Genomic DNA, 131943 nt, shown 5'->3' with positions numbered 1-131943 from the left:
ATTTACCCATCATTTACACAGCACCTACTGTGTGCCATGCTCTGTGCTGAGAACTCCATGGGTGGAACCGTCGTAGATACTCACAGTAGATACTGGCTTTAGCACTTCTGTAAGCTCTTAAGTAAATACTAGAACACGTGAGGCTCAGCTATGACAAAGGTTACGCACATAAAGAATGAGTGACTGATTTAGGGAACAGGAACAAAAAAATATTTACATCTGCATTTCTAATCGTATACAGTGATGACATGGAACACGCTATCAGAATTTATAGAATTTTCTTACAATGTTTCTAAAGTTTCCCAGAGTTTCTCCTTTACAGGATTTCAGATATTTTATAATTTTTTTTCAATTTTTAAAATTGTGGTAAAATACATATCACATAAAGCTTATCATCGTAACCTTTTTAAAGTGTACAGTTCAATGGTATTAAATACATTCATAATATTGTGCAACCATCACCACCATCCATCTTCATAGTTCTTTCCATTTTGTAAAACTGAAATTCTGTACCCATTAAACACTAACTCCCCATTCTCCCCTCCCCCAGCCACTGGCAACCTGTCTACTTTCTGTCTCTATGAATTTGACTACTCTAAGTATCTTATATAAGGGGAATCATACTGTATTTGTCTTTTTGTGACTGGCTTATTTTATGTAGCATAATGTCCTCAAGGTTCATCCAAGTCATGGCATATTGTGGAATTTCCTTCTTTTTAAGACTGAATAATATTCCATTATATGTATAGACCACATTTTGTTTATCCATTCATCTGTTGATGAACACTGGGTTGCTTCCAGCTGTTGTGAATAATGCTACTATGAACATGGGTGTACAAATATCTCTTGGAGACCCTGCTTTCAGTTCTTTCGGGTAAATATCCAGAAGCAGGATTCATATGGTGATTCTATTTTTAATTTTTTTGTGAACTGCCTTACTGTTTTCCACAGTGGCTGTACATACCTTCCCACTAATAGTGCACAAGGGTTCTAGTTTCTCTACATCCTCATCCACACTTACTGTTTCTGGTTTGGTGTTTTTTTTTAAATTTTATTTATTTATTTATTTATTTATTTATTTATTTATTTTTGGCTGTGTTGGGTCTTCGTTTCTGTGCGAGGGCTTTCTCTAGTTGCGGCAAGCAGGGGCCACTCTTCATCGCGGTGCGCGGGCCTCTCACCATCGCGGCCTCTCTTGTTGCGGAGCACAGGTTCCAGATGCACAGGCTCAGTAGTTGTGGCTCACGGGCCCATTTGCTCCGCGGCATGTGGGATCTTCCCAGACCAGGGCTCGAACCCGTGTCCACTGCATTGGCAGGCAGACTCTCAACCACTGCGCCACCAGGGAAGCCCTGTTTTTTTTTTTGATGATAGCCATCCTAATGGGTGTGAAGTGGTATCTCATTGTAGTTTTGATTTGCATTTCCGTAATGATCAGTGATGCTGAAACACTCTTGTGACGGTCAAGGGTGGGATTTCTCATCTCCCACATCATCTGATACAACAGGCATAATTCTGTCCCCATTGTACAGATGGAGAGACTGAGAGGGCTGGGTCTTGCCCAAGGTCACACTCGGGTCAGGGGCAGAGCTTGACTTGAAGCCAGGAAGCTGAGTCATGTACGGGCATCAGACTGCCTGGGGTTGAATCCTAGTGCTGCCATTTGCTGGCTGTGACTTCTGGCAAGTCATTTTTTTTTGCTTGGAGACTTCATTGTCCCCATCTGTGAAATGGGGCCTCATGGGGCTGCTGTGAGAGTGCCTGGGTACCCAGCACGTGATTGATAATTGCTAACTGAGCTTCAGACATCAAACCCTAGCCCACCTTCACTTTTCGGGGCCAAAAGACACTCAGACTTGGGCAGGGGCGTGAAGAATAAACTTTAATCTCTCTCGGGGTGGGGCCTCTAGTTAGGCTGCTCTCTGGGTGGAGTCACAGAGCCGTGCACACGCACTCGGTATAGGCAGGTGAAGCGTGGGTTCCCCCAGTTGCTCGATATCTTCACCTTGACTGCTCCAAAAGTCCTGGGAGGGTGGTTCTAGAGAAGAGTCACAGACAGGGGGCAGCTCGCCATAGGCCCCCACCCGGCCTGTCCAGATGAGTGTTTAGGAGAGGAAGGGAACCCTCCATTTCCTCAGGTGGGGAAACTGAGGCTCAGAGAGCAGAATGTCCCAAAGCCACACAGTAAGTTGCTACTCAGGGGCTGGGATGGAAGGGGATGAGGCCAGAGGACAGATAGACTGTGATGAGGAAGGCGTCCCAGCACAGCACATACGTGCTCCGGGATCCTGGGCAAACCACGCCCTCTCTGGGCTTCAGTTCCCGGTCTGTAAGAGGGAGGGGTAATATCTGCTTCTCAGGGTTGCCGTAAGCATGAAATGAGATCTTGGGGCCAGATGGCTTACTGGCACCTGGCACACAGTAGGTACTCTGTAAGTGCTTCCCCCTCCCCTTTTTGCACCCTCCCCAGAGGGGATGGAGCCCAGTGCAAAAGGGGGCCCTGGCCTGTGAGATCTCACTGGATGGTCTCAACCTCCCAGGGAATTACACCAGGGGAAACTGAGGCCCAGAGAGAAAGGGAATGGCCTGAGATCACACAGAACTTTTGGTTGGGTCAGGATTTGGGTCAGGGTCAGCCTGATTCCCAAGCCTAGACATTCCACTGAGTCTCAGGGCCATTCCAGCAGCCACCCTCTGGTCCTGCTTCTGTCCCCAACTCCCTCCCCTTCAGGCCTCAGCTTCCCCACCTGTGGTTGGACCAGGTACTGATCATGTGGCCTCCCAGTATGGAGACACTAAGTTTGAGGCCAGCAACCCTGGCCTGACGGGCCCCACCTGCTCAACACCTGCTGTCCCTGGAAGGAAGCACAGCGGGAGGGATCCTGGGCAGGTCAGGGAAATGGAAGCGAATAGGTCTCCTCAGGGTCCTACTCTAGGCCCTGGGTAGTAGCTCTAACACTCTGGGCCTCAGTTTCCTCATCTGTCAATGGGTTAGTGACAACTGTGCACCTCCTTGGGCTGCTGGGAGATGAAGTGGGGTCCCCTGGGTAAAGCCCCGCACAAGGCTGTGTGTGCATTAGGTGCTCAACATGGGCAGCTTTTCTCGGGTACCTGGAGCTGGAACATCTGAATGGTGTTTTCGGGCTGAAACTGGAACGCCCCCAGGAACACCTCCTCCTTTGGGGAAACTTCCATGCCCTGGAGAGTCAGAACCAAGAAGAAAGTGTCAGGCACAGGTAGGACCTCTAGAGGGTGCTGCCTTCTCCCAGCCGAGACTTGCACACCTCCCAGGATGGGGAGCTCCCTACCTCTTTGGGCACCGTTCCATTGTAGCACAGAGTAATGAGTAGGAAAGAGCATTGGACTGGGAGTCAGAAGGCTAGGGGTCCACTCCTAACTCTGCCATTGACTTGTAGGGTTTGATGCTTCCCTGCCCTTTAGTCTCTGAAGACTAAATTGGCTCTGAAAAGCTTGGGTTGAAATAAAGTACTGTTTACCCCCTTTCCTTGAAGGCTGTGATCTGACCCCGACTGTGGCCATTCCCAGCCTTAAGGTCCAGCCCCTGCAGGCTGTGGGAATTGTGCAGACAGTTTATCACAGTGCCTGGAATACTGCCATTATGAGCTGTCCCCTCCCTCAGTTAAGCATCGCTCCCGGCCAGGGCGTGCTCACGTAGATGACGAAGTCCTTGGGGGCAGTGTCCAGGCTGCCTGACAGTGAGATGGTCTTGGGGATGTGCTGCAGTGTCAGGTTGGACAGGTAGACCTTCTGGGCCAGTTGGATGGTCACCTGGCCTCTGTCACCCGAGAAGGCCCAGCAGTTGCCAGGTGTCACGTTGGGCTAGAAGTGGTAGATGCAATCAGGGCTTTGCTGGGTGGGTGGCTGGGTGAGAGCAGGTCCCTCATCCCACCCTGGCTCGCCTAGACCTCCGCGGCCCTCCTGGATGAGCCAGATCCTTCCTGTCTACAAAGCTTGGCTCGAGTACCACCAACACCAGGAAGTTTCCCTGACCGTAGGCAGCAAGGATAAGCCTTCCCCTCAGACCAGCGCAGCGAGGACAGGGGCCTTCTCGGGGCCCTGAGGGTTCCCTGCCCCTCAAGACTTGAGGGCTGGGGGAGGGGCCCCTTCCAGTGCCAAAGCAGGCTGTCCTTGCCCCTGTGCCTGTCCCCTACTCCTACCTAGCCCCCCCAGGGGTCCCTGCTGTCTGCACTCGCCTCTTGCCCTTGCCCCCTGACTTCTCCCCAGAGCCCCCTCTTGCCCCATCAGTTGCCCCCTTTCTCTGCCTCTGCACCCCGCTCTCTTGTTCCTACCCCTACCCCTGCCCCAGACCCCCACCCCCTGCACTCTCACTCCAACCTCTGCCTTCAGTTCCTGCCCCCAGGCCCCTGACCACATCCCTGCCACTCTCCCCAAGTCCTGCCATTCCTCCTGCCTCAAGGATCACGTCCGGGGGCTGCGCATAGTTCCACAGCCGGATCCAGTTCCAGTAAGAGCGAGCCTTGTCGTGGTTGTATGTGGCTGACGTTTGCTCATAGTCGATGGAGGCCCCTGTATGGGAGGTGATGGTGCGGGGGGTGGGGGGAGGGGTGTCTCAGCTGAGCAGCCCTGGCTTCTGCCTGGTGGAGGGGAGACTCACTATGTGCCCGGGGAGCACTTTGGAAGAGTCACTGGTGCTCTCTGGACTTTAGTGTTCTCCTCTGGGAAATGGGAGTAATAATAGTAACAATAATAGTAGTAATGATAGCATCCATTTCATAGGGTTGTTGTGAGGTTACAAGGAGTTAATACACCAAACTGTCTTTCCAGCAGCGCCTGGTGCAAAGTAAGGTGCTTGCTCACTTACGTCAGCCTAGTTACTATAACCTAGTTATTATTGCTATGGCCATTATTATACCCATTTCACAGAGGAAGAAACTCTGGGCCTGAGAGGTTAGACTGATGCCTTCTGACCCTACATCTCCTTGGGCCTGGGGGTGCCTGGGTGAGCTGGTACTATCTGCACAGGGCAGCCCGCCCTGCCGGCCCACCTCCCTGCCTTCCACGCAGCCCCTCGCAAGGGCACCTTTCACGTTGGTTCCCTCAGTCTGGAACGCTTTTCCCTCCTCACCAGGTCTCAACCCAGCGTCCTCCTTCCCACCTGTCTACTGCAGCCACTGGCTTTATTTTTCCAAGGCACGATTCCCAACTGTAATTGGGCCCGTGGTCAGTCTCCCCAGCCGGGCAGGGACAGATCTGCTGACCCCTGGGTTTGGAGGATGATGGGTGGGGGAGGGGTGGGGAAGGGCCTCCCCTCCCCACCTCAGCTGCCATGGGAGAAAATGGAAAACTGTAGCAAGGAGACCAGCTGGGAGGCAGAGGTTAGCTCTGAGGACAGACTTCCCAGACGCAGAGTGTGCCCCAGACCAGAACTGAAATCTACCCTCTGAAGGGTTTCTGAGGAAACTGGAGGTGGGCCGATTGGTGGGGCAAGGTGGCGGGGGGAGGCACTCACCTATCGACTTCAGGGCAAAGTCCGGTTTTTCAGTGTAATCTCCTTGGATCATCTTCATTATTTTCTGGGCCATTTTTTGCTGAGAAGGCAGAAAACCCAAGCTGTGCACTGGTGCGTTCTTACGGATCATGGTCCACAGGCGTGTTCACACCAGGTGACGTGTGCCTTCAGGACTCCCTCTTGTCCCTACCTGCTTGCCCCTGCCTGGTCCACACACAGGGCTGCCCGGTGCTATGCTGTGAGGAAGCCCAGGGCCACCCCTATCCCACCCATGGGGTTACTTAGTATTTTCACATCCACTGTGATGGGATATCACACACGCAGGACCAGGAGTCTCAGTGAAGTTAAGGGCAGGGGACCTGGAGTCAGACAGATCTTTCCTGCTAAGGGCCCTTGGGCTATTTACCACCCCCTGAGTCTCGATTTTCTTGTCTGTAAGATGGGATGAAAATTGCGTCCACCTCCTACTTTTGCAAGGATTACAGCTGAGACTCATAAAGCTGCTACTATATGCCAGGACTGTCTTCGGCTTCACATATGGTCACTCTTATGCCCTCACAGCAGCCCTAGGAGGTATGTACTATTATCATCCCCATTTTAAGGAGGAGAATCCTGAGGCACAAAAGGGTAACTTGTCCAGGGTCACACAGCTGTTAAGAGGCAGACCCGGGAACTTTGGTTCCCGAGTTCAGGCTCTTAACCACTATGCTCTGTTGCCAGAGAAAGACTGCAAAGCATTTAGCACACTTGGTGCTCAATAATCACTGGCTATTGTTTTGTTAGACTCTTCACAGCTGTGGCACACTGTATTTTCTAAAAATGCAAAAATGTCTCCCGTTCCCCGCTCTTCCTTCAGTGTGGCTTTGACACCCTTCTCATGGAGACGCGGGACTTCAGTTCCCTCCCCATCGGTCTGGATGGGCCTGTGACTATGGCAGGAGTGATGCTGTACGACTTGTGAACTCAGTCCTAAAAGGTGAACCGCCTGCTTCTTTGGGGACGCTCACTCTTGAAAGCCAGTTGCCGTGTTGTGAGGAAGCCCGTGCCATACGAAGGGACCACCTATGGGTGCTTTAGTCAAAAGCCCTGAGTTCCCAGCCGACAGCCAGCATCAACCTCCAGACAAGTGAATAAAGATTCCTCCAGATGATTCCAGACCCAGCTATTGGGTCACCCCTAGCCTTCAAGTCTTCCCAGCTGAGGCCCCAGACATCATGAAGCAGTGACAAACCATCCCCACTGTGTCCTGTCTGAATTCCTGACCCACAGAATCTCTGAACATAATAAAATGGTAGTTTTGCACCACTACATTTTAGGATGGTTTGTCATGCAGCAGTGGTAACTAGGATAATAGCTAGAGTGTTACAGGGCAGTGATTATTACTCTATTTCGTTGATGTGGAAACTGAGGCACAGAGAGGTGAGAGCTGAGTTCCAAAAGGTAAGAAAAGATATTGCTCATAAAAAGATATTGCATCTATAAAATAAGAATAGGAAAATAAGAATATGAAAAGAAGCACCGAGAGAACAAAGAGAAAACCGTTACGAATTCAGAATACATTAGCAGAAATGAAAAACTCAGTAGAAGTTTCGGTAGATAAAGCTGACAATGTTTTCTCAACTGTAGAGCAAAAAGATAAAGAGAGGAAAATGGGGTGAAAAGAAAACTTCCCAGAGGATTAGTTTAGGAGTTTGACATCCACATAATAAGGATTTTCAAAAATGAGAATAGAGCAACCAGGGCCAGGGGGAAATCATCAATTTAATCACATGATTAAAGAACATTTCTTTTTTTTTTTTAATTGAAGTATAGTTGATTTACATTGTTATGTTAGATTCTGGTGTACAGCAGAATGATTCAGTTATACACATCTATATGTTTTTCAAATTCTTTTCTATTATAGGAAAAGATGTTGAATATAGTTCCCTGTGCTATACAGTAGGATCTTGTTGTTTATCTATTTCATGTATAGTAGTGTGTATATGTTAATCCCAAACTCCCCTTCTAATTTATCCCTCCCCCCTTTCCCCTTTGGAAACCATAAGTTTGTTTTCTATGTCTGTAAGTCTGTTTCTGTTTTGCAAATAAGTCCATTTTTATCATATTTTCAATTCCACATATAAGTGATATCATATGATATTTGTCTTTCTTAAAGAACATTTCTTAGGACTAAAGAACACATGTTTCCAAATTAAAAGGGTTCCAAGTGTGGCCAGCCCATAGGCACATTATTATGACATTTCAGATATGAGGTAAGATGTAGGGCTTCTAGGTAAGATGTAGCAAGTTACAGAGAACCAATGGTCCCACTAAAAACAACTAGAAAAAGCCAGATAGTTTACTAAATCATATTTTAAAACCATCACTGAGCTATGAAAGAAACAGGAACAGAGGGACTAACATTCTAGAGAGGGGACAACCACTCTAAAATGTGCTGACATTCTTAAAAAAATCCCTGGGGCATTTGATGATTCTGGCATGGGGAGGATCTGAGTTTAGGTCAGACAAGGGGCTGCTACTGGTAAAAGAGAAAGTAGCAAAGTTTTTAACAGTTACATACAGTGGGTGAGACAAAATTGGAGATTTGAGGAGCCTTGACCATGACCAGTTTCCTCCATTAGATGCTAACTGAACCCGAAGGCTATGTAAGAAGCTAAAGGGCTACTTTGAAAGCTTCTGAAAGGCAGAATAAAACTTCCTGGTCTCACAAGCCTTAGTAAACCAAGTCCCTCTGGGGAAGGGGACCCCAAAACAAAACAAGCAAGAGGTTAAAGCCTTAGAACAATGATTCTCCTTATTATGTGCCAGAATCACTGAAGGACTTGTTGAAACATAGATAGTTGGTTCCCATCATCAAAGTATATGATTTGGTAGGTCTGGGTGGGGCCCATTAATTTGAAATTTCTAACATTTTTCCAGTTAATGCGGATGCTGCTGGAATAGGGGCCTCACTGTAAGAACTCCTGCCCTAGAAGAAATGCTAAATCAATACTGAGCAGCTACAGCTGTGCTTACCTGAGGGCACTAAACCAATTATGGGTACAATTAGAGGCTGAGAATCCAAGCTTGACCCTGGCAGAGAAGGCTGCCAATGGGGTCAGAGATTTTGTATCCGAAATTGGAAACTCAAAGCCCAGAAATAAATCCACACACCTATGGTCAATTAATCTTCGACAAAGAAAGCGAGAATATATTGATACAATGGAGAAAAGACAGCCTCTTCAGCAAGTGGTGCTGGGAAAGCTGGACGGCCGCGTGCAAACCAATGAAGTTAGAACACACCCTCTCACCATACACAAAAATAAACTCAAAATGGCTAAAAGACTTAAATATAAGATATGACACCATAAAACTCTTAGAAGAGAACATAGGCAAAACATTCTCTGACATAAATCGTACCAATCATTTTTCTTAGGTCAGTCTCCCAAGGCAATAAAAATAAAAGCAAAAATAAACAAATGGAACCTACTCAAACTTATGAGCTTCTGTACAGCAAAGGAAACCATACACAAAATGAAAAGACAACCTACAGACTGGGAGAAAATATTTGCAAATGATGCGACCAACAAGAGCTCAATTTCCAAGATATACAAACAGCTCATACAACTCAATAATAAAAAACCAAACAGCCCAATCAAAAATGGGCAGAAGACCTAAGTAGACATTTCTCCAATGAAGACATACAGATGGCCAACAGGCACATGAAAAGATGCTCAACATTGTTAATTATTAGAGAAATGCAAATCAAAACAACGAGGGACTACCTCACACCAGTCAGAATGACCATCATTAAAAATTCTACAAATAACAAATGCTGGAGAGGGTGTGGAGAAAAGGGAACCCTCTTACACTGTTGGCGGGAATGTAAATTGGTGCAGCCACTATGGAAAACAGTATGGAGGTTCCTCAAAAAGCTAAAAATAGAGTTGCCATATGATCCTGCAATCCCACTCCTGGACATATATCCAAACAAAACTATAATTCGAAAAGATACATGCACCCAATGTTCATCGAAGCACTATTTACAATAGGCAAGACATGGAAACAACCTAAATGGCCATCAACAGATGAATAGATAAAGAAGATGTGGTATATATATATATATGAAATGGAATACGACTCAGCCATAAAAAAGAATGAAATAATGCCATTTGTGGCAACATGGATGGACCTAGAGATGATCATACTAAGTGAAGTATGTCAGAAAGAGAAGGACAAATACTATATGATATCACTTATATGTGTAATCTAAAATGTGACATGAATGAACTTATTTACAAAACAGAAACAGACTCACAGACATAGAGAACAGACTTGTGGTTGCCACAGGGGAGGGGAGGTGGGGGAGGGATGGACTGAGAGTTTGGGACTAGCAGATGCAAACCATTATATATAGAATGGATAAACAACAAGGTCCTACTGTATAGCACAGGGAACTATAGTCGATATCCTGTGATAAATAAACCATAATGGAAAAGTATGAAAAAGAATGTATATATATGTATAACTGAATCACTTTGCTGTATAGCAGAAATTAACACAACATTGAAAATCAACTATATTTCAATAAAATAAATTTTAAAAAATTGGAAACTCAAGAGGCCTCAAACACATGGCAGTCTTTCCCATCAAGACATTTACCAGGACTTCCCTGGTGGTGCAGTGGTTAAGAATCTGTTTGCCAATGCAGGGGACATGGGTTCGATCCTTGGTCCGGAAGATCCCACGTGCCATGGAGCAACTAAGCCCGTGCGCCACAACTACTGAGCCTGCACTCTAGAGCCCACGAGCCACAACTACTGAGCCTGCCTGCCACAACTACTGAAGCCCGCAAGCCTAGAGCCCGAGCTTCGCAACAAGAGAAGCCACCATGATGAGAAGCCCGCACACCGCAACAAAGACCCAACACAGCCAAAAAAAAAAAAAAAAAAAGACATTTACCAAGTTTTGAAACTGCACGGGCAGGAGGCTAGAGGGTTAAACTGAAAACCTCTGACTAAATCCTATAAAAATTGCAATCCAGCAGGGAGATCAGCTCGGTGCTTTGTGACCACCTATAGGGGTGGGACAGGGAAGGTGGGAGGGAGGGAGACGCAAGAGGGAAGAGATATGGGAACATATGTATATGTATAACTGATTCACTTTGTTATAAAGCAGAAACTAACCCACCATTGTAAAGCAATTATACTCCAATAAAGATGTTAAAAAAAAAATTGCAGTCCAGGTCTGAACCAGTTCAATGCATGTTTATATAGAAGTGATCAGTATACGTCATCTTCCTTACAAAGAAAAGGGGGCACTCTCCCTGTTTGAAATTATAATTATCTGGAGCATCTAGTTCTTTTGTAAACAATGTCCAGAAAACACTAAAAAATTACCAGACATGAAAAGGCAAGACCATAAGATTGATACTCCAAAGAAAAAACGGAAAATAGGAGGAGACCATAGATGATCCAGATATTAGATTTAGCAGACAAGGATTTAAAAATAATTGTGACCAGTATGTTAAATAAAATAAAGGAAAAGATGGACAGCATAGATGAAATGATGGAGAATTTCACCATAGAATTAAAATCTATGAAAAAGAATCAAATGTATATTCTAGAACTAAACAATGCAATATATGAAGTTAAGAACTTAATGGAAAGGTTTAAGAGTAGATTGGACAGTACAGGCTACAGGATTATTAGTGAACCTGAAGAAATATGAAGAGGAAGTATCAAAACTTAAGCACATAGAGAAAAAGAATGAAAAAACAAGCAAACCAGGTAATAATATAGGAATTATGTGGAAAGCACTCTAAAGTTTAGCATAGATGTAATTGGAGTCCCAGGAGAGGAGATAGATAATGGGGTAGAAACAATATTTTAAGAAATAATAGCTAAGAATTTTCCTAAACTATTGAAAAAAAATCAACCCAGAGAGTCAATAATTTCAGCAATCCCCCAAGCAGATGAAATATAGAACACTAGTAGTAAAAAGAATATCCTACAAACTCTCAGGAATGAAAAGAGATCACACTCAAAGGACGAATAATAAGAGTGACATTAAACTTCTCTAAAGCAACAGTATAAAATAGAACACAATAGTGGACGTCTTTCAAAATCCTCAGGGGAAAATTTCCTATCTAGGATTCTATTCCCAGCCAAACTATCAATCAAGTGCAAGGGTAGAGTAAAGATGTTTTCAAACATGCAAGTTCTTAAAAAATTAACATACCTCTTATTTTGCTCTTTCCCAGGAAATTATTGTGGGATATGCTCCACCAAAACTTGGGATATGAGGAGTGGGGTATCAAACAAAGAGAGGTCAGATGTTTGGGGGCAGAATGGCCAGCATCTCACCTCATCTGACATGGCTTCCATCTTCTGGAGCTTGGCAATGAGCTGATTCAAATTACCTCGGAGGTCTTGGATTTCCCCAGCATGATGTCGCACCTTTTCTTGGTACATCCTTATGAGGAAGGAGTGAGAATATGGACTGACCAATTTGTGATGCTGTTACTTTTACCCTCAGCTTCTACCTTTGCCAGTCAGCCCACAAAGAACTAGCTTCATATTTTTCCACTCTCATGGGCCCATCCCTGAACCTACCCAGAAAGTTCTTATCTCTAAAATATTACTCATGCTCTTCCTTCTGCTTGGACTGTCCAACTATTCTTAAACCCAGCTCATTCCTTCTAAATATTTGAGTATTTTGTCTGCATTTAAGGATGCTGCCACCAGGTGGTATCTTGTTGGTTAAAATTTCTTATTTGCTGAGCACTAACTATGGGCCAGGAACTATTCAAGACAGTTTACATCTTCTTTAATACCCATAATTACCTAGAACAACAATTACCTAGGTGGATGTTATACCTCACTCATAAATGGGGAATAAAAGGCCCAGAGATGTGAAGTGACTTGCATAAGTTTAGCCAGGTAGGAAGTATGGAAGCTGGGATTTAAACCCAGGTTTTCTGGCAGAGCCCACATTCTTAGCCAATACATCTCAGGTCCTGGCTATAGCTCTGGTTTTTAGGTGATAATAGGACTATTTAGCAGATTCTTCTTACCTCAAGCTCTGCAGTGGACTATTTATGCTGTTATCCTGGTGGGGTGTTGAGGAAAGCAAGGGATCTTCTTCAGATGGCCTAATCTGGACCCAACAGAGTTTCATCCATCCATCCTCCCGTAACCATAAATCCATCCACTCATCCACTTTCCTATTTATTCTTCCACCCACCGACCCACCCATCCACCTGCCATCCATTCAAAATCCAATTTACCCTTCTTTTTATTCATCCATCCACATACACTTCCATCCACCCTTTCCCATCCATCTGTTCCTCCATTTATCCAATCTTTCTCATCCATCTACCCTCCTATCCATCTGCCTTGCCTTATCCATTGACCCTGTCATCAATCCATGCATGCATGCATCCCTCTACCCTCCCATCTATCTACCATCCCACTCAACTATCCATTCATCCATCCATCCATTTACTCACCCTATCCCATCTGCCCTCCCATCCATCCACTCTCTCATCTGTACACTCTTCCATTCATTCATCCATCCATTTTTCCCCCTATCCATTTCCCCCATCCCTACATCCATTACTTCCATCCCCCATCCATTCACATTCCCACCTGGCCATCTAGACATCCAGCATTGATCGTGTCCACCTTGTGCCTAGCATTGAGGTGGACATCGCTGGAATGAATCAGACCTGGCTCTGCCTTCAAGGACTCCCAATACAGTTGGGGAAATAGTTATGATTACAAAAAATTGCATTTATGTTTACAGAAAATTGTGGGAGAGGGAAATGTGACTACCTCTGCTTAGGTGTTCCTGGAGGAGGTGACATTTTAGCTGGATCTTGAAGCATATATATGGTGAAGTTCATGAGGGGAGAAGAGGAGAGGGAAGGACAGGCCCATCAGATCCCCTTTCTCTCTAGGGCTCTTTGCTGTCCTTAGACAGGGAGCTCTGGCCATTGATTTCCTCCTCCTTCTTCTCCAGGAACCACAAAGCAAATGGTCTCATCTCAATTAAGCAGAAGAACAAACTGCCTTGAGTAGAGAGAGAAATGTGTTCCCTGGCCTCACCGTCCCACTCTAGGTGGGGGCCTTGATAAAGAAGAGATGGGTCACTTCTGGGAATGAGTGACAGGAGAGGCATCCTGGAGGAGGAACTATGCATCTGGTCCTCAAAAGTCACATTTTGGCAGGAGAAATGGGTTCCAGGTGGGTGGCATGGCAAAGGCAGAGATTTGGAGCTGGAATGAGTCAGGAACTGAGTAGGGTCCAGATGTGGTAAGAGTGAAAGGAGCTTATGAAGGTGACATTGACTGACTGGGGTGAGGCCAGTCAGTGGTGGGGCCTGAAGAGAGCACACACTCACCTGCCAGATTTCCACTTTGGACGGCAAGTGCATAGAAAACACCCAGAATCCTGTGGGGATGGGGGAATGAGAATAAGCCATTTAAGATGAAAGGTTAAGAGCTCTGGAGTGAAGCCATCTGGATTCAAATCCCAGCCTTACTAGCACTTGGGAGAAGTTACTTAATCTCTCTACACTTCAGTTCCCTCCTCTGTAAAATGGGAATAGCAGTAATATCCACTTCATGATTGAATGATATCATATATGCAAAGTGTCTCACATAAACCAAATAATGTCTCCTCTCCCTCTCCTGTCTCAATCTTACTGGGGATAATTGGCAAAGAGAAGAAAAGGGGGTGTGGTCTCCCCTGCATTTTATGATCTCTGTGCTGGCTGAAATCTCATTATTCAAGCCATTATTAAAAGCTTGTAAAACCCATTGGTTGTTCATGATATAACACTCAACAAACCAGGAATAGAATAGAACTTCCTCAGTCTGAAAAAGGCCATTTATGAAAACCCACAGTTAACATCATACTTAATGGTGAAAGACTGGAGGTCTGCTCTTGCCATTTTTCTTTCTTTCTCTTTCTTTCTTTCTTTCTTTTCTTTCTTTCTTTCTTTCTTTCTTTCTTTCTTTCTTTCTTTCTTTCTTTCTTTCTTTCTTTCTTTCTTTCTTTCTTTCTTTCTTTCTTTCTCTCTTTCTTCCTCCCTTCCTCCCTTCCTCCCTCCCTCCCTCCCTTCCTTCCTTCCTTCCTTCCTCCCTTTCTTTTGACAGCACCGTGCAGCTTGTGGGATCTTAGTTCCCAGACCAGGGATTGAACCCGGGCCCTGGCAGTGAAACCAACAAGTCCTAACCACTGGACCACCAGGGAATTCCCTGCTCTTGCCATTTCTATTTAACACTATCCTGGAGATTATAGCCAGGTCAATTAGTCAAGAAAAAGAAATAAAAGGCAGATGACATGATGTTGCATATAGAGATCCTAAAGTATACAAGACTGGGTGTCTTGCCCAGTGTCAGCAGTAACACATGAATTTGGCAAGGTTGCAGGATACAAGATCAGTACACAAAAATCAATTGTACAGTTGATCCTTGACAACAAGGGGTTGAACTGTGGAGTTCACTTACACACAAATTTTTTTCAATAAATATACCATCGGCTCTCCATGTTGGGGGGTTTCACATCTGCAGATTCAACCAACTGCTGATCTAAATTTCCATCTGCAGTTGGTCAAATCTGGTGATGCAAAACCTTCGAGTAAGGAGGGCTGACTGTATTCATTGTACCACATGATTTTATATAAGGGATTTGAGCATCTGTAGACTTTGGTATATACAGGGGTTCCTGGAACCAGTGCCCCTGAGGATACTGTATTTCTAAACACTAGCAATGAACAATCTGAAAATGACATTAAGAAAACAATTCCATTTATAAACAGAATGTCAAAGAATAAAATACTTAGGAATAAATTTAACAAAAGAAGTACAAAATTTGCACTCTGAAAACTACAAAACATCATTGAAAGAATTAAAGGAGCATAGAGTTATTCATCAATAATGGAAAGACAGCCCAATGTTCATGGATTAGAAGACTTAACATTGTTCAGGTGACACTACTCCCCAGACTCATGTGTGGATCAATGCAATCCCTATCAAAATCCCAATGACCTCTTTTGTAGAAATGGAAAAGTTGATCCTAAAATTCATATTGTAATGTAAGGGACCCATAATAGCCAAAACAATCTTAAAAAGAACAAAGTTGGAGGACTTGCACTTCTACATTTCAAAACTTACTGTAAAGCAACCAATCCAGGGTAGTACTAGCAAACAGATAGACATATATGTCAATAGCATAGACTTGAGAGTACAGAAATAAACCCTCATATTTATGGTCAATTGATTTTCAGTAAGGGTACCAGACAATTTAACGGGGAAAAGAATAGTCTTTTCAATAAATGGTGCTGGAACAACTGTATATCTACATTCAAAAGAATAAGGTTGGACCCTTACCTCACACCATATACAAAAATTAACTAAAAAATGAACCATGGACCTAAATGTAAGGGCTAAAACTATAAAAATTTTAGAAGAAAACATGGGAGTAAATCCTCATCACTTTGGGCTAGGCAGTGGTTTCTTAGATATGACACCAAAAGCAAATATCACAAAAGAAAACACAGATAAATTGGACTTAATCAAAATTTACAATTGGCCTTAATCAAAGGACTTTATCAAGAAAGACAACCCACAGAATAAGAGAAAATATTTGCAAATCATATATCTGATAAGGGACTTGTATCCTGACTATATAAGGAATTTTTAGAACTCAATAATAAAAAGTCAAATAATCCAATTTAAAAATGGGCAAAGATCTGAATAGACCTTTCTCCAAAGATGATATACAAATGGCCAATAAGCACAAGGAAAGATGCTTAACATCATTAGTCATTAGGGACATGAAATAGAAACCATAATGAGATATCACTTCACATGACCTAGGATGGCTGATAAAAGACAGAAAATAATGATTGGGGGGCTTCCCTGGTGGCGCAGTGGTTGAGAATCTGCCTGCCAATGCAGGGGACACGGGTTCGAGCCCTGGTCTGGGAGGATCCCACATGCCGCGGAGCAACTGGGCCCGTGAGCCACAATTACTCAGCCTGCGCGTCTGGAGCCTGTGCTCCACAACAAGAGAGGCCGTGATAGTGAAAGGCCCGCGCACCGCGATGAAGAGTGGCCCCCGCTCGCCGCAACTAGAGAAAGCCCTCGCACAGAAACGAAGACCCAACACAGCCAAAAATAAATAAATAAATTTAAATTAAAAAAAAAAAGCATTAAAAAAAAAAAAAAAGATTGGAAGGGAGATCAGCTCAGTGTTTTGTGTCCACTTAGAGGAGTGGGATAGGGAGGGTGGGAGGGAGACGCAAGAGGGAGGAGATATGGGGATGTATGTATATGTACTGCTGATTCACTTTGTTATACAGCAGAAACTAACACGCCATTGTAAAGCAATTATACTCCAATAAAGATGTTAAAAAAAAAAATGATTGGAACCCTCACACATTGCTGGTGGGAATGTAAATGGTGCAGCCATTTGGAAGAGAAGTTTGGCAATTCCTCAGATAGTTAGAGTAATCCAGCAATTCTACACCTAGGTATATACCCAATAAAATTGAAAACACGTGTCCATGCAAAAATATTACAGGAATGTTCATAGCAACTTTATTAATAACAGCCAAAAAGTAGAAACAACCCTAATATCTATCAGTTGATGGATGGATAAACAAAATGTGGCTCACCCATACAATGGATTTTCAGCCATAAAAAGGAATGAAATGCTTACGTATGCTACAAAATGGATGAACTATGAAAACACTGTAAGTGAAAGGAACGAAAAGACAACATATTGTATGATTCTATTTATGTGAAATGTCCAGAATAGGCAAATCCACAGAGTCAGAAAATAGATTAGTGGTTGCCTAGGTTGAAGGGGAGGGGACATGGGGAATGACTGCCAGGGACTGGGAAGTTTCTTTCGGGGGCAGTGAAAATACTGGAATTTGTTAGTAGTGATGGGTGCACTACTTTGTGAATATACTAAAAACTGCTGTATTATACATTTAAAAATGGGGTGATTTATGGTATGTCAAGTACGCCTTAATAAAGCTATTTAAAAGAATCTTATCTGTTGGGTTATGTTGCCTCGGAATTTCTAATTTCCTAGGAAATTCTCCCCCGGCTCCAAACCCCGTGGTGCCCTTAAGTGGAAGGAGGAGATTCCTTTGCTTGAAAAAGCCAAGCTGTGATGCAGAGGTGGTGGCGGTGTCTAGTAGGAAGCCATAGAGACCCAGAGAGAGAGAGAGAAAAATAATTATCATAACATGGTCTGGGGAGAGCTTTACAGTTTTCAAAGTTTTTCTTAGCTTTCAAAAAATTTTCTTAGTCATTGTTTCATTTAATCTTCTGAGCAACACTGATTAGACAGATGAGGAAACTGAGGCTCCTAGAGGGGTAGTGTCTGACCCAGTGTCACATAATCAGTGCCAGAGCCCTCACTCTTTCCCTTCCCAGGATGGGCAAGAGCCCAGGGATACCTCCACCTGGGATGGGGCAGGGCTCTGGACACGCACCCAAAACACAGAGGATCAGAACACCTGTCTTTTCCATGAGCTTGTGGAGGAACAGCTTGCATCTGGAAGACAGAGAAGCAGTGGTCAAGGCAAGGTAGGGCTTTGCACAGCCTAGTAAGTCTTAGCTTGGCTCTTGCCCCGTTCCCACCCCAAGAGACAGGTTCCTTTCTGGGCAATGACACTCTCTCCCTAATGCTGGCCATATTCTGTGGCTCCACAGCATCTCAGAGGAAAGAAAGCTCTTACCTCAGTATCTGGGGCCATCAGAGATCAACTCACAGTGGTCACCCATGTCCTTCTCAATCCCTCTCTCCATCTATATACTGTTTGTCCCCTCCCTTCCTCTCTCCTGGGAAATGCACCCTTCAGGGTTTCGTTCAAATGTCCACTCTGCCTACAACCTCCAGAGTCAACACTCCCAGCTTGGCACTGTTTTTGGTGTCTGCCTGCCCCACCCAACTGGGAGCTCATGAGTGATAGAGGCCAGGTTGGGCCCAGAGTAGGCATTAAGGAAGCGTTTAGCATATAAACTTTAAATGAATGAATGAGGTGGAAAACTCTTGCAGGAATTTAGAGGCATTTGCATGGGCAGGGAACAGAAAGGGAAAGAATGGGACAGGCGTTGCAGGCAGGAAGAACAGCCTGTACAAAGGTATGGAGGTGGGAAGAGGAATAGTGGGTCCAGGGAGTGAGAATCCTAGCCTTGCTGGCCCAATGGATCCACAGCAGAAAGCAGAATAAGAGGAGCTTGGAAAGAAACAGTGGGACAAGATTTCAGAGGGCTACAGGCTGAGGTGCTGGAGCGATGGGGAGCCACACTGGGGTCTGGGGTGAGGCGATCCGATAAAAACCAGGTTTGAGATAGCTTATCTGAGGGGAGGTCCAAACCAGTGATGGGGTTGCCATGGTCACCAGTGCACGGTTCCAGTCCCCATAACCCTCCCCTCACCTGCCCTGCTCACCTGCAGGTGTTGAACAGAACCTGGTGGGCCTGAGTCCTCAGGAAGCAAGCCAGGCAGGTGACCCAGGCTGTGGAGAAGACAGGAAAGCAGTGAGTAGCTGCACCCTCATTCTTATCCTGCAACAACTCACAGGGGCGAGACCCTGTTGTTGGGAGACCCTCTCAATTTGCTATTCAAGCCCAGGACAGTCCTTTGCTCTACTTATGGGTAAGCACCAGCTTGGAGTGAGTACTGGAACTACAGTAAACCCACTAGCAACCGGCGGTTAATAAACACTTAAAAGTGACTCAGGCACATGAAAAGTCTGAGATGTCCTTGCTAATGTCCATTCCTAGACACTGAGAGCTTCTCAGTAGAAGAGTCCTTGTCTGGTTCATCCCCGGGTGCCTAGCATTGCCCCGCATTGGGGAGCTAGGCAAAAAGTAGGGGTTCAGGATGGATGAATAGGTGGAAGGATGCATGGATAAATGGAAGAATGGGTAAGAGAATGGCTTGGAAGATAGATGAATAGGAAGATGAATAAGAGGATGGGAGAATGAGAGGGGCGTTAGAAGGATGGATGGGTTGATGACTGGATGGATGTGAATATTAACAAATAAAGGTATGGGTGAATTGATGGCTGACTCAGTGAATGGATTGGAGGAATGGATGAACTAATGGGATACATGGATATTCCAAAAGGTGGATATGTGAACAGATGGTTGGATAAATGACTGAGTGGATGAATAGTGGAAGTGTGGCTGGATGAACATAGAAGACTGATCTTTAGGGTGTGGTCAGAACAATGTCCTTGAAGTGAGGGTGAGTTGCATCGAACCATTCCCATGACTTCAGGGACCAGCCTGGTGGCAGAGTAGAAGAGGGCTGGCAGTTAGCTTCTCCTCCAAACAGCAAGTCTCTCTCCTAGTCCCTCTCTCCAACCACCAAAGAGATCCTCGCTGGAATGACACCCCTGACACCTCTGAAGGGAAGACCTCCAGAGCTCAATCTGCTGCCCGACTTGAGGCTGGGCCCTCTTCCCAGGCCCATGTTGATGGCCAAGGCAGCTCTTCAGTGTATACGTACACATACATCCCAGCATGCACTGGGTCAGGCCTGAGGCAATGATGCGGATAGGCAACAGGAAGGTGTCACCTGCGGAGAGCACAGGGCTGTCATGTCACTGTCAGCCTCTGGGACATGGTGCCTGCAGACACCGGGGGAACATCCCTGCCCCCTGCCCTGCCCCGCCCCTTGCTGGGTGACCCTGGGTTGTCCATTTGACATCTTTGAGCCTCAGCCCCTCACTGCCCACAAAGACCCTGGGATCCCCTCTCCCATCCCTTCTCACTCGTGTTTGACAAAGGCTCCTCTGTCATCCTGCAGATGTTCCGGCCTCGTTGGATGATCCTGGCAACAACAAGATTCACAATTGCATTTTACAACTTACGAGGAGCGTGGTGTCCCCATTTTCCAGATGGAGAAACTGAATTGCAGAAAAGTTTGCTCAGGACCACAGGACTGCGAATCAGGGAGAGACCCAGGTCTGGCTGACCCCCGATGCAGGTCTCTTTAGAGGAAAGGACTCAGTTTGCTGTGGCAGTCTTCCAAAAGCCACTCCCTCCTCTTACTGGCAGAAGGCTGATTTTGGTCCTTTGTCCCCTTCTCCCCCGAGTGATTTAGATGGTCCTGATTGGTCTCAGCCTGTTGTATTCTCAGTCCCCTTGCTGTTGGCACAAGGATGGGGAAGTCTGCAGGGGTGAGGTGTTGGGGTGGATACAGGGGTCTGGGACTTGGGGGAAAAGTTTTCTCATTGCTAAGCTGAGACCTACAGGATGCAATACCCACTCTCCTTCCACCCTATATGGCCATGCTTCTGTGTGACCCCTGGGACAGTGGTAGCCATCTTGTGACCATGAGAGGAGGCCAAAAGGGAGAGCAAAAAGATGGCAGGAGGGACTTCCCTGGTGGCGCAGTGGTTAAGAATCCGCCTGCTAACGCAAGAGACATGGGTTCGAGCCCTGGTCCGGGAAGATCCCACATGCCACGGAGCAACTAAGCCCGTGCGCCACAACTACTGAGCCTGCACTCTAGAGCCCGTGGAGCCACAACTACTGAGCCCACGGGCTGCAACTACTGAAGCCTGTGTGCCTAGAGCTTGTGCTCCACAACAAGAGAAGCCACAGCAATGAGAAGCCCGGGCACCGCAACAAAGAGTAGCCCCCACTCGCCGCAACTAGAGAAAGCCCGCGCAAAGCAACAAAGCCCCAACACAGCCAAAAATAAATAAATAAATAAATAAATAAATAAATAAACTTAAAAAAATAAAGATGGCAGGAACCTGCGTCTTGGCTGGCACTGCAGAGCCTCAGAATTAATGTTCTCTGGAGCCACCCATATCTTGGGACCTTTGAATATGTGAGATAAATTTTCTTTATTCCTTTAAAAATTTTTTTAATTGAAATATAGTTGCACAATATTTTATAAGCTACAGGTGTACAATGCAGTGATTCACAACTTTAAAGGTTATAGTCCATTTATAGTTATTGTAAAATATTAGCTATATTCCCTGTGTTGTACGTTTTTCTTTCTTTTCTTTTTTAAAATTTTTATTAGAGTGTAGTTGCTTTACAATGTTGTGTTAGTTTCTACTGTACAGCAAAGTGAATCAGCTATACGTATACATATTTTCTTTATTTCTTAAGGTAATGGCCTCCAAACATCATTTTTTATTATACTCCCAATGTTATATATATATATATATGTATAGCTATACATATATATATATATCTACAAGTGTGCTGATATATTATTTGCCCTTTCAAATGTACAAGCTTTATTTATACCTTCCTGAGGAATATAAATTAAAAGAGGATGAGCTAAAGGAAAATACATACTGAAGTTCTAATAATTTTTCCCCTTACCCCAGTGAACTGTTTTGTATACCCTCTTGGAATATACACCTGTTCTGGGGGCCCAGAGGAAGGCATCATTTTGAGTTGGAATTTCCATCACCTGCAGCCAGAGGTCTCCTACAGATAAAGATGGCAGAGATGTGTGTTTTCTCATTTACTATCTGTCTCCCTCACGTGAGCTCCACAGGGGCAGGGATCACACCCGTCTGGTGCAACGCCGTGATCCCAGCACTCTGCCCAGTGCCTGGCACACAGCAGGTGCTCAGTAAACACGTGCTGAAAGGATAACCGCTCCACCACTTCCTGGCTGGGAGACTTTAGGAAAGCCACCATCCAATCTCTCTGACCTCAGGTGCTGCATCTGTAGGTGCATCTGGTAATGCCCGCTGGCTTCCAAGAAAAGGCTGAGGGGCAGCATTTTGTAAACTGTCAAGGGCTGGGCAGAGGGAGGGGATGCTGTCCTCACCTCCTGGGTCTGACCTCCCTGGGGACGTGGACCACATTTTCGGGTGGGTCACACGAGTCCCCAGGGTTCCTTGAGGACCGGGGCATCGATGTCCTTCTCTAGGACAGGGAATTGGTGGCAGGGCTCTCTGGGAGTCGGTGAGGAGGAAATGGCCACTTCTGCTGCCACCTCCTAGTGTTCCCTGGAAGGTGCCATGTGGAATCTTCCCTGGGTCAAGGGGAGCTGTTGGCACTGTGACCTCACAGAGCAGGTGGGGATGGTCAGCCCAGTCTCTAGCTTGGCTCTGGAACTTCCCCTTGGAGGAACCCATTCTGACCCACTTTCCACTTTAAAGATGGAGAAATTGAGGTCTCAAGAAAGGAAGGGCCATGCCAGGGACTCACGGGCTGGACAGGGGAGAGACCTGGCATGCCAATATCCAGGCCATGCTTTTTCTTGCTCCCAGGTCCCTTTCTGCCCCAAGCTTCCCACATTCTTAGGCTGTACACGAATTTATTCTGTAATGCTGAGCTTCTCCCTGGTGTTTTGTATTTTACATAATACAAAACGAGTTTATGTGTTGTTGTCTTAATAAAGTTCTACTTTTTACTGGTGAAAAAAAAAGCATACAGAAGGGGAATGTCTGGCTGTGGTTTTTCGGTCAGTCCTGCCTGTGGAGAGCCTATTTGGATTGTGGAGCTAAAAATGAATTCACTTCTGCCCCCCCTGGTGGTAGTTGCTCAAATTGCAGGCTAAGTACCTGTGGTAAATAGAGTAACTGTCCTCCAAAGAGGCTCACATACTAAAACCTGAACATGTAAATATTTTAGGTTACATAAGGGGAACTGAAGCTTGCAGATGAGATTAAGGTTGCTTATCAGCTAACCTTGACATGGGAGAATATCCTAGATTATCCAGGTGGGCCCAGGGTAATGATAGGGGTCCTTATAAGTGTAAGAGGGAGGCAGAAGAGGAGAGAGATGACAGCATAAGGAGCCTAACTTGCTGGTTCTGAAGATGGAGGAAGGAACCATGAGCCAAGAAATGAAGGCCAGGAAGTGGATTCTCTTCTAGAGTTTCTAGAAAGGAACAAAGCCCTGCCAATACCTTGATTTTAGCCCAGGGAGACCCATTTTGGACTTCTGACATCCAAAACTGTTAAGGTAATAAATTTGTGTTTTAAGTCACTAAGTTTGTGGTAATTTGTTATAGCAGCAATAGGAAACTAAGACAGTGCCCTGAAAAATATTTGGTGAAGGGGAAGCCCTGAAATGCTGCCACTGTCATTGTTACAAGGGCCTTTCATTGGCGCATTCATTTATTCATGGAACAAGTATTTATTAGGCGCCTGCTATTTGTTAAGCACAGGGGTGTGCAGAAGCAGCTCCTATTCTCAGGGTGGAGGGTAAAGTGGCTGCAGAATAGCCTGCACGTAGCGGGTGCTCATGGAACAGTGCTTGTCATTGCTGGTTGGGAGGAGGGGCTGGTGAGAATCTCTCTCCTTTGTTTCCACTGGCTGTCACCCAATGTCCCCTGGTGCTTGAAATGTGGAGGAAGAGGAAGTGTTCATGCCGAGAGCAAACACTGAGAGTGGCTTTGGTCAATATTTGTGCTGCTTTCCGCTGAGTCTGCTGTTTGCCTCGGCTACAGCGAAGACCAGGAGGGCTGGTCTTATGCATCAGTGGATAAACTGAGGCCAGAAGAAGGATATTAGGGAGCATGCAGCTGGCTCCGCTCATTCCTTTTTGCCTAAAGAATGGGGCAGGGGAGCATGGGCTAGGAGGCAGGGCTGGTCTAGGGGAACTCTGGTCTCTAAGGGGAGGGCCTGCTGGTTTCTGTACTTCCTGTCAGCTCTGTGGGCACTAGTGGGGACCCAGCACGGGTGGGCCTGGACTCTGGGCCTGGTATATGGGCTGGTGTGGAATCAGTGGGAGCCATGGAGGGCTCTGGAGTGGGGGAAAGACCTGGGGCCCCTTGTGTCTGTACCCCAGGTGAGCCATGCAGAGGAATGGAGGGGCCTTCCCTGTAGTTCTGCCGTCACCTACTGTGCACACCTGTATGTACACACACAAACACATATGCATACCCCGAATGTCAGGAACCAGTCCACTATATACACATATACATACACGTACAGACCCACAGACACACTCAGTATACTAAGCCCACTTAAACATATTGTACACAAAACTCCCCACACCTGCACTCATGTAAACAGGCATGTGACACCATAAACTAAGATGGCAACATGTCCATTTCATGTGCACACCCACACACAAACACACTCTTTCCTCTGATGCCAGTAATTATGACCTAGTACACGTGTGTATGCGTGACTACACACACACAACCACACACACATATAAGGACGCATATACCCCTCAGACGCACATGTATAGACAAACCCATTCAGGGGCACACACAGTTCCTTGGGCCCCGTGTAGCCAAGGCGGAGGCTGGAGTTTGTAACGCGGAAAGAGCAGATGGGCTCAGCCCTCTGTGAGTGGGATGTGCATTTGGAGAGAGGCTGAGTGTTAAGTAGCAGCACTGGGTCCTCCACACCCTCTCGTCTGCCGCCATTTGAGTTCGGGTTCCATGTCTGATGAGGGCGAAGTATGTGACCAGGAACAGGGCTCAGTCGGTTGGGGCTCAGGTAGCCTCCTGCGCCTCCTAGAAGAGCTGGGTTTCTGCGTGGAGGCGCAGGTGGAGAGGTCAGTCATCCCCCTGGCTTTGGGCACCCTTCCCTCCTGGGCCTGGCCCAGGGGCGATGAGGGGACCTCCCGGGGGCAGCCCTCCTTCTAGAGATCTGCTGATCTTTGAGGCCCCAAAGCTGCCCGGCCCCAGGGTCTTGCAGTGGTTGGCAGCAGGCTTGCTACGTGGACGTGGCAGCACCCCCGCACACGTGGGATCACACACTTTGGCAAAGGCCATGTTTGCAGGGAAAACACTTGCAACCACAAGCAAACCTGCCCCTCCCTGGATCCCCCCGCAGTGGGCCCTGTGTACCGGGGAGCCTCATAAAGCAGTTTCCGCACCTGCCCCGGGCCGCGGAGGGCTTGGCTGGGACTGAGAATCCACCTACCCCGGGAACTGCCTGAGGTAGGAACAGAGATGGGGCTGGCACTCCTCCAAGGAGGAGCCTTGACTTTTCCATCTGTTCAGTGGGGATGCTACTTCCAAAATCCTTCTGCAGAAGGGTCCATCCCTGGTCTTGCTGTGGGACACTGGGCAAGTGCCGCCTCACTGGACCTTAGTTACCCATCTGAGCAGTGGCCCCCCGGTCCCGCCTGACTCCCTCTCCCCAAGTCCACCCAGCTGGGCTGGGTCGGGAGGGGCCGGGGGCCATGTGAGAGGCCTACACTTAGGACATTCCTCACCTGGCACAGGAAGAGATGAGGATGGGAACCACCCTGGGTTCTCCTCTGGCTGGGTTCGGACAACTGGGCACCAGGCTGGGTTGGATTCCTGGCATCAGACGACACAGCCCTGGGCCTTGGGGTGCTGGGCCTGGGCTCCCTCCTTGGGACAGGAAGCTGCCCTCGGTCTCCACATCTGGGAGTCTCTCCATCCTCCTTTGGCACAAATTGGGTCCTGCACCGGGTCCTAGTTTGCTGTGTGGCCCTAGGCAAGGCCATGTCTTCTCTGGGCCTTGGGGGCCGTTTCCAGACCAGATGCCCCCGTGGTTCCTGATGAAGCAGGCTGGGAAGGGGATTCTTCCCCGTGCAGAGATGCAAAAACTGACATGTGGCAGATCGTGAGCAGGGCTGGGATCGCCACTCACGGCTTGTGACGTCCTGGCTGGGGTAGGTTTAAGCCGCCCAGGGTGGGACCGCTCTGGACAAGTTCCCTGATGCTTGTCCCCACCCCAGCGCACAGATCCTGGGGGGCAGCGGCCAGGGCCGCCATGGCTCGGGCACGCGGGCTGTGCCTGCTGTTGGCGTTGCTGTTGCCCGTGGTCGGTGCCTCCAGGCCGGACACCGTGGTCAGACTCAACAAGGAAGTGCTGAGCTACGGTAAGAGACGTGCCGCCAGGCTGTCCTGCGTGTGTCTCTGCATGAGCGTGTGCTTGTGAGTCCATGTCTGTACGTGTGTACGATCCTAAGTGTACGCGTGCATCGATGAGCTCAAAGCCCCACAGGGACCTGGATTTTCTCTCTTCTGCCGCTGCGTCCCTGGCCTCCAGATGGTGTTGCTCAACAAGTATTTATTAATGAATAAATAAATGAATGCGTGAGTGGGAGTTACATGCCGTGCCCGGTGTGCACATGTGCTCCCGTGCCCAAGTGATGTGAGGATGGTTCGGTGTGAGGGGCTCCTTTTGCTTGTGTGCGTCTGGTATGAGTTTGAAAATCCATGGAGATGTGCCCACGTGTGTTGGGGAGGGTGCCTAACCGCTGGCCTGTGTGCAAGGGCCACAGTGCAGGCCTGAACGTGTGTACCGCTGTGGCTGTGCACCCTGGGTGTATGTATGCCTGGGGGCCCGCATGCGCACGCGTGCTGGGGAGAGGCACATCTAGCGCTGCTGGGCTCACAGTGAGAACCAGCCCCTCTCTGGGCCCTTTTTGGGCGAGGCCTGTGTCCTATGTCTCTGTTCCCTCCTTCCAAGTCCCGTCCAGTCCTAGGGCAGAGGGCAAAATGAGGACATCTAGGCCCAGGAAGGGACAAAAGCTGCCCACCACCTGTTCCCGGGGAGGCTTTTGGGATCCCACCAACGCTGGGTCAGCGGTGAGAGATCAGAAGCTCTTTTCCCCAAGGCCAGACCAAACTCAGATAACAATGTGAGAAACTCAGGTCAGACAGTGGAGGGGACTTTCAGGGGTCCCAGGCCACGAAGCAGCGAGGCAGTGGCTCTAGGAAGCTGCAGGGTCCCCGTGGGGCACACACAGTCTTCCGGAACCTTGCATCCGGGCACATGGGCAGACAGTGAAAGGGGTCAGTGATCCGTGTTAGAGTGGCACATGGATGACTGCAGGCAGGGACAGAAGGCCTGCTGCCCTCCCCTGGCTCCCTCCCTCTGCTGTGCTGTGTGAGCCTCCTTTGTCCCCAGACAGCCCTCCCGGGTGCACCTGCCTGTTTGTTCTCAGCGGAAACAAACTGCCGAGAACACACTGCACACACCTCTTCCATGGCCGGGCTGGTGGTTTTTTACGCCCGTCCCATCCCGCAAGCCCCAGGGTTCAAGCCCGTGTCAGGGGAGCACTGTGGATGGAGTCCAGAGGCCTGGGTGTGAATCTCAGCTCAGCCGCAGACGTTCAGGCAGGAGAGGGGCCTCGGGAGCATGGAGACCACCACCTTTATGCTCTAGGGTCTGCGGAAACTGAGGCCCAGAGGGGCACAGGGACTCCCCAGGTCCCACGGCGAGTCTGAGGGAAGTTCGGGCCTCTGGGCTCCTCCTTTGATGCTCCCTTCCTGCACCACAACCTCTCATTTTAATTTTGCTCATGTTTAATTGTTTAGTTAGCGCCTCTGTCAGCCCAGCAGCCCAGGTACGGGAGGAAGTCCAGGGCCTTGAGGGCTGGGGGCCTTGGTCCAGATCTGACTTCTCCTGGCCAGGGTGCTCAGCGCTCGGAAAACTGGGCCTAATATTGTACTGACGTCATAGAATTTTGAGGAAAACTAAAGCCCTCAGAACAGTGCCTGGCACAGAAGAGCACTGTAGAAGTGCTAGCCATTATTACGACAAAAAACAGATAGCCATGGGAGCTAACATTTCCTGTGAACTGAGTCAGTCTTTACAAGGACCCCATGTGACAGGCACCATTCTAGTCATTGCAGATGAATAGCAGGGGAAATGAGGCACAGGGCAGCCACACAGAGAGTGAGTGGCAGAGCTGGGGTTTGCACCCAGAATCTGAGGGACTCCAGAGCCCTCAGCCTCCAGGTGAGGCGGTCCCCACCCCATCCCCGCAGGACGGGGAAATGCTCCTCCTGCCTGGGGGCTTGTGGCGGCTCCCGGGGAGGTGGGGTCTGATCCGGTCCTTGCAAAAGGGCACAAGGTGTTACTGTTTTCGAGGAGAGGGTAGACACGTAGGATTTGGAGAGGCAGAAGTGAGAGAGGCGGAAAGGCACGTCTGGAGGGGCCTGGTGGGGTCGTGCACCCAAGGTGGGCACATGGGGAGCCAAGTGGCCCCCCATGCGCCCGTGGACAAGGCCACCCCTTCCAATCTCTGAGTTCTCTCTGCCCAAGGTGTGGGGCGGATGGTGGGCAGTGCGGTCTCTCTCGGTGGCTCCTGAGGACAACCTGACCTCACCCTGCTCTGGCCCCTCAGTGGCTGAAGCCGGGAAAGCCCCTCTCCAGCGCGCGCTGCAGGTCACTGTTCCGCATTTCCAGGACTGGAGTGGAGGGGTGTTCCAGCCCACCAGGTGAGTGCTTCCCTCCCCAGGTTAGATACTCCCACCTGCCGGCTAAGTGGGTACAAGAGGATTTACGAGATGGGACCAGGCATGGGGACCTGGTGCCTCTTAATTAGTAGATTTCTACACCCAGGGGCCAAGACTGTGGCCCCTGGGTCCCCAGGGCTGGCAAGACCCTTGGCTACTTCCTCCAAAAGCCAGACACTGAATATGGACACAGATCTGTGCCTAATTTACCCCTACAGCCCCCTGTAATGCAGAGACGCTCAAAGGCAGAGGTAGGTGGGTGCACCTCAAACTCAGACACTTTTAGGGGCTGGGCTAATTGCGGGAACCCAGACTCGTAGCCAGGACTCTGGATTTCCAAGAGAATCCATATATACATATGTGTGTGTGTGTATATATATTATATATGTATAAGAACTCATATATGTATATATGAATATATATGTTCTTATAAAAAGCCATATATATTTTTTGACTCTTGCTAGCAATAATTTTATTTCTTCATCATTGTGATCATCATCATCAACAACAAACGTGCAGTTTCTTCCTTCTTCAGACGTAGCATTGTAAAATGGGTGCTACAATCTGCCTATGGTACAAAGTTTATAAATGCAGTACACCGATACAAAGTTGAAGCCATTAAAAAGAGCTTAATAACAACTTCTTGGAGATAATTAAATCTGATCCGGGGTGTTGATGGACTCTGTGAAGAGATTTAGAAACAACACACAAACTGAAACATTTAGTAAACGATTTATTACTTGGGAAGGAGTGAAAGCAGAACTTTTCATGTGCTGCTGAAGGGTTTTCTCAGTTGCTCCAAGCTGACTTTCTTTCTGCTATGATCTTTAAATAGTGCAAAGCATTGTGAGCTGCATCACTCTGTGCATTGTCATAGGAGATCCCAGAACCATATCTGTATATTTAAAATCTATCAAGTTTTGAATGATGGCAACTAATTAAAAATCATTTAAAACTTTCAAACCCTGAGTAGGTGAAAAGACAGCTAGCGTGGAAGCCCCCAGTTTGAGACCTTAGGGTAGGGCTGGGCTGCCGCTGATGGTGTGGCTGATAATGTGGTGACTGGGAATGTCAGTACCCAACAATTGAGGATCCCTAAATGATTTGCAGTCTGGCCACACAGAGGACATCATGTGGTTGTTTGAAAACAGCTCCAAGAGTCCTTGTTTGTAGATGTGGGAACACATCCAGAATGGTTGTCCAGTGAAAAGAAGCAGGTTCTAGGTCAGCCTGTGTCCTAAGGAGAGTCATGGAAAGATGTCACCCAAGTGCTAACAGTGAGAGTGTTTTGACGTGACTTTTAAAATTTATACCACGTTCTAGTGCTCCCCACAACTAACTACTGTGCAGGAAAAAAAATGACTTTCATTTAGGAAAAAAAAAAGAAATCTTAGGTTAGCTGGAGAGCGCTTAGCAGTCAGAACAAGCAGCTTTGAAGGGAGTGAGTTTCCCATTGCTGGAGGGCTACAGGCCAAAGCTGTTGACTAGAGGGAATTTCTGCCTTCTGTAGATGCCAGAGTCTTTCTTTCCCTACCTTCCCAGCTTTCCAGACCCCTGTCAGAAACTAAAATCCCTCCAAGACCTGAGTAATCATCTCACCCAATTCATGCCCAATGCTGGGGTCCTCTCTGCATCTTTTCCCTACTGGTTGGTTGGCTAACCTTGGCTTGCATGCCCTCTATGATGGAGAACTCACTACTTCTTCCTCATCCCTTAGTTCTAGTTGTCAGAATGTCCTTTATAAACACCAACCATGTGGGTGGGCTCAGAGCACCCACCCAAGAGTTGATTCAGTGGTTTAAAGGGGGCCACCCTGTCACTTTGATTCCTACCCTGCAGGATTCAGATTCTGAATGTCCATGTGCCCCACCTTCAGCTGAAATTTATTGCTGGCTTTGGAATACACTTGTTGGCAGCCACCAATTTTACTTTCAAGATCTTTCGGTGAGTGAACCTCCTTGTTGGGAGCGGGAGAATTTTCAAGAACTCTCCGAGGGCAGAGTGAGAGGAGGGCGTTTAGCAACTTCCAGGATCCGAACTCAGACCTTCTGACTCTCTGTCCAGCACCCTCTCTCCAGTGTCTTCTCTCCCAGCCTCCAGTGGGGAGGCAGACAGTGAGAGAATTTCTGAGAGTCCAGACCCTACTCAACAGCTATGCAACTGGGCAGAATCATTTCACTTCTCTGACCCTCAGTTTCCTCCTCTGTAAAAACAAAACAAAACGAAATGAAACTTTGCAGCATGGCTATGAAGGTTGCAGTGAATGGATTCATTACTGTGATTAAAATTACATTACCCTTTCACAGTGCAAGGCACATAGTAGATGCTCAATAAAATATTAGAATTATTTCTGTGCATCAGTCACTTTATATGCATTTAATTTTCAAACTTGGAGCTGGGCATTCTTACGTTAACTCCTCTGAGCTGACACTGCCATTTTATGAGGGCTCACTGGGGGCCAGGCTCCAAGCAGGATGTTTTCACATGATTGTCTCCTAGAAAACTCAGCACAGCAGCCCTGTGAGATAGGTACTACCAATCTTGTGTCCATTTTACAGAAGAAGAAACTGAGGCTCAGCATGGGGAATGACTGGCCCAGGGTGTCACAGTAAGAGGGTACAGGGAGCCAGAGTTCACGGTCAGCTGCTGCAATGTCTGTGACCCTGAGTGGAGTTTGGGAGAGCATCGGCCTGCTCCAGGTGGGGCCATCTCATGTTGAGTGCAGGCCCTGCCGTGTTAAATGGTCAGCAGGCTCTTGCCGGCAGGGAGGGCAGTGGTTGTGGGGTCTTGCATCAGTCAATGTGGGCTTGCTGGGCAGTGCCACTGTGGCTCAGGACTGGTGTCCCTGCAGTGTCCCAGAGCCCCTGCATCTGATGTTACCCATGGCACTGCTGGCCGACACCCCTGTGAACCAGGGCTCCATCGGGACCCCCGTGGTCAGCATCTCCGGCTGCTTCTCTCTCTTCGACAAAGCCATCGTGCTTGATGGCCATAACAGGTGGGTGCCTGTTGGAGGCTGGGCTGCAGGATCCCAGACACCGAGGCCGTGGTGTCATTTCTTGAACTTTCTACTTCATCCAGTTACCAAAACAGACCTGAGCACCGCACCCGCCCGCCCCCTCAGTATCACACCTATTTTATGGCTGAGCACACTGAGGCTCAGAAAGGGGGAGGAAGTTGCCTGAGGTCACACAGTGAGTTTGTGGCCAGAGCCCATGTCCCCACTACTGCCCTGCACCACGTGACAGTGCACACTGGCCATTAACGTACTATATGGGGAGGGAGTCTGGGCTGGCAGCCACTGTTAGGGACCTCAGAGGGCTGCCCCTCCCCGCAGAGATGAGGAGTCTGAGACCCAGGGAGGGGTTGGGACCCGCCAGGTTCTCCCCGTGAGTCAGGTGGCTGCTCCTGTTGGCATCTAAAACTGACAGCCGCTCTACTTCCAGAGCACCTGCTGTGTGCTGGGTGTGCTCTGGGCCCTTTCTGTGCATCATCTCACAGTAGTCTTACCAGGTAGGTGGAAGCATTTCCCTCATTTTACAGGAGAGCTAACGGAGGCCTAGAGTGATTAAGTGACTTGCCTAAGGTCACACAGCTGGCAAACGGGTTCAAACCCTGGCAGCCTGACAAACCCCACTGCTGTGAATTCCTCTGCATTAGGTCTACACGTTCCCGCCCGTGGATGGGGGCTCACTGTGAGGTGGTTGAGTATTTTAGAGACTTAAGAGGGTGCGACATTTACACAAAGACTGGACTTCTTCCTCAGAGAAGGCTTGAGTGTAAATCTATTCCCACCGGTGCCCCATGAGCAGCCCATGTAACTCACAACACCCCACGACCCCTCACGACCCCTCACGGTCCTCATGGGCAGGGGCTGCTCGTGGTTCATTGACGGGGAGATGGAACCCAGAGTTTGATGCTGTTGAGAACATAGATGCCATCCTCCCACCTCCCCAAGAGGCCATTCAGTGAGGCTGGGAAGTGGCTAAGGTCAGCATTTTAGGAGACCAAAGAACCGTGATTTCCAATGGATCCGCGCAGAGAAACACTGACTCAGACCCACCTCTCAATGAGGAAGGGACTTTAGTAGGTGCATCACAGAGAAATGGGGCCCACGCAGGAAGCAGACCCAGGCCGCCAGCCCCACCACCCCTCACCGGGCTCAGTGGCCATGAGGCCAGCTGGCCAAGGACGTGGCCGTGTCCGGCTTTTGCAACACCCTCTGTCTCCCCCGAGCCTGGCCTCATTCTCGCATCTCGGCCACTTCCGAACCTTGAGACCAATGACCCCCCTCTTGGCAGCTCAGTTCCTCCTCTGTGGGGACAGTCGTGCCTGTACTGTGCCTGGCACGTGGCAGGGTGTGGAGTGGGAATCACTGGCCCCCGGCCGAGGGGATAGTCTTTTCTCTGGGACCTGTGGTTTTGCGGAGAGACAGGCCCCAACGTGCCCACCTGGAGCTCAGGGGCCCTTCCTGGTCTCTTCTTCAGCACAGCCCCTGCGCTGCTGGCCCCGCTGCAGAATCACATCAAAGCTGTGTTGCAGAACAAGGTAAAGGACCTTCCGCCAGATCCCGCGGAAGGCGGGTGTCGCTCACCTCCAGGCGTGGCTAATGAACCGGGGATCACAGGCACGGGGGAGGTGGGGTGCTAGTGCTTTTCTTTTTTCTTCAGTAGAAGGCCCTTCGTGGGGCTCCCCCAATTTCCCCATGAGCGCAGGGAAGAGGCTGGGGCAATGGTCCCGTGCAATGACGTGGGGACCCAAGCAAAGCGTGGGTTTGGGGCTGCAGGAGAGGGAGGCTCATCTTCTCGGACCAGCCCCAGGGCCGAGATGGAGCGTGGGGTGGGGACGGTGCTATCGGGGTTGCGTGGCTTGTGAAAAGAGAACACAGTGCGAGCGGGCGAGGGCCTGGGCACCAGAGCCAGATGTGACCTGGCTTCCAATCCTGGTCCCCTCCTTCCCAGCTGTGAACCTTGGACAAGTCACCTACCCTCCCTCTGCCCCTCCTTCCACATCTGTCAGGCAGAGAAAGTGAATGTCCCTAGTCCCTGGCGGGCTGGCTATGGAGGCTGAGTGCATTACCGTCTGTGGAGACTTTACAACAGTCTGGGGAGAGTGAGTGCTGCTGTTACTGTTGCTATTTTAGCTCCTGCCATTGTCTGTGGGTGGTTGACTTGGTGAGCGATGGTGGCCCTGGGGCCAGGGTCCCGCTGTCCCAGGGGAGCCAACTCTCCCTCCCTGCCCCTTCCCACCCCACTCCCACCTCTTTTAAGGGGCAGGAGTGGAGACCAAGTCAACCCACTGTGCGCCATCCCACACGCCCAAGAGGCAGGCCTCAGCGTCCCCATACTGCAGATGAGAACACTGAGGCTGGAGGGCTGAAGGCAGTACAGCCTGACCTGGCCCTCTCCTGTGCCTCCTGGCTTCGCCTGCCCAGCCTCACCAGTTCTGGCCTGGACCAGCTGTGGCCGCCCCCGGCCTTGCAGTTTCCCCTCTGTCTCACCTCTGTCACACTGACCTCAGCTTCCTCCACTTCTCTGGCGGCCCACTGGCCCCGCAGGACTCCAGTCCCCTGGCCTGGCTGGCTGACCACTGCCTGCCCCCACTGCACGTGGCACCCTTCCACCTGGCCTCTGGGCCCCAGTGCAGCAGGCTACCGGCCTCGTTCCCCTGGGCCTAGCTGTGGCCACCTCTGCTGTGTCCCACAGCCCCTGCCCTTTCCTCAGTGCCCGCAGGCCCCAGCTTCCCCTCTGAATCCCCAGGGCCCAGAGGAGGTGCCGGAAGATGCCCACTGGCTGGTGGAAGAAGGAAGGGCTCCTTGGTGGCTGGGTTGGGAGAGCTTCTAGACAGGGCTCTAGACCCTCCTAGCCTCACCCCCTCCCACCCTGAGTGCCACCCTAACCCGGCCGCCTCTGTCTTTCTGCAGCTGTGCCTGAGAATCTCCAACCTGGTGCAGGGCTTCAATGTCCACCTGGGCACTTTAATTGGTAAGACTGGGAGCCCAGGGGGAGGGCCTGAGGCCTCTGAGATCCTCTGGGGCCCCCATGACCCTTCAAAGACCCCAGCTTTGCATCAGGGTCCACCATTGGGAGGTCAATCATAGGATGACTGAACCATTATTGGTGGAATATGGGACTCTCCAAATTCTAGAACAAGTCTTTGAATGTTTAGTGTGTGTGTGTGTGTGTGTTGGTGGGGGGTACATCTCAGTTTGCAATTGCTTCCTCCCCTGCCTGGAGATTCAGGGACCCCATCCTCCCCTGGTTTAGCTGCCACATCTCCCACATGCTTTGCTGGACTCTCTTTCTGCCCCCCACAGTCAGGGCTCAGGCCCTTATATTCCTCCTCTTCCTGGACATCTCCTCCTGGAGGTCCCACAGGCTCCTCTGACTCAACACATCCTCGACAGGACGCAAGCTCTTCTGCTCCCAAGTGCCCATGCGCCTGTTTCCCACCTCAGGGGCCACGCACCACCCCGCAGGGGCCCAGAGCCAAGGCTCCCACCCCCTGCACTTTCCATCAGCCTTGTTCCATGCCTGATTTTTCCAGGGATCCTCGTTATCCAGGGAGCGCTAGGAGTGTATCAGGACAAGGCCACTGTCAGACTAGTCCCCCCAGAAGCAGACCCTGAGATGCGGATTTTAGTGCAAGTGGTTCAAATGGGGGTTGGTCCTAGGGAGCACTGGTTAGGGAGGGGGCTGTGAGTCAGGGAGGGAAGGGCGCCGCTGGGGGCACCTGGGGCTCACTCCCACTGCGGTCCCACTGGGGACCGAGTTGAACATGCCTAGTGTGATCCTACCTGAGGGGCAGGAGCCGGGCTCTGTATCCACCAACTCCCATCAGTCACTGGTCACCTCCCCACCGCCCGCACACCTTCCTCCACCGCTACTGACAGAGTCCCAGGGGCTCCCAGCCCTACACATAGTCTGCTTGGAACTATGCATCCTAAACAAGGCTTGGGCAGGTCTGCAACTTACAACATGGAACTAAAAGCTACAAAAGTCGGTCAGCTTCATCTTTTTAGGGGTATTTATCAATATTGAAGAACGACACTGGCAATTACCCACCCATCCCCAGACTGATCAAAGAATGCATCCTCTGTTGATTGGGGGGTAATATTTTCTCAGTGAGCCCCGAGCATAATTCAGGGCATCCTCTGGTTTTTCACAAACCTGTTTTGAAGCTGCTCCTGTTTGAAGTGCACCTTCTTCTACCCGATGGCTTTGCCTGGGATTCTGGTGTTTCTTCTGTGTTACTGTCATTGACTTTGTGAAATCCAGAGCCGCAGACTGTTGGCTGCTGCACTTGGCAATCCGTTGGCTCTGCCTTTGAGTCAGGGGTTTGCATCTAACTCTCATACAGCCCAGGACAGGCGTGCAGTAATGGAGGGTGTGGGGACAGGTGTGCGGGGCGACATGTTGGTGTTAAGCCAGGAGGGATGTCTGGCAGGGTCCACGTTTATCCTTGGTGGCTTCTTTTCTTTTTTTTTTTTTTTAAATTATTTATTTATTTATTTATTTATTTATGGCTGTGTTGGGTCTTCGTTTCTGTGTGAGGGCTTTCTCCAGTTGCAGCAAGTGGGGGCCACTCTTCATCGCGGTGCGCGGGCCTCTCATTATCACGGCCTCTCTTGTTGCGGAGCACAGGCTCCAGACGCGCAGGCTCAGTAATTGTGGCTCACGGGCCTAGTTGCTCCGCGGCATGTGGGATCTTCCCAGACCAGGGCTCGAACCCGTGTCCCCTGCATTGGCAGGCAGATTCTCAACCACTGTGCCACCAGGGAAGCCCCTTGGTGGCTTCTTTAGTGAATATTTTCATGTCAAGGTAGCTTTGGCTTTCTTGTGCAAACTTCTAACCACAGTCCTATGAGGTGGCATCATTATCCCCAATTTATAGGTGGGAAATCAGAGGCTCTGAGTCTAAAATCCTCAGCATGGTGCCAGAGCCCCCCATGAATCAGCTCACCTGGGTTTTCTCATCCTCCTCACCGGTCCACCTACTGCTCTGTCCACACTTCCCAGCCCGGCTCAAAGTCTGGGGAACATTGCTTGACTTGCCCCACTCCCCTCACTGCCCCAACCCCAATATTACCTTAATAGGAGGTACCGAGAGGCCACGGAAAATGGACTTGGAATCAAAGGACATGGGTGTGAATTCTGGCCCTGTTTCTCACTTGCTGTGTGACCTTAGGGAAGTCACTCCATCTCTCTGAGCTTAATCATTCCATCCAAAAATAGGAATCAAAATTTCTACTTTTCCCATGTGTTGCTACAAGACAGCACAGGTTACGTACCTGGTGTGAAATAAACTCAATAAACGTTAGTCTCTCCCTTCTCCCTCAGAGGGGTTGTCTCTGTCAAGATGCCTTGTATTGGGTTCATACCAAAGACCAGCTCTTGCCCTTGTCTTTGAGGAATTTTTAAAAATCTAGTAAAAGAAACCTAAGTGTCCAGCCCTAGGGGACTGTTTACATGAGTCACGTACACATGGAACGTGGAGTGACAGGAACCATTTAAAAGCGTAGTTTAAAAGGGCATTTGATCACTTAGCCATATGCCTGGCAAAATACAATATTAGAAGAGCTTTACTCTAGCATTATTAGTTCCATTTTACAGATGCAGAAACTGAGGCAGTCTACCTTGAGAGCTTCTGCTTTTAAGTAAGCTATCATACCACTCTGTCAAGAAAACAAGGACACAAAACTATATATAGCTTTGCTCCAGTTTGAGAGAGAGAGAGAAAGTTTATTTCTGTAAAAGAAAATACTGAAAAAGAAATAAATTTGAGATTCTGAGTTATATTTTTTCCATATTTTAAGAATTTTCTATATGTCCACAAAAAATATGTATTATTATTTTACAATTTTTAATGTTTTTATTCATTTAAAAACATAATATTTTTTGGTAGTGTCCAATTCTATGAGTTTTGACAAATAAATGCATATGGTCATCACAATGTTCATTGCAGCTCTATTTACAATAGTCAGGACATGGAAACAACCTAAGTGTCTATCGACAGATGAATGGATAAAGAAGATGCAGCTCATATATACAATGGAATATTACTCAGCCATAAAAAGAAACGAAATTGAGTTATTTATAGTGAGGTGGATGGACCTAGAGTCTGTCATACAGAGTGAAGTAAGTCAGAAAGAGAAAAACAAATATCGTATGCTAACATTTATATATGGAATCTAAAAAAAAGAAAAAAAAAAGGTTCTGAAGAACCTAGGGGCAGGACAGGAATAAAGACACAGACGAAAAGAATGGACTTGAGGACACGGGGAAGGGGAAGGGGAAGCTGAGACTAAGTGAGAGAGTGGCATGGACATATATATACTACGAAATGTAAAATAGATAGCTAGTGGGAAGCAGCCGCATAGCACAGGGAGATCAGCTCCGTGCTTTGTGACAACCTAGAGCGGTGGGATAGGGAGGGTGGGAGGGAGACGCAAGAGGGAGGAGACATGGGGATATATGTTTATGTATAGCTGATTCATTTTGTTATACAGCAGAAACTAACACACCATTGTAAAGCAATTATACTCCAGTAAAGATGTTAAAAAAAAAACAATAACAAAAAAACCATGCATATGGTCGTGTAACCACCACCACACTTGAAACAGAGGACATTCCACCAGCCCCCAAAATCTCTTTGTGCTGCTCCGCTCCTCCCACCTTCATCTTTGACACCACTGATCTGCAGAAATGGAGTCATACTATCAATATATTGCTTTTACCATCATAAATTTCCAAAATATTAGAGAAAATAAAATGAAATCCAGAAGAGACAGTAGAAAATCAGACAGAAATCTGAATGCACACACACACACACAGAGGCACACTTAAACCTTGGTTATCCAGAGTCTTTGGGGGAGGAGCTCTTGCTAAGAGGGCTTTCCTGACAGTGAGGTTGAGGCTTCCCCTGCCACGCCGTCTAGTCGTGTCCAGAGACACCATTCCCACAAGTGACTCACCCTTTGCAAATGTCCCAATCAGCATATTCTGAGCCTTTGGGGAACTACCCTTATAGGAACTGAGTCCTCAGCTCGCCTCCCTGGGGGCCTCTCCAAGGATCTGTGGGGAGCGGGCACTGCTGTGCTCCCGCACTGAATGGCCCCAAGGGGTGTGCCTTCTGAGTTCTTGTAGGAGAGGTGTATTTAAGTGGAGAGAGAGTAGCTTTGGAATCAGACGGACCAGGTATACAATCGGGGCACGACTGAACTCACCAAACTGTGTGTGTGTTTGCGTTCGCGTTTGTGTGTGTGTGTGTGTGCGTGTGTGTGTGTGTGTGAAGGGTTCCTAACCCTACAGCGGTCTGGACCTTGATAAATGTGAGCTCCCTTCTTTTTCTCTGGTTCTTTCTTGCCTTTCGCAGGGGGTATTTGTGCCCGAAGTGACACTTCTCCTTCCTTCTAATTTGGGATCTCTAGCCTTCCACTGATTGGGAAAGCAGAAACCAAAACGGTTAGAATTTTATCTCAGCTAACAGTCAACAGCTTGTGAATGGCTGCCTCTTGGGTGTGCATTTTGTTACTTAAATTTGCTTACTCGTAGGGCCTTTTCCTGCCTCTTTTCTTGGCCTGGGTCTGGCATTGGTGGATAATGCTAAGAATGCCATCTTTTGTTCTTTACCCTGGTTTCATTTAGGCCTCAGCCCTGTTGGTCCAGAGTCCCAGGTTCACTACTCCATGATCGACGCACCCACCATCACCAATGACTACATTTCCTTGAATATCAACGTAAGTGCCTCCTCGTCAGCCCAGAGCTGGGGGCTTGTTGCCTCTGGAGTCCTTAGTGTTCTGGAAGATTCCTAAAGGAGCAGGGGAGTTGAGTGGAGAGGAGCTGGGACAGCCTTCCAGGTGGGAGCATGGCACGTAGGCAAAGGTGTGAGGCTGACAACACGCGGCATCTTGGGTTGGGCGGCATCTCACAGCCCAGGATCTGCCATGGAGCTGCCTGCCTACTGAGGCCCCACTGCTGTTCTCCTCCTTCTCACCCCCAACCCCATAGGCTGTCCTCTTCCTCCTGGGCAGACCCATCGTCCTGCCTGTGGATACCACCCCCTTCGTGCTGCCACAGCACGTGGGCACCAGGGGTGCCATGGCAACCGTGGGCCTCTCCCAGGACCTGTTTGACTCTGCCATCCTGCTGCTGCAGAAGGCTGGTGCACTCAACTTGGACATCACAGGGCAGCTGGTGAGAGCTGGTCCTGCTGCCCAGGGCACGTGGGGTACACGTGCCCGGTGGCCCAGCCTGGGGAGACCGTGCTGAGGCCAGATCATGGGTGGGTGGGGCAGCTGGAGTTTTGGGGCCACAGGGTGGCTGTTGGAAGGGTTAGACGGGGTTGGTGGGGAGGCAAGAGGTGGCCTAGCTTGGGGAGTGGCTGCCCTAAAACCTGTCATGTGTCGGGGCATCTGATTTCAGAAGTCAGATTACAACCCGCTGAACACGTCCATGCTGGGCCAGCTCATCCCCGAGGTTGGTGATGTTTCTGGTCATTCCAGGGGCTGAGACCCGGGATTCGGGTGGGAGGCTCTCTGGGCTGTGGGGTCTTCGCTGGCTCATGTCTGCTCCACGTGGGGTCCAGCACCTACCTTTCCATCTGCACCTCCTCCATCTCGGGGAGGCCCCTCCTTCTGCCCAGACATCACGCCATTTTCTCCCCTCTGTTCAGTGCACAAGTGGTACCCTCTGCCTGCGCTGTCTTTTCTGCTTCCTTTCCCTGATCTATCTTCAAGTCCAAGCTCAGGGATTACCTCCTAGGGGAGGACTAAACCCCTCATCTGGTCCAGGAGCCTCCTTGCGCTCTCACGCCCCTGAGCTGCCCTCCCTCCTGGCACAGATCACACAGGTTGTGCCTGTCTTCATGTGACCACCCATCAGACTGGGTGTCCCTGAGGGCAGGGGCCGGGGGTGGACCCACCTCTGTGGCCCCGGCACTTACAGCACAACGGTGGCTTGATCAGCGTCTGAGGAATGACGAGCAAAGAGCCCACCCAGCCTTTGCCCCCAGGTGCCCTCCTCCCTCTCTCCCCCTCTGCTTCCCAGGTGGGCCGTCAGTTCCCTGAGCCCATGCCCCTGGTGCTCAAGGTGCGGCTGGGTGCCACACCCACAGTCACACTCCGGACCAACAACGCCACACTGCGGCTGCAGCCCTTCGTGGAGGTCCTGGCCCCGGCGTCCAACTCGGCTTTCCAGTCCCTCTTCTCCCTCGATGCGGTGGGTGAGGTGGGCTGCGTGGGGCTGGCCAGGGGGTGGGCGACTCTCAAGGAGACCTCACTTCCTCCTGCACTCTCCTCACTTGCTCTGTTCTAGCCACACTGGGCTCCTTGCTGTTCCTTCCATGTGCTAGGACATTCCTGCCTCAGGACCTTTGCATGTGCCGTACCCTGTGGCTAGGGCACTCTTCCCCTGGCTCTTGGCATGGCTGGCTTCTCCTCATCTTTCAGGTCTCAGATTAAATGTTGCAGCTTTCCTCCGGGCAGCCTTCCGGGACCACCCTGAGAAAGATGGCCCCCATCTCTCCAAACGCCACTCTGCCCTCATGGCACCCACCATTCTCTGAAAGGATCCTGTCTGATTACTTTGGTTGTTGTTCACCTCCTCCAGTGGCCTGTGCTCCACAAACACCTGAATGAATACGGCGGTGGGTGGGAGACTGGGGTAGCTGGTGGCCAGCTGAGAGCTCCCACGTGGCTCTGTGCTCTTTGACCCTCTTCTCCCCACGTGTCCAGGTAGTGAACCTGAGCCTCCAGCTCTCCGTGTCCAAGGTGAGGCTTCGGGGGACCACATCTGTGCTGGGGTAAGTGAGGCCTCCTGGACCCAGCAGCCTCAGTGTGTTGCTCTGTGCAATGTGCCTGCAATCACCCATCACAGTGTCAGTCAGAGGAGCTTGGGGTGCAGCAGGCGTGGTACACGGGTGGCGGGCACTAGGCCCCATTCCTAACCCCTCTGCTTCCCTTTCAGGAATGTCCAGCTCACTGTGGCCTCCTCCAATGTGGGCTTCATTGACGTGAGTATGGGGCTGGGGTCTCCAGAGACCCCCTCACTGGGTGGGGCAGGCCTTGAGCCCGGGGAGAGGCAGCATGAGCATGTGTGCTATGATCAGGCTTCCTCCCCGGGCGCTTCAGGACAGTGGTCAGGCGGCAGCCCATCCATCGGACAGTCAGTCTTTCCCAGGCTGTCTGTCTGCTGGGCAGCCGGTCAGTCAGCCTCAGCTCCTCAGTGGCGTCAGTCAGCTGTCCTGTCACTCTGCCTGGGTGTCGATGGCTCGTCAGCCCTGCCCTCAGCCCAAGAATCACTGAGGCCAATAGTAAATGATCTGTAGAAGCCAGTGTCAGACAGTGTCAGCCACTCTTTCAGTCACATGGTGTGCCTGGGCCACCAGCCATCGTGCATTCCTTTGTCGGGTGGCCCATCAGTCTGTCCATGGTCAGTTGATCTGTCTGTTGGTCGGCGCCAACAGGGCAGCCGGTCTACCTGCTGGTCACGCAGTGACGGTCAGCCAGTCAGCAGTTCCCAGGGGCCTGATGCTGACCCGATCCCAGGGGTAGCTGAGCTCTGCTTGAAGCCTAGACAGGGGTGACCTGTCCTCCTCCCTCCCCCATGCCTCTGCCATCTGTCGGTCTGTCTGTGTGTTCATGTGTCTCTCCTGGCCCCTCGCTGGGGCGGGCCTGTGGTCCCCATCTCCCTGGCTCTGTGGCTGCAGACGGACCATGTGCAGCCACTCATGGGCGCTGTGTTTGAGAAGCCCCTGCTGGACCACCTCAATGGTGAGCTCTGCCTTCTGCCCCACTGTGGCCCCTCTGGCCCCCTCCTGCCCCCCACGCCTGCTCCAGGCTTGGTCTCGGCCCCTTCCCACCTCCTAGGCCCGGAAGCTAAGAGGGTGGCCTTGGGATTCCAGCTGCCTGTGTGTGCATCTTGGCTCAGCTGTTTAGCAGCTGTGTGATCTTAGCTAAGTTCTGTTCCCTCCCTGAGCCTTAGTTTTCCCTTCTACAAAGTGGATATAACAATAACAGCTCCCACCTCCTGCATATCTGTGGAACTCGGTGTCATGATGCACATGAGGACTTCAGCACATGGCCAGCTCCAGGTGGTACTTCGTTACCGCCTCCAGGCAGAACTTGATTTCTCCTTTCCCTTGTACAGCTCTCTTGGGCATGGGGGTTGCACTCCCCCACGTGGTCAACCTCCAGTACGTCACCCCTGAGATCTTTGTCTACGAGGTGAGAGCCTTTGGGTGTGACCAGAGGGGACTCCTCCATCTTTGGAGGGAGGCTGGGCTCGGGGAGGCGGGGGAGTCACCTCTTTCCCTCCCTCCCTGCTAGTGCACTCAGTGGGGTCCAGGGTCAGCCAGGCCTGGGAGTGCCCCCTGCCCAGACCACGCCATGAATCATCAGCTGCAATGAGATGGAAAATTCCAGATGTCAAGAGACATTGGAGCAGGGGTTTCACCCACCTTTCAGTCCTCATCAAAATCACACCAGGCCACATTCGGAGGATTTGGACCTTCAGTGGTCCCATGACTCTGTGCCCTGGGATAGGCACGGCCCCTGTGGTGTCTGAGGGAGGATGAGAGAGGGGGTTCTTCCAGCGTTGTACACAAACCTCCACAGGCCGGATGGTGGGAGAGGGATTCTGACTCTTCTAAAATGGATTTCCCTGGATCAGGAATTGTGGGCCCAGGGTGAAATTCAATCGCCACTGCCCAGGGTGAGATCCTACTTCTTTCTGTTTCACCTGAGATATAAAAGAATAATATTCTTCCTAATTCATTCAGTAAGACATGCATGAGACAGAAAGCTTAAGCAAGGTCCTTCAAGCCCAACATCTGTGTCATTCACACCCCCTGAGTGGGACTGGCTGATGTCTTTCAGAGAGGATGCCCTCAATGCTTAAGAACAATGGTCCCAAGGCAGCTGGGTGATCTACCCCGCTAAGCAGTGACAATCAGCACACGTTGCAGCAGGGCTTTTAGTGGGAATTTCCCCAAGACTTCCCTGATCAGGCACGGTCGGTGGCTGACCCACCTTGGCACTCCCAAATCCAGCCACCTGGGACCAATGTCAAAGGTCCCTAGACCAGCACTGCCTGATAGAACTTCCTGCAAGGATGGAAATCTGTAATGTCCAAGGCAGCAGCTACTATCAGCCATTGGGCACATGTGACTATTGGGCACCTGAAATGTGTCAGTGCAACTGAGGAGGTGAATTCTAAATTTTACTTAATTTTACTTAATGTAAATGTACAGTAGTCCCCCTTATCTTCAGGGGATACGTTCCAAGACCCCCAATGGATGCCTGAAGCTGCAAATAGATAGTACCAAACCTGTATATATTGAATACTGTGTTTTTCCTATACTGAGGTGCAGGTAGTGTGTACAGAGTAGATCCATTGGACAAAGGGATGACTCACATCCAGGGTGGGACAGAGCAAAATGGCAAGGGATTTCATCATGCTACTCAGAACAGCATGAAATTTAAAACCTATGAATTGTTTATTTCTAGAATTTTCCATTTACTATTTTCGGACCATAGTTAAACTTGGGTAAATGAAACCGTGGATAAGAGGAAGAAACTGGAATTAGCCAGATGCTAATAGCTACCATATTGGACCATGTATGAGTTACACAAGTGCAGGCACTGGGTCTGGTTTTTCCTCTGCTGGGTCCCCAACACCTGGCACAAGGCTTGGCTCATAGTAGAGGATCAGTGAAGATTTGTTGAATGAATGAATGAATGAATGAGAGAGATCAGCAGGCCCCCAGGAAGTTTCTGCAGTGCAGTGTAGAGAGCAGGGGACATTTGGGGGGAAGTGCCTGGCTCTGCTGGGAAGACTTCGACTTGGAGAAGACACTCAGTGGTCTGAACTCTGGGTCATAAAACAGAGATAAGCCTGACCACGTAGGAAGCACAAATCAAGCTCCAGCCGCACACTGAGGGCTCTGCCCGTGTGATCTGGCTGCATCCTTATAGTAGCCTAGCAAAGCGGATGCTGTTACCACCCCCAAGTGACAGCAGGAAACTGAGGCCCAGAGAGGCAAACGACTGTCCTCGGGAGACACACAGCAAGAGTGGCAGAGCATGAACTTAGAGCCAGGCTGATGGGGTGGCTGGGGGTCCTACGGTCCTCGTGTGGCCTCTGACCTGGCCCGTGGTTGTCTTTGTCCTTCAGGGCTACATCGTGGTGTCCAGTAGACTCTTGTACCAGCGCTGACGTGGGACCACTCGGAGAGCTGTTCTGGGGACCCTTTTGCCTCAAGCCACTTGGGAAACTGAGGCAAAGCCACACTTAGTCATCGCCAGCAAGCTGGATGGCCCAGTCGGGCTGCTTAATCCCACTCCTCCGCCCCTCCTTCCCCAGCCCCCTCCTTCCTTCATCCCCTCCTTGGAAGGAGCAGATAGCTCCTCCAGGCTGTAGAGAGCTGTCTCCTCTTGCATTAAACATCTTCTCTTGAGCTGCAACTTCCAGCCAGGCCTGGCAAACTCTTTGCATATCGGAGGCCAGTTCCCTACATGCAGGCCCTGGTCCTGTCTGTCCCTGGAGCCCCCAAAGCTGACTGGGAGAGGAAGAGGACGTGACCACGTCTCTGCTCACCGTATCTGTTGACAGCATCACCTCCTAGCCCAGGGGAGCAATGCAGACGAGCTGGAAGTTATGAATGCCATGGTGGCACTTTAGGCATTGTGCCCTCACCTGGTGGCATTTCCCCTCTACAGTGTCACGTCCCATCCTGTTCCTAGAACCTCATAATAGCCCTGGGAGTCAGGCAGGCCGAGTGTGCAGCTCCATCTCACAGATGCAGAAATTAAGGCCCAGCAAGGAGAGGAATGTGCCCAGAGTCTCAGAGCTGGGTGACAGCAGATCCCCAGGACTGCAACCTTCCTAGAATCCAGACATAAGATTTCCAGTCCCCTCTTCCATCACCAACACCCACACCTGGGGTTTGTCCTTGGGTCACGAGCCTCAGGTGACGGGAGCTCACTGCCTTCTCAGGCGGCTTCTCCATCTTGGTTTACCCCGATCACAGGTGAGCTTTTGTTCAAAGGAGGCAGGATCTGCCTCCTGGGCCTGTGGCCTCACTGAACATGTCTAATTCCTTTTCCCTCTGAAACCTCTTCAAACCCAGCGAGTCATATGCAACAAGATGGCCTAGGGAAGACAGAGGGGCACAAACCCTGGCAGGACAAAGCCATGTGAGTTTCTCTCCCTGATAAACTAATCTCTTAGCCAGAGATGGTATTCCTTCCTGCCTAGATACACAGGATTCACGTTCTGTTTATGTTTCCCTGGGGAGAAAATGTGCTCGAATTTCCACCATCAGTAAGCAAAGACTTTGGTACAGCATGACGCTAGCCTCCCTCCCTGTAACAGTTATAGGTTCATCCCTAAAGGCTCAGTGTGACAGGCGGAGGGGCCTGGAACAAGCCTGGAGTCTTGGGGGGAGGAAGTGGGGTTGGGGCTGGAGAATGGAAAGGGCCAGGCGGTAAAATCCAGCCTCGTGATTTCACCCAGGACGGCATGGCTCTTATTTCATTTGGTTGCTTAGGTAATTAATTCATTAATCCTACTTTTATTGGGTCTTAATACAGGCTCAGCCCAAGGCTAGGTGGTTTGGAATACGGGAGAGACAAAAATTTAAGACACAGACCCACCCCATGAAGGAAGTTAATAACCTAGATCAATATGTGAGGTCTATTCATTAAACGATCAGGCCAGTGATCAGCCCCTATTCCTTTCTTCCTCCCTTCTGTTCTTCCTTCTTTCTACCCACCTGTCTGCCTGTCCAACCATCCATCCATCCATCCATCCATCCATCCGTCTATCCTGTCATCCACACAGCTACCCATTTATTCAATGATGTGGTCTAGGTCTTATTTGTACCCATGATGTGCGTGGTTCTATAATATACATTCTTTTAAGAGGAGGGGGATGAAACTCCAGAGTCAAGCTCCTTGCCCAGAGGGAAGCCATGGTCTGCCTGAACAGAGCCGGCCCAGTCCCTGAGGGACCCCATTCAGCCATTCAGTCAGGAGTCTTCTGGGCGCTGGCTGCTGAGAGGCACAGATGAGCATAGTAGTCTGGGTCCAATCAGAAGATAGAAACCACATAATATCTTAAACAGGGGATGTTCCATGTGAAGGATTATTAACTATGGTAAAAGAGTATAAGCTCTAAGGAAACTCTGCACGGTTCACTAGGGCTGAGGGAGAGTACCCAAGGAAGAAGAAACTTGGAAGGGCTCAGACCTGGAAGGGGAGCGTGCCGTTCAGCTTACTGGGCAGCAGAGAGGTTCGCTACCAGGTTGGAGCTGACCTGGAGTTGCTGGGTAAACAGTGGCAGCGAAGACCTCCAGGGCATTCCCTGGCGGTCCAGTGGGTAGCACTCTGCGCTCTCACTGCGCAGGGCCGGTGTTCAGTCCCTGGTCGGGGAACTAAGATCCACAAGGCGAGCTGTGGGGCAAAAAAAAAAAAAAAAAAGGAGACCTCCAGAGCCTCCATGCAAGCAGCATGGGGAGGGGAGAGGAGAGAGGTAGGGCTTGTGACTCGCAGATGTGGCAGCCACCTGAAGCCCAGAGAGCCACACACTGAGCAGCTGCCAGAGGGCCTTCGGGCACTGCTGTGGGCCAGTGTCCTTCAGAGTGAGTGACGGCCAGAGGGGTGCAGGTGTGGTGGGGACCCTGGCTTGTTTGGAAAGGGCTGGGGAAAGGCTGCCCCAGGCTGAGGCTGAAGGTTGCAGAGGGATTGAGTCTGGGCCTGTGGCTGAGACAGGCTTCTCTGGATGTCCTCCTACCTACACCGCTCACCTCAAAGCCCTGGAAATTGCAGGAAGCCCCTTGCTCTCGCCCGCCTCCCCGCCACGTGCCCTGGTTAGCTTCGTGCTCACTCTAAAGGAGACGGGCTGAAACGAGTTCTGAATTCCGTCCTATATACAGACCTGTATGGAAGGGTGCATTCACTGCCGCGTGCTCGCAGGTCTGGCTCCTTCATGAACCTCCAGCCTCCTCCCACTTGTCTGTGCGAGGCCCACCCCTCACCTTGACTATGCACCCTGCACGTCTCCTCTCTAGGCCTTGGCCTTTGCCCTGGCTCTTTGCTCCACCTGGGCCACCTGAACCTGAACTCGATGACCCCACCCACCAGCTCAAATGCAGTCTCCCCTGGCCACGTGCAAACTCCTCTACCATGGTGACTCTGATGTCCTTCAATTTCCGGTTGCTGGTGTCTTCGGCTTCCCTCCCCTCCACACCTCTCTGACCCTTCCAGAGCCCCGCATACAGCAAGTGCATAATAAGCATGTGGTGCGTGAGCTGCTTGCACGTGTATATGCCAGAGCTCTGGCCCAGGCTGGCTCAGCCCTGAGCTCGGGAAGCCTCGTGGAGCCCAGTCCCCTCAGGCAGGTGGGGCTGCTGGGAGTCGCCCTCTTTGGGTCCCCAAAGCGTCTGTGGGGAAGGGAAAAGATGCCACTGAGCTTCAAGGCTGGCCCAGTCTTCAGTATCTGAGAGGTGGGAGGCGGGGGGAAGAGGAAGTTTCCCTGGAGGAAGGAGCTGCAGCTGGTCCTGGAAGGATGGCGGGATTTGGAGTTGTGTCAGGGACCAGGCAGGGTGATGCTGGGGCAGGGGGGTGGGGGAAGAGAGGTCAGCAGGTAGGCAGTGCCCCCTTAGGTGGGCCTTGGCAGGTCTTGGCCTGGACTCTGGAGCCCCTCGGATCCAGATGCAGCCTGGCTGTGCTATCGCTTGCTGTATACCTTGGGCAAGTGGCTTGATCTCTCTGAGCCTCAGGTTTTCTGTCTGTAAAATGGAAAAAAATTACCAAAGTGCCTACCTCATAGGGTAGTCCTCAGGATTATATGGACTAGTGCATATCAAACACTTAGCACGCTGCCTGGCACAGGTCAGATTCACAGTAAATGGGCCCTCTTGTTACTATTATTTTCAGCATCGTGAGAGTTGAGTCAGAGGTGCTTCCAGTGATTCCAGCCACAAGCTGGCTGGACCAGTCTTCCCCGGTCATGTGATGATCCAGGGCCCCAGGAGAGACTCTCTTGTTTCCTTAAAGTAATTTATTTTTAGGGAGCTTGCCTCCTATCTGGCCACTGGAACTTGGCTGGGGCCACTCTGAATTTAGAGGAACAGGGGGTGGCATGACTGTCCTTTTCCCTCTCAGCATTGCTATTATTATTCTGTCCCCTCATCTTAAAGAGGCTAAAACAGTGGCCCAGGAAAGTTGAGGGAGCTACCCAAGGCCACACAGCTTGTGAGGGCAGTGGCTGGCGCTGGGCCCCAGATCCCCAAACCCACTCAAGGGGGTTTCTCCAGCCTCCCCCACCCCACCCACCCCACTTCCTTCCTGCCTCCCCCTTCCCCGCAACACCCAGGATGGTCCTGGGGGAGGGAGGAGGGCCAGGTGATCGGAGGCACTAGGGAGGATTTGCGTGCCAGGAGGAGGCAGGGCCTGCCGGTCCTTCTGTCTGTTTGGGGGGGTAGGGGTTGGGGGGGCGGATCTGCAGGGATAAAGTGATGCTATCTGTAGTCTGGCTCCTCCAGCTCAGGGCCTGGATCAGGATGGAGACCGACTGGGCTGACCTGGGTCCTTCTGTCCCCCGTTCCAACTTGGCTTTAGAGCGGCGATGGTCCTAGGTCCAGTCCTAGGTCCAGTCGGGATGGTCCTAGGCCTTTGCACTCGCCAACTCCCCAGGTGAAACCCCTTCCCCTGCCTTGCAGAGCTGGCTCTGCTCACCCCTCAGGCATCAGCTCCAACATCCCCTGCTCAAGGGGTCTTCTGCTCTGAAGATAACCCTGCTCTTCCCTCCCTGCCCCATCCCCCGGTTCACTGGCTTCCACCACCCTCAGGTCCCCAGGACTGACCAGGCTCTTGCAGAGTGCCCGTCTCCCCCATAGGCTCCAGGAGCCCTCTCAGGCTAGGAACCCCGACTGCCTTGCTCACCACGGCATCCCTAGCACCTGCACAGGCCTGGCACACAGTGGGTCCTCAATAAACGTTTGTGAAAGGAATGGATGAGTGCCAGCTGTGTGTCCAGCCTTATGGGAGGCTCTGAGTCTAGGGGAGGGGAAGTTTGAGCCCCAGTGCCCGCTCCAGCCACCGCATCCCCTCCCCAGGGCCTGCCCCGGTGCAGCCACCTGGGATCTCCAGCCACCCTCCTCCTCTGCGCTATTTACATTGGAACAAACTGAATCATCACGTGAGCATCGGGGCTCCTGTTCTTTCGGAGTCTAGATAATTATCTGGGCCTTATTAAACCCTTAATTATCTAAGCAGCTAATCAGGCTCCCAAATATAAGGGCTTCCTTGTCCCAGGATGGGGAGGCAGGGGCCAGTCATCGGCAGGACGTCCCAGGCTCAGCAAGGTAAGGACAGGCTCTACCTGTGGAACTCTCCCCAGATAATGTCTAATTCAGCCCTGTCATTTTACAGATGAAAACACTGAGGCTCAGAGAGGGCAAGGGACTTGCCTGAGGTCACACAGCAACGGGGTGGCAGGGACAGGGCTTGGATCTATGTCCTGACCCCCGCCCAGTGCTCCTTACCTGACAGGAAGCCACTGGACATCGCAATCCTCAGATGCTGTAGGACTTGGGCAGGATCAAGGAGACAGCAGATCTGAGGCTCCTCCTTGGGCTCCATCTGAGGCTGACGGGAGACAAGGGAGGGTCTGCTTTGCAGGAGCTCAGAGCTGAGCTGAGGCAATGGCGGGGGGGGTGGTAGTGGTGGTAGGGGGCATCTAGGAGCATTTGCTAAGCGGAGAGAGAGAGGAAGGACTCCAGATGGAGGAAACTGTGAACAGAGGGTGGGGGTGGAGCAGCAGGAAACACTTATCTTGGGGTGGGATGGATTAGCTCTACACTCAGGTTCAAACTGTGGTGTTTTCTTTTTTAATTTTTTTTATTTTTATAGAAAGAGGCAGGGAAACATTTTATTGCCCGATTAAGGGCCTGTAAGAATGCAAGAATGAGGAGATGACCAGCAGGTATGCTTGACTAGCAAAGAGAGTCTTTTTTTTTTTAAAAGGAATTCCTTTATTTTAATTATTTATTTATTTATTTTTAACTGTGTTGGGTCTTCGTTTCTGTGCGAGGGCTTTCTCTAGTTGCGGCAAGCGGGGGCCACTCTTCATCACGGTGCGCGGGCCTCTCACTATCGCGGCCTCTCTTGTTGCGGAGCACAGGCTCCAGACGCGCAGGCTTCGGTAGTTGTGGCTCACGGGCCCAGTTGCTCTGCGGCATGTGGGATCTTCCCAGACCAGGGCTCGAACCCGTGTCCCCTGCATTGGCAGGCAGACTCTCAACCACTGCGCCACCAGGGAAGCCCCCGAACTGTGGTTTTTGAGACTGTGGGTGATTGGAGGTGGAGGGGAGGCTTCCTGGTGGAGGATGCAAGGGCTGAAATTAGGACTTGAGGGATAAGCAGGTCGTAGGTGGCTGGAGAGAGGGCATTGTAAGAGGGAGGGACAGCTTAGGCAAAAGCACAAGCACAGTCAGAAACAAAACCCTGGCATTGACCGTTTGTCCCAGAAACACCCACACGACCGTGTACCCCAAGCCACTTATTATTGTAAGAGGGCAAAAGATCCTGCTCCAAGTGGCCTTGACAGCTGACATCAGTTCTGGCCTGGGAATGGGGGAACTGGGGTGGCGCTCAGTCCTGGGGCTCCATCTCCCCACCTGGGAGACGGGGCGGGGCTGGAGGAGACCTTTACCCAGCCCCTTCCAGCTCTGCCGCTTGCACTGAACCCCACGGTCCCTCACAGGATGAACTTCAGAGATTTGGCACTGGGTGTGCTGTGCCTGGCATTCCCATGGCACACGTGTGTGTGTTCATAGGGGTAGAAGAAACACCACGACTGATTATTTTCAAGCCCAAATAGATATTTAAAAATTGAATGGGACGAGAGACAAATAGATCACGCTTTCACTTAGCAAATATTGATTGTAGGCTCGAAGGTCTCCTTGGTTTTTTATGTGCTGGCTGCTTCTCATCCTTTAGATCTCAGCCTAAATATTTCCTCTCTAGAGAGTCTTTCCCTAATCCTCCCTCTGCCCTCCATACACACTGTACCCCATTCCATTGCTTCTCTTTAAGATTCAGGAGGAACAGGACTATCTCTGCTGTGTGTACCTTGTAGCCTGGCGTGCCTGGCACATAGTAGGTACTCAGTCAATTCGAGTTGAGTCAATGAATGCATGCAGGCAGGCATAGGCTTGGACTAAAAAGGTGGGCCCCCAGTAGGCATCCGCTTCTGTTTGCGGATCGGTGGAGCCCTCAGTGGCCGAGCCTGCTGTCAGCAGGAGATCATCTGGAACTCTTCCTCTCTGGTGACACAGGCCACCCCCCTTGATTCTTTTCAGCCACAGCTCAGCCCTGAAATAAACACTTGGCCTCTGGTTGGGAGAATTTCAGGTCTTGGTAAGTAGTCAGTAGGAGGAAGGGGTGTCTGGGGGCCCAGGGGTGGGACGGGGCTTTCCTGGGAATGTTGAAGGATCTGGGGTGGGAGGTCGTTATTCGATTCTCTACTCACGGGCTGTGAGACCTTAGGTCTGGCCCAAACTGTGCCTCAGTTTCCTTATTGGTGAGGCGATGTCTCAAGGGGCCTTAAGGGGTTGTGACCTGAGATTTCTGGAAGTGAGGCTGAGCTGGAGAAGGTGGGGGATGCCACTGGCTGTTGTGTCATTGTTGGGGGAGCAGAGGGTTCCCCCATTCCCACACTGCAGTGGGAGTTCCCAAGTCAGGACCGGGTTGGAATCCCCTCTGTGGCCCCAGCACTGCCCTCTGAGCCACACCTGAACTCATGAAAAATTGCAACTAAACCTCTCACCAACCCCATCATGCAGGCTGATCAGAATGCATCACGCCCACAGATGAGGAAACTGAGCCTTAGAGAGGAAAGTGACTTGCTCGGGTGACTCCAGAGGCCTTGTATTTAATCTGGACACTCTTGGGCCCTTCTGGAGGAGGCAGTCATGAGGGTTGCTGAACTGCCTGGCGTCCAAAGGCTCCTGGACATCCGAGATCATCCAAGGGGCTCGGTCTGCTCTGGAGCGTGGGAGGTCCCCAGGGGAACCAGCGCCTGCTGGGCTGCACCCAATTCAGGCCCCGTGACACAGGTGGAGCCGGGCTGCGAATCCTGTGTCTGGTGCTCTGCGGCCCGCTGACCCCTGCACGAGGGGACCCTGGGGCTCTGCTGCGGTTGGGCATGGACGTCATGAATCGTGGTGAGCTGGTGCTGAGTGTGGGGCGGGGTGGGGGAGGGGTACGGGGGAGGTATGGGACTGAGGGTAGGGGGTCAGTAGTGACTGCTCGTGTTCGCATAGACCTGAGTATTTTGTGATCCTCAACATAAACTTAAAAGCAACGTGTTATTCTTCTTCCATTTTATGGAGGCCCAGAGAAAATAGGGTAACTTGCCCAAGGTACCCCCACAAGTTGGAGGCAGAGCTGGAAATCCTACTTCCCTGGATCCTCTCTTTGGCCCTTATGGCAGGGGTTGGTGTCCACAAGTGGGCTGACATGAGCCAAATCCCAGCTCTGCCAACAATTTACTGTGTGACCTTAGGCAAGTCACTTACCCTCTCTGTGTTGCCGTTTGCTCATCTGCAAATGTAAAGAAATGTAAAATAGGGTGAACCATCCTTTCTGGGCAGGATTAGATGAAATATGAGATTGAAAGGCCCTGGGGGCACTTTACTAAGAGGTATTTTCCACCCCTAGCTCTGTGACCCCCAGGGAAGTCGCATTCAGGTGCAAAGGGCAAATGACAGTTCATCAGCTCAGGATTTGTCTCCTCTCTGGGAACTAGCCTGTGACCATTATGGAGTGTTTCTGGCACAGTGTCATTTGGGCTTGGGGCCTTCAGGCCTGGGGAATCAGAATGTCTTGGCTTCAGGCCCAAATCTTCCCCTTAACAAGCTCCCAGTTGAATTCCCTTACCACCCAGGTTTGAGAGTGGCTGGGCCACAGGATAAAGTCGACGCTGTAGCTTGGGCTTCAAGTCCTCCATGATGTGCCTCCTGAAACTGCTCCAGTTTCCCTGTCCTGTCCCTCCCCCATCCAGCCACACTGTATTTCTCACTCCTCCCTCACCATGCCACCTCCTTCCCCCCTTCCCCACCTTTGCACTTGCTGGCCCCCTCTGCCCTGAGTGGCCTCCTTTACCTCTTTGCTTCCTGGTGAAAATTCCTATTCCTCCCTCTAGGACCAACTGGCATGTCACCTCCTCCTGGAAGCCTTCCCCAGCTCTTCCTTTCCTGGCCCAAACCCTTCATGTGGTTCTTCCAGCTGCCTGTGCTTATTATGGCTCTCATCACTCATTACTGTCATTGCTGGTGACTCTGTCTCCCCTGTGAGGCTGGAAGAGGGCAGGGGCTGGGCATGACTCATCACTGGGATGACCAAGAGACTGGTCCAGGTCAGGGAAGCAGTGAGGAGTCCAGCTGAGGGTCTCTCCCACCCTCCCCCTATCCAGAGGTCCAGAATGCCATGGATGAGACCCATATCTTGGAGAAGACGGCAGCTGAGGCAGGCAAAAAACTCCCAGGCGTGAAACCCATCAAAGGCATCACTGAGTGAGCAGGGGAGGGGCTTTGGGGGCAGGGGATGTCTGTTAGGGTAGAGGGTGGTAGGTAATGCTGTGCCTAGGATCTGAGTGGGAGAGGTGGTGCAGGGCATGGGGCCTCTTCCTGGCCTTGCTGCTGGCTTGCTGTGTGACCTTGGGCAGGTCTACTGCTCCTGACTGGGTCTCAGTCCCCTCAGTCATCCACTTGGGACAATTCTAGTCCTGTTGTGAGCAGAGCCAATGGGAGGAGGAAGTGAGTTTGGAAAGTCAAACTCCAACTCCCTGCATGCAGCAGGAACTCACTGAATATACATGAAATTGAATGAAAAATCCTCCAGTGGCAGAATGGAAACAATCATCTAATGACTGGGGCAAACTCGTTTCATTGCAAGTGTCAGATGGGATTGATTGGTAGGGGCTGCCTGGAATGATGTACTGGGGAGGGTTCTGAGGCATTTTCTGGACTTAGCAGGAAATAGGACTGTGATCAATTAGCAATGTCTGCCAAGAGCTCAGGATGGGCAGGTGAGGTAGATGTGCCACAACTTTGTTATACTGGATCTTGACCGGTGGTTTTCAACCAGGGGTGATTTTGTCTCCAGGGGACATTTGGCAATGTCTGGAGACATTTTTGGTTGTCACAACTTGTAGAGTGGGGAAGAGGGAGTGCATCTAGTACCTCTAGTGGGCAGAGGCCAGGGATGCTATGAAACATCCTGCAATGCACAGGACAGCCCATAGCACAGAATGATCCCGCCCAAAATGTCAATAGCATTTGACAGGGTTGAGAAACCCTGATCTAAGCAAACCTCTCCTTTTTGCCAATGGGGAAACTGAGGCCCACAGCAGGGAAGGGAGCAGCCCAAGGTCACAAATTAAGCCACTTCTCATCTCACACATGATGAGAGCTTTTTGTGTACAAATTGGTTCATGTCCAGCCTTTTGTCTGCGTTTCATGACAGCCCCAGAGGTAGGTTTATCCCTATGACATGGGGTGGGGGATTTACCCAAGGCCTCCCAGCAAAGCGGTGGAGGAGTGGGTTGAGGGCCTGGGTCTCACTTGTCCAGTTCTCATTGCTTGGATGTCTGCCCCTCCCAGTCTGAAGGTAAAGGATGTGCAGATACCAGTCATCACACTGAACTTCCTACCTGGGGTGGGCATCTTCCAGTGTGTGTCCACGGGCATGACCATCACTGGAAAGAGATGAGTATGGTGGGGAGGTAAGAAGGAAAGGACAACTTCTTTGTCTCGACCTTACATGCACATTTATTGAGTACCTACTGTGTACCATCTGGGTGCTGTGGTCTGAGATGATGCAAACTTGGTTCCTAGCTTTGATGGGAAATGGACCTGAGCACAGATGATCACAGACTGACCAGGGACTGGCCTGGGACAGAAGAAACATTAGCAGAGTGCAGGGGGTGGAGATTAGAAAACGCCTTTGGGAAATGATGACAGCTGGGCAGAGCAAGGTTTTGAAGGTTGTGTAGGAGTTCACCAAAGCAAAAGGGGAGAGGAAAGCCTAGTCATATGACCTTGGGTAGGTCCCATCCCTCTTCCTGTCCTGTGGCGTGGTCCCCCACCATTTCCCTCTCTCAGAGCTGCTGAGATTGTGAGCAAAGAGGTGACAGGGATAGTGGCCACAGTGGCAGTGATCCCCATGATACCTGCCTCCCCCCTCCTCCAGCTTCATGGGTGGGAACATGGATATCATCGTGGTCCTGAACATCACAGCCACCAACCGGCTTCTGCAGGATGAGGAGACGGGCCTCCCCCTGTTCAAGAGCGAGGGCTGTGAGGTCATCCTTGTCAGCGCGAAGACGAACCTGCCTAGCAAGTGAGGGCTCTGTGGCTGGGGCAGAAGGCTGGGTTCACCTTGCCAGCCCAGCCCAGCATCCCACTTCCTGAGCCACTGAACTGCCTTAGCCATGTCCCTGCATGTCCTGTGCCTAACTTTCTGCCATCTGTGCCCCTGTCCCTGTCCGCTGTGTCCAGCATGCTGCCCAAGGTGGTCAACAAGTTCCTGGACAGCACCTTACCCAAAGTTCTTCCTGGCCTGGTGAGTGCCCTGAGCAAGCCTCTGCCCCTCATCCACAGCAGTGCTTAGACCAGGGCTGGCAAGTGCATTTCATCTCGGGTGCTGACCCTGACTGACTGCTGGTGGCTGAGGATTCTGAGACTGTGGCTGGCTCGGTGGGAGAAAGTACGGTGATCAGCTAGTGATGTCTTCCGTGAGACGGGGAGGAGAAAATGGCAGCCTGCACAGCACAGCTTGCCAACCCCGCTGAGAGCACCAGCCCCTGGGGAATGAGTCCTCACTGATCTTGCAGGCTATGGTCAGGAGATCTGGATTCTAGCCCAGGCTCTGCCATTGACTTCCTGCGGGACTATGGCCTTGGTTTCTGTCCCTGTCCGGGTCCCTCCAGGGCTCTTCAGACTCCCCATGGAGTAACATTCAGCTGTGAGGAGTGAGACCCTTCACGCAGGGACCCCCTCAACTCAGTGCCTTCTCTTCTTCCAGATGTGTCCAGCCATTGATGCGGTCCTGGTGTATGTGAACAAGAAGTGGGCCAACCTGAATGGTGAGCAGCTAGCCATAACTTGCTCCTGCATGGTGATAGCAGGATGGCTGGACTTTGATGCCCCACTCCCCATTCAAGTGCCTGCTCCCAGCCCAGCCTTGGGACTAGAGGAGGTCTGAGGTCATGGAGTCCACCCAGCCCCCTCACCGGCCAGATGGGGCGCCTGAGACCCTGAGGGACTCTGGGGTTCTTGCCTCTCAGCCTTCCATCCAATGTTCTATCCGTCACCCCCCAGACTCCAAGGACAGCAGCCTTTGTGGGCTCATCCACAAACCTTGCACCACAAATAATAATCCCAATAGTAACCCCACTCTTTCCTTTGCCAAGGGGATCCCTGCATCTTAGGGTCCACAGGGCTCCCCAGGGTGGGGGAGAGGAAAGTCCAATGGCTGGGACTGAGGAAAACTGGTTCACGTGCCCAGCAGTGTGGCCTGGGACATCACCTCACTCCCCCAAGCCTCAGTCTGTGCATCTGTAAAATAGAGCCAGTAATCCTGACCCTGCAAATCTGTTGTGAGAACTGAGCTGGACAACCCTTGGTGAATGTTCAAGCTCTGTGCCTACAGAGTGATGTGAGTGGACGTGATTTTCTAGGCCAGAATTGCTTCCATTCTGCAGATAAAACTACTGAGGCCCAGAGATGCTAAGCAATTTGCCTTGTGTCACACAAAGGGCCAGGGGTCCTGGCGCCCAGGCCAGGCTCAGGTGGCAGCTGGCCAGTGCAGGCTTCTCTAGGCTGCCCCCAGGCTGGTGCCTCTCTGAGTGAACCTTCCTCTTTGCACAGCCCCTTGCCCGTGGGCCAGATGGGCACCGTCAGATATGTCCTGGCGTCCATACCGACCACCACAGCCAGCTACATTCAAATGGACTTCAGTGTAAGCTAGGGGGCACCAGCAGGTGGGGGTCTCACTGGCCTGAGGGCCGGGGGCTGCTTCCACCAGGGCAGGCGGCTGAGCTGGGACTGCAGAGGGTGGGAGGGCCCTCTCCCTCTTTCTGTCTCAACATGAACCCCGAGTCCTGAGCTGATTTCCGGAATGGCTGACCCCACACCCACGCCTTCTCCCAAGGCTGCCTGCTTCTCCCGATGAGTGGCTCGCCCAGTTGTACCCTGTCATTTTGCAGATGAGAGCACCTGGCCCAGGAGGGAGGCAGGATTTGGCTAGGGCCTCCCGTGAGTGGTGGCAGAGTTGGGTCATCACCCAGGACGCCAGAGCCCCGGTGACTAGGTGAATGCATCTTCCAGGAATGGGAAGAAAAATCCCAAGCAGTCATCTCCCTATGAAGTCTTCCTCCAGCGTGGTTCCTACAGGCCCCATGTTGTTTTCCGTTTACCTCTTTCTCCTGAGAATAAAACAGGGAACAGGTTCTGTATAAATGAGGGCTCTAACCCTCCTTAGAGAGTTAACTGAAGTTACTTACACAATCCTAGGAGGAACCGCCAGTGGTTTAGTGACTGACTCCCTTATCCTCTTGGGCCTCAGTCTACCTATCTGCACACTGGGAGAGTTGAGCAACTACAGCCTGCTCTGGCTCCACCATCTTATGACTTGCTGACTTGGGGCTGATTTGAGCACCATTTGTTTGGAGGTCTGAGACTTGCCCTCAGCCACAGTCCTTCATGGCCAAGGCTGAGTGTCTCTCCCCTGGCTGTCCCACAGCCTGTGGTGCAGCAGCAAAAGGGCAACACCATCCAGCTTGCTGATGCCGGGGAGGCCGAGTTCCCTGAGGACTATGCCGAAGGCTCCTCACAGCTGCTGCTCTCAGCCACCTTCCTCACAGCAGAGCTTGCTCTTCTGCAGAAGTCCTTTGATGTGAATGTCCAGGAAATGACGGTGAGCTGCCCAGTGGCCACACCGCCCACCTCTGCATCTGCCCCCTGTAATGACAGCCCCTGCCCAGAACACGCATTCTGAGAATTATCCTGGGGTGTGGGTAATGCTAGGACTGGGAGGGGCCAGGACTGATTTGAGTTTCCATCATCATTTCACCCCACCATCCACCATCTCTCTGTCCATGTAACCACCGTCTATTCATCCATCCATTCAATTGTCCATACAACCAGGTATTTATCCATCAACCTACAACTCTCATGCATTGGCCATCCAGCCACCTTCTTTATATCCAGTCTATCTCGCTACTATGTGTTCATGTCCTAGACTCTATCCTTCCAGCTAGCACCCACCCAACACTTCATACCATCCACACCTAGAACAGGGCTTGATATTACTGAATGATTAAATCTATGCATCTGTCATTTACCACCCAAAAACCCAGATACCCACCCATCTACCCATCCAACTCTCCATTATCCATCCTCCTACTCATCTGCTCATCTATCCATCCATCCAACCATCCATCCATCCATCCATTCATTCATTCCCCACTGATCCCTTTATTCATCCTCTCATCCATTTACCCACCATCCATCCATGTACCTTCACATCCATCCTCCCACCCATCAATCCATTCATCATCCATTCTCTCATCCATTTATCAGGCCATTCCACCATCTTTCCATCCACCCATCCTCCCATCCATTATTCTTTTCATCCCTCCACCCACCCATCCACCTGCCCATCTATCCATTATTCATTCTCCTACACAAACACTCATCCATCCCACCCATCCATTCACCCACTTATCTGTTTATCCATTTTCTGCATCCATCTAGCTATCCATGAATCCATTCACCCACCCCCTCTGATCCACTGCATCCACCCGTTCTCCCATCTATCTGTCTGCTTTTTCTTCAAACAAAATTTTCTCAACTTGTGATCTTGTACTCAAAACTGTGGGCATTGGAATGTATGAGCCACAGTCTGGGCTACCCAGGAGCTCGTTATCTACTTAATCAAAGAGTGATAACTGTTTTGATGAAGGAATCTCAGAGGGCATGCCTTATTGTGTCAGAGGAGAGGTTTGTTAGGATGGCTCAGGGAAGCCTTCAGTAATCCTAACCTTGACTTTTATTTGGTAGATTGGCGAGCTGCCCCCACAAACCACTGAGACACTGGCTGGCTTCATCCCTGAAGTGAGTGACCCAACTACCCATGATCACCACGCCTGCCCTGCCCTGTTCCCCAGGCAAAGGGACAAGGGGTTTTTCAATACCGTGTCTCCCTTGTCCAGTGTGGAATCATCCCAGCTTCTCCATAAAGTACTCTTTGGGCCCCGCACAGAAACAGCCCAGCTTTTGTGCATTGTACTTTCTATGTCCAATATAGAAATAGCCAGATTGTCTATTTTGTTTCTGTTATTTCCTGATAGACACATCCCAGCCTTTGCATATCGTGCTTCCAAGGTAGAAATCACCTATTTCATTATGGACTCCTGGTTTCAACTGAAGCCACCAGTCTGAGGTTTGGCCCTGAGGGGAGTTTCCTGGTTTCTATAGATGGCCAAGGCCTATCCCAAGCCGAAACCCCTGGTGACCCAGATCAGGATAAACAAGCCCCCCAAGGTCACTATGAAGACAGGCAAGAGCCTGCTGCACCTCCATGGCACCCTGGAGACGTTTGCTCCTCTGCTGCGGGGCAAGGCTCCTGTATCCCTCTTTCTCCTGGAAATTGTGAGTGGAATCTCTTTCCCAGTTTGGCCCAATCTCATGGATATTCGAGGCTGGAGGGTAGGCTTTTAGCTCATAGTCAAACAGTGGATTGAAGGGTTCTTAATTTATCTCAGTTGTGTGATCCTAACCTCCCGGGCACTGTCACCTGCTGTCTGATTTTTGGCTCTGCAATTGAAACTTTGAATGACTAGAAAGATCAACAAAAGAAGGGTCAAAAGTTTAGTCCTTCCGTTCTTTCTCCTCTCTCCCTCCCGCCCACCCCCCTCCTTCCCTTCTGCTTCTCTCCCTCCAGCCAACATTCATTAGCATCTATAAGGGCAGTGAAAGCTCACTCAGGGAACTATGGGAGTCTAGAGAGACCCCCAATCTAGTTTGAGGAAATCCAGAGGACTTCCTAGAGGAGGTGATGCCTGAGCTATGTTTTGAAAGTTGAGCAGGAGTTGGCCAGGGAAAGGATTGATGTTGGGGAAGTTGGTGATGGAGGGCACTCCAGATAGAGTCGCAGGATGCAACCGGGAGAAATAACATGTTGTGTTCAGGCACCTACAAACATGCCAGGATTTTTGATAGTGCTATCCTGGGCTAGGTACAGGGAAGATGAGGACCCTGGGTAGGGCGCATGGGGGGACTGCTGGGTTCAGTTCCTGAGGGTGGGACGGGCAGAGAGGAAGACTCCTGCTTTGTCTTGGCAGTGGTAGTGGTCCTGGGAAGGTGGTAGAGCCCCTGGTTTTACCAGCCCTGATGGGGGACCCACTGCCTTCTCTCTGCTTCCCCCCATATCAGCACTTCAACCTGAAAATCCAGTACTCAGTTGGTGAGGACCGGCTGCAGATGGCCACCTCTCTGGACAGGTAGGAGTCTGCTGCACTACCAACACCACTTGGTTTCCTGCTCTAGGACCTCCCTCTGATCCATCCAGCACAGCCCACACTGCCAGGCTGCTCAGGTCACTATCCCTGTTCTAGAACCCTCAATGGCTCCCAAGAGTCTGCACGATCTTTTGTCAAATCTTAGCCTGGCACTCTAGGCCCTTCTTAAATTCTCCCACCACTGCTCCCACTATTCCACTAGCCTCTTGGAGAGTGAATCTGATTGTAAGCCCATGTCCCCTTTGCATTAATAGGCTTTACCTATGCCATCCAAATGCCACCTGCCTGTCATCGCCCACCTCAAATACCACCTCCTCCAGGAAGCCTTTCTTTATACCAATAACAGTTAACATTTATAGTTGCAAGAGACAATTCCGACTTTAACTGGCTTAAGCCCAAAAGGGAATCTTTTTGACTCACATAATTAAAATCTCTAAGGGTAGATTTCCCCTTTCAGGCATGGCTGGACCTAGGTGCACAAAATTCTCACAATCTGTCCCCCTCCTCCCTTGGCCTTTGCTGTCCACTTTATCGGACAGTCTCAGGCAGCCTCTCTCCAGCTGGTGGCAAAGCAACCCCAACAAGAAGAGAGGCCTCTTGTTTAATAGTTCTAACAAAATCCCAAAGGCTGCTTCTCATTGGTCTATCATGGATCACATGACCAACTCTAAGCTAATCACTGTGACTCTAAAGATGGAATGCTCTGATTGGCCAGGCCTGGGTCATGTCCTCACCCTGGGAGCTCTGGGTTCTGCCCCACTTTAATGCCTTGGATTGAGAGTGGAAAATGGAGGGTCTGTTACTGGATAGAGAATAGATGTTGGGAAGATAGAACCACCAGATGACCATCACATGGCCTGTTCTGGTGCCAAGATGTATTAGTGGCCACCAGAGGCTGTGCAAGGGAGGGGGCCGTGTGAGGGGCCCCAATTCTGTGTCCTGCAAAAATCTGGGACTGGCTAGTTGAGCTACAAACCTCTGCATATCTGGCCTTGGGCAGGAGCAATAGACAGGGCTGGGTTGCCAGAGGGAGGAGTCAGGACCAATGAGAGGAGGCAGTGGTTTGAGCTGGGGGAAACAAAATGGGCTGTAATGAAAGGTGTAAGTGCCCCATCATAGGTAGCATGTAAACAGACTTAGGAGCACCTGGGATAAGGCTGTAGAGGGGACTTCTGCAACAGGGAGGGGTTGGGGGCCAGGGGAATGGCTCTGACTGCCCTTCCGCCTCCTTGTTTCCCTCTCTTCTGCAGATTACTGAGCCTGTCCCGGGGTCCTCATTGATTGGCGCCTTCAACGTTAAGTGTCCCAAGTACTTCTGCCTGGTCTGGCTTAAAAGCAAGAAACTGGGCCTGTTTTTCCTTGGGACTGCGAGTAAGGGCTCTGAAATGGAGGTAGAGTGAATAGAGTAGGTCATCGTGGGCCTTGGGGCTCCTGACTGACTGTGTGACCTTGGGAAAATCGTTTAGCCTCTCTGAGTCTCTGTTCTCTCTTCTGGATAGAATCTGGACATCTCCCTAGATTGATTTTAAAAGCATTGTCATGCATAGCAGCAACCTGAACTGGCTTGGTTGGCCCAGCTGCTATTTTTATTAGTCTCTGTAGCCTCAGGGCCCAACACAGAACCTGGCAGAGTAGCGCTAATAAGAACCATAATCACAACAAGAGTGGCAACACTACTTGCTGAGCACTTACTCTGTGCGTTTTCCAAACCCACCGAATCCTCCCGGAAACTGTGAGTAGGTGCTATTATATTTCTCTTTCACAGATGGGGTAACTGAGGAACAGAAAGGCAGTGAATGAATCACTCATCAAAGCTACTGAGTTTTCTGTAGGATCAGGGGTAGGTCCACAGGCCACCCGGTGTCTCCTGAATTCCTCCATGCCTTCACTGTGACCTAAGGCCCACGTATCACCTGAACAGGGGCTAAGCAGAGGTGAAGGGCATCAGCCTACAGTCTAACAGTCAGACGCAGTTCTGATGCAGTTTGATGTCTCTAATATTCATTCCTGTGGTCCCCGAACCCAGCTGGAGTGAGGGCTGGAAAGATCTGTTGAATTTAATTGAATGATGGCATGAAGGTGTTTTCTCTCTTTCTCTCTCTCCCCCAGGAGAAGGCACTGACTGGCTTCATCACTGATTTTCTCCAAGAAGCCTACATCCCAGCCATCAATGGTGAGGGCTCCAACAGGCTTTGATTTTGCTGGTGCCAAGAAGCACTCTGAGCAGGAAGGGACGCCACCTGGGTGGTCTCAAAGCCCCTCCATTGGCCCCAGATGAGGGAACCTAAAAGGGAGTGGATAGTCATTGCCGAATCTTTCAGGCTGATGTCGTCTTAATGTCACTTACCTGGGGACAAAGGCCCCTCCCACAACTTGGACTCTGACCCTTGACCGCACACCATGAATCAGATCTTGACCCAGACCTGGGATGCAAGTACGTGGTGATCCAGCTGATGTTCTCTAGGCCTGCGCAGCTGGCAGACATCCTGAATCAATCACTGCACTATTTCCCACTACTCTGCTCCAGGCAGTCACTCAATCAGCTGCAGAGCAGGCAGGCTGAAGTGACTCTTCCTGTGTTTCTCAGATGTGCTCCAAGCTGGGCTCCCACTTCCAGACTTCCTGGACACGAATTACAACCTGGCAGAGCTGGACATAGCAGAGGTGAGGAAAGGAGCTGGGGAAGGCCATGTCCGCCAATACTTTTGGCCAATGAGCAAAAGCCTGCCTCTCTCAATCTGGAGGGAGTTGGGCTGAGGAGGGCAGCGGCATCAGTACAATCCTGCCAATCCCTTGGGCAAGACCCTTCCCCTCAGAACCTGGGCCCTCCTTGGCCAGGGATCCCCAGGAGGAAAAGTAAATTCTACTACTCTCCTTCTCTGCCACCTCGGGCAAATTGCTTCCTCTTTCTCTATGCTTCAATTTTTCTGTTGCCTAAAACGGGGATAATAATATGGTATCCACCTCGGAGAGCTGTTGTGATGATTCATTGAGATAATTCACCTAAAGGCATACAGTACATATTAGCTTTGCATTGCACACCAAGCATTGCACTCGGAGCATTGAATGGACATTTTTCTCATTTGATTGCTCCACTCTGGGAGGTAGGGGTGGCTTCTCCCCACTTGACTGTTGAGAAAGTCGAGGCTCAGAGAGGTGAAGGGTCACAAGGCCAGTCAAGTTCATCCTTTGTTCTTAAACACCACACAGATTTCATTTCCTGACCACACCCCAGTCCATCCCATCCTGTGTCTGGGTGGCCCCGTCATTGTTCCCTGCACTACCACCTGGCCCTCTGTCTCCTGCCAGAATGCCCTGCTGCTGGACTTGAAGCTGGACTGACTGCGGCAGGATTTGCCTGCCAGCTGCCCACACACCACCAACCGGCTGCACCCAGTGGAGGAGCCCAGCTGGAGCTCGGTGGGTCTGGCCCCCTATCACCAGGGCTGCTTCCCTTGGTGAGGAGTGAGCAGGGCGGGACTGGGCTGGGGGCTTGGCAATAAACAGGAGAAAGGCCCTTACGAACATCTGACGTTTTGATCTCTTTATTTGTAGCAAATCGACGTGTGTTTTTTCTTCCCCTTCAGTGGGTTTTGGGATCTAGGAGCAGGTTGGGGTCTGAAGGGCAGGCTTGAGCATATATTGAGTACCTGCTGAATGCCATGCTCAGGGCTTTACTTGCACCATCTCATTTAATCCATGCAACAACCCTATGAGGGGAGGGTGACCATTGCCATCCCCACTTTACAGAGAGGGAGTTGAGACCCAGGGATGTCCACTCCCTTGCCCATGGTTACACAGTTTAACAAGCTCTTCTCACCTCACCTTAGCTGCTTGCCCCCAAACCTTGGTAACTTGAGCACGGCCCTATTCACAAGGAGCCTGTAGAAGGCCTGGTGCGCTCCCTGGAGTTCTCCCTGCATCACCTCCTTTAATCCTCCCAAGAGTTGAGGGAGATAAGCACTGTCCCCATCTCACAGATGAGGAGGCTGAGGCTCAGAGAGGTGGAACCCAGCAATTCAGGGGACAGAGCTGGGATTGGAATTCAAGCTCTGGAGCCAGTCTGTCTGGGTTCAACTCCTGACCCTGCATCCTTGTTGCTGTGTGCCCTGGGTAAGACACTTACCTCTCTGAACCTCAGTTTCCTCACCTGTAAAATGGGAATGATGACAGTACCAGCCCTGCTCAGCAGGGTTGTCATGAAGGTTAAATGAATCGAATCATGAAAACTGCTTAGCATGGCACCTGGCACAAAGTCAGTGCTCATAAGTGAGCACCGGTGAGTCTGTAAGGCTGAGAGAGATGTGGACAGGTGTGTCTGTGTTGGAGCGTGTGTAACCACTCCAACAGAGACACACCTGTGTGCTGGAGTGTGCATTTTGGAGCACATGTGCATTTTGGAGCACGTGTCAGTGTATAAATGGCCTCTGGATCACGGCGGCCCAGGGCATCCGTGCAGACACCAGTGTCCAGTTGTGGAGGTTTGTGTGTGAAGAGACCGCTGGTGTCCGTCTACGTCTGCGTGCGTCTGCATGTTCCCACATCACTCACATGTCGTCTGCCCCGAGGGTGTTTCCCCGTCTCACAGACAACACTCATGTGAGGATTGGCTCCTGCTGTTTGTCATATCTGCCCCATCACCTCTCCTGGGATTCACACTGATACTATTCTTCAAATTGACTCTTTTTAAAGTAAATGTATGTTTACATATAACTAAGTTAAAAATACAATTTAAAATAAATGTTTTCCAAGTGGACCCTGAAAATCAGTATCATTTGCTAGAATGTAAAAAAAAAAATCCATAAATTTGAAATAAAATTACATTGGAGCCCCCTATGATCAGCTGGTGCTCCAGCCCTGGAAATTATTGAGATGGTGGCCCCACGTGTCCACGTGTCTTTGTGTTGCTGTGGTGTGCGTCTGTCAGAAGGTCTCTGTCTCCATGGGGGTGGGTCTGTGTACCAGCCTGGCCCAGACCCATGTCTCAGAGGAAGGAGGGCCCCTCCCTCGCCTTGGCCCGGATGCCAGGGCCGTCCCTTTTTCCCTCAGAGTCAGCCCCAATCTCATCACCAATCATCTCCCAGCTCTGGGACAATGGTGGCCTTGAGACTGGCCTGGCAGATACGGATGCCTGGGTAATCCATGGGTGGCTGATGCCTGACCCTAGACATGCCAGAGATGTCCCCTCCACTCCTCTAATCCCGTCCTTGGATGTTCACATAGCACACTCATGGCCACCTAAAGCCACACCACCATCTTTCCCAGGCCAGTATACAGATGGAGAAACCAAGGCACAAAGCTTGAGTCAGGAGGATGGGGTTCTTGCCTTGGCCTTGGACAAACCATAGCTCCTCTCTGGACCTTAGTTTTCCCATCTGGGAAATAGGTTGAGTGCTCTGACCTCTAATCTGATTGCGACATTCTTTGAGTGATCAGTTACCCCAGATTTACCCTGGGCAGAAAATGAGGGCTGGGCTGGCAAGGGGAGCCCTGGGCTATGACCCCACCTTCTGGAGAGGCAATGATGGGGGTTCTCTGCCTGTGGGCATTGCTCATCTTCCAAGACTCCCAACCCTGGATGAGTAAGTGGAGGCTCAGAGAGAAGAATCTAGAGCCCAAGGGCACACTTGCATGTGGGGCTGGGACTTGAACCCTGCCTGCCTGAGTCCAAGTCTCCTCCTTGCTTCTTCACACCACATTCAGCAGCGAGATGCATCATCTTTCTTTAAAGAAACGGAGGTCCAGAGAGGGTGTGTGATCAGCTCAAGGTCACAGAGCAAGGAGGGAGCAGAGCCACATCTTTGATCCTGAGCCCACGGCTATCGACCCCCAGAGCCTGCCAGGCAGCCCCCCCAGAGAAGCTGAAGACCATACACCATCCCCCACATTTGTGTCTACACCAGTCACCACCCATCCTGCCTTCTCCCTTCCCAGCCCACTCTCAGCTCCAGTACCTACGGGAAGGCCCCCCAGGGATCTTGCCATCGTCTGAATTTCTCAGGCATCTTTGGCAGCCCTTCCTTAATGCCCTAAGGTCCATCTCCTGGATACCTGTCCTCACAGGTGAGGGTGGGCATCTTTAACATCGGCCCATTTTGCAGCTGGGGAAACTGAGGCTTGGAGATAGTGATGATCAGAGTCAGGATTTGGACCCAGGAATTCTGGCTCCAGGGACTTCACTCTAGGAGCTAATGCCCAGGGGTACATCTCCTCATCAAGTCCCTCCCCTGCTCTAATCCCTTCTGTGGCTCCACATCACTCAGGGTTCTCAAAAGGGCTGCACATCAGATTGCCCCTGGAGGCTGGTTAAACACGCCAGTTCCTGGGTCCTCCACCCTGGGCCTATTGAGTCAGGGTTGCAGGGTGGGGCCTGGAGAAATGTATTTTCATTCATCCTTCCCATTGGCAGGCCCAATCCCTGACTCGGCCTTGGTGCATGAGGTGGCTTGTAGGTGCCTAGGGAGCTGGCGAGTAGGGGTCTCCTCTGGAGTGGGGTCTGGAAGGAATTGGTGAAGATAAGGCAGGCCAGAAACTAAGTAGCACTTTTCTCCTTTCTAGGGGTCTGGGCTGGGCAGGGCAGTTGTTAAGATGATGAGTGTCATTAACACAACATTGTAAATCAAATATATTACAATAAAAAAAAGGTGCTGGGGGGAGATGAACAGTGTCAGAGTCAGATGGGCTGGCTGGACTCTCCTCTGACCTTGGGCCAATGGCTTCCCCTTGGAGAGAGAGCCTTGGCTCCTTGAGGGTAAGACAGGGAGTTATGACAGAGCTGACCTTCCTGGTCACCGTGATGACTGTACGGATTCGTACACATCAGTGCCTTGCAAACAATAAGTGCTCAAAAAATGGCAGGTGATCGCTTTCCCTCCTCCCCCCCTCTAACAAATGTCTTAAAAATATTGGTGGTACCCAGTGCTGGCGAGGATGCGGAGCAGCTGCGACTCTCAGACCGCTGGTGGGTGTGCCAGTGCAGAGGCACTGGGAGAGCCCCGGCGGCTCCTAGGAAAACTCTCCATGCGATGCGCTGCTGGGACCCAGCAATCCCAGTTTCCTGGCTGGCCACCCAAGAGAAGTGGACAATAAACACATGTCCACAAAAACACTCAACACGAATGTTCAGAGCAGCTTTATTCTAATAGCCAACAACTGGAAGGCCTGGGTGCCTCTAGACAAGAGAATGGATGAGCAAACTGGATGTGTTCACACAGTGGAGTAGCACAGAGCAAAGAAGAACGAATCATTGCCTTGCACAACGTGAATGAATTGCATGGACATGGGGTGTGAAGGGGCCATGCACAAAAGAGTGCACATGTGCAATTCCATTTACAGGACCCTCAAGAGCAGACCGAGCTCATCCATTGTGTTAGAGGTGAGGACTGAGGGACAGAAGGGGGCTTCTGGAGTAAAAGAATTTTGTAAAAATTCATCAAGCTGTACACTTAGGATCTGGGCTTTATATTTCAATAAAAGGTTTATTTTTTTAAAAAGCGGTGTGGTTGAGTAACCCGGCTCAGTGTCTAAAGTCATAGGCTAAACACTGTATGGTTAGGGGTTCAGAGGTTATGAGGTGAATCAGGCAAATACCATCCCTCCTCTCATCTCACCAGGCAGGGCCTCAGGGCCCCATGCAGGAGGCAGATCCACGAGTACCCAGAAACATGGTTACAGCCTTGCATGTCACAGATTCTGACAGAGGGGATCCCAGGAGGCTGTGGGATCACAGCCAGCTTGGGAGTCAGGAAGGTTTCCTGGAGGAGGAGCTGCCTCGCTAGGACCTGCTGAAGAATTGTAAACAAAAGCCAAAGTCTCTAAGTCCGTATGGTAACCTGCAGGGTCCCATCACCTCTTCGGCCCCATGGTCCCCACACCCCTTGAACCGCACAGGCCTCCTGGTGTTCCTGGAACACATCACCTCAGGGTCTTTGAACTTGCCCTTCCCTCCATCTGGCAGGCTCTTCTTCAGGTAACCACCTGGCCCACTCCTTCTCCTCCTGCAGGTCAAGAGTCACACCTGCTCCAATGTAAGGCCTCCCCCCGACCACCATACTGAAAACTACACCCCCTCCCCTGCTTTATTTTTGTCATCAGCCCCTGACTTACTGCATCACATGCTTACCTGTTCCCTCCAGAGCTGCCCTGGCCAACATGATGGCCAACAGTCATACAAAGAGACTGAGCACTTGAAATGCACGAGTCCAAGTTTGGTGTCCAGATTTAGTATGAGAAAAAGAGTGTAGGGTACCTATTAAGAATTTTATATTGATTGAATGTTTGGATATATTGAGTTAAATAAACTATACTTTTTTTTTTAGATTTTTTTTCCATTTTAAAAATAAATTTGTTTATTTATTTATTTATTTATTTATCTTTGGCTGCATTGGGTCTTCATTGCTGCACACGGGTTTTCTCTAGTTGCGGTGAGCAGGGGCTACTGTTTGTTGTGGTGCGCGGGCTTCTCATTGCGGTGGCTTCTCTTGCTGCGGAGCACGGGCTCTAGGTGCACGGGCTTCAGTAGTTGCGGCACGCGGGCTCAGTAGTTGTGGCTCACGGGCTCTAGAGGGCAGACTCAGTAGTTGTGGCACTCAGGCTTAGTTGCTCTGCAGCATGTGGGATCTTCCCGGATCAAGGCTCGAACCCATGTCCCCTGCATTGGCAGGCGGATTCTTAACCACTGCGCCACCAGGGAAGTCCTTTTTCCATTTTTGTATTTGAAAATGTTCAAATCCACAGAGGAGTTGAAAATATAGCAACAGTAAACAGCCATATACTCTTCACGTACAATTTAAACTATACTACTAAAATTAATTCATTTCACAGGGAGAACAGCTCGGTGTTTTGTGACCACCTAGAGGGGTGGGATAGGGAGGGTGGAAGGGAGACGCAGGAGGGAGGAGATATGGGGATATATGTATATGTATAGCTGATTCACTTTGTTATAAAGCAGAAACTAACACACCATTGTAAAGCAATTATACTCCAATAAAGATGTTAAAAAAAATTAATTCATTTGTTTCCTTTTCACCTTTTTAAAAAATGTGGCTACTAGAAAACTTTTTAATTGCATTATATTTCTACTGGTCATCTCCTTCAGGGCAGGTGGTTTGTTTCTTTTGTTTACAGGTGTATCCCCAGCACCTAGCAAACAGTAGGTGCTCCACAAACGCCTGCTGAAGAACGAATGAATGAATGGATGGATGAATGAATGAATTTCTCTCTACCGTCATCTGCACCAGACTCAGGAAGGGAAAAAAACAGCCTGCTTTGGAACTCCGGGGGGGACACTGGGTCTTGCGAGGTGGGGGTGGAGTTGGTGCCCCTCCCCCATGCTGGCCCAGAGTTCCTCTCTCCAGGTCCCATGGCCATCTCCATGCCAGGCCTGGGATGGGGGGAGTGGCAGAGGGACAGAAGACCCAGCAGCTTTAAGCTCCTTCCTTCTTTCCCTGGGCCTCAGTTGGGGTAGGTGGGGAAGCAGGGTGGATTCTGTGCCATCGGGGTGTGACCCTCAGAGAACCCTGGAGGGAGACCCCATAGATGGGCTGAATGCCCTACCCCACCCCAAGTTCTGGGGGGAGGTGGCTGCCTTTGCAGTCCCCATGCTTTCATTCCGGCCCCTGGGCACTGACCCCAGCCAGTCTCCCCTTTTACTCTCCCCCTAGAAGGAAGGCTTAGCCCAGGCCCACAGGGAAAGCCGCAATTTGCTTCTGACAGGACACACTAACGGGTTTCTGGCGGCTGTGCCCCCTTTATGTCCGCAGAGCCATTGTGGGCATATAAGAGCTGCCCCCAGGCCTGAGAGGGTGGAGGAGCCAACAGGAGGCCGGGAACGCCCACCCACTCCTCATGGAGCTGCAGGAGCGGGTAAGGCAGCCTGCAGGAGCCCTGGCTTTATCCAGATCCTCAATCGTTCATCCTGCGACCATCCTGCTGTCCCATCTGAATAATGGGCACTGAAAGAATTCTCCCTAGGAGAACACTGGGGGTACCTGGAGGGTGATGGGAGAAAAAGCCCATTTTGCAGATGCGAAAACTGAGGCTCAGAGAGGGGCAAAAGCAGGGATGTGTGGACTGAGGACAGAATTGTCCTAGGCTGAAGGGGGTGGGTCCATTTTTCTCTAAGCCATGGATTCTGACTGGTTTCTCATTGTGGTAATATTTCCTTCTATAAGGGATTCAAGGTTACAGGGAACCCCTCTGGGACCAGTCCTGCTGAGATGGCTGCTAGTCCATACAGAGCCCATATGTACCTCTCTGCAAATGAGGAAAAGGTGTCCTCTTGGGCAGACACAGCCTGCACCAGGGCAAACTATTGGAGAGTTAAGTGGGGCTGGATTTCCATCCACTCTTGCCCCCTCAGCAGGCACCCCCTCCAGCACACAACAGTGCATGGAGGCCCTAGACACAGTCCCTGCCCTCACAGAGCTCACAGAGATGGCTCATGAGGACACAAGCACAATGCATGATCACAAATTGCCTTAAAGTAAATATTCTGGATGATGTTTAGTGACAGACGGGCTTCTGTGGACAAAGTAAAGGATGGAGGCCTTTCCAAGCAGTTGACATTTATTCAGAACCTGAAAGATGAGGAGATAGTCATGCAAAGAACCAGAGGAAGAGCCTCCCTAACAGAAAGAACAGCATGTGCAAAGGCCCTGAGGTGGAAGGAGCTTGTCATGGTTAAGACTAAGAAGGTCAAAGAGGCAGGCAGGGCCCTTGTGAGTAACAGTAAGGAGCCAGGGTTTTATCCCGAGGGCAGTGGAGGACTGCTGAAGGGTTTAAGCAGGGGTCACATGAAGGGATAGATGGGTATGTGACTGGGTTGGCAGATATGGAACTTCATACAGAAAAATCCCATTCTATGAAACTAGTAAGTTAGCCCTGCTCTCACCTCCTATCTCGTTCCTTTCAACATCAATCCAGGATAGAGGCAGGAGAGGAGGAGAGAAAGGGGACATGCTAAATCTAACTGCTGAATGTCTCCAATCAGCCACACCTTCTGAAATGGCCTCTTGAGCCAATGGGAAAGCAGTCCAGGAAACAGAGTTCCCATCCTGCTGTCCCAGAAAGGAAGGCCCCTCTGTGGCTCTCCCTCAGAGACAGGTTCAGGGTCACTGGGGCCGCAGAGGACCAAGACTTTTAAGTCAAATGTGTTAGCCGCTGCTTGAATTGGATGGAGAGGGCTTTCCAGGGAGTGAAGCTGGACTTGAGTTGTGCCAGGTGGGCAGGAGGACCCCGGGTTGGTGAAGGGGCAGAGGGAGGATAACGTCTGGGCAAAAGGATGGCCTCAGGGTTCCTGCTTCCGTCCCCAGTAGGTGTGATGCCGACGATGTTGGGCGTGTGGTATCTGCTTCTCCTCTGGGGTCTGGTGACTCCGTGCCAGGGGCTGCTTGAGACGGTGGGCATGCTTGCTCGGATTGACAAGGATGAACTCGGCAAAGGTGAGCCCGAGGTGGGCAGTGTGTGAGGGGTCCAGCTGCAGAGTAAACCACCCCATAGATAGGCTCACATGTTTATGCTTCAGGAACAGATGAGAACAGGTTTTGATTCCCAACTGCATAGGGAGTTCAGGGGGTTAAAGGTTTGCTTGCAGGTTCCAGTGGGCGATTAGTTCACTCTCTTCTGAGAGGTGAACTGGGTGGGACGGGCATGCGGGGCCTGTGTCTCCCTCAGGGACGGGGGCGGGGGCGGTTGAGGAGGTACAGGGGAGGGTGCTGGCTGGGCCAACATCTCTGCCCCATGTTTCTGGGCTGGGGGAACTCCACTGGGCATTTGGTGCTCCAGGGGTCAACGGCCCAGGGTGACCATAGTTGTGAATAGCAAATGCTTCACGGAGGCTACCCCGGCCTGCTGCAACCTCCACAAGGCGGTCCCTTCCATCTTGCCCTTCTCACAATCCGCACAGAGTCAGACCAAGGGTGCCCAGGAGGGGCAGAGGTCGCCTCCTCCCTCTTGATCGTTCCCTGGTGGCTGCGTGCTCCCTCCTTTACTTCTGCCCCAACTTTCAGTGCTACCAGGTGACCCAGGGTCAGGAGCCCTAGTCATACTCTTGGTCCCAAACCCAATTTGCTGTGTGACTTTGGGCAAATCTCTGCCCCTCTCTGGGCCTTAGCTTCCTCATCTGTAAAATGAACCTTCCTCCCCACCACCCTGTTTTCAGCCATCCAGAACTCGCTGGTCGGGGGGTCCATTTTGCAGAACATGCTGGGGACTGTCACATCTGTGAACCAGGGCCTCCTGGGCTCACGGGGCCTGCTCGGAGGAGGTGGCCTGCTGGGCTATGGAGGGGTTCTTGGCATTGTCAAGGAACTTTCTGGGTGAGTCCTTACAGTGTGGCCGCTTGACCACCTACCTGTGTGCCCTACAGGAAGTCTGATCTTTTCTTTGCTTCAGGGAATAGAGAAGATGTTGACTCTTTTTAATTTGTTGGCAGGCAGTGGGAATTTCATGGGGAGCCTGGACAGGGAGTCCCAAGAACCAGAGTCAGAAAATAAGGAGTCTACTGCGTGCCAGGCAGCATGCCCCTGTGGTTGAGGGTTCCAGCTCTGGGGTCAATTTCAATTACTCACTGTGTGACCTGGGGCAAGTTGCTCAGTCTCTCTGGGCTAATCCAAGTTGCTCTCTCTGGATTAATCCTGGTATCTGCATGGCTCCCTCCCTCCTCCTCTTCAGGTGTCTGCTCCAAAGACCCCTGCCCTGACCAGCCTCTCCTTGTCCCCTTGCCTGCCTTCATGTTCTATAGGGAATGAATCACACCCCTGTACCCCATATATTTCACTTTTTTTTTTCCTTGCCTCCCTTGCTAGATTATAAACCCCAGGAGGGCTAGGACTTTTGTCTGGCTTGTTCACTGCTGTGTCCCCAGTATCATAAATAGTGCTTGACACATAACAGATGCTCAAAAAATATTTTTGAATGAATGAATGAAATCCCTTAAGAGCTAATATTTATAACTTAATGACCACTTAGACAGGTTTTCTGGGTGCCTAGCACTGTGCTAAGCATTGTGAGTAAATTATCCAATGAATCCAGAGGTAGGAATGTCATCAACTGCACTTAATAGGTGAGACGATCGACGTCCCCACAGGCAGTGAAGGGACTTGCCCGAACTCACCCAGCTAGGAAGTGCAGTAGCAGGGTAGGGCTGGGGCGGTGTCTGGGTGTTTAATCACCGCCATACTGCCTGCCCCAGGTAGGCAGGAATGAGTCCACGGCTGGTGGTGGATCAGGGGATGGCCAAACAACAGGCCTCAAGAAAGGCTGAAGGCCAGGAGAGGGGTATGGGGAAGTGTCACTGTACAGGAGGAAATGGAGTGCTGGGAACAGAAGGGGAATGGATGCCCACCTCCCAAAACAGTAAACAGATGTCTGGAAAGGGAGCTGGTAAGGACTGACTGCTCAAGGATCACTAAATGCCAATCTGTGGTAGGTATTGTCATTATCCCTATTTTACACACAGGGACACTGAGGCACGGAGCAGCAATGTGATTTGCCCAAGGTCACCCAGTCAATTAGTGGTAGAGCTGGGATTTGAACCATCTGGCTTTTACTGGCTGCACCATGAGCAACTACTCATGGGGTTGTTGCCAGGACAGCGAATCTGTATCAGGCTGAAACAGAGCCTGGCACATAATAAATGCTCCATAAATATTAACTATTATTATTATCATTATTAATAGATCTAGTCCCCCTCCCACTGTAGAATCCCCTCTACTTGGTGAGGCTGGGGCCTCAGACATGAACCACTGTCCTAGCTTCAAAGAGCCCCCAGTATGAGGTCGGACCCAGCAGTCATGATCCTGTAAGCTCAGGGCAGTGATAGAGGCAGTCCAGGCAGGGTGTGGGAGCTGCTCAGAGGAGCGTATTTGCCTGAGTCAGAGAAGCAGTAAGGAGAGCTTCCTGGAGGAGGAGATACCCTAGCTGAAATCAGGAGAGCTGGAGGAGTCACCTAGCTGACAGTGGATGCAGAGTGGAAGGAAAATTAAGGAAAGGGTATTCCAGACTGAGGGAACAGCCTGAGCAAAGGCCCAGTGGACAGAGAAAATAATGAACTGTGGGGAGCTGTGTTTGAGAACCCCCTTGGGTTGTGTGTGTGAGAGCCTAGGAGATGGGAGTGGAAGGACAATGACCTAGGCCAGAGACTGAACCAGGGCTGAGGCCATTGGGATGGGGTGGGGGGAGCACTTTAGCTCATTGAGCCTCCAGTGAGGATGATGATATTACAGTTCCAGAGCATATGCTTTACCAGATGTGCACCTACATTATCTAATTTTTCTCCGCAACATCCCTATGAAGTGGGAACTTACATAACCCCACTTAACAGATGCAGAAACTGAGGTCCAGAGAGGTGAAGTAACTGGCTCAAGGGCCCACAGTTGGGTTTATGGGTTAGAGGTGGGGCAGGGGACACACCCAAGAGAGGCTCCAGGCTCTGCCTGGTCTGGGATGGTCCAGGCACTGAGGGACTGGCCTTGGGGCGGGGTGGGGGGGTTGTCTGGTAGTCAGTGGCCCTCTCCTCCATGCAGGCTGAAGACTGAGGAAATCACACTGCCGAAGGTGTCTCTGAAGCTGCTGCCTGGGTTTGGGGTGCAGCTGAGCCTGCACACCAAGGTGGGCCTGCATGGCTCCGGGTGAGTGTGCCCCTGGGGACCCCCTACCTCATTGTCTCTCCACACCCACCCCCTGCCCCCCTATTTCCTCCTTCCTTCCTTCCCAAGAGACTCCCACTTTCCTATTCCCTTCCTGGATCCCACCCCACTACCCCTCCCCAGGGATCTCCATCCCACTGAGGTCCAGAGACTTCCATCTCTCTCTCTGGAGACCCCTACCCCACTGCCTGGAGCTCACTGGTGGGGGTGAGGGAGGGGGCGCAGGGACATGCAAAGGGGCAGGGAGGCAGGAGGTGAGAGGAGGGAATGGGGCCGCTCACAGGGCTACCCCACCCGCCGCTCGTCAGAGCCCTGGTCAGCGGCCCCGGGGTGGGCGCGGCTAAGGCGGCCCCGGTGGGTGGAGCCTGGCCGCCTGGCCACGTCCCCAGCATCTGGTCTCGCAGCCCACTGGGGGGCCTCCTGCAGCCGGCAGCTGAGGTGAACGTGTGGTCGCGGGTGGCGCTGGGCGTGAGCGCGCGGGGTACGCCCATCCTCATCCTCAAGCGCTGCAGCACGCTCCTGGGCCACATCAGCCCGCTCTCAGGGTGAGTCCGCGGTCTGGAGCCAGTGTTGGGCGGCTCCCCGCGCCCGGACCTCCTCGGGCTCATCGCGCGTGCGCGCACCGGGCGGACGTCTCCTGGGTCTCCAGGGAGCGGCCGGCTGGGCGGGGCCTGTCTCACCAGATCAAGCCTCGGCGCAGACCTGCAGACTGGCAGGGTCAGGGACTCTGGCCCAGCCCGCAGCTTGCAACGTCCACTCCTGAGCGTCCCCCTTCTCCAGCCCCCGAGATCCTGCCTCCCTTCTTCCAGGTAGAACAAGGGCCCTCTGTGGTCCCTTGACCTGTAGGCATTTCAGTCCCTGCTCTTGGCATATACGAGACCCAGCTCAGCCCCTGACTTGCTGTGTGACCCTCCAGGGGAACCCCTTCCCCTGTCTGGGCTTCAGCGTCCCCATCTGTATAATGAGGACCTAAATTTAATGATCTGGAAGACTCTGGCACTTTTATATCCATCTCTTCCCCCAACTGTCAGGACACAGTGATTCTTCTTCCATGGGACAGCTGAGGCTCACAGAGGGCAAGGGACTTGCCCAAGGTCACACACACAGCTTGAGGCAAGCACGGAGATGGGCTGGTCTCTGGACTCAGGTCCAAGGCTTTCTCACAGCACTCTGCATCCCCCCACCGCCAGCGACACCTGCCGCCTCCCCTGCCTCACACGTTGAGTCAACCCCTGTTAGTCCCTCTGTTGCAGGCTAAATCCCACACACACACCCACACCCCACCTTTGCTGGGTGGCCCTGACCAGTGATGGGTTATCGGACAGCTCTGTGTTAGCTCCCAGGAACAGGGTGAACCGGGGTTGGCCCTGTCTGCAGAAGGGTCTTAGTAAGGGGTTTCCAGGCAGGGTCTTGGGCTCCTTAAACCCCAGTGGCTCCATCCTGTTCCTCTGGGCTAGAGGGGGCTTGGAGGGGGTGGAGCTCAGGAGGGTGTCCTGTGGTTGTGGTTCTGTGATTGTCACCCCTCCCTCTGTACCCCCATACTCTCCAAACAGACCTAAGCCCATCTATCGATACATGCACATCCTCAGGCCACCCTCTCAGGCATTCATTCATTTGACAAATACTCATTTATTCAAGAAATACTTTTTGAACCCTCACTCTAAGCCAGGTGTTGTTCTAGGCCCAAATGTCACTCATCTACACATATTGGAGAAGATGAAGGGAACAGACATTTACTGAGCACCAGACATGTATACACTCCCATTTGATGTCAGCAGCAACTGCTCTCTCTAAGGCCGGCACTGATGGGGAAACTGAAAGCCTCCTCTGGGTCCCATGGTGAGGCAAAGCCAAGATTTAAACCCAGCTGCCCAAAGCCCCAGCCGAGCCCACGAGGAGAGGAGATGGGTGATGTCCAGAACCGCCAGTGCCCACCCTGCCCTGTCATCTGGGTTGGCGCTGTCCCTGCGTGGTGGCCACACCTTCACGCATCTCACTCTGCCCAGGCTGCTGCCCGCACCGCTCTTTGGGGTCGTGGAACAGACACACTTCAAGGTGCTGCCAGAATTCGTGAGTGTGAGGGCTGCAGGCCAGGTACACCCTGGGCTGTGCCCCTTCTCCCCCGGCTTTGAGTTAATCTGGGCGCCAGGCAGGATTAGGCTGTGTTTTCCTTCCACGCCCATCAGGTAATCCCATCCTGGCCTGCCCACGGGCCTCCCAGGTGCCGCCTGCGAGTCTGTAGGTGGGCTGGCACAATCTGTCCCCAGACCTCTGAATCCAGGTGACCTGAGTCCCCTGCTCCCAAATCCAAGTAAGTCCCTTTCTTACCCCCTGCTCTGTCTTTGCCACCTGTATTATTATTATTGACTTTATACTTTTCTTTAAACTAGGTTTGAATTAAAAAATTGGGTCACTCAGTGATTTCAAACGAAGCCCTGTGCTTGGCAAACATGTCTCGAAGATCACATACATGTACATGTTAAACACATTATGATTAAACTGCTCCAGGATGCTTGTCCATGGCCTGCCCCCGTCGTCCCTTGAACCACACTTAAGAAAAGCTGGTCTGGCCAAAGCCCCAGTTCACTGAGGACAGAGAGGGGAGGGCTTGTTGGGGTCACACAGCCAGCAAAGAGCAGTCAGGCCTCCTGATCCCCAGTCCTGGCAGGACCTCTCCTGTGAGTCCTTGTTAAGAACACCCATGGAGATGGCAAGCGTGTGGGGGACTGAGGTTGGCAAAACTGCCCTGGGCTTGAAGAATCCAATCAGAAAAGAAGCTCAGGGGGAGAAGGGGAGCTCCCAGCAGCAGGGACCCCAGCCCATCTCAGGTAGATTTCAACAAGGGGGTCTGGGTACATTTAAATTGTGGCCCATAACTGGGGTCTCTGGACCATTAGCTGCAAGACAGGATTCATGTGACTCAAAGAGGTTTTAAAAATAAGAGTTAATTACCAGCACTTAGAGATTGGAGATTTCTCTAAACAATCCCATTTCTGGCTTCTCTTATGCAATCAGCCACCCCAGCTGCACGTACCTCCTTCCTGTAGGCCGCACATTGCTGGCGCCCAGGAGGCTCCTCCCCCCACCCATCACAGCCCCTCTGGTCTCCTCTCATTTCCGAGACGTGCCTGACCTCAGAAGCCCTGGAGTTTGGGGCTCCAAGTTTAAATGAAAACAGCTTGTCTCTCTGAGAACAGCTGTGACCTTGGACAGGTCACTTCTCTTCTCCGGCCCCAGCAGTAGAATGAAGGGGCTGAAGGAGTGAAGGGGCTGGGCTGGACCACCTCTGGGATTCCTGCTCTGGCGGACTCAGATTCTGTGATTCCCAGACTTGGGATTCTGGAAGCCGGACAACTTGTTCCCTGATGTCACAGCCCAGGGGTTTTTAGGAAACACGGGGTGGTGTGCACAGTGGATGCCCTGGGCCAGCCCTGATTCCAGGTGGAGGGGAGGAGGCGCCCCCCTGTGGGATCTGGATTGTAGGTCTCCCAGTGCCCACATGGATGGCAGGAGGGACCTGAGACCTTGTTTCCTTGGGGGAGGGCCTTGTCGCTACACCCCAGCTAACTTCTGGAATGTGTCTTCTTGTCCCCCCAGCATCCTCCAAGGTTTTCTGAGGGGACTCATGTAACTGGCCCTCTCCACCACCCACTCCGCCCTCTGACACTTCAAGCTCCAGCCCCTCCCCTGCCTCCCATCTGTGTGTCTCGTCATCCATCTCCATTGTCTGCCTTACCTCGGTCCCTGGGACCACATAGCAAATCATTTAAAGAAAATGAAGCTGTTCCCCGTGCCATGGTGGGGCCCGCTGTTACTCTCCTGTAACTCCTGTCTCCTCCAGACACAGCTGTGCCCCGTGGTGGACAGCGTGCTGGGCGTGGTGAATGAGCTCCTGGGGGCTGTGCTGTGTAAGTTGGGGCCCGCCCTCCTCCTCTCTGCACCTGCTCTTACATCTCCCCCACCATTACCCCAGCGGGTGGGGTACCAGGGAAGAGGACGGGGCAGAATTCTGGGACCTTTCATGTCTTCCTCAGACTGACGAGGCCGCCACTTTGAGGAGGCCTAATGGTGGTGTTCTGGGCTGAGGTCAGTTCCGCAGGGTGAGGAGACCCGGAGCCATCCAGGTCTCCATCTGCCGGGGGCTTCAGGCCACTTACTGAGCACCGGCGGTGTGTCTGGCATTGTCAGAAGCATGAGGCAGATACTGTTATTATCTGGACAGACAAGATGACTGAGGCCCAGAGCTTACGTAAGGAACCCAAGGCCCCGCAGCCACAGTGGCTCCCAGCCTCTCTGAGCCTTGTGGAGACATGGATGCCTTTTGTATTCACAAAAGGGCCTTGAAAGGTATAAAAATGCATAACTAAGATAAGGATAGAAAACTTGGGGGCAGATATGTCTCTGAATGTGGTATTATATGAGAGAGACAGGGCAACAACGTGGTTAGTGGCACCGGCTCTGGAAAACAGGAACCCTGGCTTTGCTACTCTGTGGCTTGTGTGGGCTGGGGCTGGTGACTTTCTCTGTTGGAGACTCAGTTTCCATATCTGTAGAATGGGGATGACAGTAGTGCCCTGGTGAATGCTTAGTAGAGTTTTAGGCGTTCAGCAGGCACTCAATAAATAGAAGTAGAGCCTGTTATTACTGGGGCCTGGGCTCATGGGGTCTTTCTCCTTTCTCCCCTCCTCATGCAGACCTGGTGCCCCTCGGGGCTCTTGGGTCCGTGGAATTCACTCTGGCCACATTGCCTCTCATCTCCAACCAGTACATAGAGCTGGACATCAATGTGAGTGCCCGCTGAGGCCCCGCCCACAGCTGGGGGTGGGTGGGGTACAAGTGGAGGCCAGGCAGGGGATGCTAAGTCAAAGCCAGGTGAGTGAGCTGCCCTGAGACCCTGCCACGCGCTGTCTCCTGCCCCTGCAGCCCATTGTGAAGAGCATAGCAGGTGACATCATCGACTTCCCCAAGCCCCCCAACCCCATCAAGGTGCCCCCCAAGGAGGACCACACATCCCAGATGACTGTGCCTCTCTACCTCTTTAACACCGTGTTTGGGCTCCTGCAGACCATTGGTGCCCTTGACCTGGACATCACCCTTGAGCTGGTGAGTATGGCACCCTGCCCTGCTGGACCTTGGCAATGCTAGTGGTGACCTAGTCACATCATCACTGATCAGCCTTGACGAGCCCTCTTCTTATAATAGGAGAGATTTGGACAGGTTTATAGCATGCACATGCCCACTCTTGTCCTTCAGGCAGACATTGCTAATTGATAATGGTCTCTACTTGGCTAAACCTGAATGGGATTTCCAAATCCTTCTCAACATGACACTCAGGACGTTACTTTGAATTGGTCAAAATTGGCATATGAAATGTAGCCAACTTCCCATCCCTGCACCAGATGAGCCCTTCTAGAGTCAAAGCCCAATTTTACACTAAAGTGTGAATGGCTAACATTCCCAGTGCTTTCTCAAGAGCATACTTGAGTTGGAGAGAAGAAGACTAGGGTTGGACTATACCAAAGGTCACTTGGACATTTGTTTTGAAGCTTCTGAGACCTCTCTGTTTCCATTCTGGCCCCTCTCACACCCTCACAGATGTCTGGAAGCCCCAGCCCCCGGAAGCCTTAGCCAGAGATATTTTCTTGGTCTCAGCCCTGTCCAAAGGCAGGGAGCTCTGAGTTACCTGGGCTCCTACCTGCAGCTCAGCCCAAGGGAGCAGGGATTGATTACTCACTTCCTGCAGGTGGGGTCCAGAGAGCACACTGAAGGCCTATGGGGTGGTTGGAACAGGGTCCTGAGCTGGGAGGCAAGTGTGACCAGATTTTCCAATTTTTTAGCTAGAAACTGCAAATTTATATGAAATGTCCTGATGTGTAAATAGTGGAAACAAATTTATAGTATTTGAAAAAATTTTTTGGGGTAAAAGGCAAAAATGTCTGGGGTCAGATCCCTGCACCTTCAGATTATGTGCTCTGGCAGGGCAGTTTAGAAGTTCTAGAATTAGCCTGCCTGGGTTAAAGCCTGGTGCCACCATTTACCAGCTTATGACCCTGGACAGGAGCCTCAGGTTTCCCATCTGTAAAATGGGAATAATCGTAGCACCCACCTCCTCGAGCAGTTATAAAGGTGAAATGAGCGAAGGCACACAAGACCCTTAGCATGCGTCTGGCATGTAGTAAGCACTCATCATCGGTCAATAGAAGGAACATGAGTGTCTGTAGAGAGGTATGTATAAAATTGGGTGGGGGGAAACTACTTTGTGTGTGCTGAGGGATCCCTATTTGGCTCTGTGTTTACCCCCCCCCCATCCCATTTGGTCTTGGGTCCAGGTTTCCAGCAGTGTTCCACTGACAACTACAGAGCTGGTGGCTTTGGTCCCTGAGGTGAGTGACCCTTTCATGGGCTTTGTTCACTGTAGCTCTTTCCTGATGACCCTGAGTGGACTCCAGAATCTTTCTCAATACAGCTCTCCAGACAGCTGCAATTGAATGTTGAGTCCAAATTCATACTAAAGTGTGATTGACTAACACCTTATCCTTTCCTGATGATTTTGCTTAGAGAAGAAAGGACCAGGGTCTAACTGCCCCAGAAGCCAACTGAGCATTTGTCCTGGGGCTGTTGCTCCTATGTCAAGCAGATTCTTTCCCAGTGATTGAGCCCCCTCCCTCCAACTGCCTTACTTCATCTTGGTCTCAGTCTTCTTGTCCTCAGAGAGAAGACTCAGAGCAGTGGCCATGGAGATGAAAGAGAAGGGGGGAGATTCAGGGAGATTTGACTAGTGGGCATCAGTCAGTATGTGACTGCAGGGCCTGGTCCTCAGCTTTCCCATCCCTCCAACTGGTGCTGAATCAGCTTCTTTCCAGCTGTGGGAATCTGAATTATACTGAAGTTGAAATAACTACTACAAAGTCTTTACGTACCAGCAGATTCTGACAGAGGTTAGAAAGAGACCCACAAGGCCTGGGCTTCCACCAGAGAAGATGGAGAGGGCAGCTGTATTTGGGGACACAGACAAACTCTGTGAGTCCTTGAAGGTGGTGATGGAAAGCAGCTTTGGTGGGCCTGAGTGGAGCCTCTGCTTATTGGTGTTTGGGGCTAAAGGGCATAGGTGTCTCAGGCAAAGCCTGAGATTGGGGCTAGACATTCAGAAGAACCTCGTTCTTCTGAGGAGTTGTAAGATGGTGGAAAGGGACTTGGGGGAGGCCAGGGTGGCAGGACCAGGGACCCATGGATGCAACAAGGCATGCCATGTCTCTTAGCCTGGGGAGGCTGGGCTTGTCTCTGGAGCCTGAAACCTTTGTTTTCACAGCATCAGAGCCCTGTGTGTGGCCCCAGTTCTGAGTTTGATTCCATGGCTTCAGAATCTGTGGATATAGGAGGCTTGAATCCGGTGATTCCCCCTGTCTTTATGATACTGCAACTCTGGGAGTTGGGGCTTGAGGAATTGGTCACCAGATCCCAGCATTCAAGTGATTCTAACCTTCTGTGGATGCGTGGTTTCCAGCATTTCTGTAATCCACGATGTCGTGATTATGAGATTCAGCATTTCCTGATTGTGTGATTCATTCAGTCAACTAATATTCACTGAGCACCTACTATGTACCAGGCCCTGTGCTAGGTGCTGGGCATGCAGAAGGGGCAAATGGTGAAAAGTAGACAAAAGTCTCCGTGTTCAAGGAGCTGCCATTGTGGTGGGAGGGACAGACATTGAACAAATAAATAAGTAGAATATACACAGTGTCAGAAAGGTGGAGGAGGGTGCTCTGCAAAGCCCTCATTGAGGAGGCGACGTGTGAGCTGAAGGTTGAAGGAGGGGATGGAGGGAGCCATGCGGGTGTCTGGGGAAGACATTTCTGGCAGAGGGAGCAGCAAGTGCAAAGGCCCTGAGGTGGGAGCATGCCTGGCTAGTTGGAGGAACAGCGAAGTGGTCAGTGAGTCTGGAGAGGAGAGAATGAAGGGCCAGTGGTGGGAAGTGAGATAGGAGGGCAGAGGATGGAAGATGTAGGGAGTGTAGGCATCGGGGATATTTTTTGTTTTGTTTTTTATGTTGTGTAATAAAGTGTGTCCTAGGGGGAGGATTTTGACTCTGATTGGTTGTTCTGTGGATTGGTATCTCCACACCTGAGTGTCAGCCTCGTGGGGGCCAAGACCAGGCGTGTCTGGTTCAAGCTGTTACCTCAGCTCCCAGCACAGTGCCTGGGGCCCACTAGGTGCTCAATGAGTGTTTGTTGACTGACTAACTGATTCTATTAGTGGAGCATCTAAGCTGCCCCTGCTTCTCTCCTCGTGCCCCTACTCTGCCCCCGACTCTGCCCCTGCTTCTCTCCAGACCCTGAGGAAGCTGCCACCAGGCCAGCAACTCCTGCTCTCATTGCGGGTAAAAGAAGCACCCACGGTCACGCTCCAGGACAAGAAGGCCACGGTCTCCATCCCAGCTAACATCCATGTGCTGTCCTACCTCCCTAAAGGGGCCCGTGGAGCCTTCTTCCAGCTGAACAGAGTGAGCAGCTGAGGGGTGGGAGCCGGCACTGGGGTTCTAAGTGGGGCTGACCCTCTTCAGGCTGTGGATCTCAGGGTGGGAGGCCCCATGTGGCACAGCACAGGAAACCCCGCCCCCAATGTCATCACCTGAGCTGAGACCCAAGTGCCCTTGGACTCCCAGCTGCTCCCTCATCACACACGTGTCCACTGTGCTTCCTCAGGACCTCAGGAATTGCCCCCACCTCCCCAGCCTCTCCGTGCTCAGATATCTCTTGGATGACGCTCCAGCTCCCTCCTGGCCCCCACCTCCAGTCTGCTCCCCTCTACCCCACTGCTACTACTTTTCCCAGCCGTACATCTGGGCAGTGGCAGGTCCTTCCCCTGCTCACTCTCTGCCCTGGCTCAGCACGGCCAAACACCATTCCATCCCCAACCCCTTGCCTCATCCTTGTGCCTTTCCCAGCCTTGCGCCCTAAGCCAGTTACTCAGGGCTACCAGGTCGTACCACCCTGCCTTTGTTTGTGCAGGGACCACCACCTGAAGGGCAGTTTCTCCCCTTCCCTTGGCTAACTTCTCATCTTCCAAGATTCAGCTCAGGAGTCACCTCACGGGGGATGCCTTCCCTCACCCACTGCAGGCTGGGTTGAGGGTCTGTCCAAGCTCCTGCAGCCCTAGAGCTGCCTCGCATCCAACACCGATTGCCCTCAGTACCCCTGTTCTTGAGCGCCAGAACCTTCAAGTTACCTCCTCATAGCCCAGCGTGGACCCTAACACACAGTAGGGCCTCAGCAAGGGGTAGTGGAGGAAATGGATGGTGGAAATTCACCTGTTGGCCAAGGCAGACCTGTCCTCAAGTTCCTTCTGCCAAATTCAGTGTAATCTCTGCCTGCTGTTCCCATGCAGGTGATGACTTTAAATGCCCAGCTGGCTCCGTCAGCTACCAAGCTGCACCTCTCCCTGTCCCTGGAACGGTAATGTGGGATCCTGGGCCTTGTCTTTACAAACAAGAATTAGGGACTGACAGAAACCCTCTCATTTATTGAGCAGCAACTAAATTGCAAGTGTTTTACCAGCATCTTCCTTGCCTCTGGGACCTGCTGGGAAGGGGTGGTATTAGCCCATTGTACAGATGAGGCAACTGGGGCCCAGAGAATTGGCTCCAGAGCGGGCATCTTCCACTGCATCTGCTCAAAAGCTGGTCCTGGAGATAAACCTGCTGTGGGGTATGGAGTCTAGACTCCTGAGTTATCAGCCCTAGAGGCTGGCCATGGAGGTAACTGTCCTTGAATGTTGTCAGATGCTTTGTTATTCATGTGGACTAGCTATTTCTCTAGTTTCTCCACCCCTGTGGTAACTAGGCCTCATGATAATCATAATGACCAAGATGGTGATGTTGATGACAACCTTTCCTTACACGTGCATGGCACAAAGCCCAGGCTCGCACAGTGGGTTGTCCCTGGAAGCAGGTCCACAGTCTGGGCCTCCATTCTCTGGGCCCAGTGCTCTCACCTTGGCCTGGGGCCTCTCTGTCCCTCCCCTGGATACAGGGGTTTTCCCAGGCGACTCTGGGATCAGACTGTCCTGGGCCATAGGTACCCGGTGCTCACCTAACCCCTGCCGGCCCCTCAGGCTACTACTACCTCCCTGCAAGGCTCCACCATCGCCCCATTTGTAAGCTTGACAAAAGGCCTCACTGACTGCCAGGGTTCGTCTCCCCTTCCTGGTGGCAGTTGAAGCCTCAGCCCTTCAGGAGACAGAGATGTGTGTCCGGGCTCTGGCCCTGGACCTGCATTTGAGCCAGCTGTGATCCGTTGGTGGTTTATTGCCTTTAGTGAGCAGCTGCTGGGTGCAGGGCACTCTGTGTCCAAGGCTCAGTCTATGGGAGGGCCACTCCTTAGAGAGGTTCAGTCAAACAACTGGGATTCAGACCAAGGCTCCAGGGCCATGGCGTCGGAGGTGGCAGTCATGCTATCTCAGAAGGAAGTTAGCTCCCTCCAGGCCCATTTTACAGGTGGGAAAACTGAGTCTCTGAGTCAAGGCTGGATAGAGGCAGAGTTGGCCCTGTAACCCTGCTTCCTGATCCTGGAGAGCTAGGGGTGGGGCAGGCTGGGGGTGTGGTGGGTGCTGGGGCCCCTTAACATCTCTCTTCTCTCCACTAGGCTCAGTGTCAAGCTGGCCTCCTCCTTCTCCCACGCCTTTGATGCAAGTTCCTGGGAGGGTGAGCAGCTTGGCATTGGTGAGGGTCTACATGTGGGGGTGGAAAGGAGGCAGGATGAGTCATGGGCCATATGACTGAGCTGGCCCCAGTCTGAGCTCTGCCCCAATAAGCCAGAGTGGGCAAACATCTGGGCAGGTGTGTGTGGGTGGGGGTGGGGGGGTTGCGGACACGCATACGCACGTATAATATAGTCATTGTCTTAGGAAAGTGAATCTCATGATCTTCCAAAGTCTTGGAACCTCACAAAGTTGTAAATGTGTAGAACCTCACTAGGGTTCAGAATTCTGGAATTTCACACAGTAATAAGGTTCCTAAACTCATAAAGTTCTAACATTTCAGAGACCCACAGAGCCCTTAGTTTCCTGCTTCTCAGAGGCCTGAGGTTCTAGAATTTCACGATGGTCTCAGGTTCTACGTCATTTTAAGTGTTTCTAAACTCACAGGAATCTAAGATCAGACCACACAGAGTTACTGGCGCTGGGCACATTTCCTCCCTCTTTCTCAGACACAGGCCCCACAGACCCTTCCTCCAGGAGAGCAGCTCTTCCAAGCTCAAGGTCAGGGAGGATCTTTGTCCTGGCGAGTCCTGTGGCTGCACACAGTAGCAGTGAGAGCAGTTAACCTCTACTGAGCACTTACTGTATACCGGACATTGTGTTAGATGCTTAACATCCCTTTGCTCAGTTTATTTTCATAGTGACCATAATCAGTGGGTATTATCACCCTATATTACATATGAGGAAACAGGCTCAGAGAAATGGAATTGGACAGCTTCTAAGTGGCAAAACCAGGATTTGAACCAGGTCCTTCTTACCCTTACTCCAAAGCCTGGGCTTTTCACGGCTATGCCATAAAAGTAATACTTGCTGTGTTTATTTTATGCTTACTAAGAGCCAGAAACTGTTCTAAGGGCTTTAGATACATATGTCATCAACTCCTTGAATCAACCCTTCTTTCTAGGAACTGTTTTTACTTTCATTCTAGAGTTGAGGAAACCTGAGGCACAGAGAGGTTAAGAGACTTGCCCAAGGCCACACAGCTAGGAAGTAATGAGGTTAGAACCTGAACCCAGGCCCTTGACTCCAGAGCCCAGGCTCTGAACCTCCGCACTTAGGGTGGGCAATGAAACCAGACGTGCAGGAAGCCCCCCGTTTGGCAGCCCCCCTGCAGGCCTGGCGAGCTGACGGTTCATGAGGGGGACCAGTGCTGAGAGGAGGGGTTGGTAGTGGGGCTGGTTCTGTTTCCTGGTCTTGACAGCCTCCTGCATGAATCCCCCACGTGGCCCCCTGCAGGCTGAGTCACCTTCAGGGTGAGTTACCTCCCAGGGCCTGGTCCCACCAGCTCCAGACAAAGGTGCCTTTTGAACGCTAAGCCCAGATGATCTCCCTGGTGCCGGAGCTACACTAATCCTCTCGGGGCCCGAGGGGGCAGGCTGGCCTCATGGCCACCAGGACCTGGCTGGTCTCAGGACTGAGGGCAGGCACAGAGCCTCTGATGACTGACCTTCATGTGTGCACCGCCCTCTACAGTTTACAGTGGGCGTTGATCCCTGCTCTCTGGTGGGAGGGATGGGGAGGTGGAGAAAGGCACAGTTGCCCTCTTTGCATTGTATTTCAATTTTATTTTATTTTATTTTTTTAAAATAGATTTATTTTATTTATTTATTTATTGGCTGCTTTGCGTCTTCCGTGGCTGTGCGAGGGCTTTCTCTAGTTGCTGAGGGCTTCTCATTGCGGTGGCTTCTCTTGTTGCGGAGCACAGGCTCCAGGCACGCAGGCTTCAGCAGTTGTGGCACACGGGCTCAGTAGTTGTGGCGCACGGGCCCAGTTGCTCCGCGGCATGCGGGATCCTCCCGGACCAGGGCTGGAACCCGTGTCCCCTGCATTCGCAGGCGGATGTTCAACCACTGCGCCACCAGGGAAGCCCCTGTATTTCAATTTTAAAAGGCAATATTTTTGTTTAACAAGCAGTTTTATCACACTAAGTGCCAGGAATGGGGAGTCAAAAACGGGGTTTACTGAGCCCCCATGAAGCTCCAGGCATATTCCAGACGTTTCCTCTTTAATCCTCAAAACCCTGCTGGGAAAGTGTGATTATGCCCATTTCTCAGATGGCCAGACTGAGGCCCCAGAGGAGAAGTGATTGTCCAGAGCTGAGAAGGCATATGGGGTGTAGGAACACAGGCACATGTGGTTCTTAGGGTCCCTACCCTGGAGCCCTTCTAGCCCCTACAGATGATAAGATGGTCCAGGGCCTGGGCTCAAGCACCCCCCTCACACCTCTCATGGTTTTCACTGACTTGCTGCCTTGTGGTGCCAGCAGGGACCCGGAATGATGGGAATAAAAATGCCACCTACTGAGCACCTACTGTGTGCTGCGCCCTGTTCTCAGCACTTTGCATGATTAAGTCACCCGACCTTTACAACATCCTTTTGAGGCCAGGCCATTCTGGTCACCATCTGAACACCAAAGAAGCAGGCTTGGAGAGAACTGGCAGCAGATTTGAACCCAACATCTGGCTCCAAAGCCTGTTCCATTAATGCACCCACTGCAGACAGGGAAACTGAGTCCCAGAGAGGGGCTGGCCCAGGGGCCAGTGGTGACATTGTTGAGCTTGGCAGGACTTAACATCACCCTTCATCACCCTTCATCATGCCTGCCTTCAGAGCCCCCATTGTCCCCAGGGAGTAGGGAGGAAGCATCTTCCTGCAGAGTTTGGCAGAACTCACATTTATTCTCAGCCTGGCTTGAGAGCAGGCCTCGGTGGGGAGAGACAAATGCCCCCTCACCCTAGAGAGGTTCTCAGGTAGGCCTGGTGGGGGAGGGAGGAAGTGGCATCAATTAAACATGGAGGTAGGACCTAGGCTGGGGCTGGGGGTAAGAGGCAAGGAGGACTCAGATTTCTCCCCAACTGGTATGGAGAGAGTAAGGGCATTCGTTCATTCATTCATTCATTTGCTACACTGGTATCTGTACCTGTGTTGGGCTGGGAGTGGGGCACAGGCTTGGTTTCCCCAGAGCAACGCTATCTCAGTGGGTTGGCACTGCAGAGGGCCTTGGGGGGGGCATCCAGAGGAAGGGTCAGAGTTAGGGGTTGTCACAGAAAGCTTTCTAGAGCAGCTGGCATTTCTGCAATAGTGTGACTAATGGAATCTGGAGAAGGGTATTCTATGGCAGAGATTGCACATGCAAAGGCCCGGAGGCAGGGAGGCTGGAGGTGGTGGTGGTGAAAGGAACGAGCAGCACTGGTGTGGAAGGCAGATCCTCCTTGAATGCCAAGGAAGAGGTCGGGGCTGTGTCCCAGCAGGTTTTGGAGGGGGCGGTGGCTGCCACTGAGGGGTGGGAGCAGGCACTGACTGGGAAAGAACAGGAGGGAATATTCTGGGGTGATGAAAATGCTCTATATTAAGATAGGGGTGCAGGCTACATACTGTATAACATGTCAGTATTCAACAAGTAAACACAACATTTGTGCATTTCACTGTATGTAAATTTTACATCTAAAGAAAAGAATCATAATGGCATGCATGTTGAAATGTTTAGAGGGAAATATACTGCTAACTGTAACTTTCTTTGAAATACATTTTTTAAAAAAAAGATGGATTAATGGATGAATAGATATGCAATAAAGCAAGTATAACAAAATGTTAATGGTAGATGTAGCTGCTGGGTGTAAGCTGACAAGCATATGGGTGTTCGCTGTATACTTCTTTCAACTTCGCTGTACGTATAGACATTTCATAATGAAATATTGGGAGAAAATCTTCTGCAGGTCAACAGATGCCTATCTGCTTATTCTCTTCGCACCTGCCCCAAGTTTGAAGAGCAGATCCATATCCATCTCCCTGAATCCTCAAATCAGTCCTGTGAGGCAGGTATTGTACTCATTTAGCAGACGGAAATATGTAATGAGAGGCACAGAGCAGGGAAGTGGCCGGCCCAAGGTCAACCAGTGAGTTCAGGGTTGAGCGAGGTCTGAACCAAGGTCAGCCTGATGCTGAGTCTGGGCACAGCTGTCTGCCCAGGCCATCTGGAGTGGGCAGTGCCTGCTTTAGAGCTGGAAACTAGATGCGTCTGGGGGTGTTTCCACTTCCTCCATCTGGGGGCCTAGCTAGGGTCTCCAGGAATGTGCCCAGACCAGGGGCTGATAAACTCCATCTCATGTGACACCATCTGGGGCTGAACAAGTTCTCAGAATTAGCCACAAACCGCAAACCCTTGTGGTTTTGGGTCTCGATGCCCAATGTGCAGAGCAAATCTGGATTCCGGTCTCTCGTAATTACATGGTGTTTCCCTCCCTGGGTCCAGGATCAGACTCCAGCTGCTATATAAGACTGGCCTGTGATCAGGTTCAGCCAAAGCAGAAGGCCCGGTGAACGGGACCTCTCAAGGCTGAGCTGCAGGGACCTCCTGGGGGTAAGGAGGAGCCTCCTCCCTCTTCAGAGTCTGGGCAGGGGGAGGCTGAGGCCTGGGGAGGCAATGAGGCATGTCCCAGACTGGAGACCTGCCTGGGAGACCCTTTTCTGAACCTCAGTGATCTTGTCTGAAACATGGGCATAGTCAGGAGAACATCTCAGGGATCAGCAAAAGGGCCTGAGTCCCTTTAATTACATGGGTGAACCCAGCTGCGCTCATCTTTCCCAGGGATGCTGGGTACCTGGGACCTTTGCTACCTCCCTGAGACACTGCAGCTGCTTGCTGATGCCAGAAATCCCTCCTTTGATGCCCATCTTTTTAAACTGAAGGTGGTGATCCCTCTTTGAACACAGAACTCTCTGGGCAGTGGGGTTAGGATGAGGTGAGGAAGCCAGGGGGAAAAAAAAACCTCTTGAACATATCAGTCCTTAATACTCGAGTATAAATGAGTGCCTCTGATACTCTCCTGGGAGCAATTAGGAGCGGGGAAAGAACTTGGGGGCTTTGTGAACTTCAAGGGATGTGGGGGCAGGGAAAAGGGAAAAGCGTGCATAAGTGGCGCTGAAGCCAAAAACTTCACAGTCTGGCTCAGATGGGAGGCCATGTCCTGTTCTGATTCTCTGAGGCTGGAGAATGGTTAGACTGGGCTGGTGGAGTGAGAGAAGTGGACTAGACATGGAGGCAGCAAAATAAAGTCTCCTGGAGGTTGACCTGCTCATCCCCAAATGCATGCTTCACCCCTCCAAACTCATAATACTTCACACCCACTTCTTAGAGGTCTGAAATAATAGTCCCCAAACAATAACTACTGTTTACTGAGTGTCTGCTATGTACCAGATATGATGTGCTGGTGACTAGGAAGCTGTAGTTCAAAAAGGTCAAGTCTCTTGCCTAAGGATTAGAACCCAGATAGCTCTGATCCAGAGCCCTTAATCTTAACTACATGGTGTAGAACTGTCTCCTCCAAAGAGGTGGGAAAGGGTATTTGCTGGCTGGCTGGATGCATGGAAGTGTGGCTAGATGAATGTTTGACAGCTGCATGGACTGAAGGAAGGATATATGGATGATGGATGTGTGGAAGGAAAGATGGAAGAAAGGAAAGATGGATGGACATATGACTGGCTTGCTGGCTGGTTGGAACATGGATAAATGATGGATAGATGGGAAGGAGGATGGATAGATGGATGGTTGGATGGATAGATGGATGAATAAGAGGGGGAGAATGGATGGTTGATGAGTGGATGAATGGTTGGATGGATGGATGAATGAATGGAAGGATGGATGGGTGGGTGGTTGGATGAATATATGAGTAGATTTCTCCAGAAATCTCTGGAGAGATTTCCCCAGAGTCTGTCTTCTACTAATTTGCTATTTTGGTTGGAATCCCGATTACTCTTCTCTCTTCCTGAGGCTCCATTTGTAAATTTTCGTCTCAGGAGATAATAAAACATCTATGTTATGGGACAGTTTGGTTAATGGTTCTGCTTTGGGCCTCCAGATTCATTGCAATTTGAAAAACTCAGAAGGTGGTATCAGGAACTCTGGACCTGCCCCATTCTATGACCTGGGGTTGTTTACCCTGTCTCTGGGCCGCAGGGTCTTGATGTGACTCTTGGCGGATTGGGGGGTGGTGGTGCTAACTCCACCTGCTGGCCAGTGCGGTGACACCCAGCCATGGCCATATGACCGACCCACTGTCTCCTTAGCAGAGAAGCAGGGCCAGCATGTGGACAGCGTGGTGTGTGGCTACTCTGTCCGTGGTGGCTGTGTGTGGCATCCGCCAAGAGACAAACGCTGTCCTCAGGGTTACCAAAGACGTGCTGAGCAACGGTGAGTCCAGCCCTGCAGTGCGTGGGGAGTGGCAGGGGGCAGGTAGGGAAGTCCAGCCAACTCTGAAGTTCCCAAGGACTCTCTTCCTCACTGGCAGATTCTACATCAGATGGATGGGTGGCTTTTCTCTGGGCCTTAGTTTCCTCTTTTTCTTTTGGCTCCCATCTCCTGAGCACCTGCTATGTGCCAGACACCATGTTGGGGACTTTATGCTTGAGGCAGTAGAAAGCAGTGATTAAGAGCTTGGGTCCTAGAGTCAGCCTTCCTGGGGTTCAGATACTGACTGTGTGACCTTAAGCCCATGACTTGAGTTCTCTGAGCCTCAGTTTTCTCATCTGCAAAGAAGGTATAATTATGGTCCCCTTCTCAGAGAATTGATTCAAGAATTAAATGAGATGAACTTTTGAAAACTCTGCACAGTTCCTGATTCACAGAAAGCCCTCAAAAGTGGGAGCTGATATTGATTCTGCCTTCAATTCTTGGGGCCCCACTTTTGTCATCTGGCAAATGAGGACACATTCTCTGCCCTAATTCCTATCCAAGGCTATCATAAGAATAAAAACATGAGGTCATTTCCTAAGAGTCACAAGCTTCAATTTCTTTATCCATCAAATGGGGACAATAATTCTGGTCTTGACTATTTCCCAGGAATCAGATTGAATAATGCACAAGGAAGTAGGTTTTTTTAAGCTGTAAAGTGTGGAACACTGGAAGGGAGGATCATGAAGAAAATCTATCCAGGTTTGGCTGAATGCTGTCGAAATCCAGTTAAAGTGTGAGAGGTCAAAGCCAGCAGCTAATGAGTTCCTGGGGGTGTCAGGGCTGGGTTGGTCTGGAGGAGTCTTTCCATTCAACCTCAGCGTTTTACCAGTGGGAAAAGTGGGGCCCAGAGAGCCGAGCAATGCTGGGATGCAGTGCCTGGGGGCTGGAGGGGGAGGAGCCCCTAACTGAGACCTTTGCTTCTCTGCAGCCATCTCGGGCACCTTGCAGCAAAGTGATGCTCTCCGCTCAGCCCTGAGAGAGGTGCCCGTGGGTAAAGCTGGTGGTGATGGTGGTGGGCCTCTCCTGGGGGCTTTGCTTGGTGGAGGTGGAGGTGGCCGGGGAGGTGGTCTTCTGGGGGGCTTGCTTGGTGGCGGGGGTGGTGGCAGGGGTGGTGACCTGTTGGGTGGAGTTGGCGGAAGCTTACTGGGTGGCAGTAGCAGCAGTGATGGAGGCCTCCTGGGTGGTAATGGTGGGGGGCTTTTGGGTGGAGGGAGTAGCAGTGGTGGGGGGCTGCTGGGTGGTGGAGGCCACGGTGGTGGGGGGTTGCTGGGTGACAGTGGTGGTCTCTTGGGTGGTCTTTTGGGCGGTGGCGGACACCATTATGATGACTACAGAGGCGCTGAATTCCCCCGAGGTGTCGGTGGTGTTCCCTACAATGAGTTTCACGTCCAAAAACCACCGCCAGAGTATACCAATGGCAACCAGCTTGGTAGTAATTACAAGTATGGTCATATTGAGGCCAATGACAACACCGCTCAGCTGGGGGGCAAATACCGATACGGTGAGACCCTTGAGTCTGATGGAAGCATCAGGGACCTCCGGAAGGGCAACTACCGCAACACTGAGAATGCATATGGCAGCCAGAGGGGCCGCAGGCGGTACAGGTCAGCGGAAGTGGCGGCGACCGTGGGCAGACTTCACCGGCAAGAGCTGCAGCCTGGAGAGATCCCACCTGGTGTAGCCACTGGGGCGCTGGGCCCAGGTGGTTTGCTGGGCACTGGAGGCATACTGGCAGCCAACGGCATCCTAGCGGGCCAAGGCGGCCTGCTCGGTGGAGGTGGTCTCCTTGGTGATGGAGGACTTCTCGGAGGAGGGGGCGTCCTGGGCGCACTCGGCGAGGGTGGCATCCTCAGCACCGTGCAGGGCATCACAGGGTAAGGAGGGGCCAGGCTCTCCCTATCAAGCTCCCTGATGAACCTTCAAACAGGAATGATCACCCCCAGAGGCCTGGAGTTGGAAAAGGGATGGTCTTCAGTGCCCTGTACACTTTAGGGCTTGGCCTCAGGACTGGACATCTCAAGTCCCAAGTTGTATGATTTGGGGTCTTGTCGTTAGACAGCCCTGAGTTTGAGTCCCAGTTCAACCTTTTATATTAGTGTGTGACTCTGGGCCATTCTTTTCCTCTCTCTGAGTCTCAGTTCCCTTGTCTGTAGTATCGTCATAGTAATATAGTCTAGGTGTAAAAAACCCAAGGATCATACATACATATTATAATTTCAACTATACCCAGCCTTCTCCTCACATTCACTATTTAATTCAACCAATATTTAGAGTGCCTACTATGTGTGGGGCACTATATTGGCACTAGGGACACAACCTCATGGTGAGCCAAGACAAGACACATCTCTTGTCCTCACAGAGCTTGCAGCTTGGTGGGGTATATGGCATCAATAAAGAAGCCTGGAAACAATCATACAATTACAACAGTGCTAAGAAGTTCATGGAGAAGTGAGGATGTGTATAGTGGAGAGATCAGGGGAGGCTTCCTGGAGGAAGAGGACCTGGAGCTGAAATCTAAAGAATGTGTAGGAGGGAACCAGGCAAAGAGGGGCAGGGACAGGCAGAAGGAATAGCATCTTTACATGAAAAAAAATTCAAAGGAAATACATGGAAATATAAACGGTGGGTCTCCAGGCAGTGGGAGTATGGGTCGTGGTGTTTTTTTGCCTTTAACTTCTCTGTGTTTTCCAAGTTCTATCCACAAACCACAGGTCTTTCTGGAGTCTGGAGGAATGAATGGGGTGCAGAGGAGGAGGGTGTAGGGAGGGCGGTCCCGGGTGAGCAGCGTGGCAGGCAGTGGGGTGGCCACCCTCTCACCGCTCTCGGTCCTGTTCAGGCTGCGCATCGTGGAGCTGACTCTCCCTCGGGTGTCTGTGCGGCTCCTGCCGGGTGTGGGCGTCTACCTGAGCTTGTACACCCGCGTGGCCATCAACGGGAAAAGGTGTGTGCCCTTGGTCCCGGAGGGGTCCATGCCCCGCTACATCCTAGCTGGGAGATCTTGGGCAGGTCATCTCCCATCTTTGTCCATAATGTGGGGACTAAAAGACCTGAGGTGTCACCAGCACACGCATGGCTTATACCTTTGGGCTCAGGTCATCTCCTGAGCGGCGAGCAGTAAAGGCAGTCTGTGTGGTGGTTAAGATCTGCAAGGCTGGAGTCTGGGGACTGCCTGGGTTCGAATCCTGACCCTCTCTTTTAATCTGTGACCTCAGGCCAGTCCCCCTAATTTCACTGAGCCGTAGTGTCTTCACCTGCAATGGGCATGATAAGACATATCCTTTTCCAGGTGGCTGCAGCCACAGCGAGGAACAGCAAGCAAAGGCCTCACTGAACAGTGCCTGCCACATAGGTGGTGTTCGTTAGAGAACCTCAGACAGTGGACTTTTGCATCGATTTATCCCCATGGGATGAGGTCATGCCTACAAAGCTGGATGATTGGGTGGTCACCTTGGAAACCAGAATTTATACATAGAGTTCATTTATGGACCTCTGTTCCTAGCCTTTGGAGCTCTCATAGGCTAAGGGGAGATAGAATTGTTCACAGATGACTTGAGGGACCAGGGAAGCCTTCTTGTTTGGGACCCCTAGACATGAGCCAGCAGCATGGTAGATGGTGGGGCCAGCCAGAGCAAAAGCCGAGGTGTGAGGTGGTGGTTGGGAGTTGACTCATTGTCTCCCTGGCCCCATGGTCTCCTCCAGTCTTATTGGCTTCTTGGACATCGCAGTGGAGGTGAACATCACGGCCAAGGTCCAGCTGACCATGGACCGCACGGGTTACCCACGGCTGGTCATGGAGCAATGTGACACCCTCCTGGGGGGTATCAAAGTCAAACTGCTGCGAGGGTGAGTACCAGCGGGCTGTGGAGTGCCTTGGCAGATGCTGGAGTGGTCTGTCTTTGGCAAACCATATTTAAGAGCAGAGGCTCTGGAAGCAACCTGGGGTTCAAACCTCTTCAGCTACATTATCGATTGCTGTGTGACTTTTGGGCAACTCCGTTGCCCCTCTCTGAGCTCCACTTTCTTTATCTGTGAAATGGGGGTGATTCTTTTCCCCTTTGGAATTAAGATAATGAATGTAAAAAACTGAGTGAAGAATCTGGCACATTTTAAGAGTTTATGAATATTTGTCTAACAGAGGTTTTGCATCCATTGGTGCTCCAACTCACAGGGAAATTTCCCAATTGATTCTGTTCAATGTGACCTTGGTCAGGTGGTGAGTATTTTCTATTACACACTCCCCACAAAGTGGCCAAGTCGGCACCTTCTGTGCAGAGTGGTTTCAAGTGTCTATATATTGACTGGTACGCTGCCCCCAGGTGATGGCCTTAGATGAGGGCACATCAGGGCAGCTCAGAGCTGAGTCCCTTTCTCTTCACCCCCCAGCCCTCATCCTGGGAGATGCTTGTTCTGCTTATCTCTTTGAGGCCCCCTACTCCTTCCCCTCCTGTCTGATCAATTTCTTGGCCCAATCCCCCCAGCCCTCATCTTATCTAGACTGTGGGATCAGAGAAAATCATTGTGTAACTTGAGCCCCACATTTCCGATTCATGTGGGCTTCTCTGTGTCTTTGTTTCTGCTCCAGGGTGGGTGGAGGCAGAGAAAATCAGCCCCAGGGGTTCTGGTGAGAAGAGGAGGGGGAGGGAAACACAAAAACCTCACAGATTTTTAATTCACATTTTCACGAGGAAATATATCTGGTAGTACATGGTTCAAAATATAAAATGATAAAAAGGCACAGCCCCCTCCCTCCCTGTCTCCCATCTGCCCCCTTCCCATTGACCTCACCATGGTTATTTGTTTCTTGATTCTCCATCCAATTTCTTTGAACAAATGAAGCAAAGATGAATGTAAATTCTCATTCCCCGCCCTCATTTTAATACAAATGAGAACATACTGTAAACACTGTTTTGCACTTTTCTCTCACCATTTATCTATTGGGAGAATTTTCTGTACGGAACATGGTTTCCTTTTGTTTACCTTTTTACAGCTGCGTAATATTCCACTGTCTTGATGAACCATCATTGATTTGCCCTGTCCCCTGGTGTTGAACATTGCAATTTGTCTAATCTGCTCTGACAAATGAGGTTATAATGAATAGTCTTTTACATACATCTTTTCACACATGGGCCAATGTGTCTGTTGGATAACTTCCCAGGAGAAAGCAGTCTGTGCCCTGAATATACATAGATTAACTTCAAATTATCCCCCCAACACACATGGGTGGGCACACACACACGGATAAACATGCATGTGCATTCTCACAGCCCTTATCATCCACGGAGAAGTAGAACCAAGACAAGACCCCTCAAGGTGAATTCGCTTAAAAAGGAGACCATAACACATAGTAACCTTGGGGGAAATGATGGAATTAGGACTTTATCTGAAGAAATTCTTTGCTTTGCATAGCATTGAACAATCAGCTACAACCTGGGGGTGGGGAAGGGGCACAGCAGGGCAGAGGGGGACCGATCTAAGGGGTCAGGCTGTCAGTGATACTTTTGTGTTAGGATAGCCATGTTTCCCTCATTTTCTCATCACCACAGGGCCTTGGGAAACAAATACATTAGAAACAAACAAACGCATTACAAGTCTGTCTGTCCATCCATCTATGTGTTTTGTCTATGTATCAGTAATCTCTTTCCTCCCTTCACTAACTGGTTAGGAGAGTTAGTTTAGAGCTGGGTGATGCACTTAGAACTTGCTCTGGCTCAATTCTCTGGGCCTTAGTTTCTTTGTCTGTAGAATGGACCATATTTCCCAATCTTTTCAGCACCAAGAACTCATTTTCTCTGGTGGACCAGTATTTCTCCTTCCCTCCCCTCCACAAACATTTATTGAGCACCTACTGTGCACCAGATACTGTTCTAGGTGCTTGGATAAAATAATACACTCATCTTCCCTTTGGGAAGATTATGCAAAGCTGCAGCAAACAGCCCGTTAGAGGGGCAGATGAGCAGGAGGGAATGCCATTTGCAGTTAAAAAACAGGAATGTGCCAGCCTAGGCTAGGCCCATAGTAGAGCTCAAGGAGCATTTGTTTGTTTTCTTGAATGAATGAATGAATAGAGTGAATGAATGATGAAAAGCCAAGCCATTTGCTTGAGCAGCCTGTCCAGCCAGGTCTAGGGTGAGTGTACACTGACCTTCTAGCCTTCAGAACAATTTTCCAGCACTCAAGGGCTCTGCTGCTCAGACAGCACCTGGACAGGGGCCCCGAGTGTGGACAGCTTGGTGAGCCTCTCCTCGCCCCACTCCTCTCTCCTCAGGCTTCTTCCCAACCTTGTGGACAACTTAGTAAACCAAGTCCTGGCCAATGTCCTCCCAGACTTGGTAAGAACCCATCCTGGGACGGGGAGCGGGGGGCACAGACTTTCCTCAGACCGAGGGGCCACAGTCATCCAGCCTCCATCCCTGGAGGCATGCAGGTGACCCAGAGGGATGGAGGGAGCCAGGGGGCTGGGATGTGTCCTTGGGGGTCTGGGAAGGGCCCTGAGGAATGTGGAGGGACAGATTAGTGAAGGGATAAGGAGGTGAAGCTCGAGACTCACACAGTTCTGGGTTTGAATCACCTCTCTGAATCTCAGTTTTCCCATCTGTAAAATGGGGATCATGAGAAAGCCTTCCCCATAAGGCTGCGGGGAAGACAGTGCCCCCGCATAGTGCACAGAGAGGCAGTCAGTACACAGTAGCTATTGTCATTGTTACTGTTCGTGCACCCCCTCCTCCACCCCCTGCGCCGTCACCAGAGCTCCGTGCCCTCTCTACCCTACAGCTCTGCCCCATCGTGGACGTAGTGCTGGGTCTTGTCAACGACCAGCTGGGTCTCGTGGACTGTAAGTCCTTCCTGCTTTGCTTCATTCAACCAACATCTACTAGCGCCTGATCTGGGCCAGCCTTCGGAAGGCCCTGGGGACACAGCAATGTGTGGGAGGAAGGCCCAGTGGGGTGGAGTGCTATGCGGCTGACGCCAGGGGAGAGGGGCTGCCTGGCCTTTCCTCTTGTCCCCAGACATCTCCCCAAGTCCCAGAGGGAGGAGGTTCCCGCTTGGACCCAAGGGCGCTACGGCTCTGGACTGGCTGGGTTCGAGCCCTGGCTCTCCCGGGCATCGTGTGGACTTGGAGAGACTCTTCCCGATTGCCTCATCTCTAAAATGGGGGAGTTGGCTTCAACCCCCAGAGAGACTGGAGTGAATAGCAATAGATTAGAGAGTGACAGAGGCTGTAGAGACTGTCCAGGTCCTCAGACTCAGGCTCCAGCACTAGCCCTTGATCCAGGATTTCTGAGTGAACATTCGTGAAGGCAAGCCTGCCCCACGTGGTTGTCCAGGTCGTCCACTCCATGATTCCAGGGACCTCCTTCCAGATAGACCACAACATAATGGTAGCATCAGTTATGCAGTGCACAGTCTCTACAGCCGTACAGGGCCAGAAGAGCGCAGAAGGTCGGGCTGTCCATCACAAGCAGTCAGGGAAATGCCAGATTCAATTAAGCACCACCTTGTGGAGCCCTAAAACTTCTTCCCTGGTGTACAGCGCTTCACAGCTTACAAAGCTTATCAATATGCAGACTCTCACTGGCTTCCCAATATAGTCCAAGGAATCCTATTAAGCCTATTTTACGGAGGAGGAAATGGAGATTCAGAGAGGTGCAGTGTCTTGATGGAGATCACACAGCAAGGAAGAGGCAGAGCTGGGATTTTTACCCAGAATGCTTGCTCTTTCCATGGTGTCTGGAGCTGGAACCTTGCTGCCCCGCTCCACTCAGGGTACAAGGAGGGTGTCTGGGTGGGTGAGGGGGACCTTCCTGTGACCCCCACCTTTGCCTGCAGCTCTGATTCCTCTGGGAATATTGGGAAGCGTCCAGTACACCTTCTCCAGCCTCCCGCTCGTGACTGGGAAATTCCTGGAGCTGGACCTCAATGTGAGTGCCTGGGCTCGGGCAGGGGAGGTGGCCCTCTCCCCATAGGCAGAGGTGAGAGTGAGAGGCCCCCAGGGCTGCTGCTGAATGCCTGGGAAGCAGCATTTGAACAGAACCCTTTTCTGCTTAGATGAAGACCTTCTAGGAGCTGTGCTGGGAAACACAATCATAGCCAACACTTACCGAGTGCTTACTGTGTGCCAGGCACATTCCTAGTGCTTTATGTAGATTAACCATATGAGGTAGGCACTCTTCTTGAGAAAACTGAGGCACAGAGAGGTTAAGCCACTTGCCAAAGGTCACACAGCTAATAAATGTGAACCTGGGCTCTGAACCAGGCAATCTGGCTTCTAGCTATGAGAGCTGCTGCTATGGGCTTGGGTTTGCTGGAGGAGTGAATCTGGCTAATCGTGTGCTGGTAAGCATTAACCACTCTGCATGATTTTTTTTTAAAATCCCTGATTTGTAGTGTTTGCTGATTTCCATGGTATAAGTACTCCCTCCCTGGCCTAAACATGGTGTTGGGAAGAGGTGCCTGGAATTGGCTCTCATGAGCTGGTGTGAGCTGGCTCAAGCACACTACTGAATCTGGCCCATAACTGCACAGGCGCACGCACAGACGTACTTCCCCTGGGCTACACAAACCTGAGTGCCTCCCCGCTTCGTCCATCAGACGCAGAGCTAGAGCGCACACCGTGCTCTCACAGACACAGCACACCTGTGCACACCGAGTATATCCATAAACACATAGATATTCAAGAGACGTTTATCAGTTACCTGCTGTGTGCCAGGCTCTGGGCTGGGGCTAGAGGTGCAGTGATGAGCACGACAAGATCTCTGACTTGATGGAGCCGGATAGGCCATCCGAGAATCCCTCAAACAATTAGAGACCGTGACCTCTGTGAAGGAGGGTCCCAGGCTATCAGAGCCTAAAGCAGGGGGTATGATTCACCCAGGGAGGTCACAGAGGGCTTCCTGGAGGACGTGACACTTGAGCTGAGACCAGCCAGATGAGTGGGATGTAACAAAAGAAGAGTGTGGGGGAGGGAACGGCAGGCGGGAAGCACCATGGTGGAGGTGCCGAGGTGGAGGCAGGGATGGATGAGACCCTGGTGGCTGCACTGCGGAAGGGTGGGTGAGGGGCAGAGTGGCTCCAGATGGGGCAAACCGCACAATGCCTTGCAGGCTATGGAAAGTAGTCTGGTCTTTAGAGTAGATACTCCAGTGTATATTGTGCAGGTGCATTAACTTGCTACCTTGTTAGAGCAGGGCTGGGAGGGTGGAGTGGGGCAGAATCTATGGCATACTTCTATTTCAAATATATGGCGCTGTACCACGGCTTAATTATAAGTGGTCATAAAGCGGGAACTGCAAGAGATGCTATTCCATCACAAATTGAATTTGTGAGGGCCATAAATGAAAGAGTCACTCAAGACCCAGTGGGTTTGACCAAGGAAGGCTTCCTGGACGCAGATGCAGGGCCTCCCCCCAGCCTTCAGCCCCCTTCCTCCACTCTTCTTCCTGCACCTCTCCCTTCTGTGACCCCTTTCCTCTCTGCTTCCCCAGACTCTGGTTGGGGAGGTTGGAGGAGAGCTGATTGACTATCCACTGGGGCAGCCAGCCATGTCTCCCAGGCAGAAGATGCCAGAATTGCCCCCCATGGGCGACAACACCAACTCCCAACTGGCCATTTCTGCCAACTTTCTGGGCTCAGTGCTGACTCTCCTGCAGAAGCAAGGGGCACTGGATATTGACATCACCGACGGCATGGTGAGTCACAGCCCCCGGGGTGAGGTGGGCTGGGCAGCAAACAGCCCGCTGTCGATCCTCTCTAGTCCCCAGGGCCTTGGGGAGATGGCTTTAAAGCAAAAACTGTAGACAGTCCACCCCTTGACTTATCTCCCGTTCAGAATGTGTATCGATTATATCAGTGTTTACTAAAGCGTGGTGCCTGGGAGGGTTTTAGGTGATTCACAGACATGACACTAAACAACATCAAAAAGTTGCTCCCTATCCAATTCTATTTTATTCCCATCCTTTTAAAAAAAAGCGTAATTTAAATCCATATATCTGTATCTCAATATAAATATTTAGAATCCTTTTACTTGGTAAACATTGATACTATGTAACTAAAAGATACATAAGAATAAAATACCACCTTTAGGTATGTTCCAGAGTCATTTTCTCTCCAAATCTTTTCTTTCAAAAAAATTCAAGCCTTCATAAAAGCTGCAAAATAGTACAATTAATGCCATAATATCCTTCACCTAGATTCACCAGTTAATATATTGCCACATTTGCTTCATTTCCATCCACCCATCCATCTGCCCACCCACCTATCTACTCATCCATCCATCCATCCATCTATCTGCTGTTGAACAACTTGAGTGTTTGGTGACATCATGACATGTCACTCCATAAACTTCAGTGTGTATCTCATAAGAACAAGATGTTCTCAAAAAAAAAAAAAATCATATACATTATGTCAACCTCGATTCTATCAAGAGGAAAGTCTCCATTTGATGCCAGTATAATGTAACCCTCTCTTAAACTTTAAGGTGTCCTCTTTTAATTGAGAGAGAACAGAACTCACACCCAAAGTCCCCCAAAGACAATGGTATCCATGCAGAATGTAATGTCATTGTTTTGTTTTTATTGCATTTAGTTTTACACCTTCCATCTCCTTCTGTCAAGTGGTACTGGCTTTCCATTTTTTAGCATTTGATATTTTTAAAAGTAAAGTCATCTAAAGAAGATATTAAGTAAATAATAGTACAGGTAGTTCAGGGATATGGCAGAATCATGCACTTAGTGGACCCTGGGTTTTGCACATGGACACGCTGATGCTCACCTTGTTTTAATAAAGAATCATATTTTTAGAGGAGAAGATTCAGGTCTTGCCTCCTGCCCTGAAAAGTCCTCTCTGTGGTAAGCTTCAGTGGCTGCCCCCATCCACTTAACCACAAAACGGCTACCATGGTCTTTATGGTGGCCACTGTTGAACAGGCAGAGCCTCCCAAGAGGTCTTTAAGGGGGAGGAGATGCCCCCACTGGTTGTCTGAGAGGGTGCAGGAGTTTAACACAGTGTGTTAGCAACTCCTGTCTGTCCCTTTAGCTTCAGGGACTCATATAACCCTTCTTCTTTCCCTGCAGTTTGAAGAGCTTCCTCCACTCACCACGTCTACACTGGGAGCCCTGATTCCCGAGGTACGTAAGGCTGGTGCCTACCCTTGTCTCAGCCTCACGCTCCCTCTAGCTGTCCCAGGAGCTGGGTGCGAAGGGAAGACACTCAGTACTAGGGTGAGGTGCTCCAGCCCCCCACCCCTCAGGAGTGCAGTGACAAAAGCTTGGAGGCTGGACCCCTGTGAGGGGGTGCAGCACAGAGGGCTGAGATGGAAAGAACCTGAGCTCTAGCAGTGGACTGGCCTGCCCAGGTCTAATCCCAGCCTGGTCACTTCCTCGCTGTGTGTCTTTGGGCAAGAGTCTTAACATCTCTGAGCCTAAGTTTCCTTATCTGTCCAAAAAAGATGCTAATACCTTTTGCACAGTTTCATCCAGGAGGATAAAGGAGATGAAGGAGATAATTCACGTAAAGATGTTGACATGGGGCACACGTAGGTGCATGGAGGCCTAGAGGGAAAGGGCCAGATCTTTGGAGCAGATAGATATGAATTTGAATTCCAACTCAGCACATCCCAACCATACTCCCTTAGGCAAGTGACTTCTCTCTGAGCCTCAGTTTTCTCATCTGGAAAACAGGAGCAACAAAGCCCACCTCACAGGGTGGCTGCAGACCTGGGATTTGAACCTAGGCCCAGAGTAGGCGTTTGATAAATGTTATCTATGATTGTTCTTGTTAATAATAACAATTTCTTTTTTTAAAAAAAGAGCAAATGTACTCTTGTTGGATCAGCCACCATACACAGTTGGAACAAAGGCCTTTCTGATGCCAGTTCTCGTCCCAGCTCTGGTCCCAGGCCTGCTACCCTGCACCTGGCACCAGAGAACTTCTTATGTAGTGTTATACAGACGCAAAGGATTGTGGTACTTTACAGCAATTTTAGACATTTTTCATCTCCTTTCTACCTGTCCCATCTGGTTCTGGGTGGAATTCAAAGGAGGCAGGAAAGGAGATCAAATTCCACAAATGGTCACTATCACCCTCATGTGGTTGAAAGCCGAATGGCAGGGTACCATTACTAACGCCATAAATAGTGGCCTCTCCAGGAGGCAAGTGGACCCCTCAGTCAACTGGATCTTTTATTTATTGGACCACTTCTTATGTGCACTGCACTTTATGGTTCATGAAAGTTTTTAAGAATCCACTGTTTCATTTGGTTTTAATCATCCCCCCATCCACGGGGCTAGTTTACAGATGGGGAAATAGGCTCATAGCGGTCACACAATGTGGCCACAGCAGGGACGCAGGGCTTCATGTGGAGCTGGGTCTGCAGCAGGGGGGCTCAGGCTAGACACAGAGGAATGTCTCCTGGAGTCACCTGGAGATGCTTGACCAGAGCTATGAGGGCATCCTGGGTCCCCTACTGCTGCGGGGACAGAGTTCAAGGTAAACTTTCAGGGTCCCTGTGAAGGCGGTGCTGCAAGTTCTTGGAGATTCTGCATGTTGGGGCGGAGGTTGTTGAGACACCAGGCCCCTTTGAGGAAGTATCTTGAAAATCCTTTTGTGAAAAGCCAATGCACCAAATCATTGGTTTGTTGAAAGCCGATTTGCCAAAAGGTGAGTCCACTGAGTGGTCAATTGGCTGAATTTGCTAGATTTGCCATTAGACCAAGAGCTTGTCCAGAAGAGTTTCACCTCGAATGTGTTCAAGAAAATGAATGTCTTCTTAGGACCAGGACCCACACTGCTGCGCTGCAAATATAAAAGTTTATGTTTAAATTAGTTTCTTTTTAAAGTAACTTTGTGGTTTTTCCCATATACTTATGCTCATTTAAAATATTCAAGAAAAGTGTTCCTTAAAATAAATTTTTTGGTAAATCAGTTATTTAGCAAATATGGGAAGCTGGTCATTTGATGAATTGTCCCTTTAGCCAATTAGCTTTGGAGGAATCAATTTTGCAGCCAACGGGCTCAGATCCCTCCTGCCATGGGTCTCCAGAGACCCCAGCAAATCCAGGTGGGTGGGGCAGGCTGTGCCTTGCTCTGGGAATTTCACGGTGAGGCACCCCGAATTGTGGACTTTCTCATTCCAGGTGGGGTGAGAGAGTCAGTGAGAGGGGAGAGAGGTCCTGGGTTTCTGAGTCACACAGACCTGGCCTGGAATCTCAACTCTCCTGTTGGCCTTGGATAATTCGCTTGATGTTTCCCTCTGAGTCTCAGTTTTCTCATCTGTAACATGGAGAAAAAATTACCCTATGGAGTTGTGAAGGATCAATGAAATCATGAATGCCCAGCACTGGCCTCAGTGCCCATCCCCCCTGCCCCATCTCCCTAAGGACCAGGTTTTGAACATTTCCGAGGGTCAGGCATTGAGTTCAAAGCTTTGCTGGCATGATCACATTGAATTCTCATGATAACTCTGTGTGAGAGGCTCGGAGAAGGCAGCCCCTGTCCAAACCACACAGTGGTTGGAGGCTTTGCATGTGGTTTGTAGGACTCAAGCAATATTGTTGGGTCTGAAGGTATCCAGTGTGGGACCCTGTGCTGTGTGTTTAGAGGTTGACTGGCGACCCCCTGAGCCCGCCCATCACCGAGGGCCCTGCTCACCTCACCCAGTGTCCACCCACAGGTGTTCCAGCAGTACCCCGAGTCCTGCTCCCTCACCATCAGGATCCAGGTGCCAAACCCACCTTCAGTGATGCTGCAGAAGGACCAGGCGCTGGTGAAGGTGTTCGCCACCTCCATGGTCATGGTCTCCCAGCCCAATGATGTCGAGGCCACCATCTGCCTCATCGATGTGGTGAGTGGGGCTGAGTGGTCATGTGGTCTCAGGGAGTCTGCAGACACCTACAAATACCCATGGTCCCCACCACAGTGACTACGAGTCCAGTTTGGGGGCCAGCTGATCTGGAGGGCAGGGAAGCAAAGAGGGATCTTCTTACAACAAGGCTTCTGCTTGGAAAGGCAGATGAGTTTGGACCTTTTATGCCCTCTCCTTGGGGAGGTGGGGGGGCGGGGCAGTTATGATTGACAGTGATGATGCCCAATCCCATCTGCAATGGCTGATCTGAAGCAGGCCTCCTAGGCTGCAGGCCACCCCCACCTCCTCTGAGACAGCTCAGAGAAAGTTGGTAAACACCTCCCATGCCAATCGTCAGCTTCCTGTGACAGTTGTCTTTCTGAGGAATGTTCCCCAGCCCTTGCTGTGACTTACTTGTGAACAACAGTTAATGCAGGCAATTTATGATTCCCAACTTCTTCCCTCCGGAGGTGGGAAAAATCCATCATATGGTTTGCGTTACTGGGGGTCTCCCAGTGAGCCCCCAGCAAGCAATGACCAGCATATAACAGCAGTGATGTTCCACTCACCTTCCCTTTCCTCCAGGACACAGAACTCTTGGCCATGTTTTCCGTGGAGAATGATAAGCTCATGATTGACACCAAGCTGGACAAGTAAGGGGGTTTGCTGCCACAGGCTCCTGCTCCTCAGAAAGGCCTCTTTGGTGCTCTTGTGTCTGGTGCCAATTCACCCTGAGGTCCCTTCTCCCCTGAGGGACCAGGGAGGGCTTAGAGGTCTCCGGGCACGGCTGCCAGGGTAAATCCAAGGGGCCACACAGGGGAAAATGGGCCGTGATTGCCAAGATCACTGGCATGAGCCGGGTAGTGTGGGTGGAGCCGTGAGCTTCACAGAAGGACGTACTGCTGACAACAGCATAGACAATAATGATGCTGCTGGTGGTGACGATGTGCTAAGCTCTGCGCTGGCTACTTCGATGTCTTATCTGGTTTAGCCCTGCAGAGTCAGGGCTGTTATTCTCCCATTTTAAAGAGGAGAAAACTAGGGCTCAGAGAGGTGGATTTACTTACTCAAGGCTGCAGCATGAGAACAGAGAGGGGCTGTGAACCAACCCGGGTCTGTCTGACCTGGAGCTGTGTCGAATGGTTACAAGCACAGGCTGTGGAGCCAGTGGTATGGGTTCAAATCCTCACATGACCACCGACTGGCTGTGTGATGTAAGGCAAGTGAACTTGCCTCTCTGAAACTCAGTTTTCTCATCTGAAAATAGGCATCTTTGTCTCTACCTCATAGGACTCATAATAAGAACTATTATTTATTAGATGCTCTTTCTAAGTGCCAGGCATTGAGCTAAGCCTTCAATGTATTCATTTAATTCTTTTTTTTGGCCGTACCATGCGGCTTGTGGGATCTTAGTTCCCCAACCAGGGATTGAACGCAGGCCCCCAGCAGTGGAAGTGCAGACTCCTAACCACTGGGCTGCCAGGGAATTCCCATTCATTTAATTCTTGACATCAGCCTATGGCAGCAAGGGCTGTTATTAGTCCCACTTCAAGATAAATGAGGGAGTATGTAACATTTGCAGCATGTGCCTAGTTCATTGTAAGGTTTTCGTCTTACAACAAATATTTATCAAGCCCAACAGTGAGAGCTACTCATAAGATGATGCTAATCAGAGCCATTCAGGAGTTTCTAAGGAGATCTGAGACTGAGGCCTGGATGGGGAGAAGGGGGCAGCCAGGTGAAGAGCTGGGGTTTCCGGCAGCGAGAGCAGTGCAGGCAAACTTCCAGGGGCAGGAAAGAGCTTGGGCGTCGTGGATGGAGTGGTCGAGGGAGAAGGAGGGATGGGAGTGGAAGTCGGGAAGGAATCCAACATTCCAAAGCAGAGTCTTCTCCCCTGAGAAGCCTCATTTGTTTCTCTCGCTCTGGACGCCAGTGGCTCCAATGTCTCTCTGCCCTGTGGACGGGTCTGGTCTGGCCTCTTGGGTGAGACTGTCGGTTTGCAGGTGAGATTCAGGTGCAGCGAGACTGAGGCCCTCACGGTGCAGAGAAAGACCTCAAACCCAGGCCTTGGGCCTCCCTGCTCAGGACAGCACAGCAGCCATGAGTGCAGCTCAGGGCGCGAGACTGGGGCGCCCTCTCCCCAGCTCTGTGGCCCTGGCCAGTTCCCTGGGAGTCTCCGGTTCCTCCTCCACGGGGTTCCTGAAGGATCACACGAGGTAGTAGCGATGCTCACGTGCACGGTGCTCACTGGGTACCAGGCGTGATTCTAAGGGCTTTACTTGAATTATCTCATTTAGTCGTTGCAGCCACCCACTCTGCAGAGGAGGAAGCTGAGGCACAGGGAAGTTAGGTACTTTGCCAAGGACACACAGCTGTGATGTGAGCCTTATGCATATGGCATCATGTGTGGTACATAGTTGGTGCTCCCCACGTGGAGACCAGCCTTGTTCTTATTACCTCCCCCAGACTGAAAGAGGTCTCTGTGAGGATGTTGGTGGAGGGGCTTCTGGCAGTTTATTGAAATGTGAGCCCCTTATGATTCTCAGGCAATCGCTACTTCTAATGAGCTGTTTTCTTTATCTGCAGGACCAGGCTCAACCTCAGAACCTCAAATGTGGGCAATTTTGATGTAAGTACCAAGCTCAGGCCCCAGAGTGAGATCTAGGAATAGCATCCCTGTGAGGCTGGCTGGGCTTCCCTCGGCCCCTGCCTCACCATAAGCCTTGGAACAGCACTTGCCCCATTCTGGGCCTCTGCTTCCCAACTGTACAGGGAGCAGGCTGACCAGGTGCACTTTAGGGCTACCAGCTTGGGGGTTCTGGAATCACAGGGGCTCTGACTGCTCCCTCCCAGGTTCTCCCGGGGCAGCTCTGCGGCTTCCCTTCTGGCCACAGGGTAGCCTCAAGTATCCCTTCGGATCTGAGCGAACCACTGCCTTTTTGTTCTTCCTCTGCAGGTTGGCCTCTTGGAGGTGCTGGTCGGGAAGATTTTTGACCTGGCGTTCATGCCCGCGATGAATGGTGAGAGCAGGTGCCCGGGCCTCCCTGGGGGCGTGTGACTTGGGGACCGGGTGGCTACTGGTTTGTTGGGCATCTTTGATGCACAGCTGTTCCGCCTCAATAGTATTTCTGAGAACTTCACTCTAAGCTTATTTATCTCAGCCTCTGAATGCAAATGTTGCCCCAAGTGTCCATCAACTTCTTTATTTGCCGCTTTTGCTATATTCTTCCCGCCGCCCTTATTTGGCTGATTTTTCTGATTATCTATGTAAACTTCTGATTGTATATGAAAATTATATGTGTGTACATTTTAGAGAGTCCAGAAGAGTCTAGGAAAGAAAATCTCACCTCCCAGAGACAATTAATCCCAACATCTGGGTATATTTCCTTCTAAACTCTTCTTTCTCTGTTTTTTAGCATACAGTTCAAGATGTTTCCAGACTTTTTTTTTAAATGCTAGATTTTAATTTTTTAAAAAAATTAATTAATTAATTAATTAATTTTTATGGCTGTGTTGGGTCTTCGTTTCTGTGCAAGGGCTTTCTCTAGTTGTGGCAAGCGGGGGCCACTGTTAATCGCGGTGCGCGGGCCTCTCGCTATCGCGGCCTCTCTTGTTGCGGAGCACAGGCTCCAGACGCGCAGGCTCAGTAATTGTGGCTCACAGGCCCAGCTGCTCCACGGCATGTGGGGTCTTCCCAGACCAGGGCTCGAACCCGTGTCCCCTGCATTGGCAGGCAGATTCTCAACCACTGCGCCACCAGGGAAGCCCCAGATTTATTTTTTTAAGTGTTTCTTTTTAGTTGTAAAATAAACATAACATAAAATTTACCTTCTTAGCCATTTTTAAGTTAAGTATATTCACATGGTTGTGTTCCTGACTTATTTTTAATTGTGCATTTATTTTTCCTTTCATAGATACCACGTGCACACATTATTACTGTAAAAAGTTCAATCAGTACAAAGTTAAAGTTGCTCTTGCCATGATCCCTAACCTCCTAACCCAGAATCTGCCCCCTAGGCAGTCACATTGTCAGTTAGAGAGTTTTCTTACCCAAATTTATAAATAGAACAGACTGAGCGTGGTGCCTCCTCTCTGCGGCTCCTTGTTGAACTCTGGGGCCGCTGGAGGCTGGGACAGCCTCCGCATCAGTAACCTCAGTCCCCAACCCTCATGCTACTGGGCGCCAACCTCTCTCTCCCCACTTCCGCTTCCTGGAAGAGAGGATGAAGAGGGGCAGCATCAGCTGTACAAGCCGGGTTCTCTTGGACAGCTCTGGATGTCAAACAGGCCCTTATTCTGGGAACTGTCACCAGAGGAGGCTGAATCTGAATCACGGGGAAGTGCTGGTCACCAGGCCCATGCTCGTTCCCTGGCAGGAGAGGATGCTGTCAGGAGCTGGCTGGGCTGGGCTGACCTGGAAGCCAAGAGATGGAGACACTCGTCCTGGCAGAGGCACTGTGAACCTGGCAGCAAGTCCCTCAATCTCGCTATAGTGCAATTTACCATTCTCAAAAGTGAGAGAGTGGGTTAGATCCATGATTCCCAAAGAGGGTTCCATAGAAAACTAGTCCCACAAGATACTCTGCGAAAAGGGTTCCGTGGTCAAGCAAGTTTGGGAAATACTGAATAGGTTCCTCTGGGGTAGATTCACAGTGTTCTTAGCTCTCTGAAAAATCCTGCTGGAGTCAGGAAGTCTGTTCAACCTCACTCCATCCTATTTCCCCCACCTGCCCTTTCCTGCTCCCGTCCTCATTTCCTTTCTTCCTTCTTTCTTGGAATGTTAATCAGTGGGTCAGCTTAGGCTCTGATGATCTAAACCAAACAGTACATCCCGTGGCGGTCACTTGTTGGGGTCCCATGTGCATCTTTCCACACCTTCATTCAGCAAATATCTGTCTCCTCCTCTGTGCCCGGCCCAGGGCTGGGTGATGCTGGGGACACAGTCCTTGCCTGAAGAAACTCACAATCTGGTGGAGGTGACAGATGTGGAGACAGGGGATTAATATTTTGTGATTTCTGGAATGGAGTTGTTCGGGAAGAGTGGCAGGGGCCCAGAGTTGCTTGGTCTGGGGTGGAAGAAGGGTCACAGAGGTGACATCCAAACAGAGTCTCGGGGAAGGCTCAGAACTCAGCAGGCAGGCAAGGGTGAGGCAGTGTGCTCCTGGCACGAGGACCTGCAAGGACAAAGGCCTAGAGGCATGAAAGACATGGTTAGTCTTCTTGAAAACACTGGTGGCTTCTGAAAGGCTGCCGCCATGCTGACTATGCCTGATCATTCTTTTTTCCCTGCAGCCGTGCTGGGCTCTGGCATCCCTCTCCCCAGAATCCTCAACATTGACTTCAGCAATGCAGACATTGACATCCTGGAGGTAAAGGGAGATAGAGCTCTGTTCTTCTTTCCCCTCCATACCTAGGAACTGGGAGGAGAAAGAGAAGGGAAGGGAAGGGCGGGGCAACAGGGGCCTCTTCCTTCAAAGAATGGGGCTGAGCGAACAAGAAACAAAGCTGCCAAAGAGCCTTAAATGAAGCTTCTCACATCCATGCTCTCATTTAGTCCTCAAGACAGATGTCATTGCCCCCATCTCACAGATGGGAATACTGAGGCTCAGAGCAGTAAGGAGCTTGCCCAAAGTGGAAGTGTGACATGGTTCATCAGAAAAACTTTTATTGAGCACCTACTGTGTGCCAGACAACTCCCAAGGGGCTGGGGATACAGCAGTGAACAAAAACATGCACAATCCTGGCCCTTGCAAAGCTTCCCCAACCAGTGGGGAGATGGGCCTTTGGGTAAATATTCCTGAAATAGTCGCTAATTATAATCGTGGCTGGTGCCATGAAGGGGGTCTACTACCACTACGAAAAACACAAGTGCTCAGTATCTGAAATTTGGAAAATACAGAAAAGATTAATCAAACACGTGTTTATCCTCCTTGATGTATTTGCAACCCAGAAATTACCACTTAGAACATTTTGCTGTTTCTCATTCCAATCTTTCTGGAGTTTTATTTTTAAACATTACTTGATCAGGGGGTCAGTCAGTAGAGCATTGGAGTTAAAGAATAAGGGTGCTGGTGCCCAATGGCCTGGGTTCAAATCCTGACTCTTTCAATTTCCAGCTGAGTAACCCTGGGCCTCAGTTTTCTCCTCTATAGAAAGGGGCTAATCATAGTACCTACCTATAGGACTGCATTTAGGATAAAAGGAGATTCTGCATATAGGTGCCTTATACAGCCCCTGGCACATAGTAAGCATTCTAGAAGTGTCCATCGTTATCAGTGTCATCATTGTAATAAAGAAGGCTCCAGTGTAAATCCTGGTGGACAGAACTGTTTCTGGCCTCGGGATTTACTTCCTTAGAACATGCTCCCGGAAGCGGAGTGAATGGGCCTTTGCCCCAGATTGACAATTTCCTTTCCCAAAGGTGGCACCCATATGCATAGCCACCAGCCGTGTGCAGAGAGCCCAGCTCCTCACACTCATGCCAGGCTTGGGCCTCGGCCCAGGGGCAGCCCCTCACCACCTTAGGGGAGCAGTCAAGGGAAGTGGCAGAGACCTTGGATGGGCAGTGTGGGCAGCGGTCAGATGCAGGCTGTGGGACAGTCCTCAGGGGTGCCGGTCCTGGTCCCTTCTCTTGAGCTCCTGCACGACCTCAGCATCTCTCTGAGCCTCAGTTTCCTCATCTGAAAATGGGGAACAACACTACCCACCTCATGGAATTTATGGTGACAGGTTAAATGAGATACAGCATTTTAGTGTTAACTGTTAACATTCACTCTGAAAAATAGGTTAGGAAATATGAACAGGATTGGCACAAATTTATCAGCAGCAGCAGCAGCACCATCATCATTTCTACCATTTACTGAGCATGTGCAGTGCCTCCTGCCCTGTTTTGTATGCATTTGGGCCTTACCAGGGCTCTGGTTGATGTTTGCCCTAACATCATAGGTGAAGGTCCTGAGTATCAGAGAGGGTAGGCCATTTTCCCAAGGTCACTCAGCTAGTGAGAGGTAGGATTTGCACTGAAATAATAGAGGCAGTTCAAACCAGTGGTTCTCAACCAGGGCTGTACTGCAACCCACCTCCCAACCTGAGGGGATTTTTGAAATTAGTGGGGATGAGTCTTTCTCTCCTCAATAATCATGTTTCAATATTTCACATCAAAATACGTATTATTTTATTATAAATTACTTACCTCTTATTTCTTCTTTATATTCCGGTGAGTGAATTTATACATTTTTTTAAAAAATGTGTAAGTAGACTGTATAATCTATGAATTTTGTTTCAGAATAATAAAGGAAATAATATGGAGACCTATAATAAAATGTAAAATGGGTGTTGAGTCTGAAAGGTGAAGAACCACTGGTTTAAAGAAACACTCAGAAAAACAAAAGAAAGACTCAGAGGATCTTGCAGGCCCTCTGTAAATGGTAGCTATTCTTATTATTATTATAACTACTATATGGGTCTAGCCATTTATTTTAACTTTTTATTTTGAAATAATTTTAGACTTACAGAAAAATTGCAAAAATAGTACAGAGAGTTCCAGAACACTCTTCATCCAGCTTCCTCTGTTAGCATCTGCTATAACCTGAGTACCATGATCAAAATCAGGAAATTAACACTGATACAAAGCTATTAACTAATCTACAGGCCTCACCCACCAGGTTTCCCACTAATGTCCTTTGTCTGGTTCAGGGTCCAGGGTCCCATTTTGCCTCCAGTCACGTGAGCCTCCTTAGTGTCCTCCAATCTGTGACAGTTCCTCAATTTTCCTTGTGTTTTATGACCGTCACATTTCTGATGAGTAGGGCCCGTTTTGTGGGATGTCTCTCGATTTGGATTTGACCGATACTTTCTCATGATTAGATTGAGGTTATGTATTTTGGGCAAGAACTCCACCAAATGATGCTGTGCACTGTGTCGGGGCACATGATGTCAGCATCTTATTCCTGGAGATGTTCACTTTGATCTTGTGGTTAAGGTGGTTCCTGCTAGGTTTCTCCCCTAAGTTACTATGTTTTCCCTTTGCAACTAATAAATATCTCATGGGACTTAAACATCTTTGACACTACACAAATATCCTGTTTCTCACTATACTTTTCCCACTGATTTGGACATTCATTAATGGTCCTTGCCTAAGTTATTACCGTGCTGTTTGCCTGATTGTGATTTTCTATTTCTGTAATTCCTTTTACACTTATTAATGGAGTTCTGCTGTAAAGAAAAGCTGTCCCTTCTCCCCCATTTATTTATTTACTCAATGATTTATATCAGTATGGACGCATGGGTATTCATTTGTTCTATGGATTAGGTCTATTACTTTAATTATTTATTATTGTTTTTTAATTACAAAAACTGGATTTTGGAAGAATGTGGAAGGGGCTCAGGCCTGCTTCTCTTATTTTGGAAAAGAAGGAAATGAAGAGCAGGGAGGGAAGGGTCTTGCCCAGGATCCCCTGTACACAGCAAGCTGATGACATGGCCAGGGTGATTCTCAGGCCCCTTTGACCCCAGCTGTCTCCTCCGTTCAGAGTTACTGCTGCTGAGAAATGCGACTAGCTCGATCCATAGGCAGGTGACTGTCTGTGGAGGCTGCAGCCAGAAGCCACCCCACCCACTAACTGGGTTCTCTGTTCTGCCCTCCAAGGACGTTCTGGTGCTGAGCACCTGAGTGACAGAGGCAGAGATGCTGCCGCAGCCCTGAAAGAAGCCAGAACCAGCCCTGGAAAGGCTCGTCCTGACACGGTCCCCGGCTCCAAGTCCCTTCAGCCCTTCGACAGTCCCCTCCCCAGCCCTCCAACCCTCTTCTCACCTGCCCCCACCCTGAGAAAGGGCCCAGCCATTGCCCCTGTTGACAAACAATCTCATCCACGGTCAGCCCTGCTCCCCACCCCCGCGGGGGGATGGCGGTTGCCTGGAGGACTGAGGCCTCTCGGACTCCAGGCCGCCCCCAGACCCCAAGCCGAGAACTTTACGCTTTCAATAAAAGATTCCACTTTCCCTGCAGTTGCGGTGAGTCTCCACAAAGGACCTTCCCTCAGGGTCTGGGTGTTTCTTTCCTTCAAGTCTTTGCGGGGGGCACCTGGCAGATGTAGCTACAGCCTCATGAAGGGTGGTTCAGTTCATGACTGAAAAATGCCAGACGCCTCTGAGGATGCTGCGGATGGGCAGGAGGAGACCTTAATTCAGTTCTCACTGCTTTCTTCAACCTTCACTTGGCTTATTTCTCATGCCTCAGTCCCCCCACCCCCCAACTCCACAGCACACGGGGAGGGCCAGGACTCAGAAGCAGCAAGTTCAAAGTCATCAGACTGACTGCACACTGCCAGAGAGACCGCCGTCTAGCCTGACTTCCATGCACCACCATGACAAGGGTCTCCTCTCCTTTCTCAGCTTTCAGTTGCCTTCTCGTCACCCCCTCCCCTCTATGTTCCCAGCATGTGATTTGCCCAGGTCCAGAAGGGTACATGGGCACATCTCAGGTCCCAGGGGAGAGATGAAAGCGGCAAAAATAAGATACCCTCCTGCCTCATCTTCCTGAGAGACGTTTATTGACTGCTTGCTACCTGCTGAGCCCAGCACTGAGGCTTTGGGACTTGATCTCATTTAATCTCATGAGAGCACCTTGAGACCACCAGGATGGTCCCTATTTTTCAGGTGGGGAAACCGAGGCACCAAGAAATGCAGTGACTTGCCCAAGGTCACACAGTTGCAAAGTGACAGAGCTGGGGTTTAAACCTGATGATTTAGCTGCAGGGCCCATGTCCTCTCCACACCACACTTCCTCTGTTGGTAAGCTGCAAGAAGAAGCCCTGGGCTGAATTTGGCCCCAAGGCTGCACAGTCCCCAGAACAAAGAAAGCATAGGGAGTCAAGCATCAGCACTTCCAGGCTTCCACCAGGAAGAGAAGCACATCACTTCCGCTGACATTTCATCGGCCAAAGCAGGTCACGTGATCTTGCCTGACCTCAAGGGGTAGGGAAGTGTGATCAGGAGGAAAGGAAAAACAGGTATATCATTGAGCACAGTAATGTCTTCCACACTCTCCCGTGTCCTCCTGTGTAGGTGAGGCTGGAGACGTGGCCGAGGGGCGGTGAGGCTCCTGCTGCCATAGAGATTTTGCAGAAATACTAGGCACCTCATGCCTTCAGGTCCAAGCTGGGGAGGCACGGATGCAGCAGCAGCCCACAAAGTGAGCAAGGAAGCTCCCAAATCAGTTCTTTACAGACAAGCCCTTGGTTTCTAGAAATAAAGCCCAGTGACTATACATCCAATGAAACCTAGATCTTGGCCGTGTATTGTCTGCTCAAAGCAACTGCTCCCCAAGCCCCACCCCACGGCTCCTGGAAACCCTATCTGCCAGCCAATGTCTCCATATTGAAAACAATCAGACAGCGTTCTATAGAGAGGTTCCCCTGCCACAGGACAGCTTTATACATCACCAACCTCAACTCTGGCATCAGGAGGTCATTAAAGAGGAAGAATTTTGGAGTCAGGAGAATGGGGCCCACATTCCATCACTGTCACTTGGTTGACTTGGTGAACCCCTTAGCCTTCTGATGCTCAGTTTTCCCATCTATAAAATGGAAAATAATAATAATACTCTAAAATGAGTGTGAGGCTATTTAAATGAGATCATTTTTTTTCTGACGTGCTTAGCACTGAGGCTGGCACACAGTAAGTGCTTAATTTGTGCTTGCTGTGGTTAGAGCTAATTTCTAGAGTGTGAGCCTATGGGACCTCTTGCCTCTGTTGACCTAGAACAAATAGACTGCCAGTTATTTCTTCAGCAAAGATGGGCTTATTCAGGATCAGCAGAAAATTGCAGTCTGGGGTCTGCCACCATGGTGAGCCATGTGCAAGTCCCCCCACAGCAAGGGAAGGAGAACCCTTTTATAGAGGGGGGAAAGGAAGTTGCTGGGGCTGTAGTGAACAAAGAGGCCGTGGCTTTTCATGGGCTGAGTCCTTATCAGGGAAGAGGAGTCTTTCTTCTTCCTGTTGGGCTCTGCTATTGTTGTGGGATGTGACAGCTCCCCTTTCTGGTCTCCGAACTCTAATTAATTGAGGTTTCTGTTTATTAACTTTTACACCTCTGATCAGAGCTAAACGGAGAACAAGGAGGGGCACTTGGCATGCTGGCAAGAGAATGCCCAAGGGATTCTTCCTAGAGCAAGGCAGGGGCAGATCCCCCAAACAGCTCCATGTCTATGTTTAGAGCCACACAGCACATTTAGAGCAGTTTTAACAGACTTATTTGATCCCAGCTTCTAGCCTTGGAGGGGCATATAAATACTGAAGTCCCTTTTACACAAGTAAGTTATTTCTTCCTCCCAGTGATTTTTAAAAAGCCTTTTCCCCCCATGTCTTGTTTTTTCTTTCACTTAAATGTTGGGGAGCTGAACTATTTAGTTTATTTGCAACAGTTTATTGTAACCCAATATATTGTGTTTATTCCTGGCTGCATCATTCATTCATTCACTAAGTGGCTACCAACTCTGCCCTCCTGGAGCTTACATCCTACTCCACAAGACAGACCTGTAATAATAAGGTCTAAGGAAACAAGAACAAGTAAATTAGTAAACAAAAAGGCTATTTTGAGATTGTCTTGAGGGTTATAAGGGGGATAAACGGGGACACATATCAGGGAGGGAATGGGGAGGGGGAGGCACCACTGGGTGGTCAGAGAAAGTCTCTCTGAGGAGGAAGCATCATCAGAGACCCCTCTAGGGGACTTCACAGTCTATCACCCTTCCTTTCCCCAGGATCCGGGGTCTCTTTCTCTCCTGGTCTCCTTGGTAACACCCAAATCCTAGCTCCTGGGAAGGGGGCTCAGAGGGAAGTAGGGCAGGACTTCCTGTCCAGTCTGCCCTGGGAAAGGCTAGAGGGGAGGAAGTCCTGCCTCAAGAGGGCGACAGGGGGCTTCCCTGGTGGCGCAGTGGTTGGGAGTCCGCCTGCCAATGCAGGGGACGCGGGTTCGAGCCCTGGTCCAGGAGGATCCCACATGCCGCGGAGCAGTTGAGCCCGTGCGCCACAACTACTGAGCCTGTGCTCTAGAGCCCGCAAGCCACAAATACGGAGCCCACGTGCCACAACTACTGAAGCCCGCGTGCCTAGAGCCCGTGCTCCGCAACAAGAGAAGCCACCGCAATGAGAAGCCCGCACACCGCAACAAAGAGTAGCCCCGGCTCGCCACAACTAGAGAAAGCCCACATGCAGCAACGAAGACCCAACGCAGCCAAAAATAAATAAATAAAATAAATAAATTTATAAATAAATAATAAATGAAAAAAATTAAAAAAAAAAAAAAGAGGGCGACAGGAACTTGATTTCCAGGCCAGTGGCTAAGGCTGCTCTGTTCCTACTTCCAATGTTAGAACCACCTCCTACAAATCCTTATGAATTCATCCGTTTGTTTCTGTTCCTACCTCCACCTTTCTACCCCCTCCCATCATCTTTCCACTGAACCACTGCTCCGGCCTCCTCACTGGTCTCCCTTCTTCCAATCTGGCACCTACTATCCTTTCTCCACTCAGCGGCCAGAAGGTTGGGTTTTTAAAACTGCACATCCAGTCATCTCCCTTCTCTGCTTCAAGCCCTTCTATGGACTTTTCATGGCACCCAGAGCAAAATGCAGACCCCTCACCACTGCTCACAGGGCCCTGCAAACTCTGCCCCCACCCCCTTCTTCAGCCCCATCTGTCCGCTGGTCCTGTGCTGGAGGAGGGGTGGTGAAGCCCTCCATATGGCCCTCATACCCCTTCCTCAGACATTAAAACACACCCACAGCCTTCAACAAGTTTAAGTTTTTCTGCTGTTTAATTTTTGAAAGAATTGAAACTTTGTGGGGGGAGGTGTACATTTTGGGGTTATAAATAACTCATTTCGTTTCCCATCGGCTATGATTTCTCAAAAGTCAAAGGGTACGCTCAGGCATTCTTTCAAAGTGAGAAAGTGGATTTGGAAGACTAGGGAAGGAGAAAGAGTCGCGGATCAGATTAGAATCTGGGCAGAGTAGCTTGGGGTGGACGATCCAAGTGATAAAGAGTGGTCTGGCACGCTGGGACTTCTGGGGCAGCGCCGGGTATAACAGAGGAGTGAGGCTCGATGAGATTAGTGCTGCTGACTCAAGAGAGTCTTCAACACCTGGCCTGATTGTTCAGGCCTCAGACCACACTGCCCCCTCCTCCTTCTGCTTACGGTGAAACGGACCAAACCATCACTACATCTTGAGTTGACAATGACAAAACCAAATGAACTGTTCATTTAAATTTAAAAGTGAGAAGAGGCTCTATTAAGCATCTCCACCAGCTTTGGATGATACTGAGTTTCCACGAATAAACCAAGGATGCTCCTCAGAATTGCAGGGATTCCAGTTCTCTGCATGTGAGCGAGGCTGCTCCTTGAAGCACTGCAGCGCAGCAGATTTCATGGCAGGACATGCAATGAGGCTTCTTAGGTAACTCCACTGATGTCCTATTTCAATTGTAGTTGACGAATAACAAATGCTAGAAGCCCCCCAAAGAGCTCACTTAATAGGTGTTTCTGCTACTAATCTTGAGTAACAAACCATCTGAAAACTTAATGGCATAAAGCACAGTTTTACTTTTTGCACAGATTCTGTGGGTCAGGACAGCTTATCTCTGCTCCAAGATGTCAGGCCTCAGCTGGGAAGAACGGCTGAGGTGACTTGCTGTCTGGGGGATGGAGTCACCTGGGGGGTTCCTCACTCACCTGGCTGGTGGTTGATGGTGGCTGTCATCAGAACACCTACACGTGGCCTGTCCATGTGCTGGGTTCAAAGGCTGAGCAACCCAAAGGCACAGAATGGAAGCTGAATGGCCTTTTTATGATCCAGTTTTGGAAGTCATGTGGTGTCACATCTGTTATACTCATTTAGTCAAATCATTCGCAAAGGTCCTTCCAGATTCATTGAAATGGCTACTTCATCAGAGTCTTGTCACAATGTCACAAAGTCCTGCGAGTGACCCTACTGCCTCTGAAATTCATTTCTTTCCTTCCTAACTTCACCACCCTGGCCTTCAATCCCACACCTAATATCTCAGTTGTAGGTTCACTAGGAGAAAGAGTAGTCTTCTAGCCCAATCCTTCCATTTTTCAGATGAATCAAGTGAGGTTGAGAAAGGGCAAGGGCATCCCACAGATTGAAGCAACAGGCACAACATGGGATGCTGGCATGTGTGATAAAATTGCCTTTGAGGCTGGTGATTCCTAGGAAATGCTCTGTTTCAGTTATTTATCACTGATCACTAACCACTCCAAAACCTAGTGGCTTAAAAAGCCCGACAACTTATTATTTATCATGCTTCTGTGGGTTAACTGAGCAGTTCTTCTGTCACATGTGGTGTCGGCTGGGGCACTGGGATGGCTGGAACGTCCAGTGTTGGGCCTAAGGACTTCCCTTCGGCCCGAACAATTGTTTGGCATCTGTCAAGCATTCAAAGAGAAGGTTGGGTCCTGCCAGTGTCCTCCAGTAGAGCCTGCTTGTCCCAGGCCCCAGGTGGGCCATTTGCATTGGCCTCTGATGCCCCTGCAAGTCCTGCCAGGCCCTGCTTGTGCCCAGGTCCCACCTTGGGGTTGGGCACCAAGACCCTACCACCAACCCCAGAAGCACCTAGAAGCAGTGTGGAGTGCACTGTAGTCCCTACGGGCACCAGACCAGCCCTGGACTCCCAGGCTGAGCCCTTCTAGTTTGTACTGTGGAGCCTTGACCTCTCTCTGACAACTCAAGAAGCTAAGTCTTTTGAATCAACAGATGGAAATCATCCTCATCCTCATCCTCATTATCATCACCATCATCAAGGTTATCACAGCCACTGACTGAGCACTTACTCCGTGCAGGGTGCTGCACTGAGCACTCACAGCTATCATCGTGGCGGTATGATTACTTATCCTTCCTATTCTACAGACGAGGTAGTGGAGGCTCTGAGAGGCTAAGCTGCCCGTTGGCATGCAGTATGTGGGCGGCAGGGCTGAAACTCTTTCCTAGGCCTACGACGCTGAAGCTGGTGCTCTACTGTCAAACGATGACAGAAGTCCCCACCACATGGGATTGTCATGAGGTTTAAATACAGGGTGCACGGGAAGGAAGGGAGGAGTAGGGCACATACGAGATAGCGATGTTTTCAAATGTTTTGCTGCTTCGGGGTTGCCGAAGGATAGACCTCAGAGAGTTCAGAGAGAAGTTGCCAGAGATGACCCCTCCTGCGCTGCGGGGAGGTTGGGGGCGCTGGCTGCGGGGAGGATGGCTGAGCGGCGTGGGTGGTGCGATAGGAGCAGGTCGCTGAGCTGAGTGTGAGTGACAACAGAGGAGCTGGTGTGCTGAGCGGAGCGCTGCTCCAGGATGCCCCGGACGGCAGGCAGCGAGGGTGGGCTTGGGGATGTAGGTGGTAGGATATCCGGGGTCGTGCTGAACAGGCTTCACAGGGGCACAGTCGGGGTGTCAGGTGTTCTGGGGGGACAGCAGGAGGCGGTTCACTGCGGGGGGCAACAGCAGTGAGGGCTGTGGGGGTGGCAGCAGGTGGCAGGGATGCTGAGGGTGGACAGCCCTGCAGCAGCTGCGCTTTGTCTGGGAACGCCGTGCGGGCCTAGGAGGAGACTTCGTGGCCGGGAGCAGCAAGGACGGCACCGTAGTGCTGGCGAGGGGGCCGCGGCGGGCGGGGATGGGAGGGATCTTGGCCTTTGGCAGCCAATCCCTGCAAGTGTATGCATCTGGCCGTGGCCTTGCCGGAGGTGTGGCCAGCCGCGTCAACAAGGCTGAGTGCCCGAGGCGGCCTGTCGGCGAGGTTCCCTTGTTCGGAAAACGTTTACTAGCTGGTGGTGGGTGGTTAGGGGGTGGTGGCGACAGCTTGGGTGGCAGTGGTGGCGGTGGTCTCATGGGGGGGTAACAAGGAATTGGCAGAGCGAGAGGAAGGCTGAGGAGACTGTGTGTGTGTGCGTGCGCATGTGTGTTCCCTGCATGCGCTTTTCTGTGTCTTGGCTTTGCCTGGAGGTGATGTTCATCCCCGTATTCCAGTGGTCCTTTTGCCGGGACCTCCGCCGGGGGTCCGGGGAGCGTTGCTCACAGATGATGTCACCCGGAAAGCAACGGACCGCATGGTGGACTGCACTCCCTGGCCAGTGGTTCCACATTCTGTGCTGCTCCAGCCGCAGGGGTGTCACTGCTCTGCGTGGCCCTCCCCGTGCCAGCGCCATCCCAGCCCGAGAGCGCCTCTTCTTTGAGTATGCCCTTCCTGAGACCCCTTCGGCCCTGTGCATCCCCGTGCTTCCGGACATGGCGGGAGCCCCCAGCTACCACCTGAAAGCCATTTGGGAACCTCCGAGAAGGCAGCACCCACAGCAAAAAAAGCCTTGCGCCTTCGGGCGTTATTGGGTGCGTCTTTGGATCAAAGCAAGAGCGGGAGAAGGATGTCCAAGTTTAAACCCATTAATGCAGGTCAGGTATGACAGGGCGGAGAGGGTGGAAGGAGAAGCAGCGCCATTGACTAAAGGCCTAGCAAGTGCCAGGACTTTCCCACCCATTGTCTTGTGAAATTGTCACAGCCATTCTGGGGGATAAAGGGTATGATCCTCACTTCACAGATGAGGATGTGAGCTCCGGGAGTCTAAGTGGCTTGCCCGGAACCTGGCCTGGGTTTGGCTTCAGAACTTGCTCTCTTCCACTGCACCGCAGTGAGTAAAGGCAGAGAGTAAGGAAGCCCAGAGGGTTTGGGGAAGAGAAAAAGGAATAGTCTGATCAGAGCAGGTGAGCAGCCTGGAAGGCTGGCCAAAGAGTTTGAATTTTCTCTGGTAGGCAGTGGGGAGCTATGGAAGGTCTTGCGGGGGGCGTGGGGGGAGGAGGAACCTGACATTGGTGTTGGATATGCCGAAGTGGACAAGGCAGACCGCAGTGGGAAAGGCTGGAGCCTCAGTCAGGGCCTTGAAGGAAGAGAGGAGGCCACTGGGAGAGGCCTAGGTCACCTGGATATTGGCATTTCTTTCTCCCAGGACTTCCCTGTGTGAAGAGGATGCCCACCCAATCTGAGCCTCTGAGGTTCCCCACTGCCGAGCCCCGAGGTCTAAGCTTAGGCACGGAAGGCTCCCGTGCCCCCAGCTACCACCTTCTTCCTGCCACACCAAAGGGTCTCTGAATGGATGCAGGCACTCCACCAATGTTGTCCAGTCTCACTCTCAAACGGTTAAACTTCCCATTTTGCACATGATTCTGGAGTAGAGTCAATGTGTGTGATTCAGCGACACAGTCAACCTAAAAGCCCAGGTGTGTGTTGCTGGGCACCTGACAGATGCTCAAGAAATGCAGACCCCACCCCCTTGCAGATCTTTAAGCACAGCCTTTGCTGTTTTGGAAAAAAGGGAAACAGAGGCCCAGAGAGGCAACGGGACTAGCCCAGGGCCACATGCCAGGAGTAGTATGGTAGGGTCAGGACCAAGTCCCCTGAGTCCACATCAAAGCTCCTTCTGCAACATCTCTGGGTCTCAAATCCTGGTGAGCACAGAATCCCCGGGCAGCATGTAAAGAGGCAGGTTCCCAGGCCCCCTACTCCTCAGAGCTTCTGACTCAGTAGCTTCAGGATGGGGGACTGGAATCTGAGTTTAATAAGTTTCACAGATAGATTGGGGAAAAGACTTTGAGGAATATTACTTTAGTCTACCATCCCCATTGTGCAGTCAGGGACACTGAGGCCGGGAAAGAGCAAGCAGGTGACAGGGTTGGTTTTAGACCTGATATTCGATGCTCAGTCCTGAACTTGGTTGGGCTTGCCTTACTTGTAGGGTGTTTCAAGGGGTCCCCCCAAGCCCTTGAGTCTGTTCCTCTCCCCTGCATCGAGGTACGAACCAACTGTGACAGAGTTAACCAGCCTTCAACTCCCATCCCCAGTCGCTTTCCAGGCAAGAGGTGACTCTGAAAATTGCAAACGCAGGAGCTGCCATGGCCTGGGCTTGATAAAAACAAACCAGGCAATTGCCTTAGGGGAGCTGCGGGGCCAACGATAAAGAGCCCTTGTTCTAAGCCCTGAGCTGACCCTCAAGGGCCCCGCCCCTGCCCCTGCCCCACCTGAATGCTGACATCCATCCCACCTGTTAGCCTGCGTCATGTATCTCCCCCTGGGGAATTCTGCGTCTTTCTCCCAGTCACTCAGGCAGCACCCTCAGAGCTCTCTCTGTCCTCCCTCTACCCGCCTTCTTCCTCCATCTCAGACTTGCTCCAGCCCCCCCTCTCAGTTGCTGGGACCTTTCAAGCTGTTCTGTTGTCCCTGTCCCGGTTCAGTCCTTGTTCCCTGGTTTCTGGACCAGAAAACTCTCCCAGCTCCTGTCGCTACCCTATTGTGAGCCACACATCTGATTCTTCATCTAGTGAGCAACTACTATATTCCAGGATGCAGGAGTAGGACAGCCTCCCCTCCCTGTGATCCTTTGAATTTAGGCAGCTCTACTGCTTGGGGAGCCAGGTTTGAGCCTGGAAATCTTTGCCCAGGCTGCGTCCTGGCACCTTGGCTCCCACACAGCCTCTAACCTCTGGGGTCCTATCCTCTCTCCAGGGTACTGCCAGGAGCCAGGTGTAGGCCTCACTGCTCCTTCCCAGACTTGGGCAACCTGTCTCTCACCGGAGGGTTCCAAAGCAGGTTGTAGCTGTGACCTCATTTGACCTTCATCTGGGAACTGTGAAGCGAAGGAGGGATTGGGATTCGCATTTCACAGAGGGGGGAACTGAGGCACAGGAAAGGTGTGACTTACCAGGGCTACCCTGGTGAGGAAAAGGCAGTGCTTGATGGCAACCCAGGCCTCCTGAGCTCGCCTGCGGGGCTCTTTGTGCGAATCCTAACAGCAGCAGTGGATGAGTTTACTTGGTGCCTGGCAGCGTGATAAGCTCTTGGCATGAGATTCATTCATCCATCACAACAGCGCTTCACAGCAGGTGCAACCATTAACTCCACTTTATAGATGAGGAGACTGAGACTCAGAGAGGGGATTTGCGGTCACCCAGTGCCCGAAGAGCAGAGCTGAGATTTGAATGCAGGTTATCCTGACTTTGCTGCACATGCTTCCAACCTATGCCACAGAGATGATGGGGTGACATTTAAACCCAACCAAACATGGGGTCCTGCAAAGTGACCAGAGGAGGCGGGGGTGAAGTTGATAACTGGCAGCCCATGTTGCACCAGGGGTGTTCAAACTGAGCCCTCTCATCAGCTGGTTTCTGCCTGGGTTGAGGTGATTATACTATAGTATAATCAAGATGGAAAAATTAGTGAGGGTTTCTGGACAGCCCAAATAGAAAAACAGATGAGAGTGGAGCTACTTGGGTTGCAGGAAGGTGGGATTCAGAAGCCCTGCCTCTCGGGCTCCCTCACTCCCAAGATAGCCTAATTAACAAGAATAGTAACGGCAAAACGGTGATAAAGCACTACCAAAGACAGATGTAAAGTATTATCACAATAGCAGCTAAGATCCTCTGAGCACTTGCCTTGTGCTGGGTACCACATGGCCAAGCCCTTTATTTTCTTATTCTTTTATTTCTTTATTCTTGTCCCCATTCTACAAAGGAGGAAATTGAGGCTTAGTCAACTTAGTTAAGCAGTCTGAAACACACCGATAATAAAGGGAAGACTCAGGATTTAAACCCAGAATCCGCAGATGCATCTTCCACGCATCACTACGTTATGAGTCCAGTGGGTTGGAGCAGGGATATAAAAAAAACTGTCCGTGGGCTTCCCTGGTGGCACAGTGGTTGAGAATCTGCCTGCTAATGCAGGGGACACGGGTTCGAGCCCTGGTCTGGGAAGATCCCACATGCCGCGGAGCAATTAGGCCCGTGAGCCACAATTACTGAGCCTGCGCGTCTGGAGCCTGTGCTCCGCAACAAGAGAGGCCGCGATAATGAGAGGCCCGCGCACCGCGATGAAGAGTGGCCCCCACTTGCCGCAACTAGAGAAAGCCCTCGCACAGAAACGAAGACTCAACACAGCCAAAAATAAAAATAAAATAAGTAAAAAATCTACATTCCTTTAAAAAAAAAAAAAAACTGTCCGTGGGTTCATTTATAGGATATTTATGAGAAACCATTTACTGATTCTCAATTTTTCTATGCTCTCTTTCCCAAGAACCCTCTTTTCAAGAGTGGCTTCCAATTACCGAGCCTGCGCGTCTGGAGCCTGTGCTCCACAACAAGAGAGGCCGCGATAGTGAGAGGCCTGCGCACCGCGATGAGGAGTGGCCCCCGCCTGCCACAACTAGAGAAAGCCCTCGCACAGAAACGAAGACCTAACACAGCCATAAATAAATTAATTAATTAATTAAAAAAACAAACAAACAAAAAACCATTGACTTTAAAAAAAAAAAAACAGCTAATTGAAGGAGAAGTGTGTGCCTGCTCCTTAAAAAAAAAAAAAAAAAGACTGGCTTCTTCCACAAACCTTCCCACCTTCCCTTCCTCAAATGTTCCTTCCGCCTCCTTATGAAGCATTTTCTCTTTGCCTCAGTCCCTACTCAAGAGCATTGCCTTGGAACATCACCTCCAGGACTTGGAATAAATGGGCTCTGAGTGATCCTAGAATGTCCAGGAAATAAGCCAGGTGGTTTTCAATTTTCTTTCAACAGAAGAAGAGTGTTACTACTGTTCCTAGTCTTAATCTGCTTGGAGTTATTGAGAAACATTTTTTGATAGTACAACCCCACGTGATTTTTTTTTTTTAATAGACCATTGCCTTTTTTTTAATAACAGAATTTAATATATTTATTTATTTATTTATTTTTGGCTGTGTTGGGTCTTCGTTTCTGTGCGAGGGCTTTCTCTAGTTGCGGCAAGCGGGGGCCACTCTTCATCGCGGTGCGCGGGCCTCTCATTATCGCGGCCTCTCTTGTTGCGGAGCACAGGCTCCAGACGCGCAGGCTCAGTAATTGTGGCTCACGGGCCTAATTGCTCCGCGGCATGTGGGATCTTCCCAGACCAGGGCTCGAACCCGTGTCCCCTGCATTGGCAGGCAGACTCTCAACCACTGCGCCACCAGGGAAGCCCCCAGCCCCGACGTGATTTTTGTCATATACATTGAAAGCAGTTCAAAGAATTGAGCAACACTGTTTTAATCAAACTCCTCTCATGTCCATCTGCTTATTTGTTGAACAAGTATACAGAATTTTTTGTAGCACTTAGATCTCTAAAGATGAAAATTAGGTCTCTGATGGGTGCTGAACCCTGCCTCCTAGCAATGAGTCAAGTAATTCACAGATAAAACAACTAACTGGGAAAAAACTGTCCATTTCATTAAAACATCCATTTCTCAACCAATACTCCTCTGTGTTAAATTATTATTAAAAATTTTAATAGAATGCATGTGACCATTAATTGTCATGATAATGAAGAGGAGCAGAATATGTGACCCCAAAATAACCTACTTTGGCCTGTAGATTATTTTGAGCTGAAGGCAATCAAGCCCAGCATACAGACTCAAGAAAAACTTTTACATCTCCCTTAACCACCTAAAATAATTAGACAAGGGGTCTGGTTCAGAGAGAGAGCTATTACCGGAGATAACTTTTATCTGAATACCCTAACTGTATGGCAGGGCAAACATCTAACTACCAAACATCTCCTCTTTTCATTGTCCTGTGAATTACCCTCCTCGCCTTTGAAGCCCCAGGCCACTATCCCATTCCTTAGCTCAGGGTGGCATAGACGTGTCAGCTGCTGGATTTGGCCTCGGTTCTCATATGTTTATGGAACTCCCATACATACATAATTAAATTTGTTTTTCTCCTGTTAATCTGTCTTACATCAATTTAATCAATAGACCAACCAAAAGAACCTAGAAGGGTAGAGAAAAAAGTGTTCCTACCCTACAATAACAATCTAAAAGATTATTTTTAATATTTAGTGCCTTATGGTCAAGGGGGAATTTGAAAAAAATTTCAATCAAGATACATATTGTTGATGCAAAGAAGCACATCTCTCTCCTTGCCTGTCCGACCCCATCCCATGTTCTTTTACCACTTGTCAGCTTCAAGAAAGCTTTGCTGGCCTCCTAACTATTCCTCTAACACACCAGCACCTTTCCCACCCCAGGGCCTTTGCACATGCTGTCCCTCTGTCTGGATTGCTCATCCCCCTAGACATAACTATGGGTGCCTCTCTTACCCCCTGCAATCTTCTCTAAGTCACCTTTTCAGTAAGGTCTTCTCTGACCTCTGTGTCTAAAATTTCTCTCCTTCCCTCTCAATCCTTTATATTCCCTGCCTTGCTTTTCTCTCCCTGAGCACCATCCTCTTCTTCTTATAAGGACACCAGTCTTGCTGGATTAGAGCTGACCCTCATGACTTCATTTAACTTAGTCATCTCTTTAAAGACCCTATTTCCAAATACAGTCACATTCTGAGGTCCTGGCAGTGAGGCGTCAACATATCAATTTGGGGGGTGTGGACACAATTCAGCCCATAATACGTGGGAAGCTTCATGTTATACCAGTTCCCCCAGCTCTATGCTTATGATGGTGCACTTTATGTCTGTACGCTCTGCTTCAAGAAAGGTGTGAGAGGTACATGGTTTTTAAAAATTCTATAACTCAGTACAAACAAAAAGGTTTGGAGCCCTCTCAGGTGGAAGTTGCTCTGATTAAGAATCATAGTGTGTCTTCCAAGGCTGTAGAGTGACGTGCCACATAAACCCTAGCGGCTGCGAACAGTCAGAGAAAGGGAGGGCCCACTAGGTGCAGCATCCAGATTCTGGGGAAGAGCTGACTGCAGGTTGGGGATGAGAGCTGGCCAGTCAGGTTTGCCCCACCATCAGCAGATACCCCTCCTGCCAACCCTCCCATATGGCCATCTCCAGACCCTGATATGCCTGTTTTACAGATGGTGCAAACTGAGGCTTGAGAATGGAAGGGATTTACCCAGGGGGCCATCCTGGCTCTTTGGCTCTGCGTGCACTCACCCTTGACTCAGCCTGGTCACGCTGTCCTATCCCTCAGGCCTGGCATCACCCCACCCTGGCAGGGCTGTTAGTCTTCCTCCTGCTAAGTGAGGTGTGAAATGGGCCAAGAGCCTACAGGCAGGGCACAGACCAGCCAGCCCTCCCAGGCAGCCTGCCCAGCCCACGTGCCCCTTGGCCCAGCACCTTGTGACTGGGTACAGCCTGGATGCCTGGGAGGGATAAGGGAGTGGGCTTAGGAGAGGCCCACAGGGCCTCAGGGTCAGAGGAGCCTGATTTGCTGTGTGACCTTGCTGGGCCCCTTTGCCACTCTGGGTCCTGGCATCCTCTCCTCTGATTCCTCTCTACCCAGGATGGGCCCCGGGAGAGTCACACTGAGGATGAGCGAAAAGCAACAGAGACACCCATCCTCATGGCCATAACAGCCCCTTCAATGGGTACCACCCTTTACAGTTTGCAAGTTACCCTCCCGTCCATCAGGGAGGCACCGCTAAGGCCAGTACCTAGGGGGTACCTGAGACCCAGCAACAGGAAGGGATACATTCAAGGTCCCACACCTGGCCTGTGGGACCCTAAGGCCCCAGTGCAGACTCCAGGTGAAGGCTGGGGGCTCCCAGACTCCCTCGGTGCCCCTCGGGGGGAGGGAGAGTGCTGGCATTATTTCTGGCATTTCCAGAGAAATAGTGGACCTTCTGTCAGCCAGCACCAGGAATTCTCAGGTACGCCAAGACTCCTTAGGAATGTTGATAAGTTCCCCGGAATTCCCACAGGATTCCTGCAGCTTCCTCAGAGACACTGGCATTCTTTTTTTTTTTTTTGCATGTATTTTTTTTTTAATTGAAGTATAGTTGATTTACAATGTCATGTTAATTTCTGGTGTACAGCAAAGTGATTCAGTTATACATATATATATTCTTTTTCATATTCTTTTCCATCATGGTTTATTACAAGACACTGAATATAGGTCCCTGTGCTATATAGTAGAACCTTTTTGTTTATCTATTTTATATATGGTAGTTTGTATCTGTTAATCCCAAACTCCTAATTTATCCCTTCCCTACCCCCTTACCCCTTTGGTAACCATAAGTTTGTTTTCTATGTCTGTGAGTCTGTTTCTGTTTTGTAGATAAATTAATTTGTATCATTTTTTTTTTTCATTTCTCCTTAGTTGAAAATTTTATTCAATGTGTTTACTCGGACATCAAATTCATCATTGGTCTCAAAGAATTTGCAAGAAATGTTCAAGTCATTGTAGCATGAACAACTATCTTAGTTTGGCCAGGACTGAGAGGATTTCTGGGAGAAGGGTAGTTCAGGGCTGAGACCAGGATATTCCCAGGCTAATGGGACAAGGTGATCACCCTGCTGGGTATCATATTTCAGATTCCACATATAAGTGGTATCATATGGTATTTGTCTTTCTCTTTCTGACTTCACTTAGTATGATAATCTCTAGGTCCATCCATAATGGCATAACTTCATTCTTTTTATGGCTGAATAATATTCCATTGTATATATATATACCACATCTTCTTTATCCATTCATCTGTCGATGGACATTTAGGTTGCTTCCATGCCTTGGCTATTGTAAGTAATGCTGCTGTGAACATTTGGGGTGCATGGATCTTTTCGAATTATAATTTTCTCCAGATTATGCTCAGGAGTGGGATTGCTGGGTCATATGGCAATTCTATTTTTAGTTTTTGAAGGAACCTCCATACTGTTCTCCATAGTGGCTGCACCAACATACATTCCCACCAACAGCGTAGGAGGGTTCTGTTTTCTCCACACCTTCTCCAGAATTTGTTATTTCTGACATGCTTATGGAACACTGGTATTTCTGAGGAAACACTGAGCTGTCAGGAAACACTGAGAATTCTTTTAGAAACAAATAAAAAGGCTCTCAGAAAGAGAGAGATTTCACAAGGAAAAGTTAGCATTCCTCGGGAGTTCGGAGTGTCCCCTCAGTTCCCATAGGAATTTCAAGATGTCTTTGAGGAACAATGAGACACTCACAGGAGGGCTGACAGTCTTCCCAAGTCAGTGATTCTCTCCAAGAAAATTGAGAGACTTCACAGAGAAGGGGCTTAGAATAGGGAGCTAACTTACGGGGGGCTGAGGTTGCCTTGGGGAAAGATGTGGCCTCTTCCCAGAACTTTGCAGATGTGCACATGGAGACAGGAGTACACCAGAGACCCCCGACACACACACACACACACACACAGTCACATACACAGACACAAGGCACACACACACAGACTCTCAGGCACACACAC

At 50.7% G+C, this 131943-nt stretch overlaps 5 protein-coding genes across 5 annotated transcripts; 4 read left to right on the top strand and 1 right to left on the bottom strand.

Annotated features, from left to right (window-relative positions):
- Positions 1 to 1906: 1906 nt before the first annotated feature.
- Positions 1907 to 22394, bottom strand: SUN5 (Sad1 and UNC84 domain containing 5). The gene is made up of 13 exons (XM_061209573.1): positions 22309 to 22394; positions 20279 to 20337; positions 20014 to 20082; positions 18949 to 19015; positions 17987 to 18048; positions 13874 to 13923; positions 12546 to 12580; positions 11836 to 11944; positions 5492 to 5570; positions 4433 to 4548; positions 3673 to 3840; positions 3112 to 3198; positions 1907 to 2038 (listed from the first exon to the last, which is right to left on the bottom strand). The coding sequence occupies exons 1-13, from the start codon at positions 22392 to 22394 to the stop codon at positions 1907 to 1909; spliced, it is 1119 nt and encodes a 372-aa protein (XP_061065556.1).
- A 3797-nt stretch (positions 22395 to 26191) lies between these two features.
- On the top strand, positions 26192 to 44882 carry BPIFB2 (BPI fold containing family B member 2). Its single transcript, XM_061209144.1, has 15 exons — positions 26192 to 26300; positions 28557 to 28650; positions 30508 to 30612; positions 31520 to 31666; positions 33156 to 33216; positions 34592 to 34652; positions 39315 to 39406; positions 39678 to 39863; positions 40092 to 40145; positions 40716 to 40886; positions 41402 to 41469; positions 41634 to 41679; positions 42376 to 42439; positions 42816 to 42892; positions 44841 to 44882. Exons 1-15 carry the CDS (start codon positions 26192 to 26194, stop codon positions 44880 to 44882), a joined length of 1377 nt encoding a protein of 458 aa, XP_061065127.1.
- Positions 44883 to 49985: 5103 nt separating this feature from the next.
- Positions 49986 to 64598, top strand: BPIFB6 (BPI fold containing family B member 6). The gene is given in 17 exon segments (XM_061209821.1): positions 49986 to 50034; positions 52789 to 52896; positions 54147 to 54246; positions 55336 to 55449; positions 55925 to 56074; positions 56233 to 56296; positions 56759 to 56823; positions 57604 to 57694; positions 58478 to 58651; positions 59797 to 59850; positions 60214 to 60387; positions 61171 to 61238; positions 62507 to 62523; positions 62526 to 62551; positions 63366 to 63429; positions 63844 to 63920; positions 64566 to 64598. Coding segments are annotated over 17 exon segments (1428 nt in total).
- A 7981-nt stretch (positions 64599 to 72579) lies between these two features.
- BPIFB3 (BPI fold containing family B member 3) lies at positions 72580 to 88149 on the top strand. Its single transcript, XM_061209820.1, has 13 exons — positions 72580 to 72697; positions 73417 to 73573; positions 75782 to 75886; positions 76309 to 76449; positions 77911 to 77974; positions 79752 to 79812; positions 80599 to 80690; positions 80828 to 81007; positions 82234 to 82287; positions 84234 to 84404; positions 85289 to 85356; positions 86545 to 86621; positions 88133 to 88149. Exons 1-13 carry the CDS (start codon positions 72586 to 72588, stop codon positions 88147 to 88149), a joined length of 1299 nt encoding a protein of 432 aa, XP_061065803.1. The 5' UTR covers positions 72580 to 72585.
- Positions 88150 to 92743: 4594 nt separating this feature from the next.
- On the top strand, positions 92744 to 115399 carry BPIFB4 (BPI fold containing family B member 4). The gene is made up of 16 exons (XM_061209243.1): positions 92744 to 92849; positions 93820 to 93882; positions 94246 to 94765; positions 95728 to 95832; positions 96591 to 96734; positions 99157 to 99220; positions 99663 to 99723; positions 100719 to 100810; positions 102374 to 102577; positions 103961 to 104014; positions 106558 to 106728; positions 107314 to 107381; positions 109315 to 109357; positions 109685 to 109748; positions 112021 to 112097; positions 115376 to 115399. The coding sequence occupies exons 1-16, from the start codon at positions 92744 to 92746 to the stop codon at positions 115397 to 115399; spliced, it is 1860 nt and encodes a 619-aa protein (XP_061065226.1).
- The last annotated feature ends 16544 nt before the right edge of the window (positions 115400 to 131943 follow it).

The sequence above is a fragment of the Eubalaena glacialis genome, chromosome 13, assembly GCF_028564815.1.
Source record: "Eubalaena glacialis isolate mEubGla1 chromosome 13, mEubGla1.1.hap2.+ XY, whole genome shotgun sequence".
Taxonomy (NCBI): Eukaryota; Metazoa; Chordata; class Mammalia; order Artiodactyla; family Balaenidae; genus Eubalaena; species Eubalaena glacialis.
The sequence above is the reverse complement of the archived record's forward strand: the minus strand, read 5'-3'. Positions and strand labels throughout refer to the sequence as shown.

Coding starts and splice junctions, on each gene's coding strand:
- BPIFB4 (XM_061209243.1), top strand. CDS start 92,744: ATGTGGACAGCGTGGTGTGTGGCTACTCTGTCCGTGGTGGCTGTGTGT. Junction 95,833..96,590: donor GTGGCCATCAACGGGAAAAG/GTGTGTGCCCTT, acceptor GGTCTCCTCCAG/TCTTATTGGCTTCTTGGACA. Junction 100,811..102,373: donor TCCTGGAGCTGGACCTCAAT/GTGAGTGCCTGG, acceptor CTGCTTCCCCAG/ACTCTGGTTGGGGAGGTTGG.
- SUN5 (XM_061209573.1), bottom strand. CDS start 22,394: ATGCCCCGGTCCTCAAGGAACCCTGGGGACTCGTGTGACCCACCCGAA. Junction 18,049..18,948: donor GTTCTGTTCAACACCTGCAG/GTGAGCAGGGCA, acceptor TCTGTCTTCCAG/ATGCAAGCTGTTCCTCCACA. Junction 3,199..3,672: donor CCAAGGACTTCGTCATCTAC/GTGAGCACGCCC, acceptor CTGACTCTCCAG/GGCATGGAAGTTTCCCCAAA.
- BPIFB3 (XM_061209820.1), top strand. CDS start 72,586: ATGTTGGGCGTGTGGTATCTGCTTCTCCTCTGGGGTCTGGTGACTCCG. Junction 84,405..85,288: donor CCTTCTTCCAGCTGAACAGA/GTGAGCAGCTGA, acceptor GTTCCCATGCAG/GTGATGACTTTAAATGCCCA. Junction 85,357..86,544: donor CTCTCCCTGTCCCTGGAACG/GTAATGTGGGAT, acceptor TCTCTCCACTAG/GCTCAGTGTCAAGCTGGCCT.
- BPIFB2 (XM_061209144.1), top strand. CDS start 26,192: ATGGCTCGGGCACGCGGGCTGTGCCTGCTGTTGGCGTTGCTGTTGCCC. Junction 28,651..30,507: donor GGGGTGTTCCAGCCCACCAG/GTGAGTGCTTCC, acceptor CCTACCCTGCAG/GATTCAGATTCTGAATGTCC. Junction 42,893..44,840: donor CTGAGATCTTTGTCTACGAG/GTGAGAGCCTTT, acceptor TTTGTCCTTCAG/GGCTACATCGTGGTGTCCAG.